The sequence below is a fragment of the Lactuca saligna genome, chromosome 3 (genome assembly GCF_052625555.1).
Source record: "Lactuca saligna cultivar CGN05327 chromosome 3, ASM5262555v1, whole genome shotgun sequence".
Taxonomy (NCBI): Eukaryota; Viridiplantae; Streptophyta; class Magnoliopsida; order Asterales; family Asteraceae; genus Lactuca; species Lactuca saligna.
In genome coordinates, this window is record NC_136419.1 from 208,245,276 (window position 1) to 208,389,454 (window position 144,179).

A 144,179-nucleotide genomic window follows, 5' to 3' on the forward strand; every position below is an offset into this window, starting at 1 on the left:
GGATGAGAAACCCTAGATCCCCTAGTTTGGGTCTTATTTAAAGGCACTTATGGCCTCATTTGCGGCTATACTTCCCTGAGAGAAACCCTAATCGCCCTTGAGCTTATAGAGAGAGTGTGTGAGCTAACATTGAGTATTTTGGTGTATCTTTGGAAGAGAAGATAAGAATCTCAAGCAAGGAGCAAGAGGAGGCTATTAGATTTGTTGTTATTCATCCAAGAGATCTTGTTAAAGGAATAAAGTTTGTACCTTTATCATTTATTTGGGTAGATCTCATATTTTTGGAGACTAGGGCTTCTTTTTTATCTAATATTGGGACTTTGATGGTATTGGGTTCATTTGGAGGTTTAGACTTCAGATCTGGACCTTGTGAGGTCCCTAGCATCCAAAGGTCCCTGCTTTATTCAACCGTAATGGAATTCTTGAGTAAAAAACCCTTTTAGAGCATGTTCTTGGCATTTCAAGCCCAAAGTGCCATGCATGGACGTAAAGTTTGTGAATTTAAGTAATAGATGAGCCTTGAGAGTGTAGATCTAGAGTTTGGGAAGGTTTTCTTCCTTAAATTATATAAATGGGAAAAAAGTCTGGATGGACTCGCTGAGTCGAGGAGCCGACTCGATGATTCGGTTAGTCTTTGTCGCGATGAGTTGCCTACGTTGTTACTCGGCGAGTTAGGGGTTAACTCGACGAGATAGACGCCCACAAAGAGCTCTGTGTAATGACTGGACTCGACGATTCACATGAGCGCACTCGGCGAGTTAGGTCAATCTGGGACTGTTGACTCGAGTTAGCTTTTGTTGACTTTAAGGTTTGGCCAACATAAGTATTGGAGACCATGGAGGGGTAAAATGGTCTTTTATCCATTCCAAGAGCTAGAGAGAGTAAGAGAAACTTTTTGTGTATTTGAGTAACAGTGGGGTATTGATTAGAGATGCTTATATAATATGTTAGGCCGAGGCTAGTTCGGGATTTCTGAGTACGTGACTGTTACTTGCTAGTTTACGAGATAAGTCTTGCCACTATACTTACCAAGAGTGGTATCCTTATGTGATTGAGCTGTCTTATGTTTTTATATGTGTATTGTAATATTCTGTATTTTGTCTTTATGATTTATGCTGAATATTGTTGTAATGAGTTACTGAGTTGGGACCGGAGGGTCTCACTGAGACATATCGACCGGAGGGTCTTACTAAGTTATTCCCTACAGTGGCTAATGAGTTGTGTGTAGTATTTTTGGGAACTCTCTAAGCTTTGTGCTTACCGTGTTATGTGTTATGTAATTCAGGTACTTCTCAGGATCACGGGAAGGTGCCGACGTGATTGTACACACTTGTTCATGATTATGTTGAGGATTCTGGGATTTGATTTTTGTTGGGAATTTATGTTGACATTGAGACACTTATGGTTTTATGAAATATAATATATAAGTTTTGTGTGTTTTAAAATGAAAAATTTGAGTTAAAAATTTATGGTGTTACAAGTAGGTATCAGTGCCTTGGTTTGAGGGATTCAGATGCACATCCTGGTGTGTTTGTACTCAAACTTAGGATTTGAGAAGAATTTTCAAAAGAAAAGAAAGTTTTCCAAAATGAGAAAGAGTTTTAAGAGAAAATAAGTGGAAGAGGTGTGTACAATCAGCCAGAGCCCAAACGGTGATTTCTTTAACACCTGGTATGTTTTCTTAAGTATATGTATTTTTCTCTCGGACTCGAGGAGTTGGAGGATCAACTCGTTGAGTAGGGATGTGGTTGCATACATTTTAAGTGACCGACTCGACGAGTCGGGAGACTGACTCGGCGAGTAGGTGCTGGTTAAGTGAAACCCTAAATTTGAGGGTTTGCACCATATATAAAAACCTTAACTCAGCCTCCCTTGTCCCTAACAATCTCTTGAAAGATTCATATCGAACCCTAGTTGTTTGTGTGAGATTTAAGGCCATTTTTGGTGTTCTTGTGTGGATTGTAAAGCTTAGAAGGAAGAAAGGAGCTTGGAAATCGAGTTGGGGCTTGTAGATCCGGAGATTTTACATCATTTTCAGCAGCTTCAAGGTATAATGTCACTGTCTTGACTTATCTATGTGTTTATTCATCTTTAACGTGGGATCTCCATAAATTTCTAAGTCATTTTTCAGATTTAAAAGTGTTGAGTGAGTTTTGACTTCAGATCTGGGCCTTAAGAGGGGTCTCATAGCATAAAGGTGCCAACTTTAGTGCCATGAGATCCCCATGCACATTGTAGGACAGTTTATATGGATTTTTGAGCTAAAAACCCCATGCATGTGCATCAAGTTTGGAACTTTATGTATAAAATGGACATTAGGAGGCCAGATCTATGGTTTTGGTGTGTTAGACCTCATTTAAATCAACTTTGTGGAATTGGTCAAGGTTGGACTCGACGAGTTGTTCTTGGCATTCGACGAGTCGGTGACCATTATGAACCAAACCCTTTCGGTGAATGTTTAAATGTTAGGAAGGAAGTCCCTTGTGGGTTTAGACGCGAAAAGGGACCTGGAAGCTATGAGACTTGGCGAGTGGTATGAGCAGACTCGGCAATCCATAGCAATCGCCCAATCTTTGAAGATGGACTCGATGAGTTGTTCATACAACTCGGCGAGTCATAGACTGGACAAGTTCTTAAGTTGGAGATGAACTTGATGAGTTCAAGAAGGAACTCGGCGAATCGGATGAAGATGATCCCGATGTTATGATTGAAGGAGAACCCATCTACTTTTTGCTTGATTCGACGAGTGGAGCCAGGGTTCTGTGTGGGGTTAGAGAAGCATGGACTCGACGAGTAGGTAGGCCAACTCGGCGAGTCAGGTCAACTAAATGTTGACTTTGACCAATGTGGACTTTGACGGACCCTATTTAAGGTTGTATGTGATGTGTTTTGACTTGAAGGTTGGCATGTAGGGATCGAGGAGTCGTAGGGAGTCGATTTGTGCGTCGAGGATAGTTCAGACACTGCACGACATTGAGGTGAGTTACCTTCTAGTAGGGGTGGGTCTAAGGCCACAATGCCAGCCCACCAAAAAAGGGTATTTAAAAGAATATGGCCTTGTGATAATTATCTTGGTCTGGTTATTTGTTGGTTATGAGGTTTATCTGGGTAGTATGTTATGTGTATGGTAGGGATTAGTTTCCCTAAAAGTGGTCCTTAGGACCTAAGGGTAGGTCAGTACCCGAATATGCCTGACTGTATGCTTATATCTGTTGATTGTATGCTAGTAGTAGGGGTGAAATAGTCCCCAGTTACTGGTTGAAAGATGCCGATGTTGATTTACTAGTTGAAAGATACCGATGATGGTTACCGGTTGAAAGATACCGATGAAGGTTACCGGTTGAAAGATATCGATCAGGGTTACCGGTTGAAAGATACCAACGATATCATATGGTATGTGGTATGATGGGGGAACTCACTAAGCTTTGTGCTTATAGTTTTGGTTTTGGTTCAGGTACCTCTTCGTTGAAAGGGAAAGAGCCGGCGGTGTAGCAGCGCATCACACACATACAAGTTTCCGCAAGAAGTTTTTGGGACTGTACTCTGATTTTCAATACTTATGATGTTATGGTTTGAAATACAACAATATGATTTTCTAATGGATGTTTATTGACAATGTTTTGGTAAAATGTTTGTTAAATGCGTTAATTAAAAAATGAAATTTTTTGCCTTGAAAATTGGGTCGTTACAAGTTGGTATCAGAGCCCTGGTTTAAGGGATTCGGACACACCCTCGGGGGTGTCTGAACTTAAATCGAGGGACTAAAAGATCTTTCAAGGAAAAATGGTTTTCTAAAGTCTAAACTTAGAAATTTTAAGAAAGACGAAGTGTGTGATGCGTGTGACCGATCGGGCTCAAGTAAGTTTTCCCCAAGATACCTATACTTGTTATGTTACGTTATATGGTTTTGATTCAGAGAACTGCATGCTAGAATAGGACTAAGGATCTAGGAGTATGCCTTGTGTGCCTGATATATGATTATGAGAATTTCATGCTAGTTAGGCTAAGGATCTAGGAAGGATGCCTTATGTACCTGTTGTATGAGTTGTATGTTAGGACTGTGTAGTCAGCTGTAGGATGACCTATGTAGGTTATGCCTGGTTTGGTTACTCAAGGCACGAATACTGCTTGCTTTGTGCTATGGGGGTTCTGACCAGCTTCAACTAACTAAGGAGCGGATATGTAAAAGTATCCGGAAGCTAGTTAGGGGGAGGTGGTGGGGACTCCTAGTGCAGTTGATGGCGGAGAGTAGGTCGGAGAGTGCCCTAGGAAAGCCTAGGATGAGATCAGTGGAAAGGGTATCGGTAAAAGGGACTTGGTGAAGTGGAAGCAATTCTTGAGGAAAGTATGGATAGATGTGGAAGATAGTATGGGCCAGTACTACTGAAAGCAGAGGATCCGTACTCGAACCAAGGAGGGCTAGATGGAACCAGGAAACTTGGAAAGTGTGTGTGACCTCAAGAAAGTATATGTGACCCTGACATTCGTATGTTTATTGTTCCAGAATGGTGGTCACACGACATGGAGTAGGAGGTTCAGGATCCGGGTTAGGATCGGGCTCAGGGGCAGGATCCGAGCATGTGGATGATGGGTTACGCGAGTTCATCGCGTCCGAGATCACTAGGGGTATCTTTGATGCGACGCCGATTATCTTTGGGTCGATCAAGGAGGGGATCATTGAGCTGATGCAAGATCGCCCCGGGGCATTCCGGAGTGCCATGGCGACCAGCCAGTCAGGACTACGCACATTGTCCTTTAAGGACTTCAGAGGGAGTGGTTCGCCAGATTTCCATGGGGAGAAGGACCCCATTGCTTCTAGACGATGGATTGTGGTCATTGAGTCTACACAACTGACTAGCTTCTGCCCCGAGGGGTCGAAGGTATGATTTGCAGCAGGGTGTTTGAGGAATCGGGCTAGGGACTGGTGGGAGTTGGTTGGTGACTCTATGGGAGCCTCGACTATTGAGGCTATGACATGGTCGGATTTTGTGACCCGGTTTAAAGCAGAGTTTGCACCAGTCGTAGAGCTTTAGCAGCTGGCAAGGGAATTCTTGGATATGAGACAGACTACGGAGAATGTGGTGGAGATCACCGCCATGTTTCGGCAGAGGGCTTTGTTGGTGCCATAGTATGCGGGTGATAAGGACATGAAGAGGACCCGCTACCATGACATGCTACGAGCTGACATCCGGGAGCATTTCAGTTTTTTAGCTTGCCCTACCCTGGATTCCATGATTGCCAGGGCTAGGGAGAGGGAGATTGATCTAGAGCACATCTGGAAGAGGAAGGCGGGTGAGGGGAAGACGACGGGGGCTTCGGGGAAGAAGCCCAAGGGATCTGATGGTAGGCCGAAAGGCCAGTCAAGGCGGGATCGCTGTGGAAAATGCGGTCGGTCACACGAGAAAGCTTGTCGCATTGGGCCGGGTTCAGGCTGCTATAAGTGCGGCAAGGTTGGGCATTTAGGCAGGGATTGTACTGACCCTACTCTGGAGATACAGATGCTAGAACTGATTTGCTTTCATTTCAATAAGAAGGGCCATAAAATGGTTAATTTCCCTAGATTGGCAGCAGCAGCGGCGCTTGTAGTGGCGCCGACTACAGCGACAGGAGGGGTTGTGGATGGCCGGAAAGTCAAGTTAGAAGCTCCAGTGGATTAGAGCCGAGCATTTCAGTTGACAGTCGAGCAGGCACGCGCTGCACCCGATGTGGTGACGAGTATGATTTCTTATCCTTATGCTTTTATATTATGTCATTGTGATTTTTATATATCATGTGCCTTGTTTAGGATCGTTCCATGTGAACGGAATCCCAGTTCAGGTGTTTTTTGATTCGGGTGTCACCTGACACTTTTGGTTTAGGAATGTTACCAAGACTCGGTCGAAGTGGAAAAAGTGGGTTTACAACGAAAATCCATGACTCAGGACTGATTGTGGCCGTGAACTGTTCTCGTTGGTGAACGGATTTCAACCCTTGAATGGTTTACAGTCCTTAAATGGTTTGCGGCCTTGAACTGATTTTGAGCTTTGAATATTTGAAGAGTTGAAGGTTCACGACTGTGAACTCAAGAATGAAGACTCCTTGATTTGATGAAATGATGAATTCTTGATGCTCCAAAACGAGTTCCAAGGTGGATTGGATGATTTTCAGGGGATAAATAAGAGAATTCTTGAGTTTTCGGTTAGTGGTTTTAGAGAGAGAAAGTAGTGTTTTCGGTCAGACTTGTAGAAATGAGGGTAAGAATATATATATAAGCAGGGTTCACGGTTGGAGGTGGGGTCCCCAGTCCGTGAACGGTTTACGGCCGTAAACATCGGGCTGAATCAAGACTTGGCTCACTTTCAAAGAAAAACTTGATTTTTCGCACGATTTTGGTCCCGATACTTATATAATTAAATTTATATAATCTAAGTTGTTTTCAACCCTTACTAGCTTGAAAAAATTGACAAAGTAAATAAAATTCGAAATTTTTATTTAACAGGTTTTGACTTTCGTTAACTTAAAAGGTTCGGGTTGTCACATCATCCCCCCGTTCACATTTTGATTTTAACTTTCTACCTACCATCCATATTTTTCTTAATAATTTATTTCGACATAATATCTAAATATCTGAATAATCCACATAATTCAATGTGTACAAGTTCCAATGGTTCCGATATTTATTTTTCAATGATGCAGGATGACCCTTCTTTAATTGCTTTCCATACTCACATGCAACACACAAATGATCATTTTTGAATTTGAGGAGCGGTAGTCCTCTTACCATTTCACTGGACACAAGATCATTCATGTATTGAAAGTTTAGATGAGCAATCCTTCAGTGCCACAACTAACTAACGTTAAGAACAACTTTGGAGAGAAGGCAAATTTGAGGTTTTCCAATGATCATGTTGATGTCGAGCGGGTACATGTTCGTATTGGGATTTAATTTGATCAAACATTTTTTTCTGTCTTCGTTCATCACGTAGCTATGTTTCTTGCAAAATTCAACATACCGATTTGAGTAAGTGAGTTGAGCTACACTTATAAATTTATGCTTCCGATCAGCTATGTAAGCTACATTCAAAATAGATAAATTTCCATTGGTGAGGATGCCATAACCATGAATATGAGAGTTGGAGTTGTTGCCATATGTCACGTAATCAGCATTAGGAGAAAGATTGAGATCTCGCAGAAAGTCTTTCTGCCCCGTCATGTGCATGGAGCAAGCACTATCAATATACCATATTGTATGTTGCTCCGAAGCAAAAAGCGCCTGCAAAATTAGTGAGTGACAGAGTTTTTAGGCTCTGAGTTCGGTTTTGAGACAGGACTATGGGCTTTGCACTTGGGTTGTGACTTCCGAACAACGACGTGTTTCTTAGAGTTATCACATGAATTCTTTGGAAACAGGCACAAGGTCATGGTTTCTCATCTATCCAATAGTCATATTCAATAACATGACGGTTCCGAATGACCTTCTGTGGACATGTGGCCTCCGGAGCAGTGGATGCATCTGGAGTCCAGGGATTTTTTTCTTTCCAAACAAGTTTTAGTTTTGAAGTTTTTTGTGAAATTGGTTTCTTTCAAAATCTTTCTTTGTTTGAAGGTACATTTGATTTTGATAAAGATTGAGATTTGAAACTTGTACCATCTACTTTGGCTATAAAAACTGATGAAACGGTTCTTGAAGAGTTATTTCGAACAGATTGAGTACTTGATACTGATAATTCAGGAGTGTGTTTGACAATTTTCTTAGGTTCTGACTGACTAGGAAGATTTTATTGTCTTCTGAGAATCTTAACAGGACCAAATGTGATTTGATTCTGAGAAGAAGATTTTCTATTACTCATAGACACAATCCTTTTGGAATTTTCAATAAATCTAGAGTTTTGTCTAGAATGAACTTCCTTTTTAAGGGCATTTTTGGCTTCTTGCTTCGGACTGGTGACATCTTTTCGATGATTGACCAATTGAAGGATTTCCAAACTTGGGCTTGATAGGCACCATGGTTGTTTTAGAGGTTACCAAGGAATTTGATTCACAGGAATCAGAGGAGACATTGCATGAGGTTTCAATTTTATCATCCAAGGATGCCCATGCAAACTCAGAAGTAACAATTTCAGTTCTCCAAGGAAAAATTTCCTCAACAACACATTTGTTAGGAGGATTGTGTTTCTGAACATAATCGATGCTATTTGAACCACTATGGTGGAATTATGTGGTCCGATTCAGGTCCATGTTTGTTAGAGGCATAAGTGGTGTGGAATCAGAACACTTGACAACAATTGGTTGGAATTCAGGAATTAAAGTAGAAAATTTCTTAGAGGTCTCATGAAGGGGTGACAAGGGAGAAACAGGAATATCTGCATGTTAATGGTTCGGAACATCTCACATAAAAGTCAAGTTTTGTAACTCCTACAAGGGACTAGCTATCGGTTTTTGAAACTTGCTTGCTAGATCGGGAGCTTTTGACCAAGGATGACGAAAGTTACGAGTCATCCGTTGATTCGCTTCTAGCAAGTCAATAGAATTATGCAGAACATCTATTTTGGTATTGAGACGTTTGTTATCAGAAATCAAAACATTTCTTTTAGAATAAGTGATTTCATATTTATCTTTAAGAATGATACATTCATCTTGTAGCATTATAAGATCTCATTCTAAAGATTCTATTTTTAATTTCTTATCCTCGAAACGTAACCTAAGACGACTCAATTCATTGTCCTTCTTCTCATTGGCTTCTATAGCTGACTTATAGGCTCTAAAGACGGTGTTCTGTTTGGATTTGGGTCAAATAAGATTCACAAAGAGTCCTATCAAAATTATTGTTAGTAATCATAGATTTTACCTACTGAATGATGCTTTGACCTAGTGGATCATTGGTGGCGATGTAGTAGTAGTTTGGTTTAGCAACATCATCTTCATCTTCTGACCCTGAAGACCAGTAGCCTTCATCAGAATCAATGGTTTGTCTCGCCATTAGACACATGTTTCTTCTAGTAACCATATCATCATCATCTCCGGACGAGCAAAATCATTCCAAATTTTTAGACACAGTTATAACAAATGCTTTTTCACTTTCAGTCATCTCCTAGGCTCTTCAGGCATAGTAAGCAGAATCCTTAATTTTCTACTTTTGTGGAATATTAGCTAGACACTCTTTTGAAAAAAGGTTTGCATGACTACACTTATGACACACGATTTTAGGTTCGTCAGATTTCGGAAGCGGTTGAGGTTCCGGGGTGGAATTGGGTTTAGTGATGTTTGGTTTGTAGGCTGGTGGGTTTTCCGGAGTGGATTGATGTTGCAGAGCAGAGTATGGTTGATGATTGTTTTGATGAGGAGCATGAAAACGATTGTGATATGGTTTATGAGAGGGATTAAATGGATGTTTGTATTTCATGGAGAGTTGTGCGAACTCATGGTCGAAACGGAGTTCAGATTCCATAGCTTTGAAATCAAGATTACCATCAGTAGGATAGTTCTGAGTAGATAGGATAGGTAAGGAGGGTTAAATAGGTGGAACAATTTCTTTGAGAGGGTACGAAATGGATGGGTTTGGAATAGAAGGTTCAAATGAACTAACAAGAGCAAGAGGACCTCCGGAGAATTCTCTTAAGGTCTGAGCAATGTTTGATTCATGACCTTGAAGTTCATCAAATAGTTGGCAAAGCTTCAGCTTTTTCAGAGATCCATTACTTTGAAGACAAGATTTCACGTTTCCCCATCGTTTACCAAGGTTCTTTATGAAATCAAGATTGTACTCCAAGGGAGTTCAGACAATCCAACGAGCAGTCATGTTGTTGACTACAATTTAGTATCGGTTGGAGGCTGAGGCAACTGATTCACTAGGATTTATTGTGAAGGTGTCAAACTCGTTTTCAACAGATGTCAGATGCTTGTCTTTCATATTTTCCAGGACTTCGATCAGATCCATAAGAGTGTTCCAAATCTCTTTGGAAGATTTACATAGCTTAATGTGTTCAAAGAGAGGTGGTGGAACACCAAACACCATTTTGGAAAATGCCCTTAGATCAACATGTAGCTTCTCAATATCATCAGCAGTGAGAGGAGTTGGACGTTGTTCATCTTGACCCATGAGCTGATCAGTAGCATCTCTAACTATTCTTCTAACTGGAACATGAGGGCCTTCTTTAACAGATCTCCACATAGCTTCACCTCTCTCTTTAGCCAGTAAAAACCTTTCCATTCTTACTTTCCAATGATCATATTATTCAAAAACTAGTAGTGAGGGACGAGCAAGGCAACCCACACTATTTTCTATTTGCATTGAATATATTTTTTGAGGATTAGAAGCAACCATTGAAGTTAAGATATCTCCAAGAAAAAGTGGTATATATAAGAACTTTTTGTTGGATAAGGTGTCTAAGTCCGTAACAACATTTGGTATGAACTTGACACGACCCAGCATTGTTCATTTGGGTTGCACTTCACTTAACAATTTGTATGGATATATTTTTGAGAAATAAGATGTTTATGATCCATTAATATAATATAAGTTATTATATATTAATATTATTTAATTAGGATTGATCAAGAATTAATTTTGGAATTAATTTAGTGATTAAAAGAGGCTAATTAAATATGGACTCTTACATATATATATATATATATATATATATATATATATATATATATATATATATATATATATATATATATATATATATATATGGATTTGTCTAAGATTTATTTAGGATGGACTAAGAGTATATGGAAGTCCACGGAGATTTTAACCCATGGATCATAGGTAAATGAAGATTCATGGGTATTAGGCTGTAACCCTAATCCTCCGTACTATATAAAGAGGTCCTTGGTTCTAGAATTGGCACTAGTGTGTGTGAGAAACAAGGGTGGGCCGATTCCATCAAGCATTAGATTCTCTCAAGTATTTCCAAGTTGTTTTGGGTGATTTGTGACACCACTTGAGGCATCCACAGTATTGGTGTTAGGCTCTAAAACTCCAAGAATTCAATCACAAAAGAAAGGTATGTCATTCTACTTAAAGTATTGTATCACAAGTACCCCATAACATGCTAGTTAGGTTCTAAACCTTAAAAAATCAAATTTGCATGTATTTTAGAGAAAACGTATATCCAAGGTTTGTAGGGTTTCATGTACACCATAGAAGTGTTAGTATGCTCAAAACCCAACAGTGGTATCAGAGACTAGGCTTGTTTTCTTGATACTTGATGCAAATAGTTGAAAAACTCATGTTTTATGCATTCTGCTGAGTGGAATCGTCGAGTCCATAGGGGGACTCGACGAGTCCATGCCTATATTCAACCAACTCGACGAGTTAATTTATGCAGTCTGTGAGTTGGCTTGTTAGAGTGCAGTTTTTGAGTTTTGTTGCTGGAAATGGACTAGAAACATTACCCTAAACTGTTTTGGTGTTTTAAAACTTGTTTTAGATGGTGTAATGTTTATACTAATCCATTTACAATGGCTAATATCAAAATTCCATGCTTTATATGTGTTAATATGATTCTTGAAATTTTGATATTGATGTTCATGTTTTTATAAGTTATTGTTAGATCATAGGAATTATTTGCTGTATAGCTTGATGATTAATTCTTAATCAATTATGTGTTTTAATGGAATCCATAATTTGTCCTTAAGTTATGGATTACCAAAAGTCACTATTTTAAAGTCCATATTAAAACACATAGGTTACATAAAATGAAAGGCCACTCATTTTAATAAACCATTAACTCATTAGTTATCAAGTTGAAAAGTCTTAAATAGTTTCAAAACTTGCCCTCAGAATTTGTAAAGTCTCACACATTAAATAATTTAATTCTAAATTGAACCTTAGAATTTTTAAAGTTTAAAATTCAACCCTTATACTTCTATAATATTAAAAGTTTAATTATTATATATATGTATATGAACAAGTCAGTCTTACTGTTAGTAGGCCTTATTCACGAAGCCTGTCTATAAGGGGGGGGGGGGGAGGTTACTGCCTATAAAATGACGGTTTAATGGGTGTCCACTCTCACCCACCGCTTCTTTGATTGGTGGTAGGTCGTTAGTCGAACGGGTAGGATAGGACCTTAATCCTCACTAGAAGTATAATGAAATTACAAAGTAACTAAAGCTTTATTAATTCCCAATCTTAGTTACTATAGAAAAATGTAAAATAGGTGCCAACCGATGAAATTACACTTTGTACCTTACCAAGTCGTTAGTGGAGCGTGTGTGGTTAAACGGCCCACTAACAAGGACTAGTAAGAGTGGAAAAGGGTGACTTAAGTTTTATCATAGATCAGTGGAGCGCGTGTGGTTAACCGACACATCGATTAGGTGATAAAATTAAGGGTACAAGTCAATTTTCATGGTTATTCACACCTTGTTTGTGATCCTCGACATCCCAGTCACAAACTTGAGAGGGCACAATTGAGATTTAAACATGCCATTGAGAGTTCAATGCATCTCAAAAGATCTAGGAGTTTCAAATCCAATTAAAACTTAAGAATTTATTTTGTTTATAATGGTGGAAATTGGTAAATCAACATTTATCTACCTTCAAATATTTTATAGATTGAATTACAACATCCCTCTTCCAAGTTATGAAATAGTTTGTAGGATCCTAGCCTTAATATTTCATTTGAGCGACTTATTAAGTTCTTCTTATCTAATGAAAACTTGTCCTTCTTTCTTTCAGATGTCTTCCAACCCTACTACTGGCTCAAACCCCACAGGCTCCTTTTCCCTCATGAACTTGTGTGGGAAAGTCACTTTTGATGGTTCTAATTTCAATGAATGGATTTGGAACATTAGAATGATTACTTGCTATGTGGACAAGGAATATGTCATTGACAAGGAGCTTAAGGTTATCAATGAGACCTCTATTACTCCTGAGGAGATTGTGGAGTATGTTGCACATGAGAGGGATGCTACTAAAGTGTCCTGCATCATATTGGCTACTACGACTCCCGAACTCCAGAAATCCTATGAAGATTTCTACCCCTATGAGATGCACTTAGATATGATGAGAAGGTACCATCAGAGCACGTGTCAAGAGAGGTATGAAATCATCTCCTCCATGATAACAACCATGATGAAGGATGGTGAACCCATCACTGGTCACTTATAGAAATGCAAAGGTTCGTGGATCGGTTGCTAAATCTTAATGTGGACTTCCCTGAGGACATGGCGATCGATATCATTCTTCATTTGTTACCTCCAAGTTATGATCAGTTTTGTATGACTTATCATATGAACAAGGAGGAATTTACACTTAGAAAGATTCAAGGACTTTTAAGGACTGCTGAAAGTGTCCTTAAAGGTAAATCGGTTGTTACTTCTACTCCTACTCCTACAATGACCCCTGTTTTGGCAATTGGGCAGGGAAAGGGGAAGAAGAGGAAGACCCCTTCGAAAGGTACCAAGGGAAAGTCTCTTGACGGCTCCACTTCAAGTGGGACCAAGAAAGGTCCCATTCCTCCCTCTTCAAAGCCAAAGGAAGCACAATGCTTCTACTGCCATGAAAAGGGGCACTGGAAGCGAAGTTGTCCTAAGTACTTCCAGGATGTAAAGGATGGGAAAGTTAAACCCACCCATGCAGGTATTTATACCATAATGTCTAAAAAATCATTGCATACTAACTCTTGGGGTGCTTTATACAAGTTGTTGTATTCACATTTGTACCTATTTGTAGTGCCTAAGAAGTAGTGAAGAAGTGGGGCACGGGAAGATAAACTTAATCATGGGCTATAGGAAAGCATCACCTGTGACCAAGATTGGAGTTTATTTTTTATTGTTTAATAATGGGTTAACTTTAGATTTGAGTTATTGTTGTTACTCGTCAAAAATGGAAAAAAATATTATTTCCTTTCATATTTTGTACAAGCAAGGACTCACCTTTTCATTCGATAATAAAATTGGTGCTATTGATGCTTTTTATAATGATGTGTTTTATTTTAAAACATTACATTGTGGTGCTGTATATGAAACTGTGATGATTGTAGAAAACTTAGGGAATAATGTATTTCATATTGATTCTTCTATTGCCTTGGATAAAGCATCCTTGTGGCATTGTCATCTTGGACATGTCTACAAGAAGTGCATAGGCCAACTCCAAAAAGCTGGAGTTTTGGAATGATTTGACCTAAAATTAGATGATAGTTGAGACTCTTGTGTATTTGGAAAAATAGCAAAGTCACCCTTCACTAGTTCTTGTGAGAGGGGTGAAGGTTTGTCAGACCTTATACACACATATGTGTGTGGACCCTTCAAGACCACCACAAGGGATGCTAATCGCTATTATGTGACTTTTACTAATGATTACAATAGATATGGATATATCTACTTAATCAAGCATAAGTCAAAAACCTTTGAAAAATTTAAAGAAGTCAAGAAGGAAGTGGAGAATCAACTGCATAGGAACATCAAGATGCTCCGATCTGATCGTGGATGAGAGTATCTTAGTATTGAGTTCCTTGACTCTCTTAAGGAATGTGTGGTTGTCTCACAATTGACACCTCCTAAGACACCATAGCTGAATGGTGTGGCTGAGATGTGTAATCGAACATTGTTGGATACGGTTCATTCCATGATGAGTCGAGCTACGTTACCAATATCATTCTGTCGGTATGCCTTAGAGAATGCCGTCCATATCCTTAATCTAGTCCCTACAAAGAAGGTTGCCAAAACACCTAATGAGATGTGGACCGGAAAAGTTCCAAATCTAGACCACATCAAGATTTGGGGTTTCAGGCTTTTGTGAGGCACAAGTCTCACGACCAGCTCGAACCTCGAAGGAATAGGTGTATTTTCATCGGCAACCCACATAAATCTTTGGGTTACCTCTTCTACAGACCCAATGAGAACGTGGCCTTTGTGGCAACGAGAAGAGTCTTTTGTGAAAGTGAATTTATAGGCCAAGGAGACAATAGGAGGCAAATTAACCTTGATGAGCTTCAAGAGTCAAGTGGTGAAGGAACCTCAAACACTACCGACCAACCTGAGGAGGCAACTCCTGTTGAGCCGATAGATGAGTCCGTACCTCCAAGACATTCCATTAGAGTTAGGAGAACACCTAACTTTTATTATGGTTATCACATCACTACTGAAGGTGATACATTTATCAGTGACAATACACTGATAGATTTGGATTAACCTAATAATTACAAGGAAGCCATGGTAGGCCCCGACTCTGCTAAATGCAAGGAGGCTATGGACAGCGAGATTCAATCCATGTATGACAATCAAGTTTGGAACTTGGTTGACAATGTCCCAGGTCGTAATACAGTTGGATGCAAATGGATCTTCAAGAAGAAGACTAGCATGGATGGCAAGGTGCACACTTACAAAGCACAACTGGTTGCGAAGAGCTTTACTCAAACTCCAAGAGTTGACTATGATGAGACCTTCTCACCAATAGTGAAGGTTAAATCTATTAGGGTTCTGATAGCCATAGTTGCACTTCATGGTTATGAAATATGGCAAATGGATGTCAAAACCGCTTTCCTTAATGGAAAGTTGGCTGAGGATGTTTATATGGCTCAGCCAGAGGGTTTTATCGATGCAAAGTACCCTAATAGCGTGTGTAAGCTTGAGAAATCCATTTATGGATTGAAACAACCATATCCCAGATGGAATCTTTGCTTCGATGAGAAAGTCAAAGAGTTTGGCTTTTGGAGGTGCGAGGATGAGTCATGTTTATATGTTAGGGCTAGTGGGAGTATAGTTAGTTATTTGGTATTTTATGTGGATGGAATACTACTCATAGGAAATGACATCCCACCTTTGTAGGAGGTTAAGTCCTGGCTTGGGAAGTGTTTCACTATGAAGGACATTGGAGAAGCTACCTATATCCTAGGGATAAGGATACTGAGAGACAGGAGTAAGAGACTAATTGAACTTAGTCAGAGTACCTACTTGGACAAGGTGTTAAAGAGGTTCAACATGGAGAATTCCATGAAAGGAGACTTACTGATCCAGCACAATACCAAACTGAGTAAGACTCAGAGTCCAAGTACAAAGGTTGAGATAGCTGAGATGAGTCACTTACCATATGCTTGAATTGTTGGCTTGATCATGTAGTTATACTTGTAGTTATAGTTATCAGACTTATCCAGGTTGGAGACCGTTGGATAAGGTGTCTATGTTCGTAACTATATTTGGTATGAACTTGACCCGACCCGTCATGGTCCATTTGGGTTGCACTTCACCTAACAATTTGTATGGATATATTTTTGAGAAATAAGATGTTTATGATCCCTTAATATATTATAAGTTATAAGACATTAATATTATTTAATGTGTGTTGATCAAGAATTAATTTTGGCATTAATTTAGTTACCAAAAGATGCTATTTAAATATGGACTCTTACATGGAAGTCCATGGAGCTTTTAAACCATGGATCGTTGGTAAATGAAGAGTCATGGGTATTAGGGTGTAACCTTAATCCTGCATAGTATATAAAGAGGTCCTTGGTTCTAGAATTGGAACTAGTGTATGTGAGAAACAAGGGTAGGCTGATTCTAGCAAGTATTAGATTCTCCTAAGTATTTCCAAGTTGTTTTGGGTGATTTGTGACACCACTTGAGGCATCAACACTATTGGTGCTAGGCTCTATAACTCTAATCATTCAACGACAAAAGAAAGTTATGTTATTCTACTTTAATTTTTGTATTACAAGTATCCCATAACATGCTAGTTAGGTTGTTACCATGGAAATAAAATTTGCATGTATTTTAGAGAAAACATAGATCCAAGGTTTCTAGGATTGCATGTACACCATAAGAGTGTTTCTTGGATATAATGTCTAATTCCATAACTATATTTGGTATATACTTGACCTGACCCGACATGCTCCATTTGGGTTGCACTTCACCCGAACAATTTATGGATAATCTTTTGAGAATAGTATAACTTATGATTTATTAATATACTATAAGTTTTAATATATTAATATAAAATCATATTATTTAATTAGTGTTCATCTAGAATTGATTTAGAGTTACTTTAGAGATCAAAGTATGACTACTTAAATATGGGCTCTTGTATTTATATAATTTTGAGCTTATGCTTATTTCGAATGGGCTAGGCTTGCATGGAACGTCCATGGATACTCCATGGAGCTTTAACCCATGGATCTCATGGAAATGAAAAGACATGGGTATTAGGGTTTACATGGATGTAACCCTAATCCACCACACTATATAAAGGAGGCTTTAGTTCTTGAAATCAAACTAGTTGTAGTGAGTATACTAAGAGGGCCGATTTCAAGAAGGTTGTTACTATTCTCATGAAGTTCCAAAGTTTGTGGTGATTTGTGATTTCCATTTGAGGCATCCACACTATTGGTGCTAGGCTCTAAAACTTCAAGCTATTAACTACAACTACAAGGTAAGTAATTCTACAAGCTTTATTTGATTCAAGTTCCCCATGCCATGGTAGATAGGATAAGAACCTTGGAAAAATAATTATTTGCATATATCTTAGTCAAACATAGATCCAAGGTTTCTAGGGTTGCTTGTACACCATAAGAGTGTTAGAATGCTCAAAACCCATCAGTGGTATCAGATCCTAGGCTTGTTTAATTGATACTTGATGCAAATTGCTTGAAAATCGAGTTTTTTGTTCACTGCACATATGAACTCGCCGAGTCCATGGGGGGACTCGATGAGTCCATGAAGAAATGCATGCTACTCGTCGAATCTGTTCATGCACTCGACGAGTAGAGACTGCAGTGTCCAGATTTTCGAGTTTTGCTGCTAGAAATGGACAAAAATCATTACCCTAAATTGTTTTGGTGTTATAAAACTTGTTTTACATGGTGTAATGTTTATGCTAATTCATTTTCAATGGCTATTATCAAAATTACAAGTTTTATGATTAATTTATGATTCTTGAAATGTTCATATTCATGTTCTTGAAATTATGAAGATTAGATGATCATAGGAATTGTTTGTAACCTACTTGGTAGTTTAATTATTGATCATTATGTGTTTTAATGGAGTCCATAACTTGTCCTCAAGTTATGGAAATCTAAAGGTCACACTTTAATAACAACCATTAAAAGAACACAAGGTTTATAAAAAATGAAGAGTATTCAATTTAATACTCAATTATATTCATAAGTTATAAGAAATGAAAAGTTTTGAAAGTTTTACAAAACTTGCCCTCAAGTTTTGCAACAAGTAAAGTCATGATTAAAACTTTAGTTCCAACCCTTAGAATTTTAAAAGCTAAAATTCAACCCTTATACTTTATAATATTATAAGTTAATAATATATATATATATATATATATATATATATATATATATATATATATATATATATATATATATATATATATATATATATATATATATATATATATATATATATATATATAAGATCAAGTCGTCTTACCGCTAGTACGCCTCATTCCCGAAGCCAGTCTATAAGGGGGATATAAGGTTGTTGCCTATAAAATGGCAACTTAATGGGTGTCCACTCTTACCCACCGCTTCCTTGATCGGTTGAGGGTCGTTAGCCGAACGGATAGGACAAGGACTTATAAATTCTCATTAAAAGTATAATGATAATTATAAAGTAACTAAATGATTTTATTAAATTCTCAATCTTAGTTACTTTAGGAAAATGTGAATATGGTGCTAATCCATGAAATTACACTTTACACTTTGTTTAATTCGTTAGTGGAGCGTGTGTGGTTAACCGGCAACTAACTTAAACTTAACAAGGTAGGTAAAGGGTGACTTAATGTTTATCATAGTATCGATAGAGCGTGTGTGGTTAATCGACACATCGATTGAGTGGTAATACATTAAGGGTACCAAGTAATTTGCATGGTTACTTCACTCCATGTTTTGTGATGTTCGGCATCACAGTCACAAAACTTGAAGGGCACACTCGAGATTGAAACATGTCATTGAAGAAAAGTTCAATGTTTCTCAAAGAATCTAGGAGTTTGTAAACCAATTAAAACCTAATTAAATATTTCATTTTTCATGGTGGAAATTGGTGAATCGTCATTCACCTACCTTCAAATATCTTATAGCTTAGATTACGTCATACCTCTTCTAAGTTATAAAATATTGTGTTGGGTCCTAGCCTTAATATTACATTTGGGTGTTTTATTAAGGACTATCTCTATGTCTAATCTAATCTATTCCCTCTTCTTTTCAGATGTCTTCTAATAACAATGCTTTTGGCTCAAACCCTACTAGCTCACTCTCTCTCATGAATCTTTATGGGAGAGTCATCTTTGATGGGTTCAACTTTACAGATTGGATCAGAAACATCAGGATGGTCACTCGGTATAAGAACAAAGAATACGTTCTCGACAAGGAGATGAAGGTACCCGAGCAAACTGCTAAACCTGAAGAGCTCGTTGAATATGAGGTATATGAAAGAGATGCTATGAAAGTGGCATGCATCATGATGGACACCTTGACAACCGAGCTCCAAAAGTCATATGAGGACTATTATCCTTTTGAGATGCACCAGGACTTGATGGACTGCTACAATCAATGTGCTCGTCAAGAGCGATATGAAATAATCTCTTCCATGATAACAACCCGAATGAAGGATGGTCAACCCATCATGGGCTACATGCAGAAAATGCAAAGGTGTGTGGATCGTTTACTGAAGCAGAATGTGAACTTCCCCAAGGAGTTAGCAATAGACATCATTTTTCACTCCTTACCATTGTGTTATGATCAATTCCGCATGACATATCACATGAACAAGTAATAAGTCACCCTCAGCAAACTTTAATGACTCTTAAAGACTGCCAAAATTAGTCTAAACGGTAAGTCGATTGTAACCACTCCTACTCCTACTCCAAATGTGGCCAATGTCTTGGAAATCGGGCATGGCAAAGGGAAGAAGAGAAAGAACCCTTCTAAGGGTACCAAGGGTAAGACCCTTGAAGGCTCCTCTTCAAGCAAAACCAAGAAAGGTTTTTTCACTCCTTCTGCTAACCCTAATGAGGCTGAATGCTTTTATTTCCATGAAAAGTCGCACCGGAAGCGAAACTGCCCAAAGTACCAGCATGATTTGAAGGATGGGAAAGTGAAACCCAAGCATGTAGGTATATACTCTATATTTTCTAATAACTCACCTCATTCTAAGTCTTGGGTCATTGATATAGGTTGTGGTATTCACATATGTTGTGATTTGCAGGGACTAAGAAGAAGTGAGAATGTGGAGTAGGGATCATGGGAAACCGGAAATCTTCACCTGTCACCAAGATAGGAGTTTATTGCTTAGTGCTAAATAGTGGGTTTACATTAGATTTGAATAAATGTTATTATTCACAAAAAATGGCAAGAAATGTTATTTCCTTTCATGCATTGTATAAAAAAGGTTTTACCTTTTATTTTGATAATAGTAATGGTAGTATTGATGCTTTCTTTAGTAATGTTCTTTATTTTAAATCATTACCTTTTGATGGTGTGTATGAAACTATATCTGTTGTAGATAATCTAGGAAATAATGTATTGTGTATTGACTCTTCCACTAGCTTAGATAAAGCATCTTTATGGCATTGTTGTCTTGAACATGTAAGCAAGAAATGCATAGGCCAACTCCAAAAGGATGGAGTCTTGGATCATTTGATCTAAAGTTAGATGATAGTTCTGAATCTTGTTTGCTTGGTAAAATGACAAAGTCACCTTTTACTAGCACTTGTGCTAGGGGTGAAGGTTTTTTGGACCTCATACACATGGATGTGTGTGGACCCTTCAGAACATCCACAAGAGATGCTAACGGTTCTATGTGACTTTTACTAATGATTTTAGTAGATATGGATATGTCTACTTAATCAAGCATAAGTCAGAAACCTTTGAGAAATTCAAAGAGTTTAAGAAAGAAGTGGAGAATCAGTTGGGCGGGAACAATAAGATGCTTCGATCCGATCATGGTGGTGAGTATCTTAGTACTGAGTTCCTTGACTATCTCAAGGAATGTGGGATTGTCTCACAGTTGACACCTCATAGGACACTATAGTTGAATGGTGTAGCTGAGAGGCGCAATCGGACCTTGTTGGACATGGTTCGTTGCATGTTGAGTTGAGCTTCGCTACCAATCTCATTTTGGGGGTATGCCTTAGAGAATGCTGCCCATATCCTTAATCTAGTCCCTACAAAGAAGGTTGCCAAAACACCTCACGAGGTTTGGACTGGAAACGTTCTCAATCTAGACCACATCAAGATTTGGGGTTGTGAGGCGTTCGTGAGACGCAAGACTCATGATAAGGTCGAACCCCAAAGCGAAAGGTGTATTTTCATTAGCTACCCACAGAAATCCTTTGGTTACATCTTCTACAGACCTAGTGATAATGTGGTCTTTGTAGCAAGAAGAGGATTCTTTCGAGAGAGAGAATTCATAAGCCAAGGAGACAGTGGGAGAAAAATTGACCTTGAGGAAATTCAAGAGTCAAGTGGCGAAGGAACCTCAAACCCTAGCCCTGAACCTGAGGAGGAAACTCCTCTAGAGCCGACTGAAGAATCTATACCTCTAAGGCGTTCCATCAGAGTTAGGAATGCACCTGAGCATTATTCTGGTTTCCATATTACTGCAGAAGGTGAAACACTTATCAGTACTAACACACTGGTAAATCTGGATGAACCTAACAACTACATGGAATCCATGGCATGCCCTTAGGCTGCTAAATGGAAAGAAGCTATGGACAGCGAGATAGAGTCCATGTATGACAATCAAGTTTGGAACTTGGTTAACAATGTACCTGATCGTAAGATAGTTGGGTGTAAAAGGATCTTCAAGAAGAAGAACGACATGGATGGTAATGGACACACTTATAAGGCACGACTGGTTGGAAAGGGTTATTCTCAAACTCCGGGAGTTGATTATGATGAGACCTTTTCACCAGTGGCCATGATTAAGTCTATTAGGCTTTTGTTAGCCATTGTTGCATTTCATGATTATGAAATATGGCAAATGGATGTCAAAATCGCTTTCCTTAATGGAAAGTTGGTTGAAGATCTTTACATGGTTCAGCCAGAGGGTTTTGTTAGTATAGAGTACCCCAATAGAGTATGTAAGCTCGAGAAATCCACTTATGGATTGATACAGGAAACTTGCAGATGGAATCTTTGCTTCGATGAGAAAGTGAAAGAATTTGGCTTTTCAAGGGGTGAATTGTGTCTATATCAAGGCTAGTGGGAGTATATTCAGTTTTTTGGTACTATATGTGGATGACATACTACTCATAGAAAATGACATCCCAACCCTGTAGGAAGTAAAGTCCTGGCTTGGGAAGTGTTTCGCTATGAAGGACCTTGGAGAAGCTCCCTATTGTTGGGTTTTGAGCATTCTAACACTTCCTAAGTGTACATGCAACCCTAATAACCTTGGATCTATGTTTGTCTAATTATCATGCAAAGTTGAATTCCAAGGCTATATTCCTATCTAGCATACATGGGGAACAATTTTAACTTGAATGATAGATAGAATAACTTACCTTGTTGTTGATTATGTTCCTTGAAACCTTATGAGCCTTGCACCCCAAGTGTGATGCCTCAAATGCTTCACACAACACCAAATGCTCTTGGAAAGACTTTTGAGAGAATACACACTTCTTGAAATCGGCCTAGCCCTCTTGTTTCCTTAGTGTCGCCATTTTGGTGGAGAATATGATTCTTATATAGTGTTGACACATCTAGGGTTACACCATGTAAACCCTAATGTGTCATGACTCTTCATTTCCATGACCCATGGGTTTGTATGTAACAGCCCGGAATCTCAAGTATTGTTGAAATTATATTTATGGGGTGTTTTAAGGGGGGACTCGGCGAGTTGGAGCCAGACTCGCCGAGTAGGATCGCAGACCTGGTCGCGGGTTCGCGACTGGACTCGACGAGTCAGATAGGGACTAGGTGAGTCTGCGCTGTTTAGCGAAAACCCTAGCCGTTTAGGGTTGGGACGTATATAATGAACTTATAGGCCGTCATTGTCCGTCTTTAGCCTACTGAGAAGAACCCTAATCGGTTGTGTGCATCTGGAGCAAGGATTGAAGGCCATTGGTGATCTTGAAGATGTTATTGTGCAAGGAAGAGAAGGGTTTGGCTAAAGGAACAGCAAGGGAATCACATTCTGAGGATTGGAGACACAGAGAGCACATTATCCAGGTAAGGATTCGTGTATACTCTGCTATGGTGATGTATTTAGAGAATTAGGGTTTATGGAACCCTTTTATGGATAGATTGAATGTTACCCTTGTTCCCCAAACGATTGTAACCCTGTATTAGGACCCTTGGAGGTCCAGAATATCCCATGTCTGTGCATTTCGGGAATTGGTGAAGGTTTTGGATTGAAATCCTTATGCCTTAGGTCAACATGTAAATTATAAGTCTTGGGGTGTATCATGAGCACCTAAATGAAGACCTTATGTAATGGACCAGTCGAGGAAGGCCAGACCTATGAATGGTCGGAGCAGTTATGACCTTAGGAAGCAGTTTGCGCGACTGCATGGCATGGACTTGCCGAGTCAGATGAGCAGACTCGGCGAGTAGCTTGAAGAATAACTGGGACTCGTCGAGTTGTTCATCAGACTCGGCGAGTGGAGTCGGGGTGGCCCCGCGATTCTTCCAGGAGTAACTCGTCGGGTCAAGGAGGATACTCGATGAGTAGAAGGGAAACCTAAGAGGATTAGAGGACTACTAGACTCGCCGAGTCGCCAGAGTACTCGCCGAGTCCGGTCGAGTTGACCGTGGACCGTTGACCAGAGTTGACCTATGTGTGATTTCTTAGGGTCAGTTGTCTTGAAAGATAAAAGTGTTAATAAGGGATGTACGACATTATCCAGGGAGTCTGTAGCTCGGCGGATCAAATACGAGGGATTTCAGGAGTTGCTAACTTTCAGTATCCGCGAGGTGAGTCTTCTCACTATACTGTACCCGGAAGGGTTTGACTGTGTGACCGGAAGGTCGGATATGATATGTGTTATAAGTGCTATAAATAGAAAGGTAATTGCTATGTGTGCTATGTATGTTTATATGGGCCGGAAGGCAATATGTTATGTGACCGAAAGGTCGGATATGATATACGATATATGTGCTATATGTGTTAGGATAAATGTATTATGTGCTGTGTATGTTTATGGGCCGGAAGGCAATATGTTATGGGCCAGAAGGCAATATGTTATGGGCCGGAAGGCGAATATGTTACGGGCCGGAAGGCGATTATGTTAAGGGCCGGAAGGCGGGTTGTGTTGTGGACTAGAAGGTCAGGGCCTGGAAAGGCGTATATGCGTAAGTTGTATATTGGAGAACTCACTAAGCTTCATGCTTACAGTGTTTTGTGTTATGTTGTTTTCAGGTCCATTCAGTAACACGGGATGGCACCGGCTCGATTGTACACACCAGAGAAAGAGTTATGTTTTGGAGGATCCTGGTTTTCTATTCAAGTGAAAATGAACTATGTTTTGTAATTCAATTATGAATGAGGTTTTAAATAAGTGTTCTAATAAAATGATTATTTTAAATGAAAAATTTTGCCTTGAAATTTACGGTGTTACATTGTAACTCCCATGGAGCATCCATGGAGCATCCTATGGGTGGAACCCAACTTGATAATCCATGGAGCCTCTTAGCCCACTATACAAGATATGGATGATTTACATAATCAACCCATATATTTAATTAGTTCTCTTTTGATCACTTAATTAATTCTAAATTAATTCTTGATCAAACTAATCAAATAATATTATTAATATATTAGAACTTATAATATCTTAATAATCACCAAGTGTTATTTCTCTCATTTAGTCTATCCAATTGCATGGTGCCATGCAACCCAAATGGACCATGCTGGGTCGGGTCCAGTACGTACCAGAAGTAGTTATGGACTTAGACAGCTTATCCAACAGTCTCCCACTTGGATAAGTCTAATAACTATTACTGCAAGTATGACTTCAGGAACCAATCGGCAATCGTAGCTCTTTTCAAGGATTCTCGGAACTGAGAAGATGATGGTATGCCATTTAAGATAAGTGATCATATAATCCTCTGTTCTAGATATCAGTCGGACAAATACATGGAACTATGTCTTACTTATTGTCCAACACCTTGTTTCCCGATTTCCGATTTATTTGACAAAGAACTTAATTGAACACATCAACTTAGTTCTGACCGGGCCTGGTACATAGGTCAAAACAAAATCATCGAGGGGCCCAAATATCAGCTTCTAATCCAAGAAGGAACATATAAACTTCGACTCATATGTTTGTTCTACCACTCATTGAATTACACACAAGAGCACGATTTATAACATCGATTTACCAATGCGTTTTCGTACAATCAATGCATAACCAACTTGTAAGTAACAAATCATATCTCTAGGTTTGAAGACTTATATGATATTACCGTCTCACGATCACTCGAGATAGAATTCCATGAAGTGATTCCAGTGAGCGTGGGTTAAGTCCAATGCTCAGAACTTATGAGCACTCATGATTGTTGTAGCCTTGTCTAACACCTTAGACCTCTGCAACCAATCATGACAATCTTGATTCATACCTACTTCCGACATATGACCGACTGTGGAGGTTTGAATAATATGTTATACCAAACAAAATTATTCTGGAAGTCAAAACATGCAAAAGAAATATAGTAAACGATTGACAAGAGATAGCAACACTTTACTCATAAATAAAACACCTTTTATTCATCATCTAATGTCAATTACACTTTACAAATTTCAAGGTTATCTAAATACTAAATCTAATATCATCCTTCAGCCCTATGCTCCGAGCATGCTGGAGATGCTTAACCTGAGTCAATCCCTTCGTGAGGGGATCTACTGGGTTTTTATCCGATGATACCCTCTTTGCCACGAGGAGTCCTTCTTCTATTCGATGTCTAATAAAATGGTATTTTCTGTCGATGTGTCTAGATCTCCCGTGATCCCTTGGTTCCTTGTCTAAGGCAACAGCGCTTTCACTATCACAGAAAATTTCCATTGGCTCTTTAATAGCTGGTACAACTCCAAGGTCGCTGATGAAGTTATTTAGCCATATAGCCTCCTTTGCCGCCTCGCTCGCTGCAATATACTCTGATTCGCAAGTTGAATCAGCCACTGTCTCTTGCTTGGAACTCTTCCAAGAAATTGCTCCTCCGTTTAGGGTAAAGACCCAGCCCGACTGACAGCGGAAATTATCCCTATCAGTCTGGAAGCTAGCATCACTATACCCTACAACTCTCAAGTCATCACTCCCACCGAGGGTAAGGACCCAGTCCTTAGTCCTTCGTAGGTACTTGAGAATATTCTTTACCGCAGTCCAGTGTGCCTTGCCAGGGTTCCCCTAAAACCATCTAACCATGCTCAGGGCAAAGGCTACATCAGGTCGAGTACACGTCATAGCATACATAATCGATCCTACAGCCGAAGCATAAGGTATTCGACTCATTTCTGCTATCTCAGCCTCAGTGCTAGGGCTTTGTGTCTTACTCAATTTGGCGTTACTCTGGATGGGTGACTCTCCTTTCTTGGAGTCCTGCATGCCGAATCTCTTCAGCACCTTATCCAAGTAGGTACTCTGACTAAGTCCAATTAGTCTTTTACTCCGATCTCTCAAGATCCATATCCCTAAAATATAGGCAGCTTCACCAAGGTCCTTCATAGCGAAACACTTCCCAAGCCAAGAATTTGCTTCCTGCAGGGTTGGAATGTCGTTTCCTATGAGTAGTATGTCATCCACATACAATACCAAAAAGCTAACTATACTCCCACTAGCCTTGACATACACACAAGATTCATCTTCACTCCTAGAAAACCAAATTCCTTGACGTTTTCATCAAAGAAAAGATTCCATCTGCGAGGTGCTTGCTTTAATCCATAGATGGATTTCTCAAGCTTACACACTCTATTAGGGTACTCGCTACTGACAAAACCTTCTGGCTGACTCATGTAAACATCTTCAGCCAACTTTCCATTAAGGAAAGCAGTTTTGACATCCATTTGCCAAATTTCATAGTCATGAAATGTGGCTATAGCTAACATAACCCTAATAGACTTAATCTTGGCTACTGCAGAAAAGGTCTCATCATAATCCACTCCAGGAATTTGAGAGAAGCCCTTTGCGGCCAGTCGAGCCTTATAAGTGTGTACATTACCATCCATGTCGGTCTTCTTCTTGAAGATCCATTTGCACCCTACTGTCTTACGACCTGGTACATTCTCAACCAAGTTCCAAACTTGATTGTCATACTTGGATTGTATCTCGCTATCCATAGCCACTTTCCATTTAGCAGACCAGGGGCCTGCCATGGCTTCCTCATAGCTGTTAGGGTCATCTTGACTTACTAGTGTCCCGTCAGTAATGAGGGTCTCACCTTCTGCACTAATATGCAATCCATAGTAATGCTCAGGTGCACTCCTAACTCTCGTGGAACGCCTCAGAGGTACAGATTTGTCAATTGGCTCAACAGGAGTTTCCTCCTCAAGTTGAGGGATAGAGTTTGATGTTCCTTCACCACTTGACTCTTGAATTTCTTGCTACAAAGACCACATTATGACTAGGTTTGTAGAAGAGATAACCAAAGGATTGCTGTGGGTAGCCAATGAAAATACACCTCTCGCTTCGAGGTTCGAGCTTATCATGAGTCTCGCGTCTCACGAAAGCCTCGCAACCCCAAATCTTGATGTGGTCTAGTTTGGGTACTTTACCAGTCCACATCTCGTGAGGAGTTTTGGGAACTTTCGTTGTAGGGACTAGATTAAGGATATGGGAGGCAGTCTCTAAGGCATACCCCCAGAATGAGATTGGTAGAGAAGCTCGACTCATCATGGAACAAACCATGTCTAACAAGGTTTGATTACGCCTTTCAGCCACACCATTCAACTGCAGTGTCCTGGGAGGTGTCAATTGTGAGACAATCCCACATTCCCTTAGATAGTCGAGGAAATCTAAACTAAGATACTCACCACCTCGATTGGATCGAAGCATCTTAATGTTCCTGCCCAATTGATTCTCGACTTCCTATTTAAATTCCTTAAACCTTTCGAAAGTCTCTAACTTATGCTTGATTAAGTAGACATATCCATATCTATTGTAATCATCAGTAAAAGTCAAATAATAATGATTAGCATCCCTTGTGGCATGTTTGAATTGTCCACACACATCCGTGTGTACAAGATCCAACAAACCTTCACCCCTCTCACACGAGCCTGTGAAGGGTGACTTTGTCATTTTTCCAAGTAAGCATGAGTCGCAACTATCAGTTGACTTTAGGTCAAATGACTCCAAGACTCCATCCTTTTGGAGTTGGCCTATGCGTTTCATGCTTATATGTCCAAGAAGACAATGCCATAATGATGCTTTATCCAAGTTATTATTATGAAGAGAATCAATACACAAAACATTATTTCCTAAGTTATCTACAACAGATACAACTTCATATACACCATCACAAGGTAATGCTTTAAAATAAAGAACATTATTAAAGAAAGCATCAATCGAACCAACTTCATTATTTGTACAATGTATGAAAGGAAATAATATTTCTTGCCATTTCTGGCGAATAACAACATTTATTCAAATATAAATTTAACCTACTACTTAGCGATAAAGTATAAACTCCAATCTTGGTGATAGGTGTAACTTTCCTATTCCCCATGATTAAGTTTATTCTTCCTTGCTCCACATTCTCACTTCTTCTTAGTCCCTACAAGTCAGAACAAATGTGAATACCACAACCGGTATCAAGGACCCAAGATTTAGAATGGGGTGAGTTGTTATAAATGATAGTGTAAATACCTGCATGGTTGGGTTTAACTTTCCCATCCTTCACATCTTGCTGGTATTTTGGGCAGTTCCGCTTCCAATGTGATTTTTCATGGCAATAGAAGCATTCAACCTCTTTTGGGTCAGAAGAAGGAGTGACGAAACCTTTCTTGGTTCCACTTGAAGAAGAGCCATCAAAGGTCCTAACCTTGGTACCCTTCGAAGAACTCTTTCTCTTCTTCCCTCGACTTTTCCCGATTGCCAAAATCGGAGTGGAGTTTGGAGTAGGAGTGTTAACAACCGACTTCCCCTTAATATCTGATTCTGCGGTCTTGAGAAGTCCCTGAAGTTTGCTGAGTGTGACCTCTTCCTTATTCATGTGATATGTCATGCGGAATTGATCATAGCATGATGGTAAGGAGCGCAAAATTATATCTATTGTAAGCTCCTCAGGAAAGTTCACATTAAGCTTCAGCAATCGATCCACATACCTTTGCATTTTCTGCATGTGGCTCGTGACAGAATCCCCGTCCTTCATCATGGTTGCTATCATGGAGCAGATGATTTCGTACCTCTCTTGTCGTCCAATTTGATGGTATATTTCCATCAAATCTTGGTGCATTTCATAAGGGTAGAAATCCTCATAGTACTTTTGGAGTTCCGCTGTCATCGTGGCCATCATGATGCATGCTACTTTCGTAGCATCCGTTTCATGTGCCTGAAAGTCAGCGATCTCTTGAGGAGTTGCAGTGGTCTCATCAATCTCCTTAAGCTACTTGTCAAGGACATATTCTTTTTCCTCGTAGCGGGTAATCATCCTGATGTTTCTGATCCACTCATTAAAGTTGGATCCATCAAAAGTGACTTTCCCACACAAGTTCATAAGGGTAAAGGAGCCATTAGGATTAGATCCAGAAGCAGCATTGTTTGAAGACATCTGAAGGAAGAGGACAAGATTAGTTTAGATATTAAGAGAGTCCTTAATAAAACACCCAAATGTAATATTAAGGCTAGGATCCAATCATAATATATTATAATTTAGAAGAGGTATGCCGTAATCCAAGCTATAACATATTTGAAAGGTAGGTGAATGACGATTCACCAATTTCCACCACGAAAACCGAAATATTAGATATTAGGTTTTATGATTGGTTCTTAGAAATTCCTAGACTCTTTGAGATTCAATGAACTTTTTAAAGGCATGTTTAAATCTCGAGTATGCCCTCCAAGTTTTGTGACTGGGATACCGAGGATCACAAAACGAGGTGTGAAGTAACCATGCAAATCACTTGGTACCCTTAAAGTTTATCACTCAATCGATGTGCCGGTAAACCACACACGCTCCACTGATACTATAATAAACCTAAAGTCACCCTTTACCTACCTTGTTAAGTCCAAGTTAGTGTCCCGGTTAACCACACACGCTCCACCAACGACTTAAACAAAGTGTAAAGTGTAATTTCATGGATTAGCACCTTATTCACATTTTCCTAAAGTAACTAAGATTGGGAATTTAATAAAACATTTAGCTACTTTACAATATTCATCATACTTTTAATGAGAATTTATAAGTTCTTGTCCTACCCGTTCGGCTAACGACCCTCCACCAGTCAAGCGAGCGGTGGGTGAGAATGGACACCCATTAAGTTGCCATTTTATAGGCAACAACCTTATACCCACCATAGACCGGCTTCGTGAATGAGGCGTACTAGCGGTAAGACGACTTTGTTCTTATACATATATATATATATATATATATATATATATATATATATATATATATATATATATATATAATTATTAAATTATAATAATATAAGTATAAGGGTTGAATTTGAACTTTTAAAATTATAAGGGTTGGAACTAATGTTTTAATAAGACTTTACTTGTTCCAAAACTTGAGGGCAAGTTTTGTAACTTTCAAAACTTTTCATTTCTTGTAACTTATGAGTTTAATAGAGTAATAAAATGAAGGCTATTCATTTTTCTAACTCTTGTGTTCTTTTAATGGTTTTAATTCAAGTGTGACTCTTGGTTTTCCATAACTTGAGGACAAGTTATGACTCCATTAAAACACATTATGATCAAGAATTAATCTACCACATAGTTTACAAATAATTCCTATGGTCATCTAAAACATCGTAAGAACAAGAACATGAATATGAACACATTCATAAATCAAAATTACACTTAAAACTTTGTAATTTTGATAACTAGTTGTTGTAAATGAATTAGCAAAGAAATTACACCATCGAAAACAAGTTTTCAGGTACCAAAACCGTTTAGGGTAATGCTTCTAATCCATTTCCAGCAACTAAAGTCGAAAATCTGCACTCTGTCGACCCTACTAGCCGAGTGCATTAACCTACTCGACGAGTAGATTGAAGATACAAGTGAACTCGACGAGTCCCCCCATGGACTCGACGAGTCCAACAGTCAGACAACAAGTTTTTCGACTTTCTTCAACTTTTTAGCAAAAATAACAAACAAACAAGCCTAGGCTCTGATACCACTGTTGGGTTTTGAGCATTCTAACACTTCCTAAGTGTACATGCAACCCTGATAACCTTGGATCTATGTTTGTCTAATTATCATGCAAAGTTGAATTCCAAGGCTATACTCCTATCTAGCATACAGGGGGAACATTTTTAACTTGAATGATAGATATAATAACTTACCTTGTTGTTGCTTATGTTCCTTGAAACCTTATGAGCCTAGCACCCCAAGTGTGATGACTCAAATTCTTCACACAACACCAAATGCTCTTTGAAAGACTTTTGAGAGAATACACACTTCTTGAAATCGGCCTAGCCCTCTTGTTTCCTTAGTGTCACCATTTTGGTGGAGAATATGATTCTTATATAGTGTTGACACATCTAGGGTTACACCATGTAAACCCTAATGTGTCATGACTCTTCATTTCCATGACCCATTGGTTTGTAACTCCCATGGAGCATCCTATGGGTGGAACCCAACTTGATAATCCATGGAGCCTCTTAGCCCATTATACAAGATATGGATGATTTACATAATCAACCCATATATTTAATTAGTTCTCTTTTGATCACTTAATTAATTCTAAATTAATTCTTGATCAAACTAATCAAATAATATTATTAATATATTAGAACTTATAATATATTAATAATCTCCAAGTGTTATTTCTCTCATTTAGTCTATCCAATTGCATGGTGCCATGCAACCCAAATGGACCATGCCGGGTCAGGTCAAGTACATACCATAAATAGTTATGGACTTAGACACCTTATCCAACACCTATATCCTAGGGATATGGATTTTGAGAAACAGGAGTAAAAGACTAATAGGAATTAGTCAAAGCACCTATGTGGACAATGTATTGAAAAGGTTCAACATGCATAACTCCAAGAAAGGTGAGTTACATATCCAGTGTAATGCTAGACTGAGTAAAACTCAAACTCTGAGTACAGAGGATAAGATAGATGAGATGAGTCGAGTACCATACGCTTCTGTTGTAGGCTCGATAATATATGCTATGACTTGTACTCGCCCTGATGTTGACTTTACTTTGAGCATGGTCAGCATGTATCAATGAAATCCTGATAAGGCTCACTGGACAACGGTGAAGAATATTCTCAAGTACCTGCGAAGGACTAAGGACTGGGTCCTTACCCTTAGTGGGAGTGATGACTTGAGAGTTGTAGGGTATAGTGATGATAGCTTCCAGACTGACAGGGATAATTTCTACTCTCAGTCGGGCTGGATCTTTACCCTAAATAGAGGGGAGATTACTTGGAAAAGTTCCAAGCAGGAGACAGTGACTGGTTCCACTTGCGAATCAAAGTTTGTAGCAGCAAGCAAGGCAGAAAAGGAGGCTATATGGCTAAAGAACTTCATCGGAAACCATGGATTTGTACCATCTATAAAGGATCCAATGGAGATTTTCTGTGAAAACAATAGTGCGGTTACTTTAGCCAAGGTATCATCGGATGAGAACCCAACAGATCCCCTCACGAAGGGATTGACTCGGGTTACGCATCTCCAGCATGCTCGGAGCATAAGACTGAAGGATGATATTAGTTTTAGTAGTTAGATAATCTTGAAATTCGTAAAATGTGATTGACATTTAATGATAAATAAAAGCTGTTATTTATGAGTAAAGTGTTGCTATCTCTTGTCAATCGTTTACTATTATTTCTTTCTGCATGTTTTGACTTCCAAAATAATTATGTTATGGTTTATATCATATATTCAAACTCTCCATAGTTGGTCATATGTTGGAAGTAGATATGATTCAAGACTATCATGGGTTGGCTTGTAGAGGTCTAAGATGTCAGACAAAGCAGGGCTACAACACTCATGAGTGCTCATAAGTTATGAGTATTGGATTCAACACACGCTCACTTGTATCACTTCATGGAATTTATCTCGAGTGATTCTGAGACGGTAATATCATATAAGTCTTCAAACCTAGAGATATGATTTGTTGCCTATGAATTGGTTTTGCATTCATTGCACAAAAATGCATTGGTAACTCGATGTTATAAACCGTGCTTTTGTCTGTAATTCAACAAGTAGTAGAGCAAAAATATGAGTCGAAGTTTATCTGTTCCTTCTAGGATTAGAAGTGATATCTGGGCCCCTCGATGATTTTGTTTTGACCTATGTACCTGGCCCGGTCAGAACTAAATTGATGTGTTCAGTTAAGTTCTATGTCAAAAAAATCGGAAATCGGGAAACAAATTCTGGACGACAAGCAAGACCATGTTCCATGCATTTTTCTGAATGATTTCTAGAATGGAGGATTATATGATCACTTATCTAAAATGGCGCTTCATAGTTCAACAGAGTTTAAAGAGCCACGATTGCTGATCGGTTCCTGAAGTCATACTTGCAACTATGGTTATTAGAGTTATCCAAGTGGGAGACTGTTGGATATACTGTCTAAGTCCATAACTATATTTGGTATGTACTTCACCCGACCCGGCATGGTCCATTTGGGTTGCACTTCGCCTGAACAATTTATGGATCATCTTTTGAGAATAGTATAAGTTATGATTTATTAATATATTATAAGTTATAATTTATTAATATAAAATCATATTATTTAATTAGTCTTGATCTATAATTAATTTAGAATTAATTTAGTGATCAAAGTATGACTAATTAAATATGGGCTATTGTATTTATATAGTATGGGGTTGTGCTTATTTCGAATGGGCTAGGCTTGCATGGAAAGTCCATGGATACTCCATGGAGGTTTAACCCATGGATCTCATGGAAATGAAAAGACATGGGTATTATGGTTTACATGGATGTAACCCTAATCCACCACACTATATAAAGGAAGCTTTAGTTCTTGAAATCTCACTAGTTGTAGTGACTATACTAAGAGGGCCGATTTCAAGAAGGTTGTTACTATTCTCACAAAGTTCCAAAGTTTGTGGTGATTTGTGATTTCCATTTGAGGCATCCACACTATTGGTACTAGGCTCTAAAACTCCAAGCAATCAACTACAACTACAAGGGATGTGATTCTACGAGTTTTATTTGATTCAAGTTCCCCATGACATGCTAGATAGGATAAGAACCTTGTAAAACTAATTATTTGCATGTATCTTAGTCAAACATAGATCCAACATTTATAGGGTTGCTTGTACACCATAAGAGTGTTAGAATGCTCAAATCCCATCAGTGTTAGTATGTGTAACAGCTCAAATTTTCAAATGAATTTTTCATTTAAAATAAAACATCATTATTCAACAAAAGAATTTATTCCAAGTTTATTGCAAAAATACAAATAACGAATCCCCAAGATCTTCAACAATGGCAGTGTGTACGTGTCACGCTGGCGCCTTCCCACGGTCATCACTAGTACCTGAAAAACATAAACACAACTGGTAAGCATAAATGCTTAGTGAGTTCCCCAATATACAACTTACACACATACGCCTTTCCAGGCCCTGACCTTCCGGTCCACATAACATTGCCTTCCGGCCCATAACATATCGCCGTCCGGCCCGTATTATATTGCCTTCCGGCCCATAGTATATTGCCTTCTGGCCCATAACATTTACAAAGCATAACACATATAACATAACACACATAGCACATATATCATACATCATACCTGTTCCTGCTATCACATAACATAATGCCTTCCGGCCCGGATAAACATACATAACATGTATAGCATCTACCTTTCCAGTTATAACATAAATCACATATATCACATACGACCTTCCGGTCACACAGTCAAACCCTTCCGGGTGAAGTATAGTGAGAAGACTCACCTCGTAGTATGCAAGCTATAAACCCTTGGAGCTACTCGCACTCGATCCGCTAATCTGCAGACTCCCTATAATACCACATACCTTTATTAATGATCTTATCAAACAAGACAACTGTCCCTAATAATTACATACATGTCAACGGTCAACTTGACCAGACTCGTCGAGTGCAAAGGCGACTCGGCGAGTCTAGACACCCCGACTCCACTCGCTGAGTCTAAAGAACGACTCGACGAGTCCCAGTAAGTCTTCAAGCAACTCGCCGAGTCTGAAGAACAACTCGGCGAGTCCTAGTGAATCTTCAAGCTACTCGCCGAGTCTGATCTTTGGACTCAGCGAGTCCTCGCCATGCAGTCAATCAACTGCCTCCTGTAATTCGCATGATTCCGTAATATATAGATATGGGACTTCCTGGACCTTTACACATACTATTACTGGGATTTAAACACTTGTAACAACACTATAATCTATCAAATCCTTAAATGGGTTTCCTAAACCCTAGATTCGTGTACAACACCAAAACTACAGAAATGATCCGAGGATTACCTGGAAAACGTGTTCCCTGTGTCCCCAACCTTCAGAGCTCAACCCCTTGATCCTCCTTTGATCACCACCTTGCCTCTCCTTGCCTAACAACCTCTTCAAGCTTCCACTAGCCTTCTCCCTTGCTCCAGATGCCCACAGTCGTTTAGGTTATCTTCAATCGGCCAAAAGACGAGACATGACGGCCCTAAAGACATTATATACGATCCAGAATCAAAACGGCTAGGGTTTCAGCTGAACAGCGTCGACTCGCCGAGTCCCTAATGGACTCGTCGAGTCTAGTCGCGAATCTGTGACCAAGACCGTGGTCCTACTTGGCGAGTCAGGCATCAACTCGCCGAGTCCCCCCCTAAATATTCCCCAAAATAGTTTAAAGTAATACCTGAAATTCTGATATGTTACAACTCTCCCCCACTAGAACTAGACTTCGCCCTCAAAGTCTCACTCTGCGAATAACTCCGGATGTTGCTCCCGCATTTCACTCTCCGGCTCCCAAGTCATCTCCGATCCCTTCCGATGTTGCCACTGAACCAACACCAGAGGTATCTCCTTGTTCCGCAGAACCTTGATCTTCCGATCCCTGATAGCTACTGGTCTCTCGGCGTAATTCAGGCTCGCATCCACCTGAATATCTTCTAACGGAACCACTGCCGATTCATCGGCTATACACTTCCTCAACTGTGATACGTGAAAGGTATTGTGAATCTGACTCAGCTCTGCTGGCAACTCCAACCGATAAGCTACCCGACCTACCCTTGCAATTACACGAAATGGACCTATGAACCGGGGCCCCAATTTGCCCCTCTTTCTGAACCGAATCACTCCTTTCCAAGGAGAAACCTTTAGGAGAACGAAGTCGCCAACCTGGAATTCGAGCTCGGACCGGCGTCTGTCCGCGTAACTCTTCTGTCGGCTCTGGGCGGTCAATAACCTCTGCCTCACCTGTTGAATCTGTTCGGTCGTCTGAAGTACGATCTTTGTACTGCCCATCACTCTCTGTCCCACTTCTCCCCAGCAAATGGGAGTCCGACACCTCCTACCATACAACAACTCAAAAGGTGGCATACCAATGCTCGAATGATGGCTGTTGTTGTAGGAAAACTCAACCAACGGCAAATGTGCATCCCAACTACCCCCGAAGTCTAACACACACGCTCTAAGCATGTCTTCCAATGTCTGAATCGTCCGCTCGCTCTGACCGTCGGTCTGGGGGTGGTATGCGGTACTAAAATGCAGTTTAGTACCCAACTCCTCATGGAATTTCTTCCAGAACCGGGATGTGAAACGTACATCGCGGTCCGAAACAATCGAGATCGGCACTCCATGCCGAGATACTATCTCTCTCACGTATAACTCTGCCAACTTCTCTGCTGATGAACTTTCGCTAATGGTAAGGAAGTGTGCACTCTTTGTCAACCTATCCACAATCACCCAAATCGCATCGACTCCTCTGGCAGTTCTCGGCAATTTGGTGATGAAATCCATCGTGATCTGTTCCCACTTCCACTCAGGAATCTCCAAGGGCTGCAACTTACCATGCGGTCTCTGGTGCTCGGCCTTAACCCTACGGTAGGTCAAACACCTCTCAACGAACCAAGCGACGTCTCTCTTCATGCAAGGCCACCAATACTCCTTTCTCAAATCCAAATACATCTTCGTAGCACCGGGATGGATCGAGAATTTCGATCTGTGAGCCTCCTCCATCAAAGTAGCACGCGTACCGCCCACGAATGGTACCCAAATCCGACCCTGAAACGTCAGAAGTCCCCGTCCATCCATAACGAACTCTGAAATTAACCCAACGACCCGCTCCTTCTTCTGCATCCCGGATTTCACAACCTCGGCCTGTGCCCCACGAATAGCATTTAATACCGGAGTCATCACCGTCAATCTCAAACATACGCCCCGCAATGTAGTGCTCTCCGCCCTACGACTCAATGCATCGGCTACCACATTAGCCTTGCCTGGGTGGTATAGGATCTCACAGTCATAATCCTTAACCACGTCTAACCATCTCCTCTGACGCATATTTAGGTTGGGTTGATCCATCAAATACTTCAAACTCTTATGGTCCGTGTATATAGTACAACGAACCCCGTACAGGTAGTGATGCCAAATTTTGAGGGCGAACACTACTGCCCCCAACTCTAAGTCATGCGTGGGATACCTCGCCTCGTGAGGCTTCAGCTGCCTCGATGCATAGGCTATCACATGGCCCCTCTGCATCAACACTGCACCCAGTCCCGAAATCGATGCGTCGCAATATACGACAAAGTCCTCCATCCCTTCCGGGAGAGCTAATACTGGGGCTTCGCACAGTCTTTGACGAAGTGTCTCGAAGGAAGTCTGCTGCTCGGGTCCCTATGAAAATGTAACACCCTTCCGGGTCAATCTGGTGAGCGGCACCGCGATCTTGGAGAAGTCCCTAATAAAGCTCCGATAGTACCCCGCCAACCCAAGGAAACTCCTGATCTCAGAAGGTGACTTCGGTGCCTCCCAACTCATCACTGCTTCCACCTTGGCCGGATCAACCAATATCACTGTCTGATAACGTGTCCCAGAAATTGGACCTCCCGTAACCAGAAGTCACATTTGGAGAATTTTGCATATAGCTTCTCCGACCTCAGCACCTCAAGGACCTCCCTCAAATGCCCCTGATGCTGCTCTCTAGACCGCGAATACACCAGAATGTCGTCGATAAATACAATCACAGACCGATCCAGCATCGACCTGCATACCCTGTTCATGAGGTCCATGAACACTGCTGGGGCATTGGTGAGCCCAAAAGGCATCACCACGAACTCGTAATGCCCATACCACGTTCTAAATGCTGTCTTCTGGACGTCCTCATCCCGCACTCTTACCTGATGGTACCCTGATCTCAAATCAATCTTGGAAAACCAAGATGCCCCTTGCAACTGATCGAATAGATCATCGATCCTCGGTAACGGATAGCGGTTCTTGACCGTCACCTTGTTCAGCTCCCGGTAATCGATACACATCCGGTGTGAACCATCCTTCTTCTTGACGAACAGGATCGGTGCTCCCCACGGCGAGCTACTCGGCCGAATAAATCCCTTTCCCAACAATTCCTGGAGTTGCGAGGACAACTCTTGCATCTCTGGAGGTGCAAGATGATAGGGCACCTTCGCGATAGGCGCAGCCCCTGGAACTAGATCGATACCAAACTCTACTTGCCTCGCAAGAGGTACTCCCGGCAAATCCTCGGGAAAAACATCTGGAAACTCGCGCACCACTGGGACCTCCTCCACTGTCTTCGGTCTCTCTGAAGTCTCCCGCGTATCCATCACATACGCCACAAAACCGTTACATCCCCGCTGTAGGCATTGCCTCGCCCTAGCGGCCGAACAAAAAGCTGATCCCAAACGGGTACCCTCGCCGTATACCGTAAGAACTCCCCCACTAGGGTCTCGTATAGTCACCAGCTGACGCTCGCAGTCAATGACGGCGCTGAATCGGCTCAACCAGTCCATGCCTATGATGACACAGACATCCCCCATCGCAATAGGAATTAGGTCAATCGGAAACGCGACCCCGAAGATCTCTAGCACACATCCCCGAAGAACTTCCGTAGCACAAACCACCCTCTCGGCTGCAATAGAAACGCTCAAAGGCCGACTTAACGGCTCACGACTAATGCCGATATGCTGACTAAAAGCTAACGATACAAACGATCTACTCGCACCCGAATCAAATAACACTAAAGCAGGCATAGAGTTCACACGAAAAGTACCTACACATACATTAACATAAGCATGACATTTCAACCTTTAAGTAAATACGTGAATGATAACATACCTACCACAACATCGGGCGCAGCGCGGACCTCCTCCGCAGTCAGCTGAAAGGCTCTCCCGCGAGCCCTCGGGGCCTCGACCTTCGCCGGTCGGGTCTCAGTAGTCCTGGTAGTAGGTGTAGCTCCCTGACGAAGCTGCGGACACTCGGCCTTCCGATGGCCTGTCTGGTTGCAGTGAAAGCAAACCATAATCCCCTTAGGGCAATTCCTGGCAATGTGTCCCTCCTTGCCACACTTGTAGCAACCACCAGCTCGACACACACCCTCGTGACTCTTGCCGCACTTCGCGCAAGTGCGGCCCTTCGGACCTCCCATCCTCGAATCAGCGGACTTAGTCCCCTTGGCTGCCGGCTGAGGCTGAGCCGGCCGCCGATCCACCTGCCGAGACTCGGCCTCCTCCCTCGCCTGAGTCTCCAACTCGATCTCGCGCTTCCTGGCGTTCGCCTGAAGCTCAGTGAAAGTACCATAGGTGGAGTTTGACACAAACTCCCGGATTTCCCTCTTCAAAATGCCCAAATACCGGCTCATCCGCGACTGCTCCGTAGATACCAGTTCAGGGCAGAACATTGCCCTCTCATGAAACTTCCGCGTGATCACTGCCACGGAATCAGTACCCTGCTTAAGGGTCAAGAACTCCTGAATCAATCGCTCCCTCTCCACCGGGGGAACGTACTCGTCCCTGAACATCTCCGTGAACCTCTCCCACGTCACCGCTGTATTCTCCGCCCCAGTGAAGTTAGCCGTCACGAACTTCCACCAATCCTTCGCTCCCAGTCGGAGCTGGTTCAAAGCGAACCGTACCCTCACGTGCTCCGGGCATGAGCAAGTATAAAAGCACCCCTCAATGTCGGCGATCCACCTCATCGCTGCAATCGGATCCTGTGTCCCATCGAACTCAGGGGGTTTCGTGTTGCTGAATTCTCGGAAGAGCAACGAATCGCCCCCTTGCGGCCTGGCAGCGGCCACCGCTGCGGTAGCGGCAGCGACTGCAGCTTCGGTCAGTGCGGCGTACCGCTCCTCAAACTCCTCCATCAGGGTGGTCTTAATGGACCCAAACATCTCCGGGATCTCAGCCCGAACCGCCGCAGCTACCTCTTCCTGAATCATCTGATGAATCTCCTCGTCATTCATACCGCTCGAACTCGCTCCGTGGCGTGTCGTAACCATGATGTCTCTGAAATACAACACAAAACTATCAGAGACTCCATCAAGTACATTTGTACTCGATAACGCAACCCTACTCAGTCTCCGGTATCCAGGGATTCTTACTTGGGTCTTCCACCGATCCGGTGTCTTCGGTAGTACGGGCCCAATACTACTGACCACACCGTATCAGTATTCGTCCCAAATCTTCCTCCCCAAACCCCAAATAATGAGTACTCTACCTCTAGTATGCACTATCTACTCGCACGCTACCAAATATCTCATATAAGCAATCTCCCTAGACTAAGGCATCACAAAACAGGCCTTTCTAGTCCTATCATGTATACCTAGTCTTCTAGCATGCATAACAATTCATAATTCAGTGCATAACATAACATTGTAAGGTATTTTGGGGATCTTTACCGTTCGGGCGCTGGCTGATCGTACACACTGCTCCGTTCTTGTTTTACCGCTTTACCATTTATGAAATGTTATGTCCTTATTATTTTAAAAGATTTTTCCTCAAATCCTCGGTCTGAGTTCAGTTGCACCCGAAAGTACACCCGAATCCCTCAAACCAAGGCTCTGATACCAATTGTAACAGCTCAAAATTTCAAATAAATTTTTCATTTAAAATAAAACATCATTATTCAACAAAAGAATTTATTCCAAGTTTATTGCAAAAATACAAATAACGAATCCCCAAGATCTTCAACAATGGCAGTGTGTACGTGTCACGCCGGCGCCTTCCCACGGTCATCACTAGTACCTGAAAAACATAAATACAACTGGTAAGCATAAATGCCTAGTGAGTTCCCCAATATACAACTTACACACATACGCCTTTCCAGGCCCTGACCTTCCGGTCCACATAACATTGCCTTCCGGCCCATAACATATCGCCTTCCGGCCCGTATTATATTGCCTTCCGGCCCATAGTATATTGCCTTCCGGCCCATAACATTTACAAAGCATAACACATATAACATAACACACATAGCACATATATCATACATCATACCTGTTCCTGCTATCACATAACATAATGCCTTCCGGCCCGGATAAACATACATAACATGTATGGCATCTACCTTTCCAGTTATAGCATAAATCACATATATCACATACGACCTTCCGGTCACACAGTCAAACCCTTCCGGGTGAAGTATAGTGAGAAGACTCACCTCGTAGTATGCAAGCTATAAACCCTTGGCGTTTCTCGCACTCGATCCGCTAATCTGCAGACTCCCTATAATACCACATACCTTTATTAATGATCTTATCAAACAAGACAACTGTCCCTACTAATTACATACAGGTCAACGGTCAACTTGACCGGACTCGTCGAGTGCAAAGGCGACTCGGCGAGTCTAGACACCCCGACTCCACTCGCCGAGTCTAAAGAACGACTCGACGAGTCCCAGTAAGTCTTCAAGCAACTCGCCGAGTCTGAAGAACAACTCGGCGAGTCCTAGTGAATCTTCAAGCTACTCGCCGAGTCTGATCTTTGGACTCGGCGAGTCCTCGCCATGCAGTCAATCAACTGCCTCCTGTAATTCGCATGATTCCGTAATATATAGATATGGGACTTCCTGGACCTTTACACATACTATTACTGGGATTTAAACACTTGTAACAACACTATAATCTATCAAATCCTTAAATGGGTTTCCTAAACCCTAGATTCGTGTACAACACCAACACTACAGAAATGATCCGAGGATTACTTGGAAAACGTGTTCCCTGTGTCCCCAACCTTCAGATCTCAACCCCTTGATCCTCCTTTGATCACCACCTTGCCTCTCCTTGCCTAACAACCTCTTCAAGCTTCCACTAGCCTTCTCCCTTGCTCCAGATGCCCACAGTCGTTTAGGTTATCTTCAATCGGCCAAAAGACGAGACATGACGGCCCTAAAGACATTATATACGATCCAAAATCAAAACGGCTAGGGTTTCAGCTGAACAGCGTCGACTCGCCGAGTCCCTAATGGACTCGTCGAGTCCAGTCGCGAATCTGTGACCAAGACCGTGGTCCTACTCGGCGAGTCAGGCATCAACTCGCCGAGTCCCCCCCTAAATATTCCCCAAAATAGTTTAAAGTAATACCTGAAATTCTGGGCTGTTACAGTATGCTCAAAACCCAACACTTTTATCCTGAACACAGAAATGGTTGAAATACCAAGGTAATATCAAACCAACTATAATCTGATCTTATTGATTCAAAAGACAACCACTCAAGCTCTGATACCAATTATGAGTACAAGTGATCTGATGTGCAGGGACAAGGTTTCAAAACTCAAACCTTGAGTTAATGCTTAAGATCAATGTTTGCTTACAAAGGAATGTTCCATTCAAGTCTGGCAAGACCAGTCAAGTCTGAGTTAATGCATTCAACAAAGTATTCAAGTTATAAATGAAGAGTGAAGTTAATGATCAAGGTAAAGACAATAAATGAAGAAGAAGAAGAATGTTTGAGTGAATGAATTGAAAGAGAATGGAAGGTGAAGTGAACTAGAATATTGTTATTTTTGTTTGAACAATCCATAATCTATTTAGTCATTAAATTCTCCTATAAATAGCAAGACTGATTACATCGCTTGTACCATAATACATGCAAAGAACCGGATAATAGAGTTGCTCCTGACACTCTGACTATCTTAGTTTTGAGAAAATGGACCAAGTCCAATGACATGTTACATCAAACAAAATGACAAATATTATTAATACAAATGAAAGAGTATTTCCGGATATTCTACAATCATCACTGCGGACACCATACAACTCCGAACTTTGAGTTGACTTCGGAATAAGGATTTACTTCCGAACATCGTTGACTTTGAAACATACAAAGTGTAGCACCTGATTCTTGGTACGTATTCCTTGTAATCAATATTTCTTAAGTAATGCAATTTTCCTTGGACTCGGCGAGTTGAAGGACCAACTCGGCGAGTAGAAGCGGGATGAGACGTAGGGTCTGAGCCTCGGACGCGGCAAGTCGGTTCCTGGATGCAGCGAGTAGGCACTGTTTGGGCAAAAACCCTAACCCGAGTGTTTTCACCCTATTTAAGCACTCTAACTCAGCCTCCCTTGTCCTTAACACTTCCAGAAGAGCTGTAGAGTGAAACTCCAGCCCCTTTTCATCCTTGTGAGTGATTTTAGCCTTGTGAAGGATGTTTGAAGCTTAAGAGAAGAAGAAGGAGGTGCAAGAGTGCAAGGACGAGAAGTAGATCTGACATCTACCCTGCAAGAGGCTTCCATTCAGGTAGAAAATTCCCTACCTTGATCACTAGTTCATTAGATTCCCTTTTTTTCCCTAATTGGTGGTTTTCAAGCCCTAAAACACCAAACTCCATGTGTTTGTGCTTTATGATCCGAAAGGACTTCAGATCTAGACCTGATGGACGTATTAGAAGTATAAAGTTTATGTGGTTGAAGTGATTGAGGTCCCCATTGAGTGTATGACCTCATAAAGAGCTTGGATTTGCCTTTTGGAGGTTATAGGGCCATGCATGCACGTAAAGTTTGCAACTTTAAATGATAAGCATGCCCTAGGAAGATAGATCTATGGTTTCGAAGCGTTGCATGTCTCAGATTTTGTCTGTATGGGAAGTGGGTTGAAGGGACTCGATGAGTCCCAAAGTGGAACTCGAAGAGTTCTATAAAGATGGTCTTAGACTCGGCGAGTTGGATGAACAACTTGGGGAGTCCTATGAAGATTGCCTGGAACTCGACAAGTTGTTCTTCAAACTCGGCGAGTCATATGAACTGTTACTGAGTAAGAGGGGTTTAGTTTTTGAAGGTCCAACCCTTCGTATCTTCATGCGGAATTAGCAATTTAACGTGTAGCAATAGTCCCAGAAACTCAAATCCTCATAAAGGATGCTCTAGTGAGGATTTGGAAGCGAGTAAGAGGTCTGCTCGTGTGGACTCGGCGAGTTGTTCTTGGACTCGACGAGTCGGATCGCGAGTCGGTTCTATCGTCCCAAGTAGTGAGTTAAGGGTGACTCAGTGAGTGGGAATAGGGACTTTTTGAGTAGGACTAGGTTGGTAGGAGAAGGTATCGGCGAGTCGGTGCCATGACTCGGCAAGTCCAGTCAATTGGAAGTTGAGTTTGACCAAGGAGTTGACCTTGGACCAGGGGTAGGGTCAGTCATCTGACCTAAAGGTATTTATGAGTGGCTAATTTATATTTATGATTTATAGCCGGATGATTACCGATTCAGCAGTCAGGCGCTTAGCAAGCAGACTTTCAGTAGCTACTTTTCGAGGTGGGTTACCTTCCAGTGGTAGTGGGTCTAAGGCCATAATGTCGGCCCACTAGTAGGAGTTGTATGATTAGATGATTGTCTCTGTGATATTCATCTAGGGTTGCTACTACATGTGTTATGTTTATGTGCTAGTATGATATGATGCTATGTGCTAGTGATAGTAGGGGAGATAGTCCCCAGATTAGCGGTCGATAGGACCGAAGAGGCAGTCATGCCCAACCATGCTAGATAGATTATGTGTTACGTGTTATGTGGTAGTGGTAGTGGTGAAATAGTCCCCAACATCCGGTCAAGAGGACCAAAAGGGAGACCAGTACCCAGGTATGCTAGTCAGCATCCGTTCGAGAGGACCGAATGGGAGACCAGCACCCAGATATGCTAGTCAACATCTAGTCAAGAGGACCGAAGGGGTAGGTCGGGCACCCAGATATGCATAACAATATATGTATGCTATGTGGTTAGTTCCTGTATCTGAATGTTGCTTGCTTTGTATTTTGTAGGACTCCAAGTGATGGGAGTTAGCTATTAGGTGAATACGTCACATCACATGGGATCAGGGTTGGATAATCTAAAAGTGTTGGATTTGGCCGGGCTGCGTAGATCTCATTTGAGTCCAACCGTTGTAGGGACTAGTATTTTACTCGAAGGATTATCCGAGCCTCATCACATGTGATGGTATTCAGGTGATGGCTAATTGGCATTACAAGGAGGCCTTCAACAGCTAAGGATTGGTTTAAGTGGAGTTAGGGATTTTCCTAGGGAAAGCCTAGGATAAAGATAGAAGTGATCAACAGCGGTAAAAAGGGACCTGGTGGAGTCAAGGAAGTCCTTGAAGAAGGTACGGATAGATGTGGAAGGTAGTATGGGCCCGTACTACTGAAAGCAGAGGATCTGTACCCGAACCGAGGAAGGATGATATAAGACCAGGGAGCCTGTAGCGGATGTGGTTCCTTGAGAGGTATCAGTATTGCTAATAGTTGTTGTTTATATATTGCAGAATGGTGGTACTACGATAGAGGCCAGTAGTTGGTAGTTCAGGTGAGGGATCAGGTTCGGGATCAGGTTCCGAGCTAGGGGATGAGAGGCTACACGAGTTCATCGCATCACAGATCTCCAGGGATCTAGTGGAGTCGACTCCCATTATCTTCGGGTCGATCAAGGAAGGGATAGTTGAGTTGATGGAGAATTGCCTCAGGGTATTCAGGAGCGACATGGCATCTAGCCAATCGGGATCTCACACATTGTCCTTTTAGGACTTCAGGGGCAGTGGTGCGCCGGATTTTCACAGGGAAAAGGACTCCATAGCTACCAGGCGGTGGATTGCAGACATCGAGTCGGCACAGTTGACTAGCTTCTTCCCCGAGGGGTCGAAGTTGAGGTTTGCAGCAGGGTGTTTACTAGACTGAGCTAGAGATTGGTGGGAGTCCGTCGGTGACGCATTGGGAGCCTCGGTTTTCGAGTGTAACAACGTAAAAATTAAACCGATTTTTCACATTTTCAAAACACATTTTTTAAACACATTCAATAATAAAATCTCATTGTATCGTACCATTGTTCACAAAACATTTCCCAAGATCAAATCATAATAAACTCCACGGGTGTGTGTACAGATCATGTCGGCGCCTTCTCGTGATCATCACTGGTACCTGAAACACATAACACATAACACTGTAAGCATAAAGCTTAGTGAGTTCCCCAAAATACCACACATAACACATACTAGCCACTCGATACTATAACTTTGTGGGCCCTTGGGCCCTAACTCTATGGACCCTCTGGTCCTAGCTCTGTGAACCTTCCAGTTGTAACTTTGATAGACTCTGATATACACATGGCATAAATCACATAGAAATAATGCAATCCAACACATCACATAAATAACATACAATAACTCTGTCACATAACTCTAATTACCACTCAAGGTAAAGTATAGTGAGAAGACTCACCTCAGATGTCTCGGTAAATCTCTGACTCGGTAGCAGTATAGTCTAGCCTCCGCCTAATCACATAAAGTAAAATACGCTCATAAATATAACTCTCAAGACAAGACCCATCCCTATCTTAACACCTTCAGATGGGTAAAAGACCATTTTACCCCTTTCTTGACTCAAAGACCCCATTGTTGACCAATCCCTAAAAGTCAATAAAGTCAACGATCAAACTTTGATCTAACTCGTCACGTGCACTTGGGCGACTTGGCGAGTCTACACGTGTCCATTATCTTTGTAGCTTCTCATGACACGTTAAGCCTTCCCCCTGCTCGACGGGTTATACCTGGCATGAATCACGGGGCCGCCCAGACTCAACTTATCGAGTTCAATTATGAACTCGGCTAGTTCCACCTGTAATCCTCTACCCCTTTCTGACTCACCAAGTCATTCCCCCAACTCGACAAGTTACTCACTAAGTGACTTACGGGAAACCCTAGCCCTACTCGCCGAGTTTGTTCTTGGGACACGGTGAGTTCATACCATGCTTGATCTCAAATGAGCTCCTAGGTTCAGTTCTGTTCCTCTAAATCATAGATCTGGCCTCCTATAGAAATAAAAACACGTAAAGTTTGGATCTTGATGCCCATGCAAAGACCCAATGGCTCTATTTGAAGAAATGGCCTCACTATGCCATCCAAAACTCATATATCTCCAAGACACTCAATAAAGATCAAGGATTTAAGGTCTCTGGAACTCTTTGGATCCAGATTCGAAGCCTCAACACAAGAAGGGACCATTGGCTTCACAAATCATACTCTAAAAGTGGGCTAGAAACCCTAACTCTCAAAATTTACACCAAAACTTGAATGATGATCGAATATTTACCTCAAGATGAATTCCTTAAGCTCTGAAATCCACAGGCTAGCTCCCTCTTCAGTTTCGTCTTGCCTTGGTCATCTTCTTCTTGCAAAATCGTCCACACAAGGATAAAAAATCGCTTCCTTTCTCTCTCAAATCGCTCACACACTCTGGGGTCTCTCTTTACCAACTGTTAGCCGCAAATGAAGGCCATAAGGGCCTTTATATAGGTCTCAATCCCCGGAAATTAGAGTTTCATTAAACAGCACGGACTCGCCGAGTCTACTAGTTGGCTTGCCGAGTCCAATCATTAACCCGGATGAAAATTTGCCACTCTACTCGGCGAGCCTAAGCATCAACTCGCCGAGTCTCTCTCAAAATCTCCAAAATAATAAATAAATAATGTACCTGTGAATCTGGATGTTAAAATTCTCCCCCACTAGAATCAGACTTCATCCTCGAAGTCTTACTCTGCAAATAGCTCTAGATACTGCTCACGTATCTCTCGCTCTGGCTCCCAAGTCAGCTCGAACCCTTTCCAATGCTGCCACTGGACCTGCACCAGAGGCACTTCCTTGTTTCTCAGAACCTTGATCTTCCGATCCCTAATCGCAATCGGTCTCTCAACATAGTTCAGGCTCGAATTCACCTGAATATCCTCTAATGGTACCACTGCTGACTCGTCGGCAATACATTTCCTCAGCTGCAATACACTTCCTCTGCAGGTAGCTCAAGCAATACGCTACCCTGCCTACCCTGGCGGTCACCCTGAAAGGGCCAATATACTGAGGCCCCAATTTGACTCTCTTCCTAAATCAGATCACTCCTTTCCAAGGAGATACCTTCAGGAGTACAAAGTCACCGACCTGGAACTCAAGCTCTGACTGTAATCTATCCGCATAACTCTTCTGACGGCTCTGGGCTGTCAGTAACCTCTGTCTGACCTACTGAATTTGCTCGGTCGTTTGAAGCACAATCTCGGTACTACCCATCGCACGTTTCCCTACCTCTCCCCAGCAAATGGGGGTACGACACCTCCTCCCATACAATAGCTTAAAGGGTGGCATACCGATGCTCGAATAATGGTTGTTGTTATAGGAAAACTCAGCCAAAGGCAAAAATGTGTCCCAACTTCCTCCAAAATCCAGTACACATGCCGGAAGCATGTCCTCGAGCGTCTGAATCATCCGCTCGCTCTGTCCGTTAGTCTGTGGGTGGTATGCGGTGCTAAAATGCAGCCTCGTACCCAATTCCTCATGAAATTTCTTCCAGAACCTGGAAGTGAAACGTACATCTCGATCAGAGACAATCGAGATCGGCACCCCATGTCGTGATTCCACCTCCTTCACGTACAACTCTGCCAACCACTCAGCATAAGAGCTCTCACTGATAGCAAGGAAATGAGCGCTCTTTGTCAACCTGTCCACAATCACCCAAATTGCATTGACACCCCTCGCAGTCCTCGACAATTTGGTGACAAAATCCATGATAATTTCTTCCCATTTCCACTAGGGAATCTCTAACGGCTGCAGCTTACCATGTGGATGCTGGTGCTCGGCCTTAACCCTACGACAGGTCAAGCACCTCTCAACGAACCATGCAACATCTCTCTTAATACAGGGCCACCAATACTCTTTCTTTAGGTCCAAATACATCTTAGTGGCCCTAGGATGGATCAAAAACTTCGATCTATATACCTCCTCCATCAAGATGGTGTGCGTTTCCCCACAAACGGCACACAAATCTATCCCTGAAAGGTCATAAGCCCTCAACTATTGGTGGCGAACTTCGATACCTACCCGATAACCCACTCCCTCTTACGGTTCTATGGACTCATAGCCTCATCCTGGGCCCCTCGAATGGCGTCAAATACTGGGATCATCACTGTCAGCCTCATATAAACATCCTGTATCGGGGCGCCCTCCGCCCTACGACTTAGGGAATCGACTACAATGTTAGCCATGCCCGGGTGGTACAAGATCTCACAATCGTAATCCTTCACCACATCCAACCATCTCCTTTGTCGCATGTTCAGATTGGGCTGATCCATTAAATACTTCAGGCTCTTGTGATCTGTTTATATGGTACACCGAACCCCATACAGATAGTGACGCCAGATCTTGAGGGAGAACCCCACTGCCCCCAACTCCAGATCGTGGGTAGGAAACCTAATCTCATGACGCTTTAGCTGCCTTGATGTGTATGCTATCACATGCCCCCTCTGCATAAGCACCGCTCCTAACCTTGATATTGACACATCACAATACACCACGAAGTCCTCGATCCCCTTCGGAAGGGCTAACACCGGGGCTTCACATAGACTCTGGTGAAGTGTCTCGAAGGAGGCTTGCTACTCTGGGCCCCATGAAAAAGCAACACCCTTCCGGGTCAACTTGGTGAATGGCACGGTGATCTTGGAGAAATCCCAGATAAATCTCCAATAGTAACCAGCCAACCCTAGGAAACTCCTGATCTCGGTAGGTGACCTCGACACCTCCCAACTCATCACTGCCTCAATCTTGGCCGGATCGACCTATATCCCTTTCTGGTTAACGAGGTGCCCTAGGAACTGGACCTCTCGTAACCAAAAATCACACTTGGAGAATTTAGCATAAAGCCTCTCCGATCTCAAAATTTCGAGGATCTCTCTTAAATGTTCCTGATGTTGCTATCTGGATCTCGAATACACCAATATGTCGTCGATGAACACGATCACTGAGCGATCCAACATCGGTCTGCACACTCTGTTCATGAGATCCATGTACACAGCCAGTGCATTAGTGAGACCGAAAGGCATCACCATGAACTCGTAATGCCCGTAACGTGTCCTGTATGTTGTCTTCTAGATGTCCTCATCTCGCACCCTCACCTGATGATATCCAGACCTCAAATCGATCTTAGAGAACCAAGATGCTCCCTGTAACTGATCGAACAAATCGTCGATCCTTGGCAACGGGTAATGGTTGTTGACCGTCATCTTATTCAATTCCCTGTAATCAATGCACATCCGATGTAAGCCATCATTTCTCTTAACAAAAAGGATAGGTGCTCCCCATGGCGAACTGCTCGGCTGAATAAACCCCTTCCCCAACAGCCCCTGAAGCTGTGAGGATAACTCCTGCATCTCTGGAGGTTGAAGGCGATAGGGCGCCTTGGCGATAGGCGTAGCCCCCGGAACCAAATCGATACTAAACTCAACCTACCTCTCAGGAGGCACACGCGGTAACTCCTTCGGAAATACAGCTGGGAACTCACCTACTATCGGAAACTCACCTACTATCGAAAAATCATCAACTGACCTTGTTCTCTCTAAATCAAACCTCGTATCCATCACATACGCTACAAATCCCTTACAGCCCTGCTGTATACTCTGTTTCGCTCTAGCGGCTCAACAAAATGCCGACCTAGAATGTGTACCCTCACCATACACTGTATGAACTCCCCCACTAGGGTCTCGTATGGTCACCAGCTATCTCTCGCAGTCAATAACCGCTCCAAATTTGCTCAACTAGTCCATGCCCACGATTACATAGACATCTCCCATCGCAATAGGAACTAAATCAATCGGAAACTCAACGCCGAAAATCTCAAGTACACACCCTCGGATCACCTTGGTGGCATACACCGCTCTCTCGTCAGCTATGGAAACTCTCACGGGTCAACTCAACGCCTCTCGACTAATACTAATGTGCTGAGTAAAAGCCAAAGATACAAAAGACCGACTCACACCCGAGTCAAATAAACCAAGGCAGGTACAGAACTCACAAGAAAAGTACCTACGCATACCATAATATAAGCACAGTATCTCAACATAAAAGTAAATACATGAAAGAGTACATAACAGCCACGATATCGGGCGCTGCGCAGACCTCTTCCGCAGTCAACTGGAAGACTCTCCCTCGTGCCTTTGGTGCCTCGGCCTTTACGGGCCGACTGTCTGTAGCTCTCACTGCAGCAGGGGCAGATCCCTGAGATACTTCCTGAGTTGTCCCTCGTAACTGTGGACACTCTGCCTACCGGTGTCTGGTCTGGTTGCAGTGAAAACATAATGCAAACCCCTTAGGGTAATCTTTGGCCATATGCCCCTCCTTTCCATATTTGTAGCAAGACCCCGCTCTGCACATCCCATCGTGGCTCTTGCCGCACTTGCCACAATGCAGCCCTTCTAACTCCCTAATCTTGAATCAGTGGGGTTAGCCCGCTGTGCTGCCGATTGAGACTGCGTCGATCGCCGATCCCTCCCCTGAGACTCAGGCTCCTCCCTAGCCTGGGTCTCCATCTCTACCTCCCTCTTCCAGGTATTTGCTTGAAGCACAACAAATGTCCATTACGTCGAGTTCGCCATGAACTCCGGTATATTTCTCCTCAAAATGCTCAGATAGGGGCTCATATGTGCCTGCTCAAAGGACACGTGCTCTGGGCAAAACATCACCCGCTCATGGAACATCCTCGTAATCACGGTGACAGACTCAGTACCCTGATTTAGGGTCAGAAACTCCTGGGCCAAATGCTCCCTCTCCACCTGGGGAACATACTCATCTCGGAATATAGCAGTAAACCTCTCCCAAGTCACTGCAGCAAGCTCAGCAGGCGACTAATGCGCTGTCACAAACTTCCACAAGTCCTTCGCTCCCAAGCGAAGCTGGTTCAATGTGAACCGGACTCTCAAATGCTCTAGTTATGAGCAGGTGAAGAAACACCCCTCGATGTCTAAAATCCACCTCATCGCTGCAATCGGGTCCTGGTTCCCATCAAACTCCGGTGGTTTTGTGTTGCTGAACTCCCGGAACAGCAACGCATCACCGCCCTGCGGTCTAACCGCAGCTACAACTGCAGTGGCCGCAGCAACAATAGCATCAGAAAGAGCAATGTATCTCTCGTCAAATGTCTTTATCAGGGTGGTCTTGATAGACCCTAACATCTCTGGAATCTCATCGCGGATGGCAGCAGCCACCTCATCATCAATCATATGGCGGAGCTCCTCGTCGCTCACACCCCCTCCACTAGTCCCTGGTCTGTGGCGCGTCCCCACCATGATGCCTCTTTGAAATACAACACAAGATATCAGAAACTCACTCATGTGTACACACACTCGATATCCCAATCCTACTTGATCTCTGGTACCCTAAGGATTCTTACTTGGGCTGCGCACTGACCCGGTGACTTTGGTAGTACGGGCCCAACAACATTCATCCCAAGTCCTCCTCCTAATGTCCCAAATTCCAAGAACTCTAATCTCTTAAATCATATGCTACTCACTAGCTGATCTTTCATAAGCTCCTCGCTGCTATCTAAACACTCACAAGCATCCCTAGCAGCAAAACTCCTAGACTAACGCATCATATATCAGGCCACTCTAGTCCTAATAAGGATACCTAGTCTACTCTAGCATGCATAATATAGCTCACCATATAACATAACATAATATATCTCATAGCACTTATTACAAGGGTATTTTGGGAAATCACCATTCGGGTGCTGGTTGATCGTACACGTGACAACCCGAAGTTATTCCATCGCTGCAACCCGTTTCGTCCGTAAAACTCGTTTTAATCGAATTATTCCGATTTCGTTTTTGGATTAAGTCAATTAAGTTAATACTTTTATTTGACCTTGTAAGTATCCAAACATGTTGGAATCATGTGAAAACATCCCAAACTAGTAATTAGAAAAATTGTAGTTTCGACCATATCGGGTGACGACAACTTAATCGGGTGCGACCAAAAGCCTCAGTTAACATCAGTATTGGGTAGAATTCCAACGTGTCCCAAATTCAAACCATATTTAAAGTGAATCAAGACTCATTTGGAGCCTTTTCACTCTCTCTCTAACCTCTCTCCTCAACTCAAGAATTTGATCCAAAAATCATCCATTTCAAGCTTCAAAACACCAAGGTAACCATCCTAGCTTCTTGTACAACATCCTTAGCCTTGAATTTCGAGTTCAATTCATGATTTAGGACCTCAAACATGTGTTTATAGCCCTATAATACTCTTGGGCCGTGAACACATATAAATGGTGTTTTTGAGCCTCAAAACCCTTCCAAATCAACATTGGAGCTTAGATATGGCTTAAGGACTTATTGGATTGGACTTAGAACACCTTAAACTCAACATTTGGGGAGTAAAAATGAGTTTACAGCCCAAGAGCATGCTTGGGCCATAAACACCATTTCATGGGGAGTAAACTCCTTTTTGGGTGTTAAAATGCAACTTACACACCTCATAAGCCCTGGAATAAAGTCTAGAAGCAACCACAAACAAGTTAGGGACCTTAAACTTGACTAAAACAACTCCATAAGGAGTTCACAGCTGTAAACCCCCCAAGAATGGATTCCTGGGCCGTAAACTCCTATAAATTGGTTGTTTGATGCCCTACACTCACCACTTGGCTTGTAAAATTGAGTAGAATCACTTGTGATTAATCTATGACCTTCAAAGCACTTAAGATTGGAGTGGGTGAGAGTTTACGGCCGTAAACACTTAGTTTATTACCATAAACTCATCAATTATTCCACATGGTTGATTTAATTCCTTTATAATGCCCTAGAACAAAACCTAGTATCACCCGTCTATTGATTTAAGGCCATTTAGCACATAAGAACACCCCACCATGAGTTTATCGTCGTAAACTCATGGGGATGTGGTGTCTAGGGCTGTGAATACTCCTTAGAGTTTACTCTTGAAGAGTAAACTCCATATCCAAGCCATTCATGTCCATAAACGTCACTCGGATCACTCCAAACACTTAATTTGAAGTGTTTTCGCGTCTTGGAGTATATAATCGTATCTGATTAGTGTTTTAAAGTCTAATTAGATACATTTGTGTATCGTTTAACATTATATAGGAACCTCGCACGTTTTCACGCCTTGATCCGACGTTTAGCATCCCTGTCGACACATTTCTCGTCCGGTGAGTTCATACCCCTAGCCTTTTTCAATGTTTTTCACTGTTTTCAGGGGGGGAATACAAGCAAAGTACAAGTAATACTTGTACTCAAAACTTATTTTATATGTTGTGTTTCATACTACATATGTTTTTTTAACACTGTTAATCATATCAGTTAACCGTTTGAACTTGCGATTTCATTATCATAGTATTTGTGAAAAATGTTATAAATTGTTATACTTTATATTTTCACAAATGGTTTCCATATTATAAATAGTTAAAAACATAATCTTTGAACTTTGAACAAGAAAATTAGTATATCGTTTTGTCCTCGGTTTCACTCCAGAGAGAGACGCGAGTGGAGGATCGTCTTTGTAGGTAGAACTTAAGCAGGACTTTCCGTATTATTACTTGTAGATTTGTTATTCCTATAAATTGGAGACACGTCCTCGGAGAACACTCCACAGAGATACGCGAGTGGAGGACCGCCTCTGTAACCAGAATCTCTTAGATAGGGAGCATCACTTGAGTGTATAGATCTACACGAGACTTACTATCCCGCACCTAGCTGCTAGCTACAGCCGAACCGAAAGGTTCAAGGGTGACAAAAGTCATAGAAGATATTAGCCTCGTCTCGAGTCACATCTAGTCATTAGTATGGTTATAGAACTCACCATTTGGATAACAGATATTTACTTTTTAGTAATAATGGGTATAGTAATTTAATAACCATAAGAATTAGTTTACTATGATAATCAGGTTTTCAGTATACATCTTTTACATCACGTTTTTGGGTTGGTAAGCAAACACACATTTCTCTAGGTTAATCAGGTTTTCAGTTTACATCTTTCACATTAGGAAAATATAGGATTTTCCTGGGGTAATCACAATTCGTAATCAGAACAGTGTAACATAACAAAATAACTAAACTTTACTTTTAAGAAAATATGGGATTTTCTTGGGTCGTAACATTTTCAGAAAACAAAAGGAATCTTGTACATTTTCATAAAAACAAACCGCTTATGAACTTACCATCATTATGCTGATTTTTAAAATGCTTGTATTCTTAGGTTCTACTTAGACAGGTACCGTGCGTTCTTTGGCAGAAGACGGAGCGAATGGAAGTCACGTCTTTCTTTTGTTTAAACTTATGTATCTATGAAACTTGTATCACTTTACTTTTAAACCGATGTAATGACATCTATCTAATGTAATGTTTTGTGTTTTAATTCACTTAATATGTACATTTGTTATGATATTCACATGAAGTCACCTCCACCCCGAGACGTTTCCGCCTTCGGTTTCACGGTGTGACAGAACACACGACTCTGCTCTGTTTTTCTCAAAACTCTTATTAAAATTGCTTTGTTATCAAATTTTTTTTTCCTAAATCCTCAGTTTGAGTTCAGATACGCCCGAAGATGCATCCGAATCCCTCAAACCAAGGCTCTGACACCAACTTGTAACAACGTAAAAATTAAAACAATTTTGCACATTTTCCAAACACATTCAGTAATAAAATCTCATTGTATCGTATCATTGTTCACAAAACATTTTCCAAGATCAAATCATAATAAACTTCGCGGGTGTGTGTACAGATCATGCCGGCGCCTTCCTGTGATCATCACTAGTACCTGAAACACATAACACATAACACTGTAAGCATAAAGCTTAGTGAATTCCCCAAAATACCACACATAACACATACTAGCCACTCGATACTATAACCTTGTGGGCCCTTGGGCCCTAACTCTATGGACCCTCTGGTCCTAGCTCTATGAACCTTCCAGTTGTAACTTTGATAGACTCTAATATACACATGGCATAAATCACAAAAAAATAATGCACTGCAACACATCACATAAATAGCATAAAATAACTCTGTCACACAACTCTAATTACCACTCAAGGTAAAGTATAGTGAGAAGACTCACCTCAGATGTCTCGGTAAATCCTGCCTCGGTAGCAGTATAGTCTAGCCTCCGCCTAATCACATAAAGTAAAATACGCTCATAAATATAATTCTCGAGACTAGACCCAACCCACTCTTAACACCCTCAGATTGGTAAAAGACCATTTTACCCCCTGCTCAATTGGTTACACCTAGCATGAATCGCGAGGCCACCCCAACTAAACTCGTCGAGTTCAATTATGAACTCGGCGAGTTTCACCTGTAATCCTCTACCCCCTTCTAACTCACCAAGTCATTCCCCCAACTCGACAAGTTACTCACTGAGTGACTTATAGTAAACTCTAGCCCTACTCGCCGAGTCTGTTCTTGGGACTCGGCGAGTTCATACCATGCTTGAGCTTAAATCAGCTCCTGAGGTTAGATCTGTTCCTCTAACACATAGATCTGGCCTCCTAAAGCAATAAAAACATGTAAAGTTTGGATCTTGATGCCCATGCAAAGACCTAATGGCTCTATTTGAAGTAATGGGCTCAATATGCCATCGAAAACTCATATCTCTCCAAGACACTCAATATTGATCAAGGATTTAAGGTCTCTGGACCTCTTTGGATCTAGATTCGAAGCCTCAACACAAGAAGGGACCATTGGCTTCACAAATCATATTCTAAAAAAGGACTAGAAACCCTAACTCTCAAAATTTACACCAAAACATGAAAGAGGATCGAATATTTAACTCAACATGAAGTCCTTAACCTCTGAAACCACAGGCGAGCTCCCTCTTCAGTTTCCTCTTGCCTTGGTTACTTTCTTCTTGCAAAATCACCCACAAAAGGATCAAAAATTGCTTCCTTTCTCTCTCAAATCGCTCACACACTCTGGGGTCTCTCTCTACCAACTGGTAGCTGCATTTGGAGGCTATAAGGGCCTTTAAATAGGTCTCAATCCCCAGAAATTAGGGTTTCATTAAACAACATGGACTCGCCGACTCCACTAGTCGACTCACCGAGTCCGATCATTAACCTGGATGAAAATTCGCGACTCTACTTGGCGAGTCTAAGCATCAACTCACTTGGTCTCTCTCAAAATCTCCAAAATAATAAATAAATAATGTACCTGAAAATCAAGATGTTACATCGAGGCTATGACCTAGTCGGAGTTTGTGACCAAAATTCAGGGCAGAGTTTGCGCCGGCTATCAAGCTTTAGTAGCTGGCCAGAGAGTTTTTAGATATGAGGCAGACGAAGGAGACTCTGGTGGAGATCACCGCCAAGTTCCGGGAGAGGGCATTGTTAGTGCCCCAGTATGCAGGTGATGAGGATATGAGGCGGACCCGTTACCATGACATGCTACGAGTTGACATTCGGGAGCATGTTCGTTTTTCAGCTTGCCCTACCCTGGATTCGATGATTGCCAGGGCTAGTGAGAGGGAGATTGATATGGAGCATATCTGAAAGAGGATGGCAGAGGAGGGACATGTTACAGGGGATTCGGGGAAGAAGCCCAAGGGATCAAATGATGGGCCAAAAGGCCAACAGGGGCGAGATCGTTGCAAGAAATGCGGCAAGATGCATGAAGGAGCGTGCAAGTTGGGATCGTTAGGCTACTATAAGTGCGGAAAGTTACGACATTTTAGCAGGGATTGTACCGCCCCTGCACCTGCCTTCTCGACGTCTGAGTTGTTGTGCTTCCACTACAACCAGAGGGGCCACAAGAAGGCCAATTGCCCCCAGTTGACAGCAGGGTCAGTGCCAGTGAAGGCGCCAGCTCTAGCGACCCTACGGATCACAGATGGCCAGCAGGGCAAGTCGGAGGCTCCAGTAGTGAGGAGTCGAGCCTTTCAGCTGAATACAGAGGAGGCACGCGCCACACCCGATGTGGTGATGGGTATGATTCCTTATTTATGCTTTTATGTATTGCTGATGTAATTTTGATATGTTATATGTATGTGCTCTGCTTAGGATCGTTCCATGTGAACGGTATCCTAGTTCAAGTGTTGCTCGATTTGGGGGCTACCCGATCATTTGTTTCTCTTGCACTTAGCAAGAAGTTTCCTGAGTCTTCGGGCAGGTTGGATTGCCCTTTAGAGGTGGAGATTGCGGATGACCGGTCGGTTCGAGCATCATAGGTTTTCCGGGATTGTGTATTGAGATTGTTTGAGGAGCAGTATCTGGTTGACCTCGTTCCCATTCCCTTGCGGAGAAACAAAGTCATTATTGGTATTGATTGGCTGAGCCCTAATGGGGCAGTGGTAGACTGTGCGCAACAGCTAGTGCGAGTCAGATCCCCAAATGGGGGAGAGTTGGTGACTCAGGGTGAGAGACCACAGCAAGGGCCAGCCTTATGCTCGACGGCAAGGGCAAGGCGTTACCTTCAGCAGGGTTGGGCAAGATATGTCGGTTATGTCATAGAATGCTGGGAGGCAGGTAAGGCAACAGTGGGCGACGTGCCCATGATTCGAGAGTTTGCAGATGTATTCCCCGAGGTGTTTCCTGGGATACCTCTGGAGAGGCAGGTGGAGTTCAGGATCGACATAGTCCTTGGTGCAGCTCCGATAGCCAAGGCACCGTATCGGTTGGCTCCTCCCGAGATGCAGGAGTTGTCTGCACAATTGTAGGAGCAATTAGACAAGGGATTCATTAGACCGAGCAGTTCACCCTGGGGAGCCCCGATTCTATTTGTGAAAAAGAAGGACGGGTCGCATCATATGTGTATAGACTATTGGGAGATGAACAAGTTAACAGTGAAGAACCGTTACCCACTCCCGAGGATTGATGATCTCTTTGACCAGTTACAGGGAGCATCTTGGTTCTCCAAGATCGATTTGCATTCAGGTTATCATCAGATGAGTTTTAGAGACGAGGATATGTAGAAGACCGCGTTTCGGACGCGCTATGGCCATTTTGAGTTCGTGGTGATGTCGTTTGGGCTCACCAATGCTCCTGCCGTGTTCATGGACATCATGAACCACGTGTCCAGACCGATGTTGGATCGGTCTGTGATAGTTTTCATTGATGACATCTTGGTTTATTCCAAGACGCAGGAGGAGCATGAGGGGAATCTCCGAGAGGTGTTGGAGACCCTGAGGAGAGAGAGCTTATATTGTAAGTTCTCCAAGTGTGAGTTCTGGTTGCGCTAGGTGCAGTTTCTTGGGCACCTTGTCAACCACGATGAGATTTCAGTAGACCCGGCCAAGGCTGAGGCCGTGATGAGATGGGAGGTTCCGAAGTCTCCATCCGAGATTCAGAGTTTCTTGGTTTTAGCGGGCTATTATCGTAGATTCATCCAGGATTTCTCCAAAATAGTCGTACCATTGACCAGGCTAACAAGGAAGGTTGTGGTGTTTCGTTGGGGGCCTGAGCAGCAGGAAATGTTCGAGACACTGAGACAGAGATTATGCAAGGCGCCAATCTTAGCCCTGCCATAGGGCATAGAGGATTTTGTTGTGTATTGTCATGTGTCCATCTTAGGTTTGGGCGCGGTATTGATGCAGAAAGGGCATGCCATTGCCTACATGTCGAGGCAGCTGAAGCCTCACGAGGCGAATTACCCGACGCATGACTTGGAGCTGGGGGCTGTTGTGTTCTCCTTCCAGATTTGGCATCATTACCTCTATGGGGTTCACTGTACCACTTACTCGGACCATAAGAGTTTGAGGTACCTCATGGATCAGTCGAATCTAAACATGAGGCAGGGTCGGTGGTTGGATGTGGTAAAGTAGTACGATTGCGAGATCCTTTATCACCCATGGAAGGCCAATGTGATGGCCGACGCGCTTAGCCGTAAGGCAGCGCCGATCCGAGATATCTACCTACGGATGACAGTAGTGAGTCCGTTGTTGGAGCGGATTCGGGAGGCTCAGTAGGAGGCTATGAAGGAGGAACATCTGAAGAGTGAGCGGATTGTGGGACAAGTTTCCTCCTTCGACTATGATAGCCAAGGGTTACTGACTCTTCACCGTAGGTTGTGGGTCCCTTATCATGGAGGCGTGCGTCAGGTTCTGATGGAGGAGGTACACAAATCCCAGTTCTCAATTTATCCCGAGGCGACGAAGATGTATAGGGATCTTCGTCTAGACTATTGGTGGCCCTGCATGAAGCGGGATGTGGCTTGGTATTTGAGTGGTGTTTGAACTGCAGGAAGGTAAAGGCCGAGTATCAGAGACTTCACAGCAAGATGCAGCCGTTGGACATCCTGTTGTCGAAATGGGAAGATATTATGAAGGATTTTATCACAAAGCATCCCAGGACCGCACGAGGAGTGGATTCGATATGGGTCACAATGGATCGATTGACCAAGAGTGCCCATTTTATTCCAATTTAAGAGAGCATATCGGCCAAAAAGTTGGCCGACATCTATATCAGGGAGATAGTGGCGCGGAATAGGTTGCTAGTATCTGTGATTTCAGATAGGGATGTGCATTTTACTTCCATGTTTTGGAAGAAATTTCTTGAAGAGTTGGGCACTCGTCAACATTTTAGTACCGCCTTTCCCCCGAAGACAGATGGTCAGAGTGAGTAAACCATCCAGACTCTTGAGGATATGTTGTGGGCATGCATGCTAGACTTTGATGGTAGCTGGGCTACCTGTCTTCCTCTAGCTGAGTTCTCATACAACAACAACTACCACACGAGTATTGATCGACCTCCCTTCAAAATCTTGTACGGAAGGAGGTGTCGGACCCCGATATGTTGGGGTGAAGTTGGCCAGAGGGTCATGGGGAGCACCGAAGTGGTGCTCAAGATGACCGAAAGATTCAGTAAGTTTGGAGCAGGCTTCAGACTGCATAGAGTCGGCAGATAAGTTATACCGACAAGCGTCATTCAGACTTGGAATTCCAAGTCGTGGATATGGTTCTTCTGAAGGTGTTGCCATGGAAAGGCGTCATCCGATTCAGAAAACGAGGAATGTTGGGCCCAAGGTACATCGGGCCATTCAGGGTTGTAGCCCAGTTGCCAAGGTGGCGTATAGCTTGGATCTGCCAGCAGAACTCAGCCATATCCACAAAACTTTCAACGTCTCTCAGTTGCGGAAGTGTTTGGTGGACGACTCGGCAGTGGTGCCTTTGGAGGATATTCAAGTCGATGACAGCCTGAATTACATCGAGCGACCTATGGTAATCCTCGATAGGAAGTCGAAGGACCTAAGGAACAAGAGGGTGGAACTCATGAAGGTGCAATGGAAGCACCAGAAGGGATCAGAGTGGACTTGGGAGCCAGTGGAAGAGATAATAGAGCACTACCCCGAGCTGTTCCAAGATCGAGCTGCATACTTCGAGGATGAAGTCTAAAATAAGTGGGGTAGATTTGTAGCACCTGGTTCCTGGTACGTATTCCTTGTTATTAATACTTCTCAAGTAATGCAATTTGCCTTGGACTCGACGATTTGAAGGACCAACTCGCCAAGTAGAAGCAGGATGAGACGCGGGGTCTGAGCCTCGGACTCGGCGAGTAGGCCATGCTTGGGCAAAAAAACCATAACACGGGTGTTTGCACCCTATTTAAGCACTCTAATTCGGACTCCCTTGTCCGTATCACTTCCAGAAGAGCTGTAGAGCGAAACCCTAACCCCTTTTTGTCCTTGTGAGTGATTTTGGCCTTGTGAAGGAAGTTTGAAGCTTAAGAGAAGAAGAAGGAGGTGGAAGAGTGTAACGAGGAGAAGTAGATCCGACATCTACCTTCCAAGAGGCTTCCATTCAGGTAGAAAAGTCCCTACCTTGATCACTAGTCCATTAGATTCCCTTTTTGTCCCTAATTGGTGGTTTTCAAGCCCTAAAATACCGAACTCCATGTGTTTGTGTTTTATGATCCAAAATGACTTCAAACCTAGACCTTATAGACGTATTAGAAGTATAAAGTTTATGTGGTTGAAGTGATTAACATCCCCATTGAGTGTATGACCTCATAAAGTGCTTGGATCTGCCTTTTGGAGCTTATAGGGCCATGCATGCACGTAAAGTTTCCAACCTTATGTGATAAGCCTGCCCTAGAAACATATATCTATGGTTTGGAAGTGTTGCATGTCTCAGATTTGGTCTGTATGGGAAGTAGGTTGAAGGGACTCGGCGAGTCCCAAAGTGGAACTCGGCGAGTTCTATGAAGATGTTCTTAGACCTGGCAAGTTGGATGAATAACTCGGCAAGTCCTATGAAAATTGCTTGGAACTCAACGAGTAGTTCTTTAAACTCGGCGAGTCATATGAACTGTTACTGAGTAAGAGGGGTTTAGGTGTTGAAGGTCCAACCCTTTGTATCTGCATGTGGAATTAGCAATTTAACGTGTCGCAATAGTTCCATAAACCCAAATCTTCATAAAGGTTGCTCTGGTGAGGGTTTGGAAGCGAGTAAGAGGTCTGCTCGTGTGGACTCGGCGAGTCATATCGCGAGTCGGTTCTATCGTCCCAAGTAGTGAGTTAAGGGTGACTCAGTGAGTGGGAAGAGGGACTTGTCAAGTAGGACCAGGTTGGTAGGAGAAGTACCTGGCGAATCAGTGCCATGACTCGGCGAGTCCAGTCAACTCGAAGTTGACTTTGACCAAGGTGTTGACCTTGGACCAGGGGTGTGGTCAGTCATCTGACCTAAGGGTATTTATGATTGGCTAATCTATGTTTATGATTTATAGCCGGAGGATTACCGATTCAGCAGTCAGGCGCATAGCATGCAGACTTTCAGCAGCTACTTTTCGAGGTGAGTTACCTTCTAGTAGCACTGGGTTTAAGGTTACAATGTTGGCCCATTAGTAGGAGTTGTATGATTAGTTGATTGTCTCTGTGATATTCATCAAGGGTATTTATGACCTAAGGTTACAAAGAGTGGGAAGAGGGACTTGTCAAGTAGGACCGGGTTGGTAGGAGAAGGACCTGGCGAATCAGTGCCATGACTCGGTGAGTCCAGTCAACTCGAAGTTGACTTTGACCAAGGAGTTGACCTTGGACCAGGGGTGGGGTCATTCATCTGACCTAAGGGTATTTATGATTGGCTAATATATGTTTATGATTTATAGCCGGAGGATTACCGATTCAGCAGTCAGGCGCATAGCATGCAGACTTTCAGCAACTACTTTTCGAGGTGAGTTACCTTCCAGTAGCACTGGGTTTAAGGTTACAATGTCGGCCCATTAGTAGGAGTTGTATGATTAGTTGATTGTCTCTGTGATATTCATCAAGGTTTGCTACTACCTGTGATATGTTTATGTGTTAGTATGATATGATGCTATATGCTAGTGACAGTAGGGGAGATAGTCCCCAGATTACCGGTCGATAGGACCGAAGGGGCAGTCATGCCCAGCCATGCTAGATAGATTCTGTGATACGTGTTCTGTGGTAGTGGTAGGGGTTAAATAGTCCCCAGCATCCGGTCGAGAGGACCGAAGGGGAGACCAACACCCAGGTATGCTAGTCAGCATCCGGTCGAGAGGACCGAAGGGGAGACCAGCACCCAGATATGCTAGTCAGTATCCGGTCGAGAGGACCGAAGGGGTAGGTCGGGCACCCAGATATGCCTGACAATATGTGTATGTTATGTAGTTATTTGGTATTTAGTATGTGGTACGGTGGGGGAACTCACTAAGCTTCGTGCTTACGGTTTATAGTTTTGTTTTTAGGTACCTCTTCAGCGAAGGGGAAGGAGCTGGCGCGGTAGCGGCACATCATACACACACATTGTTTTCTGCACCATGAGTCATTCTGGGACTTTGTACTCTGATATTTGATTGTTTTCATATTTCGGTTTTTAAACACGATGTATTTTATGAAATGGTTTGATAAGAGAATGTTTTAGTTACAAATGTTTTCTAAAGTATTGATTTAAAAACACAATTTTTGGACGTGAAATTTGGGTCGTTGCACAAAGGATAGTGATTGCTAGAGGTTCAATTTTAGGTTCCAATAAGAGCTCGAAAGGCAGAGCACTAATGTTGGAGTGATAATTGTTATTGTTAGAAAACTCTGCAAGAGGCAGGTAGGAGTGCGAGCTCCAGTGATATCGATAACACAGGCCTGCAACATATCCTCAAAGGTCTATATTGTCAGCTCACTCTGGTCAATTGTCTGCAAATGATAAGCAGTGCTGAAGTGTAACCTCATGCCTAGTTCCTCATAGAACCTCTACCAAAAACGGGAGGTGAATCAAACATCACAGTTTGAAACAATGGAGACCAAAACGCCATGGCGAGCAACACTCTTGCGAACATACACATCAACCTACTTCTAGACTGAAGAACTCTCCCGAATCGCTAGAAAGTGGACACTCTTTGTTTATCGATCCACAATGAACTAGATAGAATCAAAATCCTTTGTCGTCTTCAACAACTTGGTGATAATATCCATCGAAAACTTTTCCCATTTCCACATGGGAACCTCCAGAGGCTGGTGCTTTCCATGTGACCTCTGATGTTCAACATTGAACATCCTGCAGGTCATGCATCTCTCAACAAACCAGTCAATCTCTCTCTTCATACATGGCCACCAATAGCTCAATCATAAATCCCGATACATCTTGGAGGCCCTCAGATCAATAGAGAAACGAGCCTTATGAGTCTCCTCTAACACAATCTCTTTGACGCCACTAGACATCGGAACCCAGAACCGACCACATCTAAAAATTCTAACACTACCAATTACGAAAATTAATTTTTCCAAAGAAATATTATTCTAAATAGAATGTTACTTGTATCTCATTCTAAAAACAATGTTACATGTATAACTTGCTTATTTTATAGAAAATTTTCTCTCCCTGTCAAATTGTATATATAATCGTCTTATTATACATTATCAATTTCTGGGAATTAGATGCAAGTCATATTCTTTTATAATGTAGTATTTGAATGCTTATTTCTTTAAGTATTACATTTATTGTTTTAAATGTGATATATGTACATAACATGAAAAAATATTCTTGGGTAATGTGAAGTTTAGCGTTTTTTAGATTATTAGGATATGTTATTCTCTTTAGAAATTAGTTATTTTTTTTTAAGAAAAAACTTGGCCAATGTTGCGGTATAAAAATAATTCATAACAGAAATTGAAGATTTATATATATTTTTTTTTTTCATAATTTTAGATATCTTATGACATCCAAGATTGTAGCTTCAAGGTTATGAAGATAAGCATCAAGTCAAACATGATTACTAATATATATATATATATATATATATATATATATATATATATATATATATATATATATATATATATATATATATATATATATTGTCACACCCCAAAACCGGAACGGCGGAAACGTTCAGGGGAGGAGGGCGTCATGTATAGTATCATAACAATGCAATGTAGTAAACAAGCAACAACATCATCTATTGCATTAATAGAAGAAATGACATTTGCTACCCACAGACTTGCATGTCCCACTATAGCGAATAACAAGGTGTAGGATAGTCAATCCAGTATAGATCTATTTGGCACCCTTAGACTTGCAAGTCCCACTGTATCGAACAACAAGGTGTAGTATAGTCAATCCAGTGTAGATCTATACACAAATTCACGTTGTCCCTCCAGGAGACTTTGGATACAAAACAAGTCATGGCAGTGATGCCATGCCCCGAAACCGTTGCTCAAATTTACGTTATAGTATTCTTGTATATGTATTGTATGTACTAGCGTAATGTATGTTCTCTCTATCTAGTATGTAGTATGTTATCTTTGTTTCTCATCATAGTATGATCTCTTTGTTAGTGTATAGTATGTATTGTTTCTTGTTATGGTATTCTCTATTTGTCTCTCTTATAGTAAGTATTGTTTCTCATTATAGTATTCTCTATATGTTTCTCTTTATAGTAAGTATTGTTTCTCGTTATAGTATTCTGTATCTGTTTCTCTCTATAGTAAGTATTGTTTCTCGTTATAGTGTTTGTATATGATAGTATTCTCCTAAACTATACCTATTATAGTTTACTAGTAATTTCTGTAGTTCGAATGAATGAAGGTATACCTTTGCTACCTAAAGGTACTGAACTGATTGATAGTACTTTTATATCTACATATGTATAAATAATATATAACTAATATTCAAACGACATTTGGACAAATAACTTATACCCTAAGACCACATCCAAACAAGGAAAAGGAAATAAAGAGACTTATCAGTCCTAAGTCCTTTAAACATTATTTATATAACTATACATATATAGACATGCATTTGACAATATATAAGTTTAAAATAATTTGTGTAAAACATTTGAAGAGTTTTATAATAAATAATTATGACTTGATGTTAGTTTATAAAAAGATTTAAAAGTAGTTCGGCTTATAAGAACAAGTTTGATAAAGAGTTTACTGTGAAAAAGAGTTTGATAAACATTTGAAGTAGTTTCTTTGATAAACAGTAAAAAGTATAGTAAATCCATTTGTTTGATAGTTATTAATCACATATGATTGATATAATAACTATAATCTTCCAACTTGTATCCCCCTATAAAAGAATTTAGAATCATTTAAATGGTAGATTAAGGGGTATGCACCCACCTGTAGTTAGTGGTTTGGATGAACGAGTGGTATAGGATGCTTAGTGCCAAGTGAAGAATTGAGCACACACACGGATCCTATTTATCATATAATGATACATATAAGCATATAATTAGTGTTTATACAACTAATCATGAAAGGAAACACCCTAGGACATATGATACACTTAGATTTAAGTGCTACAATCACATATGATTGCATACCAAGGGTATATGGCATGCCTAAGGAATTTACGGTCCAAGAGGCATGACCATAAGAGTTTATGGTCAAAGTGGTTCACGGTTCAATGGGTTTACGGTCCATTGAGTTTGCGGTCTAATAACCTTACGTTCATAGGGTTTACGGTTTAAGGAGATACACTAGACCGTAAACACTTTTCGTTCGTGGAAAAGTGATGATTTCAAAACCAAACACCAGAATCCTAACTAGATATAAGTATAAGAGGATGATACTTACAATTTGAAGGCAAAGGAAGGTGTTTTCGGTCCAAAACACTAAGGTGTTCTTGAGAATTCTTGAAGATCTAGATTAAAAGATGAAATCCATGGATGAATCAAGAGTGCATCATGGATATAGGAGGGATTAACGCCCAAAGGAAGGTATAACTTACTTGTTTGAAGATTTGGAAGCAAAAATCTTTTGATACTTGAGAGAAAAATCACAATTCTAGGCTTGAAATGGAAAAAATTATCAAAAATGATCATGAACGATATATATAGGAGGGAGTTTATGGTCACCATGACCGTAAGCTCTAATGTCCTGACCGTAAACTCCTTTTGAGGAGGTTTACAGTTTGCTAGATGGTTTGGAACTTTAATTGACAAATGCAAACACTGATTCCTTTGATGCGCTAGCCCTAGAATACTCAAAATAGAGCCTAATCAGTGCTAAAAGATAGCAATACGAGTCTAACATTAATAGATTTGAATGTTTATACATGCTAGAAATTTTGGGTTGTCACATCATCCCACCGTTAGAGAGAATTTCGTCATGAAATAAGAGTTTAAGCAATTAAGTTAATACAAATAACTAAGCGAAAAGATGAGGATATTTCAATTTCATTTCATCTTCACTCTCCCAAGTGAATTGAAGTCCTCACTTGGCATTCTAGCGAACCTTCACTATCGGGATACGACTTTGCTTCGTTCGCTTGACCTCTCGGCCCTTGATTTCTACAGGTTCTTCCACGAATTTGACGCTCTCGTTGATGTCGATTTCATTGAGTGGGATTACAAGATTCTGGTCGGATAGGCACTTTTTAATGTTCGAGATGTGGAAAGTAGAATGTAAGTTATTAAGTTTGCAAGGTAGGTTGAGTTTTTAAGATACAGTGTTGATTCTAGCGAGAATCTCAAAAGGCCCTACATATCTTAAATTGAGCATCCCATGCTTTCCAAAGCATATCAAGACCTTCTAGGGTGAGACTTTCAAAAGGACGTTTTCTCCCACCTGGAATTCCAAACGTTTCCTTCTCTTGTTTCTGTTCGTAGTCAAAGGTCACTCCTTTCTGGGTCAGAATAGTGAGCGGTTTAGTGATGCTAGAAAAGTTCCATATGAACCTGCGATTGTAGCCAGTGAGACCTAGAAATTGATGAGTTTATGTAGGTGTCTTCGGAGTTGACTAGTTCTCAATGGCCTTGATTTCGGAGGGTCCACGTGAATTCTCTTCTCACAAACAATGTGGCCCAAGAATTTGACTCTTCGAATCCAAAACTCTCCCTTAGAGAACTTCGCATAGAGCTTCTTCAATCATAATGTTTCTAAGACTCTCCGTAGGTGATGACTATGCTCCCTCTTACTAAGAGAGTGGATAAGTATGTCATCGATGAAAGCAATGACAAACTGATCCAAGTAAGGATGGCACACCCTATTCATTAGATACATGGATACAACTAGTGTGTTGGTTAATCCGAACGGCATCACTACCAACTAGTAGTGTCCATAACGAGTTTGGAAGGCTGTCTTGAGGACATCCTCCTCTAGCAATCGTAACTGGCGATTTGGCTACTGGGGTAGCCCCTCGAACTAAGTCGATTCGGAACTTGACTTGATGTTGTGGTGGTAATCCCGGTAGTTCTTCTGGAAAGATGTTGGGAATGTCGTGTACTTCTGGAATATTCTGAATGTCTTTCACTTCTTGGCTCTCATCGACAATGTGTGCATGGAATGCACGATATTCCTTTCGCAAGCGCTTCTGAGCTTGAATACACGAAATGATGTGAAGGTTCGTACTTGACTTGTCGTTGTGGATAACTAGAGTTTCATTGTTAGGGAGGTTAAGACGAATTGCTTTCTCAAAGCACATGATGTCAGCTCGATGTAGACTCAAACAATTCATACCGATTATGACATCAAAACCTTGTGGTGGATTAGATGTCGTGAAGATCTAAAATAAAGTATGATTACTCATGAATTAAGGAAAATGATAGGTACTTTTGTTCCATCTTCATCTCTAGTCCCGATCGGTGGAATGATCATTTGTTTGGCTTCTAAGTTTATTCGCATGGCAGCACGATCACTCGTAGTCTTGAGTAGTGTTGTAAAACTCGCCGAGTTGGCCGATTACTCCTCCGAGTACTCGCTACTCGGTCCCTTGCCGATGCGAGTTATAGAATCCCGAGTACTCCACGATCGACCCCTTACTGAACTGAGCAGTGTTGTAAAACTCGGTCAACTAGGTGATTAATATGTATAATATACTTAATGATTTATTATTTAACATACACACATGTGATTATTACTACATATACATCTTAAATTTTCAGTAATTATTCACAAAGTGAGACCATTATGTGTTTTTTTAGTTTTTGTGTATTCACATGTATCTAATTTTGTTATATATTTCAATCAACTTATGATTTTAACATATGATTTTGACATATATAATTTCCCTAAAAATATTTCTACATGAATTACCAAATCCGAGTACTCCCCGAGTACTCCCGAGTACTCACTACTCGGTAGTCGGACGAGCAGGTACCGAGTAACGAGTTCTACAACTTTGGTCTTGAGTAGTCTCCATCCTGAAATTCATATTAGAATTCACACTTGGTTCATCAATCATAGCCTCGTGTATACAAGTCGTATATACTTAAGATTGAAAAGGCAGTCGAATAAAAGATTCTTCTCTGAGCTCACATCCAAACAAGGAAAAGAATTTAAAGCGGAATCATCAATTCTAAGCCTGTAGAACCTTGATTATGTTCCACCCCTGTGTATACATTCCTCAATGATATATTAACCATATGGGTCTTTGGATTGAACTTGACGTACCTTACGAGTGGTATTCAGGGGAGGTTTGTTAAGGTTACTTTGGGAATGATACGAAACATAAGGCACTCTATACATGAGTACCTCGAAGTTCTGAAACGACGGCCTTGTTAGAAAGTCGATTACGAGGAAAAGAATTTTCACACGAAACTGGCACTGTGAGGATCGAATTGACTCAGGTCGAATGACAATGTCGGACTACTCGGAATAACTAGTGTTAGACTAGTTCAGAAAGTTGTTACAATAACACTACAGTGCAACCTATAAAATAGTTTCGGTACTTTAGTTTCAACTATAATAATGCTGTTGCGAACAAGGTATACTACAAAAATCAAGTACAAGCAGCACGAGAGTCCCTAGAACTGATGGGATCTCGCAGAATGATATCATTCGAGTTTCACTAGTAGCTTAAAAGTTTTTTTATAAGCCTAACTTTATCGCTACGGAATGTACCAGTATTTCAACGTGGGTCCAGAGTAGTCTCTCTTGCGGCGGTGATCCTTAGTATCTTCCCATCCACGCTAGAGTTCTTTGTTATTGGACAATCCTTCTTGAGATGTCCTTTCTCACCGCCTATATGACATATCTGGCTTGTACCAGCATCGGTGGTGGAAGTGATGTGCAGGGTCAGAGTTATGTGGACACGATCGCTTTCGTTGTTCTTCCTTTTTGGACAATTCCTTTTATAGTGACCGGTTTCACCGCAACCATAGCAAGTCGAACTGACTCTGATGCTAGTGATTTAGAAGATGGTTCGTGCTGCCGTTCTACAGACACAAGCAGTGTGCCCCATTCTGTTGCAATTATTGCACTGCAATTTACGGAAAACTCCGTTATGATGAAAGTTACACTTGTTACACTTTGGGAGTGTTCCCTCATATCGTTTGGTCGATGTTGTAGTGGCAGGGGTCGCCATTTGTTGCGGTTGATGGGTTTTTAGCATTCTAACACTTCCTAAGTGTACATTCAACCCTAATAAACTTTGGATCTAATTTTTTCTAAATACATGCAAAATTTGATTTCCAAGATTCATAATCCTATCTAGCATACATGGGGAACTTTTATCCTAAAAGGATGGCTAGAATTACATACGTTGTAGTTGATTTTGATTCCTTGAAACCTTGTGAGCCTAGCACCCCAAGTGTGATGCCTCTAATGCTTCACACAACACCAAATGCTTTTGGAATGACTTTAGAGAGAATGCACATACTCTAAAAATTGGCCTAGCCCTCACTTATTCTTGTGTAACCGGTTTTGGTGGATAGTATGTTCCGTATATAGTATGACACATCTAGTGTTACACCATGTAAACCTTAATGTGTCATGACTCTTCATTTCCATGACCCATGGGTTTTAACTCCTATGGAGTATCCATGGAGCATCCTGTGGGTTTAACCCAACTTGATAATCCATGGAGCCTCTTAGCACACTATACAAATTATGAATGATTTACATAATCAACCCATATATTTAATTATTTATATTTATGATCACTTAATTAATTCCAAATTAATTCTTGATCAATACTAATTATATAATACTATTAATATATTAGAACTTATAATATATTAATAAACCACAAGTGTTATTTCTCTCATTTAGTCTATCCAAATGCATGATGCCATGCAACCCAAATGAACCATGCCGGGTCGGGTCAAGTATATACCAGAAATAGTTATGGACTTAGACACCTTATCCAATAGCGGTTTCATAGCAAGTCTTTGAGATCGCTTGCACTCATTTTGGCTTGGTGCTTTCGTTTCCTATTGTCAGATTTGTTACCTTGGGGGTTTGTGACTATTATATTTAGTTGATTTCTCGGGTTATTACAACAATTTGAACTGAAAACACCATTTCCATCTTTTTTTGCGTTACCAGCGTTGAATTGTGCTAGGACAGCTGTCACGGTAGCTGTTATCGCGACTTGAAAAGTAGGGGCGTCTATATGCAGGATCAGGGTTTCGTCATTTGGCTGACTATTTCTGGATGACGACATGATTTTGTTATATGATAAGAAAATGAATTCATGATCGATCATGGTTAAACCTAGATGTATTCTAATCATTCAATTAAAATGTATATTTTTCGTTTTGTTAAAATGTTCTCGATGGAATGGTCACAAGACGATTGTCATCCGAACTAGGCTATCATTGGTTGGTGGATAACATGATCCAACTTTCAAAAAAGAATTTGAAGTTATCCATGAGCTAAATTACCATAGTTCAATAATTTTACGAGAGTGAGATTTAGATAGAATTCTAGCGATAGTAGAATGAAAGTTTTTGAACAAGGATTGTCATAGGGATTAGCCGACTGTCAATTTCATTTATATTCAAGATGTAATAAGTTCGAGAAAAATGATCTTGGAGTAGGTCTTACATCATATCCAAAGTAGAAACGTTTTGAAAGAACGAAGGCCCACGAAAAAGTAAATACAATACAAGGGTAGTTACATAGGAAAGTGCTACTTAGAGCATAGATAGGAAGGCTATTCCTTAACCAAAAATGAAGGAAGGTAGAGCATCTCCTACTGGTGATGGATATCCCTCGGATGAACCCTTAGTTCAGCCAGCTGACACTCCACATCAAGTAGGTGTCTTTCGTACACCCTCTGGCGTACTCAGAACACTATGATTTTGGCTCGAGTCGCAGCAAGATCTTAATGCAGGGCCTTGTGGTCTCTCCTAGACCTCTCACGAGCATCTTCAACATGAATGGTGCGTATGGTATGCATTCTCGCATTGGCATTAACTTCCGTGATTCGATGAAGAGCTGTCATGCCCTGTATTTCATTTCGGGCAACTCTGCGAACTAGGATTGGCAAGACCCTGTATGCCGAGCCTCCTTTGCTCAGCTCATAAAAGCTTTGGTCACCATTGAATGGCATGGGTTGATTCTGCTCTTGGCTCCATGTTTCCAAGCTTTCCACCCACAGAGGCGTCGGGCCTTGAAAAGCTGGATGAGGGTTAGGATTAGGGATCATAACCACTGGGGGTATATTCTCAACTTCTAGCTCCGGATCAAGATCCTCTGGAAAATCTTCTGCCAGATCATCATCTAGGGGAAGTTTAGGGTCTTCTTCATGTTCTGCATTTAGCCCTCCTCCATTCTCTTGGTCGGGAAAGTAAGGGTCGTCGGGGAGGTGGAATCCAACCATTTATCTATACGAGAAATAAAGGCAACGAATTTATATAACGATTCTAAAATAAAGCGATGAACAAATATAAAGTTTCTATAATAAAAACTTATTGCTAATCCTAATAAGTTTTCTTTTTGAATGGATAGTGCCTAAAACACTCCAATAGTATTTTACTTTATGTTTTGTTGTCATGTTCTTCCTTATATGAAGACGTATATGTATAATTAGGTAAGTTTTAGGTTTGTTGCAACATCCCAATCGTTCCCCGACACAAGTTCTCCGTATCTCAAATAAATATAGCTGATCAGGCTATATTTATCCCAGATACGATCACATAACTGCTAAGGTTGACTGTTGTGTCTAACAATTAAATACTTTTGTTATGTTCTAGTATGACATTGTTCTATAGTAAGTATGTAGGTATGTAATTATGTATACTTTTAGTTAAGTATTTTAGTACTTAAAAGTATAAACTCTTTGTCAGAGTATTTTAATCCATATATGTTTATAGTTTGAATATCTTTTATGGGTTGATATACTCGATTCACTATAAACAATGCTCTGATACCAATCTGTCACACCCCAAAACCGGAACGGCAGAAATGTTCGGGGGCGGAGGACGTCATGTACAATATCATAACAAAGCAAAGTAGTAAATAGGCAATAACATCATCCTATTCATTAATAGTATAATTTGATACTATTAAGTAATCAAAATAAAAGACGATTCTTGAACATGCTCCGTCTTCTCACAACCTGGTTGGCTGTACCTGTCTACTTATGACCTGAGAATAGAAGTTATTTTGAAAGAGTTGATCAACTTTAAAGCTGCTGAGTTCATACATATTTAGTGTCAATGTTTGTATAAGTTTACTGAAAGTGTTTGTATAAGTTTACTGAAAATGTTTGTAATTGTTCAATGTAAATGTTTGTAAGTGTTTGATGTATAAGTTTGTAAATGTTTGTATCTCCTATAAAATCCTATATTTTCTAATAAACGTAGCCTTCTACCAAGGCATGAAATGTTTTGTAAGTTTGTTTATTCTAAAAGTATGTATTTTCCCAAGGGTGACTATCATTAACAAAAAAAATATAGTTTTTACATTACCGTTTATGTGAGAAGATCACAATGTGAATGCAATGGGAAAATAATAAAGTGTTGTAGTGTTGTATTATGGTAACTACTGTTGTACAAACTACCTTAAACCGGTTGTTAATTAAGGTATAATGTATATGATTGCACCATACTATCGACTAAAAACATGACGATGAAAGACGTCGGAAGAAATGACATTTGGCACCGTAGACTTGCATGTCCCACTGTAGCGAACAACAAGGTGAAGGATAGTTAATCCAGTATATATCTATTTAGCACCCTTAGACTTGTAAATTGTAGCGAAGAGCAAGGTGTAGGATAGTCAATCCAGTATAGATCTATACACAAAATCATGTTCTCCCTCCAAGAAACTTTGGATACAAAACGAGTCATGGTAGTGATGTCATGCCCCAAAATCATGGCTCACATTTATGTTATAGTATTCTTGTATATGTATTGTATATACTAGAATAATGTGTGTTCTCTCTGTCTAGTATGTAGTATGTTCTCTTTGTTTCTCATCATAGTATGTTCTCTTTGTTAGTGTATAATATCTATTGTTTCTTGTTATAGTATTCTCTATCTGTCTCTCTTATAGTAAGTATTTAATATCATTATAGTATTCTCTATCTGTTTCTATTTATAGTAAGTATTGTTTCTCGTTATAGTATTCTCTATTTGTTTCTCTCCATAGTAAGTGTTGTTTCACATTATAGTGTTTGTATATGATAGTGTTCTCCTAAACTATACATATTATAGTCTACTAGTAATTTTTGTAGTTTGAATGAATGAAGGTATGCCTTTGCTACTCAATGGTACTGAACTGATTGATAGTACTTTTATATCTACATATGTATACATAATATATAACTAATATTTAGACGACATTCGGACAAATAATCGATACCCTAAGGCCACATCCAAACAAGGAAAAGGAAATAAAGAGAGTTATCAGTCCTAAGTCCTTTAAACATTACTTATATAACTGTTCATATATAGACATACATTTGGCAATATATAAGTTTAAAAGAAAATTTTGTAAAATATTTGGAGAGTTTAATAATAAATAATGATGACTTGATGTTTGTTTAAAAAACGATTTAAAAGTAGTTTGGCATATAAGAACAACTTTGATAAAGAGTTTAGCATGAAAAAGAGTTTGAAAAACATCTGAAGTAGTTTCTTTGATAAACAGTTAAAAGTATAGTAAATTCATTTGTTTGATAGTTATTAATCATATGTGATTGATATAATAAGTATAACGTTTCAACTTGTATCCCCCCCCCCCCCCCCCCCCCCCCCGGCATAAAAGCACTTCAAATCATTTAATAGGTAGATTAAGGGGTATAAAGTCACCTATAGTGAGTGGTTTGGATGAACGAGTGGTATAGGATTAAATTTTAAAATTATTGCACTTCAATTTACGAAGAATTAAATTTTCTAAATAAATCTTATTGTTAATAGAACGCAACTCGCATCTAATTCTAAAAAAAATGTTACATCTATAAATTGCTTTTTTATATATATATATATATATATATATATATATATATATATATATATATATATATATATATATATATGGATTGAATCACTTATAAAGCAACAAATACTGTATTAACTTGTAACTCATTACTAACCAATCCATTTAAAAATATTGTTAAATGTATTATAATAAACTAATTAAATAATTAAGCTAATTATATATAAATCATATAATTAATTTAGGTAATTGAAATCATTATATATATATATATATATATATATATATATATATATATATATATATATATATATACGATCAAATGAGCAGATCAAAAAGGTTGAGAAAGCGAGAACAAAATACATTCATTTGCAATTCCATGTATTCATTTGTGGAGAAATGATAAATTTTTACGCCTTTAATTTCAATTGAAGAGAAAAAGCATATTCATGTTGATTGTGCATAAAAATTCATCATTTCTCCACAAATGAATACATGAAATCACAAATGAATATACTTGTTCTTGCGTTCTCAACCTTTTAAGTATTCTCATTTGATCCTTTATTTATATATATATATATATATATATATATATATATATATATATATATATATATATATATATATATATATATATATATATAATTGAAAGTACTATAATTGTGAAAGTAATCTATTGACTTGGTTCACCTTCTCCAATCTCCATCACGACCATATATTTTTCTACCTACCGACCATATTTTTCTTAATAAATTATTTCGACATATTATCTAAATATCTGAATAATTCACACTCGAAATTACGAAGAATGTTACTTCTTTATCATTCTAAAAAAAATGTTACATGTATGAATTGCTTATTTTTACAGAAACTTTTTTCACCTTGTCAAATAATATATATTATCGTCGATTTATACAGTAATAATTTTTGGGAATTAGTTGCAAGTAACATTTTTTACAAAGTATTATCAGAATACTAAATTCTTTAAGTGATATATTTTTTTGTTATAAGTTTTGTATATGTAAATATCATGAGAAAATTATCCAGGGCAATGTGAAGTTTAGCAATTTTCAGATTACTAGGATATGTTATTCTCTTTGGAAGTTAATTTTTATTTAAAAACAAACATGGCCAATGTTGTGTTATAGAAATAACTCATAAAAGAAATTGATGATTTATATGGCTTTTCATAATTTCAAAAATCTTATGACGTCTAAGATTGTAGCTTCATCGTTATGAAGATAAGCATAATGTCATATATATATATATATATATATATATATATATATATATATATATATATATATATATATATATATATATATATATATATATATATATATATAGGTTCAGGTTCATTTGAGACCATTCTAATTTTGTGAAACCGTGAAACCAAATCTAAAAATAATTCTAAAATGCAAAATAAATGAAAAAATCCAAAAATTCTTTTTTTAAATATTATTTTCGGAACTTGATTAACTAAAAAAAATATAAAAAAATTCCGTTTTTTTTGAAAAATAAGTGAAATATTAATAAAATATTATACTGATATATTCTAAAAAATAATTTTAAAATGCAGAATAAATGGAAAAATCTAAAAATTCTTTTTTTTTAAATATTATTTTCGGAACTTGAATTAAATAAAAATAAATAAAAATAAATTCCAATTTTTTTGAAAAATACGTGAAATATTCTAATAGAATATTACACTGACATAGTTTAAAAAATAATTTTAAAATGCAAAATAAATGGAAAAATCCAAAAATTCTTTTTTTAAATATTATTTTCGGAATTTAAATTAACTAAAAAAAATTAAAAAAATAAAATAAAATAAAATAAAATTAAAAATGCATCTCATGGTCTCACAAAATTAGACCGTCTCACATGAACCTAACTCTATATATATATATATATATATATATATATATATATATATATATATATATATATGTATATATATATATATATATATATATATATATATATATATATATATATGCTTTCTTCTAATTAGAAAATAACCACTACTAACGTTTTGAATTGGTTTCTATACATTTAAAAAAAAATTCCATTCTTAATTAACTATACAGATAGAAACTTCCTACTCATTGATTATCTAGATCCAATATCCATATTATGATATACACTTGCACATTACATCTTATACTACATTATAAAATATATTAGTCATAGTTTGAAGTTTAAGAGGTATAAGTTAAAAAATGTCACACCCCAAAACCGGAATGGCGGAATCGTTCGGGGGTAGAGGACGTCATGTACATTATCACAACATTGCAAAGTAGTAAACAAGCAACAAAATCATCCATTGCGTTAATAATATAATTTCATACAAGTGTGTTCCTTCAAGTTATATAGACACCAAAAATGTACATCAAAATAAAAGAGGAGTATTGAACAAGCTCCAAATTCTCAAAAACCTGGCACCGGTACCTGTCTACTGGTGACCTAAGAATACAAGTTATTTTGAAAGCCAGTATCAGCTTTAAAGCTAGTGAGATCATAAGTATAGTAGTGTCTGTATTTGTATGAAAGCATTTGTAAGATGTGAAGTATAAGTTTTGTAATGTTTTACTTGTTTGAACACTCCTAGAAAACCCTATGTTTCCTACTAAAAGTAGCCTTCTACCAAGGCATCTAGTATATGTATGTGTGTCTCTTGTAAGAGTGTGTATTTTCCCAAATCCGACTATCATTGACCAAAAATATAGCTTTTACATTACCGTGCATCGTGTGAATATTCAAGAAGTGAATGTAATGGGAAAATATTACAGTACTGTAGTGTTGTATTACGTAACTATTGTTGTACTAACTACCTTAAACCAATTATTATTTAAAGTACCATATGATCGTCCTGTACCCTGCTACCGACTCATTAGTAAAACGACGATGTAAGACGCCGTAAGAAATGACATTTGGTACCCGTAGACTTGCAAGTCCCACGGTAGCGAGCAACAAGGTGTAGGATAGTCAATCCAATATAGATCTATACACAAACTCGTATGCTCCCTAATTAAGGAGATTTTGGATACAAAAACGGTCATGACAGATAGTCCCATGCCCCATTTAATGGCTCATATAATTATATTAATGTATGTGCTAGTTGTATAGTGTGTTCTTTCTCTGTCTAGTCTGTATGTTTTGCTTCTCATCATAGTATCTATTGGTAGTTTCTCGTCATAGTATCTATTGTATGTTTCTCGTCATAGTATTAGCTATTGACTCATGTATGAACTGACTCTTTGTATGTTTCATTGTTCTAGTAATAGTATTAGTATCTCTCTGAACTATACCTATTGTAGTTTACTAGTAATGGTATTTGTGTATATGAGCTTGTTTGTATACCATTGCTACCCAAAGGTATTGTAGTGAATGGTGTAACCTTTTATATCTATATACATATACATAATATATAACTAGGATTCAAACGACTCTCGGACAAATAACCCTGATACCCTATGTCCACAACCAAACAAGGAACAGGAAGTAAGGTGAGCTATCAGTCCTAAGTCCTTTCAATCCTACGTATATAACTATATCTATATAGATACACTTTTAACAGAATATAAGTATAAAAGATTTTAAGAAATAGTATTTGACATGTAAAAGAATTTGTAAAACAGATTGACGTAAAACAATTTGATAACACAGTTTGAAAAGTAAGCAAACCACTTGTTTGGTACTTACTAATCACATGTGATTGATATACAAGCTATAATTGTTCAACTTGTATTCTTTCCAAAAAAGCATTTAAAAACATTTAAAATGTTAATTAAAGGGGTATGAATTCACCTGTAGTGAGTGGCTTGGATGAACGGATTGTATAGAATACTAAGTGTCAAGTGAAGACTTGAGCACACACGCGGATCCTATTTAACATATAATGATACATATATGAATATAATTAGTGCTTATAACAATTAATTATTGAAATGAAAACACTTTAGGGGCTAGTAAACACTTATTTTGAAGTGTTACCCCCATATATGATTGTATATAATGGGTATATAGCTATACAAGGGAGTGTATGGTCAAAATACACACTATTTGTGTGCGTGCGGCCGGGGGGTGTATGCGGCCGCACACTCCCTATGGAATGTGTGAAAACATAATTTATGGCTTTAGGAATTATCTAGGAAGGTTTCTTACATCACGATTTAGCCTTATATGAAGTTTATTACCACTTTTGGAACTAAAAAGGGTGTGTGCGGCCAGCATGATGTGTGCGGCCGCACACCCATTACGAACATGATAAAATCATGTTTTCTAGCATATCAACAAGTGTTCTTAGCATATAACAAGTTATGATAAGGGTATACATGTTATAGAGGCTTGAAAAGGGTGATTAAGGTCCAAAACTAGTGTGTGTTCTTCGTGTTCTTGGTGTTCTTGACTAAAAAGGATGTTTTCATGGATCAAGGCAAGGGGAAAGGCTAGTTAAGGTCACACATTAACTAAACAAAGGATGAATCACTCACTTGATTGAAGTTTTGCGTGAAACTTTGGATGGTACTTGAGAGAAAACATGATCTAGCTTTGAAGAAGTGAAAAACTGATAAAAAATGACAAGTGTAGTGTATATATGGGAGAGTGTGCGGCTGGGGATGGGTGTGCAGCCACACACACCTTGTTTGGTGTGTTTGGCCCGATTTTGTGATGCTACACACTTACTAACCCATTCTACGACTCGTATCTTGATTATACTAAGTCTCAAGAACTCCTATAGGCCCAAAACTTCATTATAAAATAGAAAAACGAGGCTAAATTTGATAAAACTGAAGAATTGATAGGTTAGAAATTTCGGGTTGTCACATCATCACCCTGTTAAAAGGAATTTCGTCCCGAAATTAGAGTTTAAGCAAATAAGTAGTTACAAATAACTAAGTAAAAATACGAGGATATTTCATTTTCATTTGATCCTCTCCATCCCAAGTGAATTCAGGTCCTCGCTTGGCGTTCCAGCGAACCTTCACTATCGGGATACGGTTTTGTTTCGTTTGCCTAACCTCTCGGTCCATGATCTCTATCGGTTCTTCCACGAAGTTTACGCTCTCGTTGATCTCGATCTCGTCGAATGGGATTACAAGAGTCTCGTCGGACAGACACTTATTCAAGTAGAATGTACCTTACTGAGTTCGCGTGGTAAGTTAAGTTTGTAAGCTACATGGTCGATTCTTGCGAGAATCTCGAAAGGCCCTATGTACCTTGGATTTAGCTTTCCACGCTTTCTGATGCGTATCAAGCCTTTCCATGGTGAGACCTTCAATACAACATGGTTGCCCACCTGGAATTCCAACGGTTTCCTTCGCTTCTCAGCGTAGCTTTTCTGTCTGTCTCTAGAGGATTTCAATCGTTCACGAATCTGAACGACATTCTTTGTCATTTCCCGTATAATCTCCGAAACGGTGAGAGTGCTGTCAGGAACTCATCCTTTCGCTAACTGGGTATCACCTCCCTCAGCCCAGCATAGAGGGGATCTGCACTTTCGGCCATAAAGGGCCTCGAATGGAGCTTCCTTTATGCTTGTGTGATAACTGTTGGTGAAGGAAAATTCTACAAGGGGTAAATGAGTATCCCATGCTTTCCAAAAGTCGATCACACAGGCTCGCAACATATCTTCCAAGGTTTGGATAGTCCTCTCACTCTGTCCGTCGGTCTGTGGATGGTAGGTTGTACTCATGTCCAGCCTAGTTTCTAAGGAACTTTGTAGCGACTGCCAGAACCTCGAAGTGAACCTACTATCTCTGTCCAAGATAATGGATGTAGGAACACCGTGCAGTCGTAAAATCTCCCATATGTAAGTTCTTGTAAGCTTCTCCATCTTGTCTGTTTCCTTGATCGGCAGGAAGTGTGCAGACTTGGTCAATCTGTCGACGATGACCCATATGGTATCAAGTCCACCCATTGTCTTGGGCAACTTGGTTATGAAATCCATAGTGATCCGCTCCCACTTCCATTCCGGTATCTCCGGCTGTTGTAGAAGACCGGAGGGTTTCTTGTATTCGACCTTGACCTTGGCACAAGTAAGGCATTTACTCACGAAGGTAGCAATCTCTGCTTTCATGTTAGGCCACCAATATAACTTTTTAAGATCCAGATACATCTTATCTGAACTCGGGTGCACGAAATAACGAGTGTTGTGTGCCTCGTTCATGACCAAGTCTCTGAAATAATAAGCTCTGTCACTCTTAACCTCCAAGTTCTTATCCATCCCTCTCAGGGATTCACCCACCACATTTTCAGGTTTCAAAGCGTGTCGAGCTGATTCGCCTTAATTTGTGTGGATAAGTCTGAATGGATAGTCATAGTCAATGATTTAACTTGATGACCTGAATATTCTTTCCGACTTAGGGCGTCAGCTAATACATTGTCTTTACCCGGATGATAACGAATTTCGCATTCTTAATCACTGAGTAGCTCGACCCACCGTCATTGTCTTATGTTGAGCTCCTTTTGATCGAATATGTGTTGCAGGCTTTTGTGGTCTTTAAAGATCATGCTTTTTGTACCATACAAGTAGTGCCTCCAGATCTTCAGAGCAAACATAAATACTCCTAGCTCAAGATCGTGGGTGGTGTAGTTGACTTCGTGTATCTTCGGTTGTCTCAAAGCATATGCAATAACCTTACCTCACTGCATTAGAACACATCTGAGCCCTTGATTCGACGCATCACAATAGACTACGACGTCTTCTATCCCTTCGGGTAGGGATAGTATTGGTGCGGTACACAAGGCTCGCTTGAGCATTTGGAACGCTCTCTCCTGTTTCTCTTCCTAGTCAAAGGCAACGCCCTTCTAGGTCAGTGTTGTAAGATGTTTCACTATACGGGAGAAGTTCTAAATGAACCTGCGATATTAGCTAGCGAGGCCTAGAAATTGACGAATTTCTGTAGGCATCTTTGGTGATGACCAGTTCTCAATGGCTTTGATTTTTGGAAGGGTCCATGTGTATTCCCTCTTCGCTAACCACGAGCCCTAAGAATTTGACTCGTCGGATCCAAAATTCGTATTTCGAGAACTTCACGTAGAGCTTCTCCGAACATAATGTTTCTAAGACCTGTCGCAGATTTTGACTATGCTCTTCCTTACTACGAGAGTAGATTACTATATCATCAATGAAGACGATGACGAACTGATCCAATTAAGGATGACACACCCCATTCATTATGTCCATGAATACATCGAGCGCGTTTGTTAATCCGAACGACATCACTACGAATTCTTAGTGCCCATAACAAGTTTCGAAGGCTATCTTCGGAACATCCTCCCGTAGCACTCGTAGTTGGTGATATCCGGATCTTAAGTCGATTTTTGAAAAGAAGTTCTCCCCTTGAAGTTGGTCAAATAAATCGTCGATACGAGGTAACGGATAACGATTTTTGATGGTAAGCTTGTTGAGTTCCCTGTAGTCGATGCACATACAAAACAATCCAACTTTCTTCTTGACGAACAAGACTGGAGCTCCCCAGGGTGAGAAGCTTGGTCTTATAAAGTCCTTGCTGAGCAGTTCGTTAAGTTGACAGGACAACTCTTTCATCTCTGCATGTGTTAGACGATAGGGCGATTTGGCTACGGGGGTAGCCCCAAAAACTAAGTCGACTAGGAACTCGATTTGATGTTGTGGAGGTAATCCTGTGAGTTCTTCTGGAAAGATGTCTGGAAAGTCACATACTACAAGAATGTTCTGAATGTCCTTCGTTTCTTGGCTCACATCAACCACATAAGCAAGGAGTGCGCAACATTCCTTTTGCAAGCATTTCTGAGCTTCAATGCTTGAGATGATACGAAGTTTCGTGCGGGGTTTGTCGCAATGACCTATTAGGGTTTTGCTAGACACCATATTAAGGCGAACAGCCTTTTCGTAACACATGATGTCAGCACGATGAAAACTCAACCAATCCATACTGATGATGACGTTGAAACTTTTAATTGAGACCGTCATGAGATCGATCAAAAATGAATGGCTATCTAAAGTTAGGGTACACCCTATGAATATACTGCTAGTGCTCTCTGTCTTGCCATTATCCATTTCTTTTGTGAGCGGTTCTTTAAGTGCTCGTTATTTTTGCTAAAGTAATTGAGCAAATTTTTGGTTCACGAAACTCCTCTCCGCTCCACTATCAAATAGAATGCATGCATAAGAGTTATCGAGTAGAAACGTACTAGTGACCACTGTGGGGTTAGCAACCGCTTCCTCGTGGCCTATGGCCAGAACTCTTGCCACTCCACCATAAAACCCTGCCTTCTGGCAGTTCTTTTTTGAAGTGGCCTACCTCGCCACATCTGTAGCAAGTTTGGACCACTCCAGCACCGGGGACTAGGGTGATTGGCCTCGCTGGAGCTTTGCAGAAACGAGCACTATGCCCCTTCGTGTTGCAGTTCAAACACTGCATTTCCTGGAAGACACCAACGTGGTGGAAGTTGCATTTCTTGCACTTGGTCAAACTTCCAGCATACTGCTTTACTGGAGCAGTAGCGTCAGGTGCTATCGCCTCATGAATTGCCTTGACCTGCTGCTTTTTGGTTGCCTTCATCTTCTTTTTGTCCTCCTAGAACTTCAGCTTGGGGTCAGCGGTTTTGGTAGGCTCCGAGATGGCCAGGGTTTTTGTTGCATCCAGGGTACGAACCCCATGGTCTATGAGCTGTTGTGCCAATCGTTTGGCACTATCAAATGTAGTGGGGTGTGATGCCAAAACATTTCCCTAGTATGGTCGCATCAGCCCCCATATATATCTCTGAATTTTCTTTCCTTCCGTATGAACCATGTTGGGACAGAGGGCCACCAGTTCGCAGAACCTGGCGGTATAGGTGGTTACATTGGAGCCCTTCATGGTTAGGCTCCACAGTTCTTCCTCTAGCTTCTGGATCTCCCCCCCCCCTCGGGCAGTACTCCTCAATCATGAGGTCTTTCAAAGTATCCCAGCCCATAACATTAGATGCTATGAGAGATAGCAACTTAACATGGCTATTCCACCATGATAGGGCTTTGGTTTCAAAGGTGCAAGCAGCGAACTTTACCTTGTTCTCCTCTGGACAGGAGCGAATTTCGAAAACCGATTCGATTTTCTCAAACCATTGCGAGAGGGCAATGACTCCGCCAGTCCCTTTGAAGGACAATGGCTTGTAATTTGTGATGTCCTTGTATGAACACTCTTTCAAGCGCACAGGGATTTCACAATGAGTAGATAGGATAGGGGTTCCTCCTCTAGTGCAATCGGATGAATGATATTGAGCCATGGCTGTAACCACAACTGCAGGTACAACAACATTTAGGGTTACCGTGTCGAACTGAGGAGTAAGTTGTGTTAGTGCGGGAGGATTGCGTCTTGGTGATTTACGTGGAGGCATATTTGATCTATAAGTTTACGAAGATGAAAACATTGATAAGAATTTAATAGAAGAATTGACGAGAATGACTCATGGACTAACTCTCCATAGTCCAACAGTATAATGAATAACACGACTAATTGTAAATGAAAGCATTTGGATATAATTTCCAAGAGACTAGATATCTGTTGTCACACCCCCAAACCAAGGATGACGGAAAACTCCGGGGGTGGAGGACTCCATGTATAGTATCATAACCACAAATGTAATAGTAATTTAAGCAAACACAACCAACATATATATAATTGAAAGAGTTACATCATTGTATGAATTACATGTTTCCAAGGCAATTACAATATGTTGACAAAAAATGAAATGTTGACACCTTAACGTCCCATCCTCAAAATACACTTTGATACCAGTTTAGTGATTTCCTGAGAATACAAGTTGTTTGAAAAAGTGTCAACACAAAGGTTGGTGAGTTCATAATCTTTTGTTTTAAAACATAATAAAAGTCTTTCTCTTGTAAATGTCATGTTTGTTTCAGAAAAATCCCATATTTTCCTTAAAATGTATAATGTAGTCTTATATCTAAAGACTGAAGTGTATACATAACCTTTTTTAATTATAGAAAATAAAGTAAGTTTAAATCACATAAACTCTTTTAAATGAAATTCCCGTAAATTCCTATGTTTGTTAATACTTTCCGTGAGTTATTATAACCATGCTATGACCTAGTTAGCTTGAAATGACGTTCTTCAGGCGTCAGAAATGTTATGACATTTCTCACCTCATACCTACTGGTCTAGCTGTTGCATGCAGCTCAGGTGTGGGTTTGTCAATCCCAATATAGATATATATACAACTATCACACTCTCCCTCCAGGAGACTCTGGTTACAATACCGGACTTATTGGTAAATGTGAAGCGAATGTCTCACAACGTCATTAACGAATTTAAGTGTAATGTAGTGAAAATCCCCTTTTGTATAAATGTACCCTTTTTGTATGAGAGTGTTATGTAATGTATCATAAACTATACCTATTATAGTTTATCAAAACAAGGGTAGTAGTGGTAATGTACGTAAACTATCTTTAACATAGTTTATTCAAATATTCGTATGAAATTGATGTACTTTGATTATAACAATTTGTTATATTATATATATGTTTCACAATCCATTTATAAACTGATGCATGTCTATATACCAAGAGAAAATTCCATTTACTTACGATAACATATATTCACATAAAGATGTACACCTTGCTCGACATGTTACAAGGTGAAATAAAATTGTTAGTATTTTTCTGTTATCAACAGATTCTATTACTGTTCTGAAAATTTTTATTGAGAATTCATAAAATATCCAAATCAAAATCCGTAAATTCTGGGAGTTTAGAAAACGAGTCTAGTTTATTTATAAATTTTCCCATGATTTTTAGTTACCTCCAACTTGGGTGAAAACGTCCGTAAACACAGACTGGTCCAGATTGGTTCTTGAGATGATAGGAGATTTGCAAGTAGTCATTTTAAAGCTCAGAACTAGAACTACTTACACCTTGTACAATTTTGAAAACTAAGATGTCTTAGTTGACCAAAACAGTCCGTCAATGGAGTCCAACTTTTCTGATGTAAGTTGTTAGAAACATTTAGTTGTGTTCTTGGTGATTTAACTTGTATCCCCCCCCCCCTTAAAACTTAAGAAAATATCAAAATATAGGGGTATGAACTCACCTTGAGTGATTTCAGAAGATGGATGATGGAGATATGTAGTATTCCACTCAAGAACACTAAGAAGATGTCTTGAAGGTTCGATGATCTAACACTAATGTGATGGAATTTGTGTAAACAATTGATGATTGGAGTAGAATGAAGTGTAATAATCACAAGGAAGATGAATTATACTTACCAAGAGTATAATAAAGCTTGATGATCAACCTTGGAGTCTTGAAATAGAGAGAAAGAGTTTGAGAGAAAAGTTGTGTTTGATTTTTGGTGAAATGAGAGCAAGTGAATGAAAATGAGGAGAGAGGTTGATTTGTTCCAGCTTTTAGAACATGGTAGGGTCTGATGATTGATGGAAAAGCACAAGGAAGTGACTAGGGATGGTGGTGAGTAGTGTGGGTTAGTCATGGAGTGGGAATGGTGGTTGGTTATGTTATAATACAAAGAAAAGTCAACACTCAACCTTTGTACTTCACCAACCATTAAATCTTATTCTTTAAATAAAGATTCCATAAAAATATGATTAAATTATGAATATTTAGGGTCTTATATTTAAAAATATGATTTTTGGAGAAAATCCCATGTTAAAATGATGAAAAACGGGCTTAAAATGCTAAAAATATTGAAAATCGGGCAAAAACTGTTAAAATCCGAAATTCAGGGCCGGAGGTTTGGTCCTAGTCATTAGAACCGAGAGGTGGGAATGAGACCGAGAGGAGGGGATGAGGAACCGAGAGCGTGAGGAGAAGAACATAAGTGAGGCTCGGTTGTGCTTGAGGACCGAAAGTGCGACGGCGGAAGAAAGAGCGAGGTTCGGTCTCGGTCCTTGGCAGGTTTGGCTTCCGGCTTCCGGGGTCTCGGTTTCAGTATCAGGAGGTTTCAGCTCTTCCCAGTTTGGTCCAAGAGGCTTTGCCTCTTCCTAGTTTTGGTTTTTTTGGTCTCGGTTTCGGCTGCTGAGAGGTTTCGGCCTCTAAGAGGAGTTTCGGCTCCTTAAGGCTGTTTTACTCGTTTTAACCCCGCTTCAAGCAATTGTTGACCCGGTTAAGGGTCGGAATGACTCGAATGACTTCAAAAAGTTACGGGAACTTTAGAGAGAGATTTGGGAGAGATTTCAAATAGACAGAGGTATGGTGAAAACGATTGAGAAAGGTTTTGTTTGTGACCTTTTTGAGTGTCCGGCTTCGCAATGCAAGTTCCACAGACCCCATTAAGCCATGTTATAGTGTCCTACACACTCCCGATGAGTGTGTAATAATGTTTTATCGCTTTGTTTCAATGTTTAGCATTTTCATGGCTATGGGAATTCAAACATACGAATTTTCCAATGATGTTTTCTCATTAAAATAATGAGTTGTTTACTAAATACACAATATAAACCATAATATACAAGGGCTAATTGGGTCGTCTGGTTTAACTTGTTGACTTGTACTTGACCCGAAATTAACTATTGTCACATCATCCCCCTGTTAGAGGGAATTTCATCCCGAAATTTACGTTTTAGCTGGGACTTCAAGAGTTTGGGAAAAGATGCGGGTATTTTTGTTTCATTTGGTCTTTGCGTTCCCAGGTGAACTCAGGTCCTCGTTTGGCGTTCCATCGGACCTTTACGATGGGAATACGAAATTTTTTTGTTCTTTTGATCTCCCGATCCGTGATCTCGACTAGTTCCTCCATGAAGTGGAGATTTTCGTTAACTTCGATTTCGTCGAGTGGTATTACGAGTGTCTCGTCAGACAGACACTTCTTTAAGTTGGATACGTGAAATGTGGGGTGTACGTTACTAATTTCTTGTGGTAATTGGAGTTTGTACGCCACAGGACCACTCCTGGAAAGGATTTCAAACGGTCCGATGTACCTCGGGTTTAGTTTCCCACGCTTACTGAAACGTATCTTTCCTTTCCAAGGGGAAACTTTCAGTAGTACTGAAGAGAACTGTAATCGAGATTTTAAGAACACAAAGTATGATTTGAGTAATCTAAGAGCTAGAACACAAAGATTAAATATTAATCAAATCTCATATTGATAAACACTGATTACAGAAATAAGCAGAAAGGATATTTGAGTTCACAAAGTTATCCTCTACTTCTAACCTCAGTTCCTATTTATAGGGAACATGAGTGTACAAAAAATAAACTAAGTGTAAACATTACACTTCGAAGAAATATGACTTAGAAAAATAACATAAAATGCGAAACAATACAAAACACTATATTGGACTTTTACGATTTTGCATCTACAATCTCCCCCTTTGTAAACAGTCGAAGCTATTCAATTTATAAGCTTTTGAAAAGCTGAGTGAATTGTCTTTCACACTTCTCCATACCAGGAGATCACCTTCTTAAGATCCTTCTTGTCTCCTTCATCATTCTTCTTGGAATTGTTAATACGAACAAGAAAGTGCGTATATTGCGAAGAATTATATCTTTCTATCTCTGAGACTTTAAACAAAAATTTCTTAGGATTCTCTTTTGTATCTCTCCCTGAAAACATCATACCAAAGGGTTTCAGACATATTTCACCAACAACATATTTTGATAATGCTGACTGGGGTAAAGTATCTTCCCAAGGAACTTTCACTTCTCTTCCCAAAACATTCGCCAATTCATCGTCTGTAAGAGCCAAACAATCGAAGTAGTTGTCGATGAATGTCTTAACATGTGCGAAGCCTATCTTCAACACTTCAGTCTCAAAGCCATTTAGCTTATTCTCTTCCATATGCTTCAAAATCAGAGCCACTTCAATCAAATCGTTGAAGTTCATTAGAGGAAAATCTGCTACAGTGAAGTCATACTGCTTGTTGTCTGCTCTGATAACAAAATAACGAAAATTTTGAAGCATGTCTTCAAACAATACGTCTTTGTTGATTGTTAGCACCTTTTTCATGTTCAATAACAACCAAACTTCATCTGGATACTTCCCCGAAACAGCATGAAATCTGATTTTCATTTGTGTAAACTCATCAGTATTATCAAACTTCTCACTAATCTTGTAATGAGCATTTATGAAGAGCATTTCATTGATAGGAAAATCTAGCTGTCAATTGTCTGAATTCACAATATCATAACTTTTATTTGGCTTCTTCTCGAATTCATACATTTCCCTCCCCACAACTTTTGACTCCATAGTTTCGTAAGAGTAAAGCTTCGCTAGATCTCCTTTGTTCATTGTGGGCGGATCACTTTCCCTTTGTCTCATGATGCGTTGAATCTGCCTCATTCTTTCCATCTTTGCTTCAGCCTCAGCTTTCTTCTCCTCCTTTGATTTTTCCTATAATATTCCCTTTCCTTTTCCCTCCATATCTATTTGAGATTTTGAACTCGAACCTCCAGCTTTTTCTGCAATAACAATTCCTTTGGCAATAGGTCTTGTGGTTATTGTAGTTGAGGAAATTGGCTTCGTAAGCATGGGAAGAGTAGTTTTCAGCTGGGTAGATATAACTTTCCCACTGTCTTTGCATCCTCCTCTTTACTTGAACTTTTCTCTCCCCCTTGCACCCCTGTGAAAGCAGGTGGGGCACCCCTTCGAAGTAAAGAGGTAAAATTGGCAAGTGGAGCAAGATCTTTCTGCATTGCTTGTTCTAAAGTATTAATCTTTAGAGACAAGAACTCATGTTTGAGAATTTGTGTAGATGAAGATTGCGAAATCGCTGTTTTAAGATCTGTCACCAACTGGATCAGCTGATCAAACCTCTCCGTTGTGTGTTTGTCTATTTTAAGCTCCTCAATCTGCTTTTGAACGCCAATATTTTGAGAATGAATATCCTGAAGCACCTTTGCAAGTTCAGTTTTCAACTCTTGAAGCTTATAGTTGACATCCTCCCTAACTTTCTTCACATCTTGTACAAAAAGAACATGATGTTCTTTTGTTACTGTTTTCAAATCCCGGACCACTAAAGAGAAGCTATTCCCTTGAGATTGAATGCGAAGCTCATTGTTCTTATCAGATTGATCAACCTTCTCCATTATACGTTTCTCAGCACCCTTGATCATTACATCCATGGCTGAGATAGAAGACATCCTGCCAGAATCAGCTTGCGACTGAATAATAGCATTCAATTTATGATTCAGGATTTTAAATTGTTTTCCTGTCATAAGCATATGATCAGGAATATCCTCCTCCTCTTAATCAAAATGAATATCTTTAAAGACCCCTCCAAAGGCTCCTCCTTCAGCTTCATTATCAGATAAAGGTTGCGAAGGTTGAGGATTTTCTAGTGATTGTGATAGAAAAAGTGTTGTAAATGGATTTTGAAGAGGATGATCAAAAATTGATGAGGTAGTGGATAGAATTGTGGATGGAATTGAAACAATTGGTAAGGAAATAGGTAAGGTGACTGGAATTGTGGTTTCAACACTCGAGATAGGTGCCCCCGTATCGGATACGTTGACAACCATATCAGAAATAGGTACCTCCTCAGAAACAGATTTGGTAGTGAATATTTCGAGTGATTCGGTGAGTGGTATTGTGGTAGAAATTTGTTAAGTTGGGATAATAGGTAATGAAACATTTACCGTAGACGGCACTGGTGGACTTTCTGGAACTATTTCTTCATCAGATCACTCATTTCGAATCACCAGTTTCCGTCTTTTTGGTGAGAGTATGTTGCATGTTTTTCGCAACATGTTCAACTCTTTGCCTTTTCTTTCCTGGAGAAACCGGAGCTGGAATACTGCGAATAGTAACCCCTTTACTGCTCACCTCAGCCTTGCGAATTTTCTTCAATACCCCAGACTTGGAAGGTATTATTTCTTGCTTTGATTTAGATGAGCTTTCTTCAATCTGAACATCTTCATTTTGAGCTTGTTGTGAAGATGAACCTGTCGCAACCTTCTTTGTGGACTTCTTCTTCTTTGATGGAGTAGCAGTTTCTAATAATACTCCAGTCTGCACAGATTGGTCTATTGTTCGCAAATATCTCACCAAGACCTTGTGAGTTTGAGATACTTTGCGAAGCATCGCATCTGGAATGCGAGCCACGTGAGTAAAAATAGCCTCATCATCTTCTACGACCTTTGGAAATTGATATAAAGAAAATTCAGCAACTTCAACATCCTCCGGTACTTGAATCCCTTCTTTTTCATAGACTTTCTCCAGAATTAAGCTCCAATATCTTGCAAACGAAATCCCTTTTTCCGAATTTGTGTTTTTGAGACTCTGAACAAATTCCTTCCATAATTGGATTGCATAATCAACATTTATGTCATAGTATAGGCCCATAACCATGGCATATACTTCCATTCGTCCTCTATCCAGTCCAATTGTTCTTCTTGTTAGGCATCTGAGAAAAATTCCAAATAAGAAATTCCATATACACGGCAACCCCGACTTTCGAAAGTCACTGATCTTCTCAAGCTGTGGTTGATGACCCATCTCATTGAACATGTGAATGACTTGAGAGTTAACAGGTTTGAAAAATGGAGGATTGTTTGGAATCTGCAAGAATTCAACAAACATCTTCTTGGAAAGTTTTACCCATTTGTTCTTGATCAAGTTGAATGTTATCACATCAGTTGTATTATTGTATGATGCCGTTGTAACTGCCAATGATAACCATGTCATCGGAACAGAGAAGGAACTAAACATGGCAGTGGACAGAGGTGATCATTTCAGGGCAACGATAAGCATCTTCAAGTCTTCATGATAAGAAGATACTTTTGGATCAACTTGATAATTTGTGCTTTGGATTTTCATCAGAGATCGAGAAAGAACTTCATCAGTGTTGGATTTAGTGGCTACCATTGTTAGGGTTTGAAAGAGATAAGATTTGATCAAGTTTGAGACTTTGGAGGTTTGTGAGAGTTCTGTTTGCGTAACCGTATATAGTGTTCTTGATCCCCCTTTTATAGGTTACCCAAATTAATTTGAAATTAAAGCGGGATGCATTTAATGTTATCCGACGTGGCACCTTGAAAATCGGATCATGAAGACGAAAGATAACCATGCTTCAAAAAGTAACTGTCACGTCTCCTTGAAAACCGGATAGAATATCAACCATCTTGAGTACACAGCCTGTCAAGTTTCCCGTTATTGAATTTGAACCGTTAAAACCCTTCGAATGGAGTCAAGGCTCTTTCACTTTTGGGATATAAAGTGAAGTCATATGCCAAATTTGCAAAATCATCAGTCTGAGTTGGTCTTACTCAGAACCTCAAGGATTTCGTGTGTGCATTGTGTCAACAGAATAAGATGAGAAACAATAAATAAAAAATTGGACTTCTGTGATGTCAAAAATTGAATTTGACATAAATGCAGTTAAACCCCAGGCAAAGGTTGCTTCGTTAATCATCAAGAGAGATAATCAACAGCTTGTGTAGTTTCCCGTGGATTACAATCGAATACTTATAGAGAAGTATCGAAGGGCTTCTTTTAAAAGACATTTGGGATTGGATTTAAATTTCATTACATATCAGCCTTAACATAAGGTGAGAAATTGTAAATGAAATTACTTTTTTGACCAGTGTAGTCAATGACAAGTTGACTTTTGAAAATATTTATCATGACTAGGATTTGCGAATAAAACTCACACTGAAATCATCTTCCAAAGAAAATTTTGTTCTGGATCTTGTTCGGTAACAAACATTGTTGGTTGCGAATATTTGATCAAGACCACGCATGCAAATTGAATATGATTTGGAGTTTCGAAATTTTTGATACTTGAAACAAAGGTTTCGTAAAAATCAGGAACAAAGTTCCCCGTCAATTCCTTAAAGTTTATGATGTATGGGTTTCACTTCCATCACGGACTCATGATGTTAGATCATAAACACAGACTTGTGATTTGTCTAGGTTTTGATTGGTTTTATCAAAGACCTCAAGGACAAATCTCTTCAGAAATTTGGATTGAAAGAATTGTTTGGTTTAAAAAGATTGGATAAGAATAGAAGTGTTCCTCTGTTATAATGGACAAAACAGAAAACTCTTCACTCATTTGATAAGAGTAAGGTAGCTCTTTTAACTTATGCGAATATAAGCCTTTTTGGGAAGAAATTTTAATGTGATAATTTCATTAAGGCTTTCTTCGCGCACATAGAGCCTTGTTGAGGCTTTTGGTCTACATACAACAGCATGCTTCTAGGGACATCCTAACTAGGTTTAATAAAAAAAATTAATACCTTCCCGTAGAAACACCTAAGTATGACTTCTTCGCATTAAGCCCTGTACAAAATTCTCAGCACACATTATTTAAAGAACAAAGAAAACAAAAATATTTTTGTGATTTTTAAATTTTTCAAAATAAAAACATAACCAAACAAAATCTTTTTGGATTTTTAATTTTCCAAAAACAAAAATGAATAAACATAAAATCTTTTTGGATTTTTTGATTTTTCAAAAGTTAAAAACTACAAAATGAATCAAAAACCTAACCTTAGTTGTTATGATCGCAAATGCGAAAAGATGTGGATGTGAAGCCATGCAAAGCCTATGGATGAACAGTAACATCTGAACAAGTTTGACTCATAACTGCGGAACCAGAATTTCATTCTTGAGTTTTTGAAATTGAATTCGCATCAATCATCCCCAAACCTGCTAAAATTCTAACAAATGATTTTTCATCAAGAGGTTTTGTAAAAATATCAGCAAGTTGTTATGTTGTTTTAACAAAATGAATTTCAATATTCCTATCTTCCACATGATCTTTGATAAAATGATATCGAAGAGCAATGTGTTTTGTCTTTGAATGTTGTACTGGATTATGACAAATGCGAATTGCACTTTGCGAATCACAATACAAGGAAATCTTTTTCATGTTTATTGCATAGTCACGAAGTTGACTCTGAATCCAAATAATTTGCGAAGTGCAAGCAGAAGCAGCAATGTATTCTGCCTCAGCAGTTGATATAGCCATACAAGTTTTTTTCTTTGATTGCCAACCCACCAACTTCCCATCCAATAGTTGACATCCACCACTCGTACTTTTTTTTATCCAAAGTACATCCTCCTAGATCATAATCTGAAAAAGCTTGAATGAAAAACCGCGTTTTTGAAGGATACCAAAGTCCTAACGAAACTGTTCCCTTAAGATAGCGAAAAATATTTTTCACTGCAGTAAAATGAGGTTCTCTGGGATTAGCTTGATATCTAGCACAATTACAAACCGAAAACATAATATCAGGTCTACTTGCAGTTAAGTACAATAAAGACCCTATCATGCTTCGATAAAGTGTTAAATCAACAGCTGGAGCATCTAACGAAGGAGTTAGTCTTGTTCCTACTGCCATTGGTACTCTTAGTTTCGTGCTATTAATCATTCCAAACTTTTCAAGCAAGTTCTTAGTATACTTTTCTTGATTGATTAAGATTCCATCCCTGTTCTGTCTTATATGTAAACCAAGAAAACTATTAAATTTTCCCATCATGCTCATTTCAAACTGACTTTTCATTAGATTTTCAAATTCAATTGATAATGCTGGATCAGTTGAGCCAAAGATAATATCATCAACATAAATTTGAACAAGCATTAGATGACTTCCAACTTTGTTGCGAAATAATGTGGGGTCAATTGATCCTTGTTGAAATTTAGATTGTTTCAAGAAATTTGTAAGTGTTGCGTACCAGGCTCTTGGTGCATGTTTTAATCCATACACAGCCTTATCTAGGATGTAAACATGATCAGGATGTTCATTGTTTATAAATCCTGGTGGTTGTTCAAAATACAATGTTTCTTCAAGTTCTCCATTTAAAAATGCACTCTTAACATCCATTTGATAAACATCAAAGTCTTTGTGAGCTACATAAGCTAAAAATATGCGAACTGCTTCAAGTCTTGCAATAGGTGCAAATGTCTATTCCTTCTTGTTGCGAATAACCTTTAACCACTAGTCTAGCTTTATTTCGAATAATATTGACATCTTTGTCGGTTTTATTTTGAAAAATCCATTTTAATCCAACAATTGAAACATCAGAAAGTTTAGAAATTAATCTCCAAACCTTGTTTCGTTAAAATTCAGCCAGATCAGATTGCATAGCAACAACCCAATCTGAGTGTTCCATAGCATCCTTTACTGTCTTTGGCTCTATTTTCGAAATAAAGACATTACACATACATAGTTCTTGGTTCGCATATAGTACCTCATTTTTCGCACGAATTTGAGCTCTTGTCAACACACCATCTTGTGTATTACCAACTACCTGTTCTTTTGGATGATTTCTTGTCCATTTCACAAGTGGTGGAAAATTAGGATCAAATTCTAATGGTGCATCTTCATATATACCTTCATTTTCAGATCCTGCAACAGAAAAATTATCATTTAGTTCATGAAACTCATCATTTTCATCAAGATTAATTGTCTCTGTTTCATCATGCTCCCCTTCAACATGATCTTCATCTTGATGCTCCCCCTTAAAATGATGTTCCTGTTGATTCTGCGAATGCTCCCCCTCAACTTGATGATTCATATTTTCATTCTTCCCCTCGAAAGTTGGCTGACAATCATCATGAATACTCGTATGCTCCTCCTCCATACAAGCATCAGCCATACTTTCTCAAGTGATTGACCTTGTTGGTATTGGTGAATCATCAGTATGTTTTAAGTATTCTGATGTTTGATTATCAGGAGCATTATTTTCCGCTTCAATTTCCCTGTCAGGAAGTCCGAAAACTAAGTCATAATCAAAATCATTTATTTCAGAATTATCAATTTGAGTATTTGAATCCACAAGTATTGATTTATTTTCAAATTTAGTATCCAATGGTTTAAGATAGTAATCATCAAACGTTAAATTGAAAGTTTCTTCAATTTTCCAGTTCTTTTATTAAGCACTCTGTATGCAACTGAATTCTGTGAATATCCTAAGAATATGCCTTCATCAGCTTTAGCTTGGAACTTGGACAAATTATCTTTGAGATTCATGATAAAACACCTGCAACCAAAAACATGAAAGAATTTTACATTAGGTTTCCTATTATTGATTATTTCATATGGAGTAAAATTGAATCTTTGATGAATAAATGATCTATTCTGAGTCAAACTTGCAGTGGAAACCGCTTCTGCCCAAAGATATTGAGGTAGATTCGCATATGTTAACCTGGTTCTGGCGGCTTCGCATAGAGATCGATTTCTTCTTTCAACAACACCATTTTGTTGCAGAGTATATGGTAATGAAAAATTATGCGAAATGCCTTTGTTTGTGAGAAAAGAATCAAGAATTTGATTTTTAAACTCAGAACCATTATCACTTTTAATTTTGCGAACATTCTTTTTCAGACTAAGCTCAATCTTTTTGATAAAATCAATCATCGTCTGAGTAACATTAGATTTTAACCTGAGAAAAAACACCCATGTGAATCGAGAAAAATCAACTACAATAACTAAAATGTACCGCTTTTTATTGATTGTAGCAACAGTTGGCGGTCCACATAAGTCAATGTGAAGAAGTTCCAATGGTTCTACGATTTTTGAATCTATGACAATCGGATGACCTTTTTTATGTTGTTTTCCTTGTTCGCAAGCTGCACACAGAGAATCATTATCAAATTTTAGTACAGGTAACCCTCGAACTAAATCTTCAGTGACAAGTTTGTTAATATTTCGAAAGTTCGAGTGTGGTAATCTTCTATTCCAAAGCCAGATGACATCATTGGATGCTTTTGATAGTAAACACACAGCAGGTTTCCCCACAATTGGTTTGATGTACAGTGTAAACATATCACCATATCTTTTGGATTTGAGAAGTATTTCATTTGACTTCGCATTTTAAATGATACTTCCTTCTTCATTAAATACAACTTGATTTCCTGTACCAACAACAAGTTGTGACACACTTATCAAATTATGTTGAAGTCCTTCAACATAAGCAACTCTGTTGACAGTGAATTGTCCATTTGTGACTTTCCCATAGCCTTTCACTTGACACTTGTGATTCTTTCCAAATTTAACTACTCCTGCATTTTCCAAGCTTCTATAATCTCGCAAGTTTTCCTTTCTTCCAGTCATATGACGAGAGCAACCACTATTAATATACCATTTCGTATCATATTACTCGTCACACATCACCTTCATTTATTGGAAAATTTTAGGAACCCAAGACTTGTTGGGTCCATCATTAGTAGAATAAAACCAATTCTTTGAATTTAAAAACCATGTTTTCACTTTGTTTGTGACAGAATCCATTATATCAACATCATCAGATCTAGATATTAAAATATGGTCATTCAATAGTTTTGGATTTCCATTGATTGTAATCTTATCCTTCACAACATTCGCATTTTTGATAACTGGTTTCCATTTTTGAACTGGAACTTGTGAATGATGAGATGATGAACTATCAGTGGAAGAATTATTTGAAAACTTGTCAACTGCATTCTTCATTTGTTGTTCTGTAAATTTCCCACTTTGATATCTTCTTCCTTTCCCTTCAAACCAACGATTGATTGTACTTACATCAGATTTTCCTTTGTATATGAAACTTTGGTTTGTTTTGAAACTGAAGGATTTGGAAAATTAGGTTTTTTTGGTGAAAATTTTACATTTTCTTGAGTTGAATCTGTCAAACTTGATGAAGTATTCGTGAATTTGCCAACATTTTGAAACTTTTGATTATTCGCAAATTTTTGCGAATTCTCAAATTTTCGATTGTTGTCATATTTGCGAACATATGGAATTTTATCAACAAAATTTAATTGTTTATTAAAACTTGAATCTGTTTGTTTATTTTTGCTTTGAAATTCTGATGATTTTGTTTTTGAAATGTGTTCTTTTTCATCTCTTGGTTTGTCATTTGACACAACTTGCCAGAAAATTGTTTTTCTTTTTGAAACATTATTTTCTGTTGAATAATTTCCAACCATCAATTTGAATTCATGAGAATTTAATTTCACTCCAGCCTTTGATTTTTCATATTTTTCAAAAATTTTGTTTGGTTTTTCACCTTTAACCACCCATTTTTGTAATGATTTTTGTTTTTGAAACACATAAGAATTTTGAGTTAAATTGTTTTCTTCTGTGTTTTAATTTGCAAAAAAACCTTCTGTGGTTGATTTTAGATTATCTTTTTCAATCATTTTGTTGAATTCAGGATGAACTTTCTCAGCATTTCCAGTAGTGACAAAAACTTGATTTGGAAAAATGGTTTGATCAGTACATACAAAATTTGGATATACCACAATGTTGGTTTCCAAATAATGTGCGCCTTTGTAATTTAAAATTTTGTCAGACTCTTTTGTATTTTCAAACACTTGATCAACCACAACTCATTGAGGTATTTCAAGTGAATCTTTCATTTCTCCTATGTTTTCTTCATTCTCATCAGATTTCTAGCTTTCAGTCAAGAGGACCGAAGGGGTAGGTCGGGCACCCAGATATGCCTAACAATATATGTATGCTATGTGCTTATTTGGTATGTGGTACGGTGGGGGAACTCACTAAACTTCGTGCTTACGGTTTATAGTTTTGTTTTCAGGTACATCTTCAGTGAAGGGGAAAGAGTTGGCGTGGTAGCAGCACATCATACACGCGCATTGTTTTCCGCACCATGAGTCATCCTGGGACTTTGTACTCTGCTATTTGATTGTTTTCATATTTTGGTTTTCAGACACGATGTATGTTATGAAATGGTTTGATAAGACAATGTTTTATTTACAAATGTTTTCTAAAGTATTGATTTAAAAACAAAAATTTTCGACGTGAAATTTGGGTCGTTACAAGTTGGTATCAGAGCCATGGTTTGAGGGATTCGGACACATCTTAGGGAGTGTTTGAACTCAAACCGAGGTATTAAAGGATTTCAAAAAAGAAAAAGTTTTCTAAAAGATTAAGTAAAGAGTTTTAAGAAAAAACGAAGTGTGTGAGGTGCGCGACCGACCGAGCTCAAGTAAGTATTCCCCAAAGTACCCATACAATGTTATGTTATGTTTATCAGTTTCAGTAGAACAACATGCTAGAATAGGACTAAGGATCTAGTAGTAGAATAGCCTATTTAGGTTATGCCTAATAGTATGAGTTCAGCATTGTATGCTAGTGCAGTTTCTCGTTATGAGAATAGATTTTCTTCAGTAGTTCCTGTATCTGAATGCTGCTTGCTTTGTGTTTTGTAGGACTTCATGTGATGGGAGTTAGCTATTAGGTGAATACGTCACATCACATGGGATCAGGGTTGGATAATCTCAGAGTGTTGAATTTGGCCGGGCTGTGCAGATCTCGTTTGAGTCCAACCGTTGTAGGGACAAGTATTTTACTCGAAGGATTATCCGAGCCTCATCACATGTGATGGTATTCAGGTGATGGCTAATTGGCATTACAAGGAGGCCTTCAGCAGCTGAGGATTGGTTTAAGTGGAGTCAGTGATTTTCCTAGGGAAAGCCTAGGATAAAGATATAAGTGATCAACAGTGGTAAAAAGGGGTATGGTGGAGTCAAGGAAGTCCTTGAAGAAGGTACGGATAGATGTGGAAGGTAGTATGGGCCCGTACTACTGAAAGCAGAGGATTTGTACCCGAACTGAGGAAGGACGAGATAAGACCAGGGAGCCTTTAGCGGATGTGGTTCCTTGAGAGGTATCAGTATTGCTAACAGTTGTTGTTTATATATTGCAGAATGGTGGTACTACGATAGAGGCCAGTAGTTGGTAGTTCAGGTGAGGGATCAGGTTCGGGATCAAGTTCCGAGCTAGGGGATGAGAGGCTACGCGAGTTCATCGCATCACAGATCACCAGGGATCTAGTGGAGTTGACTCCCATTATCTTCGGGTCGATCAAGGAAGGGATAGTTGAGTTGATGGAGAATTGCCTCAGGGTATTCAGGAGCGACATGGCATCTACCCAATCGGGATCTCACCCATTGTCCTTTAAGGACTTCAGGGGCAGTGGTGCGCTGGATTTTCACAGGGCAAAGGACTCCATAGCTGCTAGGCGGTGGATTGCAAACATCGAGTCGGCACAGTTGACTAGCTTCTTCCCCGAGGGGTCGAAGTTGAGGTTTGCAGCAGGGTGTCTACGAGACTGAGCTAGAGATTGGTGGGAGTCCGTCGGTGACGCGTTGGGAGCCTCGGTTGTCGAGTGTAACAACGTAAAAATTAAAACGATTTTTTACATTTTCAAAACACATTTTCCAAACACATTCAATAATAAAATCTCATTGTATTGTACCATTGTTCACAAAACATTTCCCAAGATCAAATCATAATAAACCCCACGGGTGTGTGTACAGATGTGACATCCCCAAAATCTCGGCCCGAAAAGACCGATTTTCATTTATGCTTTTTAAAATAATTTTCAGAGTAAATCCTTTTAATTTTAAAAGAGATGCGGAATTTGTTCCCAAAAACAAAACATGATAAAATAGATATTTATCAAAACATTTCATAAAGAAATATGATTTCATTTCATAATCAATAGTCGGGATGTCATGTTCCGATACAGATCATAAAGCATAAATGATAGCATTACAAGTCTTTTAACAAATATATACATATACAGACTTGTAAACAAAACAACTTGATGTTCGCCCATCTTAAGCTCTTGCGCCACTTCCTGTAAAATAAATCAACTGAGTGGGTCAGGCTTAGGAGCCTAGTGAGCATATAGGGTTTTCAACCCACAATAAATAATTAAATTAATTATTATCAACCAACAATAACCCAGTTACCCATTCCCGTTATTCTCACTTTATGTCCCTAAAATAACTAACACGAGGGACCTAGTCTAAGAATATTTCATCGGGGCGACTACACATGCTTCGGGGGTTCCTCAGCAATATAAGTCAAATAAGGCAACCATGGGGGGGATGGAATACAGCGAATGAACACCCAAGTTCATTAACACCTACAGGTTATGAGCCTGCTAGCGTTCCACTGGACTATCTAGAAAAGTCCGTGGTCGTCATCTAAATTCCGCTAGATGACTGGATCAAAACAACATCGAGGCCTCTCATCTGTTTATTACACACCAACTATCTACCCATATTCTACCCAACATATTAGTAGATAAAATATACATTTTTATACGTAGTTTCAAAACCTATATAGCATGCTCAATCAAAACATTTTTTCACATAACAGATGAGGCATACACACATAACACGTATTTCATAGAGAATACTTCAGATCTCTAAGATAGAAGAGAGTGAATATACACTCACACGTATAACAACCAAATATATACACATAACACGTATTTTATAGGAAATACTTCATAATATTGTGTTGGAATGAAAGTAACTACACACTCACATGATCAGAAGATGATCGGGCAGCACTACGGCTTGCAGAAGAGGTGTTTCTCCGTAGATCTGGAAGATCTTCACGAAACCGGGCTCCTCGCGGGCAGCGTTTCGGCTCGGGAATAACGCTCTTCGGGATTCTCGGGGCTTCGGATCTTGCTTCGGGGCTCGAGAATATTACCGGGGCTTCGGGGTATAAACGGCACGCAAAACGAGGCAAAACTTAGAGAGAAAGAAGAGTTTGAACAAGAGAAAATGGCTGAATTCGAGTTCTATTTATAGGCTGCTGGGTCTGGGATTACGCGGGGCATACTCAAATTACGCGGGGCGTACTCGGGTTACGCGGGGCGTACTTTGATGTCACTGCGTGCGTCGACTGGTGGCACTCGAGTATTGGTCAGACAAGTTGCAACCGACTGAGTACGCGGGCTCAAATTACGCGGGGCGTAATTAACTTGTCAAACTTCTAAATTGCGTAACTTTCGCATACGAGCTCCGTTTTCGACGTTCTTTATATCCACACGAAGGTCAGACCGTACTCTACAACTTTCATTTAGACTCCGTCGGCTAATTTTGACTTTTATTTTTATTATTTATTTTTAGAAGGCCGGGACAGAAAAACTTCGTTATAAATTCATAACTTCTTCGTCTGACGTCCGTTCTCGCCTAACTTTTCATTGCTTCGCTACTAACAACAAGATCTTCGATTCTCATTTAGATTGTTTCAGCTAAAAACCACTCGATCTCAAATCGAGTATTCAGGCTGCATACTGCCACGTCGAAACTTAAGAAAATCATAACTTCCTCATACGAAGTCAGATTTGGGCGTTCCTTTTATGCACGCTCTCGGTTTAACGAAATCTACGACTTTCGTTTAGATCGCTAAGGCTAAATATCGCTCTATCTTAAATTCATATTTTACGTCACTCGGCGTCGTGCCGGTTCTGTCTCGAAACTTCGACAGGTCATAACTTCTTCGTTATAACTCGGATTTTGGCATTCCTTATATCTCCGAAATCCTTGTTTCGACCACTACAACTTTATGCAAAGATATCGGGTGTATCTCACACTTTAATTTTGACGCTTATTTCATTCTTAATTCATTAAATTATAAAAATTAAGAAAATACACACATAAATCACATAATTCAAATAATTCACAAATAATACATTCTTATTATTTCAAGTTGAGTTACAAGGGTTAACCTAGACTATTACATTGCTAAAAATGGCAAGCCCAGAAACACGGGCGTTACAATTCTCTCCACCTTAGAATGATTATGTCCCCGGAATCACACACCAGCAAACAAATGCGGATAGCGACTCATCATGTCACTCTCCGTCTCCCAGGTGAGATTTGGCCCATTCGTGTGTTTCCATCGGACAAGCACTAACTCCACCATCTTACGTCGCAATTTCTTAGTCTTTCGGTCAACAATTGCCTCCGGTTCCTCAATCAACCTTTTGTTCTCATCGATCCTCAACTCTGAAAGTGGAATCATGTCGGGAACTTCCCCCGTGAACTTTCGTAAATAACACACATGAAAAGTGTTATGAATTCCACTCAGTTCTTCTGGTAGTTCGAGCTTGTAAGCTTGGTTCCCAATCCTCTGAAGAACTTTAAACGGTCCAATAAACCTTGGACTTAACTTTCCCCTTTTTCCAAATCTTATAAGTCCCTTCCACGGCGAGACTTTAAGCAAAACCGAATCTCCAACTTCAAAAGTCATCGGTCTTCGCTTTTTGTCACCATAACTCTTTTGACGATCCTGAGCTGCTAACATTCTCTCCCTAATTATTTTCAACTTTTCAGCAGTTTGATGGACTATCTCCGGCCCCATAAACTGCTTTTCCCTAGCCTCAAGCCAACAAGACGGCGTACGACACTTCTGTCCATACAAGGCTTGATAAGGTGCCATCTTTATGCTTGAGTGAAAACTATTATTATAGGAAAATTCTACCAACGGTAAATGTTCATCCCAATTACCTAGGAATTCCAAGGTACATGCTCTCAGCATATCTTCAAGTGTTTGTATCGTTCGTTCGCTCTGACCATCGGTCTGCGGATGGTAAGCTGTACTTAAACACAACTTGGTACCCAATTCTTCTTGTAGACTTTTCCAAAATCGCGAGGTGAAACGACTATCACGATCCGACACAATTGTTAACGGAACACCGTGAAGCCTCACAATTTCCTTTACGTAAGAATTCGCAAGCTTTTCCATAGACCATTTCTCCTTGGCTGCTATGAAATGCGCACTCTTAGTGAATCGATCAACGACCACCCAAATCATGTCGTGACCATTCTTTGTTCTAGGCAGTTTAGTGACAAAATCCATGGCAATGTCTTCCCACTTACCCATAGGCACAGGTAAAGGTTCTAAACTCCCATACGGTTTCTGATGTTGTGTCTTGACTCTCGCACAAGTCACACACTCGGCCACATACTTTGCAACATCAAGCTTCATCGTCGGCCACCAGTAGTAGGGTTTCAGGTCCCTATACATTTTAGTGCTACCGGGATGAATCGAATACATGGTCTTGTGAGCTTCTTCCATCAGAAGATCTCTAATTCCTCCTGACTTAGGTACCCAAATACGATCTTGGAATACCTTCAGTCCATGACCGTTTGTACCAAACACCAACGTTTTACCCAAACGTTCCTCCTTTCGGTCATTTTTCTCAGAAGCTTCCTCTTGAGCTTTCTTTATACTTTCCACAATGGTCGAGACAACTTCAATTCTCAACGCTCTTGGCCTTTTCCTTACAAGATTGACTTTTCGACTGAGAGCATCAGCAACAACATTAGCCTTACCAGGGTGGTAAAGTATCTCGCAGTCGTAGTCCTTGAGTAATTCCAGCCAGCGTCGTTGCCTCATATTCAATTCCTTTTGATTAAATAGATATTGGAGACTCTTATGATCAGTGAAAAGTTTGCACTTAGTGCCATAGAGGTAATGCCTCCATATCTTCAGAGAGAAAACTACCACTGCCAACTCCAAATCATGAGTCGGGTAGTTCTTTTCATGCTCTTTCTGTTGTCGAGACGCATATGGTATCACCTTTTCTCTTTGGGTTAAAACACAACCCAATCCAACCCCAGACGCATCGCTATAAACAGCGAATTCTTCAACTCCATCGGGTAGAGAAAGTATCGGTGCCTCGCATAGTTTCTTCTTTAGCTTCTCGAATGCTTCTTTATGCTTCTCACTCCAAGCATAAGTAGCTCCTTTGTGGGTCAAAGCTGTCAATGGAGTAGCAATCGAAGAAAAGCCTTGGATAAACCTTCGGTAATATCCGGCTAATCCTAAAAAGCTTCGGATCTCCATGGGACTTTTTGGTTGTTCCCACTTCATTACAGCTTCAATCTTTGCTGGATCAACCATTATACCTTCTTGGTTGACCACGTGACCCAAGAATTGGACTTCTCGAATCCAAAAATCACATTTGGAGAACTTCGCATACAGCTTCTCCTTCTTCAAGACTTCCAAAACTTCTCGCAAGTGTCTGCCATGCTCCTCTTGGCTTTTTGAATAAATCAGAATGTCATCTATGAACACTATCACAGATTTATCAAGGAACGGGTTACAAACTCTGTTCATTAAATCCATGAATGTTGCGGGAGCATTGGTTAGTCCAAACGACATAACCAAAAACTCATAGTGTCCATATCGGGTTCTGAATGCAGTCTTCTCTATATCCTGCTCTCTTACTTTTAGCTGATGATATCCTGACCTCAAGTCGATCTTTGAGAAATAACTTGAACCTTGCAATTGATCAAATAGGTCATCAATCCTTGGCAACGGATATCTATTCTTTATTGTTGCCTTGTTCAGCTCTCTGTAATCAATGCACATTCTCATACTTCCATCTTTCTTCTTCACGAATAACACCGGAGCTCCCCAGGGCGATGAACTAGGTCTAATGAAACCTTTGTCCAACAACTCTTGAAGTTGCATCATCAGCTCCTTCATCTCCGTTGGTGCTAATCGATAAGGTGCTTTTTCTATTGGCGTGGTTCCTGGTAACAAGTCAATACGGAATTCCACTTGTCGATCAGGTGGTAATCCAGGAAGATCTTCGGGAAATACTTCCGGATAATCACACACCACAGGAATACTCTACATCACCTTCTTTTCCTTCTTAGCATCAATCACGAATGCTAAATATGATGTACATCCCTTGGTCAAACACTTTCTGGCTTTCATTAGGGAAATGATTCCAGAATTCACTCGGCGCTTGTCCCCATACACCATAAACGATTCCTTTCCAGGCGGGTTTACTTTAACTATCTTTTTTTTGCATAAAATATCGGCATCATTGGCGCTGAGCCAATCCATTCCCAACACGATGTCGAAACCATTAAGTTCGATAGGCAATAATTCCTCGTGGAACTTATTCCCATTCAAGTCGATTAAGATGTTTTTCATACGATGGCTAACAGGTACAAACTTGCCACTAGCAACTTCGACTAATAAAGCATTATCTAGTCTATCAACAGGCAAAGCTAGTTTTCTACCAAATTCATGCGATATAAAGGAGTAGTTGGCTCCAGAATCAAATAAAATTTGGGCAGGCAAATTGTTAACGAGAAAGGTACCTGAAGCGACATCAGCTTCATCCTTAGCAGCTTCCAGTGTCATCTGGAATGCTCTCGCCTTCAGCTTTGGTGGAATGTTGGGCTTAGCTGCCTCCTTCTTCTTCAGACAGTCTTTCAAAATATGCCCCTCTTCATTACAACCAAAACACATCCTTTTGTTGTTCGGACATTCATTGGCAAAATGTCCAACCTTTCACACTTGTAGCAAGTTACATCCTTGCTACATTTCCCGAAGTGCTTTTTCTTACACTTTTCACACCACTTCGCTTCCCCTCCTTTACCCCCACCAAACCTTTTCGAATCAGATTTCGAAAATTTGCTTTTCTTACCGGAACCAGATGTTACCTCAAACTTCCTCTTCTCACCAACCTCAACCTTGTTGGTGGTTCTCCCCTTTATCATGTTCTCAACAGACTTGGCAGCCCAGATAGCTGCCTCTAAAGTATGTGCCTGACGTACTGGCACCTCATACTCCCATGGCAGTCCCTTCGCATACCGGTCCACCTTCGTCAGCTCGTCTGGAACGATACGCAAGGAAAACTCCATCTTATCGGTGAAGTTATTGGTGTATTCATCAACTGACATACTGCCCTTAGTCAATGTCAGGAATTTGTTCTCCAACTCCAACAGATTTTGAGCCGAGCAGAACTTGCGCTTAAACTGAACCAAGAACTCCGCCCATGACAACTGCAGTGGCTCATTAGGGCTCAAAGTCTTCCCTAGAGTGTTCCACCAACGAACGGCTCCACCTCGGAATTGACGCACGGCATAGATGGTTTGCAACTTACCTCTGCAGCCACACGTCATGAAGGCTAGCTCCATTTCAGAGATCCAATCCATAACCCCAATCGGATCCTCCTTTCCATTGAAGGTCGATGGTTTGCAAGTCAAAAAGTCTTTGTACTTGCATCCCATTCCATCATTCCTTCCATCGCGGTTATCTTGCCTAACTATCGGTGGGTTGGCTTGACCAACTGATCCACTGAAGTTTCCACCTTCCGAGTGCCCTTCATTTAATTCAGGCTCTTCCACACGAATCGACAGTTCTTCACGATTTTGTTGAAGCAACCGTCTAGTTTCCTCCATCTGACGATCCAACATCGTCTGAATCATCAATTGCACACCAGCCATGGTTATTGGCTCAGGTGCTGCTGCTACAACAGGTCTTTGTTCAATCACTGGTGGTTGATTCCTATTTTCATCAGCATTTCGAACTCCACTTCTTGTTCTCACCATTTTTGATCTACACACCGAATAAGGTGAAATTAGATCCTTATTCACGATAGATATTCAAATCATCCTTATCGCTCCGAAACGTTTACATGCTAGTTCTAATATCGTAGACGTACGCTTAAAATCCTACACACATAAGGTTTCTAGATCCGGTCGGCAACAGACCATAGATCCGAACAAATAATATCATATATGGCAACATATAACACTTAGCACATAAAGCATTTTAGGCAACTTTCCTAAAATAAACTAGTGCTTGTGTCTTAAAACATAACAGACACATCTCAAAATTCCACTTAGCATTCTAAGTTTAAGTCTAGAAATCCTACAAATTCCTAGTTCGCTTAAACTAATGCTCTGATACCAACTGTGACATCCCCAAAATCTCGGCCCGAAAAGACCGATTTCATTTATGCTTTTTAAAATAATTTTCAGAGTAAATCCTTTTAATTTTAAAAGAGATGCGGAATTTGTTCCCAAAAACAAAACATGATAAAATAGATATTTATCAAAACATTTCATAAAGAAATATGATTTCATTTCATAATCAAAAGTCGGGATGTCATGTTCCGATACAGATCATAAAGCATAAACGATAGCATTACAAGTCTTTCAACAAATATATACATATACAGACTTGTAAACAAAACAACTTGATGTTCGCCCATCTTAAGCTCTTGCGCCACTTCCTGTAAAATAAATCAACTGAGTGGGTCAGGCTTGGGAGCCTGGTGAGCATATAGGGTTTTCAACCCACAATAAATAATTAAATTAATTATTATCAACCAACAATAACCCAGTTACCCATTCCCGTTAATCTCACTTTATGTCCCTAAAATAACTAACACAAGGGACCTAGTCTAAGAATATATCATCGGGGCGACTACACATGCTTCGGGGGTTCCTCAGCAATATAAGTCAAATAAGGCAACCATGGGGGGGGGGGGGGGGGATGGAATACAGCGAATGCACACCCAAGTTCATTAACACCTACAGGTTATGAGCCTGCTAGCGTTCCACTGGACTATCTAGAAAAGTCCGTGGTCGTCATCTAAATTCCGCTAGATGACTGGATCAAAACAACATCGAGGCCTCTCATCTGTTTATTACACACCAACTATCTACCCATATTCTACCCAACATATTAGTAGATAAAATATACATTTTTATACGTAGTTTCAAAACCTATATAGCATGCTCAATCAAAACATTTTTTCACATAACAGATGAGGCATACACACATAACACGTATTTCATAGAGAATACTTCAGATCTCTAAGATAGAAGAGAGTGAATATACACTCACACGTATAACAACCAAATATATACACATAACACGTATTTTATAGGAAATACTTCATAATATTGTGTTGGAATGAAAGTAACTACACACTCACATGATCAGAAGATGATCGGGCAGCACTACGGCTTGTAGAAGAGGTGTTTCTCCGTAGATCTGGAAGATCTTCACGAAACCGGGCTCCTCGCGGGCAGCGTTTCGGCTCGGGAATAACGCTCTTCGGGATTCTCGGGGCTTCGGATCTTGCTTCGGGGCTCGAGAATATTACCGGGGCTTCGGGGTATAAACGGCACGCAAAACGAGGCAAAACTTAGAGAGAAAGAAGAGTTTGAACAAGAGAAAATGGCTGAATTCGAGTTCTATTTATAGGCTGCTGGGTCTGGGATTACGCGGGGCGTACTCAAATTACGCGGGGCGTACGCAGTACGCGGGGCGTACTCGGGTTACGCGGGGCGTACTTTGACGTCACTGCGTGCGTCGACTGGTGGCACTCGAGTATTGGTCAGACAAGTTGCAACCGACTGAGTACGCGGGGCGTACTCAAATTACGCGGGGCGTAATTGACTTGTCAAACTTCTAAATTGCGTAACTTTCGCATACGAGCTCCGTTTTCGACGTTCTTTATATCCACGCGAAGGTCAGACCGTACTCTACAACTTTCATTTAGACTCCGTCGGCTAATTTTGACTTTTATTTTTATTATTTATTTTTAGAAGGCCGGGACAGAAAAACTTCGTTATAAATTCATAACTTCTTCGTCTGACGTCCGTTCTCGCCTAACTTTTAATTGCTTCGCTACTAACAACAAGATCTTCGATTCTCATTTAGATTGTTTCAGCTAAAAACCGCTCGATCTCAAATCGAGTATTCGGGCTGCATACTGCCACGTCGAAACTTCAGAAAATCATAACTTCCTCATACGAAGTCAGATTTGGGTGTTCCTTTTATGCACGCTCTCGGTTTAACGAAATCTACGACTTTCTTTTAGATCGCTAAGGCTAAATATCGCTCTATCTTAAATTCATATTTTACGTCACTCGGCGTCGTGCCGGTTCTGTCTCGAAACTTCGACAGGTCATAACTTCTTCGTTATAACTCGGATTTTGGCATTCCTTATATCTCCGAAATCCTTGTTTCGACCACTACAACTTTATGCAAAGATATCGGGTGTATCTCACACTTTAATTTTGACGCTTATTTCATTCTTAATTCATTAAATTATAAAAATTAAGAAAATACACACATAAATCACATAATTCAAATAATTCACAAATAATACATTCTTATTATTTCAAGTTGAGTTACAAGGGTTAACCTAGACTATTACATTACTAAAAATGGCAAGCCCAGAAACACGGGCGTTACAACAGATCATGTCGGCGCCTTCTCGCGATCATCACTGGTACCTGAAACACATAACACCTAACACTGTAAGCATAAAGCTTAGTGAGTTCCCCAAAATACCACACATAACACATACTAGCCACTCGATACTATAACTTTGTGGGCCCTTGGGCCCTAACTCTATGGACCCTCTAGTCCTAGCTCTATGAACCTTCCAGTTGTAACTTTGATAGACTCTGATATACACATGGCATAAATCACATAGAAATAATGCAATACAACACATCACATAAATAGCATACAATAACTCTGTCACACAACTCTAATTACCACTCAAGGTAAAGTATAGTGACAAGACTCACCTCAGATGTCTCGGTAAATCTCTAACTCGGTAGCAGTATAGTCTAGCCTCCGCCTAATCACATAAAGTAAAATATGCTCATAAATATAACTCTCACGACTAGACCCAACCCTCTCTTAACACCCTCAGATGGGTAAAAGACCATTTTACCCCTTTCTTGACTCAAAGATCCCATTGTTGACCAATCCCTAAAAGTCAACAAAGTCAACGATCAAATTTGACCTGACTCGTCGCGTGCACTTGGGCGACTTGGCGAGTCTACACGTGTCCATTATCTATGTAGCTTCTCATGACACGCCAAGCCTTCCCCCTGCTCGACGGGTTATACCTGGCGTGAATCACGGGGCCGCCCAGACTCAACTTATCGAGTTCAATTATGAACTCGGCTAGTTCCACCTATAATCCTCTACCCCCTTCTGACTCACCAAGTCATTCGCCCAACTCGACAAGTTACTCACTAAGTGACTTACGGGAAACCCTAGCCCTACTCGCCGAGTTTGTTCTTGGGACACGGCGAGTTCATACCATGCTTGAGCTCAAATGAGGTCCTAAGTTCAGTTCTGTTCCTCTAAATCATAGATCTGGCCTCCTATAGCAATAAAAACACGTAAAGTTTGGATCTTGATGCCCATGCAAAGACCCAATGGCTCTATTTGAAGTAATGGCCTCACTATGCCATCCAAAACTCATATCACTCCAAGACACTCAATAAAGATCAAGGATTTAAGGTCTCTGGAACTCTTTGGATCCAGATTCGAAGCCTTGACACAAGAAGGGACCATTGGCTTCACAAATCATATTCTAAAAAGGGGCTAGAAACCCTAACTTTCAAAATTTACACCAAAACTTGAAAGAGGATCGAATATTTAACTCAAGATGAAGTCCTTAAGCTCTGAAATCCACAGGCTAGCTCCCTCTTTAGTTTCCTCTTGCCTTGGTTACTTTCTTCTTGCAAAATCACCCACAAAAGGATCAAAAATTACTTCCTTTCTCTCTCAAATCGCTCACACACTCTGGGGTCTCTCTCTACCAACTGGTAGCTGCAAATGAAGGCTATAAGGGCCTTTAAATAGGTCTCAATCCCCAGCAATTAGGGTTTCATTAAACAGCATGGACTCGCCGACTCCACTAGTCGACTCACCGAGTCCGGTCATTAACTTGGATGAAAATTCGCGACTCTACTTGGCGAGTCTAAGCATCAACTTGCCTGGTCTCTCTCAAAATCTCCAAAATAATAAATAAATAATATACCTGAAAATCAAGATGTTACATCGAGGCTATAACCTAGTCAGAGTTTGTGACCAGATTCAGGGCAGAGTTTGCGCCGGCTATCGAGCTTTAGTAGCAGGCCAAAGAGTTTTTAGATATGAGGCAGACGACGGGGACTCTGGTGGAGATCACCGCCAAGTTCCGGGAGAGGGCGTTGTTAGTGCCCCAGTATGCAGGTGATGAGGATATGAGGCGCTACCATGACATGCTACAAGTTGACATTCGGGAGCATGTTCGTTTTTCAGCTTGCCCTACCCTGGATTCCATGATTGCCAGGGCTAGTGAGAGGGAGATTGATATGGAGCATATCTGAAAGAGGAAGGAAGAGGAGGGACATGTTACAGGGGCTTCGGGGAAGAAGCCCAAGGGATCAAATGATGGGCCAAAAGGCCAACAGGGGCGAGGCCGATGCAAGAAATGCGGCCAGATGCATGAGGGAGCGTGCAAGTTGGGATCGTTACGCTGCTATAAGTGCTGAAAGCTACAACATTTTATCAGGGATTGTACCGCCCCTGCACCTACCTTCTCAACGTCTGAGTTGTTGTGCTTCCACTACAACCAGAGGGGCCAAAAGAAGACCAATTGCCCCCAGTTGACAGCAGCATCAGTGCCAGTGAAGGCGCCAGCTCCAGCGACCCTACGGATCACAGATGGCCGACAGGGCAAGTCGGAGGCTCCAGTAGTGAGGAGTCGGGCCTTTCAACTGACTACAGAGGAGGCACGCGCCACACCCGATGTGGTGATGGGTATGATTCCTTATTTATGCTTTTATGTATTGTTGATGTAATTTTGATATGTTATATGTATGTGCTTTGCTTAGGATCGTTCCATGTGAACGGTATCCTAGTTCAAGTGTTGCTCGATTTGGGGGCTACTCGATCATTTGTTTCTCTTGCACTTAGCAAGAAGTTTCCTGAGTCTTCGGGCAGGTTGGATTGCCCTTTAGAGGTGGAGATTTCGGACGACCAGTCAGTTCGAGCATCAGAGGTTTTCCGGGATTGTGTATTGAGATTCTTTGAGGAGCAGTATTTGGTTAACCTGGTTCCCATTCCGTTGCGGAGAAACAATGTCATTATTGGTATGGATTGGCTGAGCCCCAATGGGGCAGTGGTAGACTGTGCGCAACAGCTAGTGCGAGTCAGATCCCCAAATGGGGGAGAGTAGGTGATTCAGGGTGAGAGACCACAGCGAGGGCCAGCCTTATGCTCGGCGGCGAGGGCAAGGCGTTACCTTCAGCAGGGTTGGGCAGGATATGTCGCTTATGTCATAGAATGCTAGGAGGCAGGTAAGGCAATAGTGGGCGACGTGCCCATGGTTCGAGAGTTTGCAGATGTATTCCCCGAAGTGTTTCCTGGGATACCTCTGGAGAGGCAGGTGGAGTTCAGGATCAACATAGTCCTTGGTGTAGCTCCGATAGCCAAGGCACCGTATCGGTTGGCTCCTCCCGAGATGCAGGAGTTGTCTGCACAACTATAGAATCAATTAGACAAGGGATTCATTAGACCGAGCAGTTCACCCTGGGGAGCCCCGATTCTGTTTGTGAAAAAGAAGGACGGGTCGCATCAGATGTGTATAGACTATCGGGAGATGAACAAGTTAACAGTGAAGAACCGTTACCCACTCCCGAGGATTGATGATCTCTTTGACCAGTTACAGGGAGCATCTTGGTTCTCCAAGATCGATTTGCGTTCAGGTTATCATCAGATGAGTGTTACAGAGGAGGATGTGTAGAAGACCACATTTCAGATGCGCTATGGCCATTATGAGTTCGTGGTGATGCCGTTTGGGCTCACCAATGCTCCTGCCGCGTTCATGGACGTCATGAACCGCGTGTCCAGACCGATGTTGGATCGGTCTGTGATATTTTTCATTGATGACATCTTGGTTTATTCCAAGATGCAGGAGGAGCATGAAGGGCGTCTCCAAGAGGTGTTGGATACCCTGAGGAGAGAGAGCTTATATGCTAAGTTCTCCAAGTGTGAGTTCTAGTTGCGCTAGGTGCAGTTTCTTGGGCACCTTGTTAACCACGATGAGATTTCAGTAGACCTGGCCAAGGTGGAGGCCGTGATGAGATGGGAGGTTCCGAAGTCTCCATCCGAGATTTAGAGTTTCTTGGTTTTAGCAGGCTATTATCGTAGATTCATCCAGTATTTCTCCAAGATAGTCGTACCATTGACCAGGCTAACAAGGAAGGTTGTGGTGTTTCGTTGGGGGCCTGAGCAGCAGGCAGTGTTCGAGATACTGAGACAGAGATTATGCGAGGCGCCAATCTTAGCCCTGCCATAAGGCATAGAGGATTTTGTTGTGTACTGTAATGTGTCCATATTAGGTTTGGGCGCGGTATTGATGCAGAGAAGGCATGCCATCTCCTACATGTCGAGGCAGCTGAAGCCTTACGAGGCAAATTACCCGACGCATGACTTGGAGCTGGGGGCTGTTTTGTTCTCCTTCCAGATTTGGCGTCATTACCTCTATAGGGTTCGCTGTACCACTTACTCGGACCATAAGAGTTTGAGGTACCTCATGGATCAGTCGAATCTAAACATGAGGCAGGGTCGGTGGTTGGATGTGGTAAAGTAGTACGATTGCGAGATCCTTTATCACCCAGGGAAGGCCAATGTGATGGCCGACGCGCTTAGCAGTAAGGCAGCGCCGATCCGAGATATCTACCTACGGATAACAGTAGTGAGTCCGTTGTTGGAGCGGATTCAGGAGGCTCAGTAGGAAGCTATGAAGGAGGAACATCTGAAGAGTGAGCGGATTGTGGGACAGGTTTCCTCCTTCAACTATGATAGCCAAGGGTTACTGACTCTTCACCGTAGGGTGTGGGTCCCTTATCATGGAGGCGTGCGTCAGGTTCTGATGGAGGAGGTACACAAATCTCGGTTCTCAATTTATCCCGAGGCGACGAAGATGTATAGGGATCTTCGTCTAGACTATTGGTGGCCCTGCATGAAGCGGGATGTGGCTTGGTATGTTGAGTGGTGTTTGAACTGCAGGAAGGTAAAGGCCGAGTATCAGAGACTTCACGGAAAGATGCAGCCGTTGGACATCCTGTTGTCGAAATGGGAAGATATTATGAAGGATTTTATCACAAAGCTTCCCAGGACCGCACGAGCAGTGGATTCGATATGGGTCACCATGGATCGATTGACCAAGAGTGCCCATTTTATTCCAATTTAGGAGAGCATATCGGCCAAAAAGTTGGCCGACATCTATATCAGGGAGATAGTGGCGCGGAATAGGGTGCTAGTATTTGTGATTTCAGATAGGGATGTGCGTTTTACTTCCATGTTTTGGAAGAAATTTCATGAAGAGTTGGTCACTCGTCAACATTTTAGCACCGCCTTTCACCCGCAGACAGATGGTCAGAGTGAGCGAACCATCCAGACTCTTGAGGATATGTTGTGGGCATGCGTTCTAGACTTTGATGGTAGCTGGGCTACCTGTCTTCCTCTAGCCGAGTTCTCATACAACAACAGCTACCACGTGAGTATTGATCGACCTCCCTTCGAAATCTTGTACGGAAGGAGGCGTTGGACCCCAATATGTTGGGGTGAAGTTGGCCAGAGGGTCATGGGAAGCACCAAAGTGGTGCTCAAGACGACCGAAAGATTCAGTAAGTTCGGAGCAGACTTCAGACTGCATAGAGTCGGCATATAAGTTATGCCGACAAGCGTCGTTCAGACTTGGAATTCCAAGTCGGGGATATGGTTCTTCTGAAGGTGTCGCCATGGAAAGGCGTCATCAAATTCAGAAAACGAGGAAAGTTTGGCCCAAGGTACATCGGGCCATTCAGGGTTGTAGCCCAGGTGGGCAAGGTGGCGTATAGCTTGGATCTGCCAGCAGAACTCAGCCAGATCCACAAAACATTCAACGTCTCTTAGTTGCGGAAGTGTTTGGTGGACGACTGAATTACATCGAGCGACCTATGGCAATCCTCGATAGGAAGTCGAAGGACCTAAGGAACAAGAGGCTGGAACTCATGAAGGTGCAATGGAAGCACCAGAAGGGATCAGAGTGGACTTGGGAGCCGGTGGAAGAGATAATGGAGCACTACCCCGAGCTGTTCCAGGATCGAGCAGCATACTTCGAGGATGAAGTCTAAAATAAGTGGGGGAGATTTGTAGCACCTGGTTCCTGGTACGTATTCCTTGTTATTTATACTTCTCAAGTAATGCAATTTGCCTTGGAGTCGACGATTTGAAGGACCAACTCGCCAAGTAGAAGCAAGATGAGACGTGGGGTCTGAGCCTCGGACTCGGCGAGTAGGCCATGCTTGGGCAAAAACCCTAACACGGGTGTTTGCACCCTATTTAAGCACTCTAACTTGGACTCCCTTGTCCTTAACACTTCCAGAAGAGCTGTAGAGCAAAACCCTAACCCCTTTTTGTCCTTGTGAGTGATTTTGGCCTTGTGAAGGAAGTTTGAAGCTTAAGAGAAGAAGAAGGAGGTGGAAGAGTGTAACGAGGAGAAGTAGATCCGACATCTACCTTCCAAGAGGCTTCCATTCAGGTAGAAAAGTCCCTACCTTGATCACTAGTCCATTAGATTCCCTTTTTGTCCCTAATTGGTGGTTTTCAAGCCCTAAAATACCGAACTCCATGTGTTTGTGTTTTATGATCTAAAATGACTTCAAACCTAGACCTTATAGACGTATTAGAAGTATAAAGTTTATGTGGTTGAAGTGATTAACATCCCCATTGAGTGTATGACCTCATAAAGTGCTTGGATCTGCCTTTTGGAGCTTATAGGGCCATGCATGCACGTAAAGTTTCCAACCTTACGTGATAAGCCTGCCCTAGAAACATATATCTATGGTTTGGAAGCGTTGCATGTCTCAGATTTGGTCTGTATGGGAAGTAGGTTGAAGGGACTCGGCGAGTCCCAAAGTGGAACTCGGCAAGTTCTATGAAGATGTTCTTAGACCTGGCAAGTTGGATGAATAACTCGGCGAGTCCTATGAAAATTGCTTGGAACTCGACGAGTTGTTCTTTAAACTCGGCGAGTCATATGAACTGTTACTGAGTAAGAGGGGTTTAGGTGTTGAAGGTCCAACCCTTTGTATCTGCATGCGGAATTAGCAATTTAACGTGTCGCAATAGTTCCATAAACCCAAATCTTCATAAAGGTTGCTCTGGTGAGGGTTTGGAAGCGAGTAAGAGGTCTGCTCGTGTGGACTCGGCGAGTTGTTCTTGGACTCGGCGAGTCAGATCGCGAGTCGGTTTTATCGTCCCAAGTAGTGAGTTAAGGGTGACTCAGTGAGTGGGAAGAGGGACTTGTCAAGTAGGACCAGGTTGGTAGGAGAAGTACTTGGCGAATCAGTGCCATGACTCGGCGAGTCCAGTCAACTCGAAGTTGACTTTGACCAAGGAGTTGACCTTGGACCAGGGGTGGGGTCAGTCATCTGACCTAAGGGTATTTATGATTGGCTAATCTATGTTTATGATTTATAGCTGGAGGATTACCGATTCAGCAGTCAGGCGCATAGCATGCAGACTTTCAGCAGCTACTTTTCGAGGTGAGTTACCTTCCTGTAGCACTGGGTCTAAGGTCTCAATGTCGGCCCACTAGTAGGAGTTGTATGATTAGATGATTGTCTCTGTGATATTCATCAAGGTTTGCTACTACCTATGTTATGTTTATGTGTTAGTATGATATGATGCTATATGCTAGTGACAGTAGGGGAGATAGTCCCCAGATTACCGGTCGATAGGACCGAAGGGGCAGTCATGCCCAGCCATGCTAGATAGATTCTGTGATACGTGTTCCGTGGTAGTGGTAGGGGTTAAATAGTCCCCAGCATCCGGTCGAGAGGACCAAAGGGGAGACCAGCACCCAGGTATGCTAGTCAGCATCCGGTCGAGAGGACCGAAGGGGAGACCAGCACCCAAATATGCTAGTCAGTATCCGGTCGAGAGGACCGAAGGGGTAGGTCGGGCACCCAGATATGCCTGACAATATGTATATGTTATGTAGTTATTTTGTATTTGGTATGTGGTACGGTGGGGGAACTCACTAAGCTTCGTGCTTACAGTTTATAGTTTTGTTTTCAGGTACCTCTTCAGCGAAGGGGAAGCAGCTGGCGCGGTAGCGGCACATCATACACACACATTGTTTTCCGCACCATGAGTCATTCTGGGACTTTGTACTATGATATTTGATTGTTTTCATATTTCGGTTTTTAAACACGATGTATGTTATGAAATGGTTTGATAAGAGAATGTTTTAGTTACAAATGTTTTCTAAAGTATTGATTTAAAAACACAATTTTTGGACGTGAAATTTGGGTCGTTGCACAAAGGATAGTGATTGCTAGAGGTTCAATTTTAGGTTCCAATAAGAGCTCGAAAGGCAGAGCACTAATGTTGGAGTGATAATTGTTATTGTCGGAAAACTCTGCAAGAGGCAGGTAGGAGTGCCAGCTCCAGTGATATCGATAACACAGGCCTGCAACATATCCTCAAAGGTCTATATTGTCAGCTCACTCTGGTTAATTGTCTGCAAATGATAAGCAGTGCGGAAGTGTAACCTCATGCCTAGTTCCTCATAGAACCTCTACCAAAAACGGGAGGTGAATCAAACATCACAGTTTGAAACAATGGAGACCAGAACGCCATGGCGAGCAACACTCTTGCGAACATACACATCAGCCCACTTCTCGACTGAAGAACTCTCCCGGATCGCTAGAAAGTGGACACTCTTTGTTTATCGATCAACGATGAACCAGATAGAATCAAAATCCTCTGTCGTCTTCAACAACTTGGTGATAATATCCATCAAAAACTTTTCCCATTTCCACATGGGAACCTCCAGAGGCTGGTGCTTTCCATGTGACCTCTGATGCTCAACATTGAACATCCTGCAGGTCATGCATCTCTCAACAAACCAGTCTATCTCTCTCTTTATACATGGCCACCAATAGCTCAATCTCAAATCCTGATACATTTTGGTGGCCCTCAGATCAATAGAGAAACGAGACTTATGAGTCTCCTCTAACACAATCTCTCTGACCCCACCAGATATCGGAACCCAGAACCGACCACATCTAAAAATTCTAACACTACCAATTAGGAAAATTAATTTTTCCAAAGAAATATTATTCTAAATAGAATGTTACTTGTATCTCATTCTAAAAACAATGTTACATGTATAAATTGCTTATTTTATAGAAAATTTTCTCTCCCAGTCAAATTGTATATATAATCGTCTTCTTATACATTATCAATTTCTGGGAATTAGATGCAAGTCATATGCTTTTATAATGTAGTATTTGAATGCTTATTTCTTTAAGTATTACATTTATTGTTTTAAATTTGATATATGTACATAACATGAAAAAATATTCTTGGGTAATATGAAGTTTAGCGTTTTTCAGATTATTAGGATTTGTTATTCTCTTTAGAAATTAGTTCTTTTTTTAAGAAAAAACATGGCCAATGTTGCGGTGTAAAAATAATTCATAACAGAAATTGAAGATTTATATTTTTTTTTCATAATTCCAGATATCTTATGACATCCAAGATTGTAGCTTCAAGGTTATGAAGATAAGCATCAAGGCAAACATGATTACTATATATATATATATATATATATATATATATATATATATATATATATATATATATATATATATATATATATATATATATATATTGTCACACCCCAAAACCGGAACGGCGGAAACGTTCAGGGGAGGAGGGCGTCATGTATAGTATCATAACAATGCAATGTAGTAAAGAAGCAACAACATCATCCATTGCATTAATAGAAGAAATGACATTTGCTACCCACAAACTTGCATGTCCCACTATATCGAACAACAAGGTGTAGGGTAGTCAATCCAGTATAGATCTATTTGGCACCCTTAGACTTGAAAGTCCCACTGTATCGAGCAACAAGGTGTAGGATAGTCAATCCAGTGTAGATCTATACACAAATTCACGCTCTCCCTCCAGGAGACTTTGGATACAAAACAAGTCATGGCAGTGATGCGATGCCCCAAAACCGTTGCTCAAATTTATGTTATAGTATTCTTGTATATGTATTGTATGTACTAGCATAATGTATGTTCTCTCTGTCTAGTATGTAGTATGTTCTCTTTGTTTCTCATCATAGTATGATCTCTTTGTTAGTGTATAGTATGTATTGTTTCTCGTTATAGTATTCTCTATTTGTCTCTCTTATAGTAAGTATTGTTTCTCATTTTAGTATTCTCTATCTGTTTCTCTTTATAGTAAGTATTGTTTCTCGTTATAGTATTCTGTATATGTTTCTCTCTATAGTAAGTATTGTTTCTCGTTATAGTGTTTTTATATGAAAGGATTCTCCTAAACTATACCTATTATAGTTTACTAATAATTTCTATAGTTCGAATGAATGAAGGTATACCTTTCCTACCTAAAGCGACTGAACTGATTGATAGTACTTTTATATCTACATATGTATACATAATATATAACTAATATTCAAACGACATTCGGACAAATAACTGATACCCTAAGACCACATCCAAACAAGGAAAAGGAAATAAAGAGAGTTATCAGTCCTAAGTCCTTTAAACATTATTTATATAACTATACATATATAGACATGCATTTGACAATATATAAGTTTAAAATAATTTGTGTAAAACATTTGAAGAGTTTAATAATAAATAATTATGACTTGATGTTAGTTTATAAAAAGATTTAAAAGTGGTTCGGCTTATAAGAACAAGTTTGATAAAGAGTTTACTGTGAAAAAGAGTTTGATAAACATTTGAAGTAGTTTCTTTGATAAACAGTAAAAAGTATAGTAAATCCATTTGTTTGATAGTTATTAATCACATATGATTGATATAATAACTATAATCTTCCAACTTGTATCCCCCCATAAAAGAATTTAGAATCATTTAAATAGTAGATTAAGGGGTATGAACTCACCTGTAGTGAGTGGTTTGGATGAACGAGTGGTGTAGGATGCTAAGTGCCAAGTGAAAACTTGAGCACACACACGAATCCTATTTATCATATAATGATACATATAAGCATATAATTAGTGTTTATACAACTAATCATGAAAGGAAACACCCTAGGATATATGATACACTTAGATTTAAGTGCTACAATCACATGTGATTGCATACCAAGGGTATATGGCCATCCTAAGGAGTTTACGGTCCAAGAGGCATGACCATAAGAGTTTACGGTCAAAGTGGTTCATGGTTCAATGGGTTTACGGTCCATTGAGTTTGCGGTCTAATAACCTTACGGTCATAGGGTTTACGGTTTAAGGAGATACACTAGACCGTAAACACTTTTCGTTCGTGGAAACGTGATGATTTCAAAACCAAACACCAGAATCCTGACTAGATATAAGTATAAGAGGATGATACTTACGATTTGAAGGCAAATAAAAGTGTTTTCGGTCCAAAACACTAAGGTGTTCTTGAGAATTCTTGAAGATCAAGATTAAAAGATGAAATCCATGGATGAATCAAGAGTGAATCATGGATATAGGAAGGATTAACGCCCAAAGGAAGGTATAACTTACTTGTTTAAAGATTTGGAAGCAAAAATCTTTTGATACTTGAGAGAAACATCAGAATTCTAGGCTTGAAATGGAAAAAATTATCAAAAATGATCATGAACGATATATATAGGAGGGAGTTTATGGTCACCATGACCGTAAGCTCTAATGTCCTGACCGTAAACTCCTTTTGAGGAGGTTTATAGTTTGCTAGATGGTTTGGAACTTTAATTGACAAATCCAAACACTGATTCCTTTGATGTGCTAGCCCTAGAATACTCAAAATAGAGCCTAATCAGTGCTAAAAGATAGCAATACGAGTCTAACATTGATAGATTTGAATGTTTATACAAGCTAGAAATTTTGGGTTGTCACATCATTCCACCGTTAGAGAGAATTTCGTCGTGAAATTAGAGTTTAAGCAATTAAGTTAATACAAATAACTAAGCGAAAAGATGAGGATATTTCAATTTCATTTGATCTTCACTCTCCCAAGTGAATTCAGGTCCTCGCTTGGCATTCTAGCGAACCTTCCCTATCGGGATACGACTTTGCTTCATTCGCTTGACCTCTCGGCCCTTGATTTCTACAGGTTCTTCCACGAATTTGACGCTCTCGTTGATCTCGATTTCGATGAGTGGGATTACAAGATTCTCGTCGGATAGGCACTTTTTAATGTTCGAGACGTGGAAAGTAGAATGTAAGTTATTAAGTTTGCAAGGTAGGTTGAGTTTTTAAGATACAGTGCCGATTCTAGCGAGAATCTCAAAAGGCCCTACATATCTTAAATTGAGCTTCCCATGCTTTCCGAAGCATATCAAGGCCTTCTAGGGTGAGAGTTTCAAAAGGACGTTGTCTCCCACCTGGAATTCCAAAGGTTTCCTTCTCTTGTTTCTGTTCGTAGTCAAAGGTCACTCCTTTTTGGGTCAGAATAGTGGGCGGTTTAGTGATGCTAGAGAAGTTCCATATGAACCTGCGATTGTAGCCAACGAGACCTAGAAATTGATGAGTTTATGTAGGTGTCTTCGGAGTTGATTAGTTCTCAACGGCCTTGATTTCGGAGGGTCCACGTGAATTCTCTTCTCATAAACAATGTGGCCCAAGAATTCGACTCTTCGAATCCAAAACTCTCCCTTAGAGAACTTCGCATAGAGCTTCTTCAATCATAATGTTTCTAAGACTCTCCGTAGGTGATGACTATGCTCCCCCTTACTAAGAGAGTGGATAAGTATGTCATCGATGAAAGCAATGACAAACTGATCCAAGTAAGGATGGCACACCCTATTCATTAGATACATGGATACAACTAGTGTGTTGGTTAATCCGAACGGCATCACTACCAACTAGTAGTGTCCATAAAGAGTTTGGAAGGCTGTCTTGAGGACATCCTCCTCTAGCAATCGTAGCTGGCGATTTGGCTACTAGGGTAGCCCCTCGAACTATGTCGATTCGGAACTCGACTTTATGCTGTGGTGGTAATCCCGGTAGTTCTTCTAGAAAGATGTTGGGAATCTCGTGTACTTCTGGAATATTCTGAATGTCTTTCACTTCTTGGCTCTCATCGATGATGTGTGCATGGAATGCGCGATATTCCTTTCGCAAGCGCTTCTGAGCTTGAATACACGAAATGATGTGAAGGTTCGTACTTGACTTGTCGCTGTAGATAACTAGAGTTTCATTGTTAGGGAGGTTAAGACGAATTGCTTTCTCAAAGCACATGATGTCAGCTCGATGTAGACTCAACCAATTCATACCGATTATGACATCAAAACCTTGTGGTGGATTAGATGTCGTGAAGATCTAAAAGAAAGTCTGATTACTCATGAATTAAGGAAAAGGATAGGTACTTCTGTTCCATCTGCATCTCCAGTCCCAATCGGTGGAAAGATCATTTGTTTGGCTTCTAAGTTTATTCGCATGGCAGCACGATCACTCGTAGTCTTGAGTAGTCTCCGTCCTGAAATTCATATTAGAACTCACACTTGGTTCATCAATCATAGCCTCGTGTATACGAGTCGTATATACTTAAGATTGAAAAGGCAGTCGAATAAATGATTCTTCTCTGAGCTCGCATCCAAACAAGGAAAAGAATTTAAAGCAGAATCATCAATTCTAAGCCTGTAGAACCTTGATTATGTACCACCCCTATGTATACATTCCTCAACGATATATTAACCATATGGGTCTTTGGATTGAACTTGACGTACCTTACGAGTGGTATTCAGGGGAGGTTTGTTGAGGTTACTTCGGGAATGATACGAAACATAAGGCACTCTATACATCAGTAGCTCGGAGTTCTGAAACGACGGCCTTGTTAGAAAGTCCATTACGGGGAAAAGAATTTTCACACGAAACTGGCACTGTGAGGATCGAATTGACTCAGGTCGAATGACAATGTCAGACTACTCGGAATAACTGGTGTTAGACTAGTTCAGAAAGTTGTTACAATAACACTACGGTGCAACCTATAAAATAGTTTCGGTACTTTAGTTTCAACTATAATAATGTTGTTGCGAACAAGGTATACTACAAAAAGCAAGTACAAGCAGCACGAGAGTCCCTAGAACTGATGGGATCTCGCAGAATGATATGATTCGAGTTTCACTAGTAGTTTAAAAGTTTTTTTATAAGCCTAACTTTCTCGCTTTGGAATGTACCAGTATTTCAACGTGGGTCCGGAGTAGTCTCTCTTGCGGCGGTGATCCTTAGTATCTTCCCATCCGCACTAGAGTTCTTTGTTATTGGACAATCCTTCTTGAGATGTCCTTTCTCACCGCCTATATGACATATCTGGCTTGTACCAACATCATTGGTGGAAGTCATGTGCAGGGTCAGAGTTATGTGGACACGATCGCTTTCGTTGTTCTTCCTTTTTGGACAATTCCTTTTATAGTCACCGGTTTCACCGCAACCATAGCAAGTCGAACTGACTCTGATGCTAGTGATTTGGAAGATGGTTCGTGCTGCCGTTCTACAGACACAAGTAGTGTGCCCCATTCTGTTGCAATTGTTGCACTGTAATTTACGGCAAACTCCGTTATGATGAAAGTTACACTTTTTACACTTTGGGAGTGTTCCCTCATATCGTTTGGTCGATGTTGTAGTGGCAGGGGTCGCCATTTGTTGCGGTTGATGGGTTTTTAGCATTCTAACACTTCCTAAGTGTACATTCAACCCTAATAAACTTTGGATCTAATTTTGTCTAAATACATGCAAAATTTGATTTCCAAGATTCATAATCCTATCTAGCATACATGGGGAACTTTTATCCTAAAAGGATGGCTAGAATTACATACCATGTAGTTGATTTTGATTCCTTGAAACCTTGTGAGCCTAGCACCCCAAGTGTGATGCCTCTAATGCTTCACACAACACCAAATGCTTTTGGATTGACTTTAGAGAGAATGCACATACTCTAAAAATTGGCCTTGCCCTCACTTATTCTTGTGTAACCGGTTTTGGTGGATAGTATGTTTCGTATATAGTGTGACACATCTAGTGTTACACCATGTAAACCTTAATGTGTCATGACTCTTCATTTCCATGACCCATGGGTTTTAACTCCTTTGGAGTATCCATGGAGCATCCTATGGGTTTAACCCAACTTGATAATCCATGGAGCCTCTTAGCACACTATACAAATTATGAATGATTTACTTAATCAACCCATATATTTAATTAGTTATCTTTATGATCACTTAATTAATCCCAAATTAATTCTTGATCAATACTAATTAAATAATACTATTAATATATTAGAACTTATAATATATTAATAAACCACAAGTGTTATTTCTCTCATTTAGTCTATCCAAGTGCATGATGCCATGCAACCCAAATGAACCATGCCGGGTCGGGTCAAGTATATACCAGAAATAGTTATGGACTTAGACACCTTATCCAACAGCGGTTTCATAGCAAGTCTTTGAGATCGCTTGCACTCATTTTGGCTTGGCGCTTTCGTTTCCTATTCTCAGATTTGTTACCTTGGGGGTTTGTGACTACTATATTTAGTTGATTTCCCGGGTTATTACAACAATTTGAACTGAAAACACCATTTCCATCTTTTTTTTGCATTACCAGCGTTGAATTGTGCTAGGACAACTGTCACGGTAGCTGTTATCGCGACTTGAAAAGTAGGGGCATCTATATGCAGGATCAGGGTTTCATCGTTTGGCTGACTATTTCTGGATGACGACATGATTTTGTTATATGATAAGAAAATGAATTTATGATCGGTCATGGTTGAACCTAGATGTATTCTAATCATTCAATTAAAATGTATATTTTTCGTTTTGTTAAAATGTTCTCGAAGGTTTCACCTACATCCCTATGATGTAGTACTGGTAAAGAGTATATGTAAAGCTCATAGAATGGTCACAAGACGATTGTCATCCGAACTAGGCTATCATTAGTTAGTGGATAACATGATCCAACTTTCAAAAAAGAATTTGAAGTGATCCATGAGCTAAATTACCATAGTTCAATAATTTTACGAGAGTGAGATTTAGATAGAATTCTAGTGATAGTAGAATGTAAGTTTTTGAACAAGGATTGTCACAGGGATTAGCCGACTGTCAATATTATTTATATTCAAGATGTAATAAGTTCGAGAAAAATGATCTTGGAGTAGGTCTTACATCATATCCAAAGTAGAAAAGTTATGAAAGAACGAAGGCCCACGAAAAAGTAAATACAATACAAGGGTAGTTACATAGGAAAGTTCTATTTAGAGCATAGATAGGAAGGCTATTCCTTAACCCAAAATGAAGGAAGGTAGATCATCTCCTACTGGTGATGGATATCCCTCGGATGAACCCTTAGTTCAGCCAGCTGACACTCCACATCCAGTAGGTGTCTTTCGTACACCCTCTGGCGTACTCAGAACACTATGATTTTGGCTCGAGTCGCAGCAAGATCTTAATGCAGGGCCTTGTGGTCTCTCCTAGACCTCTCACGAGCATCTTCAACATGAATGGTGCGTATGGTATGCATTCTCGCATTGGCATTAACTTCCGTGATTCGATGGAGAGCTGTCATGCCCTGTATTTCATTTCGGGCAACTCTGCGAACCAGGATTGGCAAGACCATGTATGTCGAGCCTCCTTTGCTCAACTCATAAAAGATTTGGTCACCATTGAATGGCATGGGTTGATTCTACTCTTGGCTTCATGTTTCCAAGCTTTCCACCCACAGAGGTGTCGGGCCTTGAAAAGCTGGATGAGGGTTAGGATTAGGGATCATAACCACTGGGGGTAGATTCTCAACTTCTGGCTTCGAATCAAGATCCTCTGGAAAATCTTCTGCCAGATCATCATCTAAGGGAAGTTTATGGTCTTCTTCATGTTCTGCATTTAGCCCTCCTCCATTCTCTTGGTCGGGAAAGTAAGGGTCGTCCGGGAGGTGGAATCCAGCCATTTATCTAGACGAGAAATAAAGGCAAGGAATTTATTTAACGATTCTAAAATAAAGCGATAAACAAATATAAAGTTTCTATAAGAAAAACTTATTGCTAATCCTAATAAGTTTTCTTTTTGAATGGATAGTGCCTAAAACACTCCAATAGTATTTTACTTTATGTTTTGTTGTCATGTTCTTCTGTATATGAAGACGTATATGTATAATTAGGTAAGTTTTAGGTTTGTTGCAACACCCCAATCGTTCCCCAACACAAGTTCACCGTATCTAAAATAAATATAGTTGATCAGGCTATATTTATCCCAGATACGATCACATAACTGCTAAGGTTGACTGTTGTATCTAACAATTAAATACTTTTGTTATGTTCTAGTATGACATTGTTCTATAGTAAGTATGTAGGTATATAATTATGTATACTTTTTGTTAAGTATTTTAGTACTTAAAAGTATAAACTCTTTGTCAGAGTATTTTAATCCATATATGTTTATAGTTTGAATATCTTTTATGGGTTGATATACTCGATTCACTATAAACAATGCTCTGATACCAATCTGTCACACCCTAAAACCGGAACGGCAGAAATGTTCGGGGGCGGAGGACGTCATGTACAATATCATAACAATGAAAAGTAGTAAATAGGCAATAACATCATCATATTCATTAATAGTATAATTTGATACAAGTGTGTTCATTCGTAGTAATAATATATCAAAATAAGTAATCAAAATAAAAGACGATTCTTGAAAATGCTCCGTCTTCTCAAAACCTGGTTGGTTGTACCTGTCTACTTATGACCTGAGAATAGAAGTTATTTTGAAAGAGTTGATCAGCTTTAAAGCTGTTGAGTTCATATGTATTTAGTGTCAATGTTTGTATAAGTTTACTGAAAGTGTTTGTATAAGTTTACTGAAAGTGTTTGTATAAGTTTACTGAAAATGTTTGTAATTGTTCAATGTAAATGTTTGCAAGTGTTTGATGTATAAGTTTGTAAATGTTTGTAGTAAATGTTTGTATCTCCTATAAAATCCTATATTTCAAATAAACGTAGCCTTTTACCAAGGCATGAAATGTTTTGTAAGTTTGTTTATTCTAAAAGTATGTATTTTCCCAAGGGTGACTATCATTAACCAAAAATATAGTTTTTACATTACCGTTTATGTGAGAAGATCACAATGTGAATGCAATGGGAAAATAATAAAGTATTGTAGTGTTGTATTATGGTAACTACTGTTGTACAAACTACCTTAAACCGGTTGTTAATTAAGGTATAATGTGATATGATTAGACCATACTATCGACTAAAAACATGACGATGAAAGACGTCGGAAGAAATGACATTTGGCACCGTAGACTTGCATGTCCCACTGTAGCGAACAACAAGGTGTAGGATAGTTAATCCAGTATATATCTATTTGGCACCCTTAGACTTGTAAATTGTAGCGAAGAGCAAGGTGTAGGATAGTTAATCTAGTGTAGATCTATACACAAATTCATGCTCTCCCTCCAAGAAACTTTGGATACAAAACGAGTCATGGTAGTGATGCCATGCCCCAAAATCGTGGCTCACATTTATGTTATAATATTCTTGTATATGTATTGTATGTACTAGCATAATGTATGTTCTCTCTATCTAGTATGTAGTATGTTCTCTTTGTTTCTCATCATAGTATGTTCTCTTTGTTAGTGTATAGTATCTATTGTTTCTTGTTATAGTATTCTCTATCTGTCTCTCTTATAGTAAGTATTATATATCATTATAGTATTTTCTATTTGTTTCTCTTTATAGTAAGTATTGTTTCTCGTTATAGTATTCTCTATTTGTTTCTCTCCATAGTAAGTGTTGTTTCTCATTATAGTGTTTGTATATGATAGTGTTCTCCTAAACTATACATATTATAGTCTACTAGTAATTTCTGTAGTTTGAATGAATGAAGGTATGTCTTTGCTACTCAATGGTACTGAACTGATTGATAGTACTTTTATATCTACATATGTATACATAATATATAACTAATATTTAGACGACATTCGGACAAATAATCGATATAACTATACATATATAGACATGCATTTGGCAATATATAAGTTTAAAAGAAAGTTTTGTAAAATATTTGGAGAGTTTAATAATAAATAATGATGACTTGATGTTTGTTTAAAAAACGATTGAAAAGTAGTTTGGCATATAAGAACAAGTTTGATAAAGAGTTTAGCATGAAAAAGAGTTTGAAAACATCTGAAGTAGTTTCTTTGATAAACTGTTAAAAGTATAGTAAATTCATTTGTTTGATAGTTATTAATCACATGTGATTGATATAATAACTATAACGTTTCAACTTGTATCCCCCCCCCCCCCCCGCGCGCATAAAAGCACTTCAAATCATTTAATAGGTAGATTAAGGGGTATAAAGTCACCTATAGTGAGTGGTTTGGATGAACGAGTGGTATAGGATGCTAAGTGCCATGTGAAGACTTAAGCACACACACGGATCATATTTATCATATAATGATACATATAAGCATATCATTAGTGTTTATACAACTAATCAAGAAAGGAAACACCCTAAGACATAGGATACACTTAGATTTAAGTGCTACAATCACATGTGATTGCATACCAAGGGTGTATGGCCACCCTAAGGAGTTTACGGTCCAAGAGGCATGACCATAAGAGTTTACGGTCAAAGTGTTCACGGTCCTATGTGTTTACGGTTCAATGGGTTTATGATCCATTGAGTTTTCGGTTTAATGACGTTACGGTCATAGGGTTTACATTCTAAGGAGATACACTAGACCGTAAACACCTTTTGTTCATGGAAAAGTGATGATTTCAAGCCCAAACACAAGAATCCTAGCTAGATATAAGTATAAGAGGATGATCCTTACAATATAAAGGCAAAAAAAGTGTTTTTGGTCCAAAACACTAAGGTGTTCTTTAGAATTCTTAAAGATATAGATTAAAAGATGAAATCCATGGATGAATCAAGAGTGAATCATGGATATCGGAAGGATTAACACCCAAAGGAAGGAATCACTTACTTGTTTGAAGATTTTGAAGCAAAATGTTTTTGATACTTGAGAGAAAAAATCGGAATTCTAGGCTTGAAATGGAAGAAATGATAAAAAATGATCATGAACTGTATGTATAGGAGGGAGTTTACGGTCACCATGACCGTAAGCTCTAATGTCCTGATCATTAACTCCTTTTGAGGAGGTTTATGGTTTGCCAGATGGTTTGGAACTTTAATTGACAAATCCGAACATTGATTCCTTTGATGCACTAGCCTCAGAATACTCAAAATAAACCCTAAACAGTACTAAAAGATAGAAACAGGAGTCTAACTTTAATAAATGTGAACGTTTATACAAGCTAGAAATTTCTGGTTGTCACACACAGAGTAAATAGTGTGACAACATAAAAATACTATGTTTATGTTATTATTCTATAATGAATGTTGTATATATTTATTGTTAAGTAATCCTAATATGATTATTAACATTTGATTATTCATATATGTTTTTACATTCTCACACTATTTAATGTTTTTATTTGAAAAATACTACTACCATTTTGAACGCGTTTTTATACACTTTTTAATTATATTCCTAAATACTATATTGACAAAATAAATACTAGTCAATGGTTATCTAAATCCAGTAGTCCATATTATGTTATACAACCTTACAATACATGTTATACTATGCTATAAATCAAATTAGTTATATGTTGAATTTTAAGAAGTATAAGTTATAAAAAAAAAAAAATTTAGCCTTGGTTTAAGGAAGGTCATTAAGAAATTTTACTTAGATCAAAATGATAATAAAGTCACCGATGTTAATAAAGTCAACTCTTTGACTTCAACTTCAAATTTCCATTTAAACCAACTAAACGCAAATATTACTAAGCCTTAGTACTTGTTTTTATTTATAAAGTTTATTCGTAAAGTTTATTCTTAAACTAGACACCGATGTTAATTCATTTACAACAAATGTATTATATATATATATATATATATATATATATATATATATATACTAGCTGTTAACCCGCGCGAAGCGACGGGTGATTAAAAATTTCTTTCAAAAATTAAATAGTGATTAGTTTCAATTCAACGATTTGTTTTTCTTTTACGAACAATGTATTCTTTTTATTGTATTCATCGCTTTTTGTGTATGGGATATGTGTTTTCATATGTTGGATCCTGTCACACCCCCAAACCAGAATGGCGGAAACATTCGGGGGTGGATGACTTCACGTAGTATCACAACGATTGAATATTGTAAAGAAAGTTACACAACCATCATATATATAAAAAAATGAAAACGTATATTGTTGTGTTATACATGTTATCAAAAGAATATTACAATATCATGATAAATGTTTAATGATAAAAACATCCTTTGTGTTCCTTCTTCCAAAAGCTGGTAGTTTACCTGTATCACTGATTCCCTGAGAAATACAAGTGGTTTTGAAAAGTGTCAACAATTAAGTTGGTGAGTTCATGAGTGTTCCGAGTTGAAAAGTATATCCCTTTTGGTAGTAAATTGGTAAACGAGGTTTTTAGAAAATCCAATATTTTCTTGTAAAATGAAAAAGGTTCCAAAGTGGGAATGTGTTAGTAACTTTTATAAACAAATGATAACAATAATTTAGTATGAAAATATAATGTAGGAGTACTGCGATGCACATATGAATCTCGTAAATCAATCTTGTTTTATAGTTTTTATGTGAGTTTTATAACCATAGTATTGACACTGACGGCCTGTAACAACATTCTTCAAGTGTTGCAGTGTTATGACATTTGTCACCCCAGACCTGCCGGTCTAACTATAGCTAGTAGTTTAGGTGCGGGATTGTCAATCCCGTATAGATCTATACACAAGTATCACGCTCTCCCTCCAAGAGATTATGGTATATAATACAGGACTTGAAATGCATACAAAAATGTACGTTGAAGTTTAAATATCTCACATTACCTAGTATAAGTAGATTTACAATGAAATGACCTTACTTCTTTTGAAAGTGTTTCGTTTTCCAAATTGTATAAAATGTAGGATTGACTTGCTAACTATACCCATTATAGTTTTTCAGATAGTATGTTCCATTTCGTAGAAATAACTTAGTGATATAATCGCCCTTGTACACATAAGATGTTTGTATCAATATTCGAAGTTAGAAATTTGCATTTATGTTTATAAAACGATACTTTTAACGTGTAATGTACTTGTATTTCCCCCCTAAAACATGAAAAAGACTTGAAAAGTAGGGGTATGAACTCACTCGTTAAGTTTGAAGAGAGGGACTAGAGTTGAGCAGAGTTTCGATCGCGGATAGTTGCGTCGTCGGGCTCTTCGGGGATCTCTTCAACGTAAATCTTTCGTCGGGGGCTCGAGTACGGAAACCAAGGCAATGAAATGGTCTCTGGAACAGGGAGAAATGCTGAGAAATTGTGAAGGTCTGCCAAAACTCGAGTTTTATGCCCTCTATTTATAGGGCTGAAAACCCTCGTACGCGGCGCGTACTTCCGGAGTACGCGGGGCGTAGTCAGTTACGCGGGGCGTACTTCGGTTACGCGGGGCGTAATAATGCGTCATGGCTTACGACTCCTGGCTAACTAGGCGTAGCTTGGGCGGGCCGATGGGACTCGACTCTGGGTCTAGTACGCGGGGCGTACTCCTAGAGTACGCGGGGCGTAATCCCTGCTTCCAACTTCTAAATTCCGTAACTTTCGCGTACGAGCTCCGTTTTTCGCGTTCTTTATATCCACGCGTAGGTGAGATTATGCTCTACAACTTTCATTTAGACTCCGTCAGCTAGTTTTGACTTTATTTTTAATGATATAATTTTAATAGGCCAGGCCTCCTAAAGTTCGTTAAAATTTCATAGGTTCTTTATTCGACGTCGGTTTTCGTTTGTCTTTTGATTGTTTTATTACCACCGAGGAGATCTTCAACTTCCGTTTAGGTGGCGATAGTTAAATAACACTCGATCTTTAATGCGAGTTTTTAGCCCTCTACTACTGTTACGAAACTTTGAAAATTCGTAACTTCTTCATACGAGGTCCAATTTGGGCGATCTTTCACGCACGCTCATCTTTCAACGTGATCTTCGACTTTTGTTTAGATACTTTAAGGCTAAAATGCATTTTATTGAGATTCCACTTTTTACGTCAAATAATGTTTTAACGTCGTGTCGTAAATATACGAGTGGTTATAATTTCTTCAATATAACTCGGTTTTGAGCGTTCTTTATGTTTTTGGAAACCTGGGCATGATATCTAATATTTGATGCATCCCAACTTAGATACTTGAACACTTTATTTTTGAGGTTAATTTCGTTGTTTTTAGCTTTCGAGTGTTTACAATGCTTTTGGGAAAAATAGGGTTGTCACATCATCCCCCTGTTAAGGGAATTTCGTCCCGAAATTTAATCTAAGATAGATATTACAAATTAAGAAAAAGATGCGGGTACTTTTGTTTCATTTGATCCTCTCGTTCCCAGGTGTATTCAGGTCCTCGCTTGGCGTTCCAGCGGACCTTTACGATAGGTATGCGGCTTTGTTTAGTCCTTTTGACTTCCCGATCCATGATCTCTACTGGTTCCTCTACAAATTGGAGGTTTTCGTTTATTGCAATTTCGTCTAGAGGGACGACAAGGGTCTCGTCGGATAAGCATTTCTTTAGGTTTCATACTTGAAAGGTAGGGTGTACGTTGTGGAGTTCCTGAGGTAGTCTAAGTTTGAAAGCCACTGGACCGATCCTGGCAAGGATCTCGAATGGTCCGGTGTATCTGGGGTTCAGTTTCCCACGTTTTCCGAAGCGTATCAATCCTTTCCAAGGCGAGACTTGTAGTAGGACACGGTCTCCAACTTGGAATTCCAAGGGTTTTCGTCTCTTATCTGCATAACTCTTTTGTCTGTCCCTTGATGCCTTTAGACGTTCTCAGATTTGAACAATCTTCTCCGTAGTTTCTCGTATGATTTCTGGCCCAGTAAGTGTGTTGTCAGTTGCTTGTCCTTTTGCTAGTTGTGTGTCCCCCACTTCGGCCCAGCATAAAGGTGACCTGCACTTGCGGCCATAGAGGGCTTCGAATGGGGCAGCTTTGATACTGGTGTGGTAGCTATTGTTGTACGAGAACTCGACCAAGGGTAGATGTGTGTCCCATGCTTTGCCAAAATCGATTACGCAGGCTCTCAGCATGTCTTCTAAGGTTTGTATGGTTCTCTCGCTCTGGCCGTCGGTTTGAGGGTGATAGGCGGTACTCATGTCTAGTCTTGTCCCCAAAGCTTTTTGTAGCGACTGCCAAAATCTTGAGGTGAATCTACTATCTCAGTCCGAGATAATGGATACGGGCACACCGTGCAGTCACACAATTTCCCTGAGGTATGTCCTTGTTAACTTCTCCAATTTATCAGTCTCTTTGATCGGTAGGAAATGCGCTGATTTAGTTAATCTATCGACAATTACCCAAATGGTGTCGAGTCCGTTTAGCGCACGTCAGACATTTACTCACGTAGGTAGCAATTTCGGCTTTCATGTTCGGCCACCAGTACAACTTCTTGAGGTCGAGATACATCTTGTCGGAGCCGGGATGTATGGAGTATCGTGTTTTATGGGCTTCGTCCATGACGATTTTTCTGAATCCACCAAACTTTGGTGTCCATATTCGATCCATGAAATAACGAACTCCGTCGTTCTTGGTTTCAAGATTCTTATCCATTCCCCTTAGGGTTTCTCCTGCCACATTTTCAGATTTCAAGGCTTCTATTTGGGCTTCCTTGATTTGCATGGACAGGTGGGAATGGATCGTCATAGTTAGGGACTTCACTCGGCGACCTGAGTATTCCTTCTGACTGAGTGCATCAGCCACTACATTAGCCTTTCCGGGGTGATATCGAATTTCGCATTCGTAATCACTTAGTAGTTCTACCCACCGTCTTTGTCTCATGTTGAGTTCTTTCTGGTTGAGGATGTGTTGAAGGCTTTTATGGTCAGTGAAGATCGTGCATTTCGTGCCGTAGAGGTAGTGTCTCCATATCTTTAGAGCGAAGACGACTGCTCCTAGCTCAAGATCGTGCGTTGTGTAGTTCACTTCATGCGTCTTTAGTTGTCTTGAGGCATAGACGATGACCTTCCCTCGTTGCATCAGGACACACCCGAGTCCTTGGTTTGATGCATCACAATAGACCACGAAGTCCTCCGTTCCTTCTGGCAGGGTTAGGATGGGCGCACTACATAATGCTCGTTTTAGCGTTTGAAATGCGGCATCTTGTTTTTCTCCCCAGTCGAAGGTCACATTTTTCTGAGTTAGTGTGGTGAGTGGCTTGGCAATCTTGGAAAAATTCTGTATGAACCTTCGGTAATACCCGGCGAGTCCTAAAAATTGTCGGATCTCTGTAAGGGTTCTTGGAATCGTCCAATTCTCTATTGCCTTGATCTTCGAGGGATCCACGTGTATTCCTTCCTTGCTTACTACGTGTCCTAGGAAATCCACCTCTCGAATCCAAAATTCGCACTTGGAAAATTTTGCGTAAAGTTTCTCTGCCCTTAATGTTTCCAGAACCTGGCGGAGATGTTGGCTGTGTTCTTCCTGGTTTCTAGAATAGATGAGTATATCATCTATGAACACGATCACGAATTTGTCCGGGAAGGGGCGACATACTCGGTTCATCAAATCCATGAACACTGCTGGAGCGTTTGTCAACCCGAAGGGCATTACTACAAACTCGTAGTGACCATATCGTGTTCGGAAGGCCATTTTGGGAATGTCTCCTTCCAGTACTCGTAGTTGGTGATAACCGGATCTTAGGTCAATTTTTGAGAAGTAGCTTGCTCCTTGTAGTTGGTCGAAAAGATCGTCTATACGTGGAAGGGGATATCGGTTCTTGATTGTCAGTTTGTTCAGTTCTCGATAATCGATGCACATGCGAAAAGATCCGTCCTTCTTTTTCACGAATAGGTGTTGGGCTTAGAAGATTGCGTCTTTTGGGCTCGTTTGTTTATAATTCTTTGTATTACGGTTTGGGCCTGTCCAACCGTGTGTCTTTTATGCTTTGTATATAAGCTTATGCTTGCATGCATATTAGGTTAAGGTTTTAGAGATTTGAGAATACAATTTTTCCAGACGACTAAAGGTTTCTTTAATCATACTTGTAACCTTCTAATCCTCTACAGTTGATGTTCTTAATCGAGCTCTTCTGAGGATTTTGTTTTAATCATTCAACACGTTTGATTCATTCTTATTCCATAATTTTACTGTGTTTATATCGTCATTGTTTTCATAACTTGTTCAAGATCTTATCGATCTTCTAAGATTAAAAGATTATTTAATCTCATCAATTGGTATCAGAGCAGGAGGCTGTGTAATTGATACACATCTTTTCTGTGAAAAAGATTTTCATTAGGGTTTTTCCGCAATCATCAATATTTATTGAGCCGTCATCTCTTTATTGACGTATCTTGATATTTATTATTTTGCCCTGATCTGCTTTATTACAAGTCTGATCTTTGAACAGGTTTTTACGATCATAATGGACGCGACACAATCAAACGTTATTAATATTTCAAACAGCATTGGTTCGACGACAAGGATTCCGATCTTATACACCAACGATTATGAAGTATGGGCACATCATTTCGAAGACTACGTTATTGGGTCGGAGGAAAATGGGTATTTGATTTGGGAAGCCATCACAAACGGACCGTTTTCTCATTCTGCAACGTCCAGAATCATTAAAACTCAAAAAGAATACAATGATCTGCTTAAGGACGTGAAAGACATTGCACAAGATGAAAAGGACAAGTTCCAATGCAATATCAAAGCACTAAGATTGATCCGGTTCGCCCTTCAGTCCGATACATTCAGATTGGTTAGCTCTTGCACGACGGCGAAGGATGTTTGGGACAGACTTCGTGAATTGTATTCTACAGATGAAGATCTCGAACATTCTATTCAAACTCTGCTTCTATCTGAGTTTGGTAAATTCAGACAAGGGGCTGAAGAATCTGTGACCCAGACATTCGATCGCTTCAATCATCTTCTCAGCAAGATGATCAAACATGATATCGAAAGGAAGCTCATCGAACAGAAAGTTACATTCCTGAATGGTCTAAGGTCTGAGTGGAGAGCAGTAGTTTCCACAGTTAAAGCCCATGAGCAATTTAAATTATACTCTTTGGCGAAACTGGTGGGAATTCTCAAGTCTCAAGAGAAAAACGTGGTGCAAGAAAAGAATGTCGTTTCCGGTCTCGGTTCGTTGGCTCTCTTGTCAAAAAGTAAAGCCGTTATGGAGGATGAAGACCTCAGCCTGGAAGAATATGATCTCACATCAGAAGATTATGCCTTGATGGTATCCAATCCCAAAAGGTTCATAAAGAAGAAATTTCCCAGCAACAAAAACCGAAACTGGCAGGGAAGTTACAGCTCAGAAAAGGTGGTTAATGAACCGAAAGTTGAGGAGCACAAGAAGGAACCGAAGGTTGACGGCGACTCTGGAGTGAGCTGCTTCTACTGTGGTGGGAAAAATCATTATGCTAAGGACTGTGTACTCAAGAAAATGGCTGAGAAAGATGATGGAAACAATGAGGAAACTGTGTTGCAGAAGAGGCTAGATGAGTTAAGAAAGAAGAAGTCTGCTGCTAACCCGCCTAGTAATGCTCTTATTGTGCAGGATTCTGTTCCAGGTGGTGAGTTCGGTAGCACGGAAGTTTGGTCTACCGACTCAGAAGAAGAGGAAGTGAGACAGCCTACTCATGGAAAAGCGCTCGTGTCTAAGGCGGAAGGCAGTGGTGGTAAATGCCTTATGGTTTCAGGTGTATCTCAATTGAGGGGATACAACACCGATGGAGGTCATGATGGACAGAATGCAAAGGAGGGCATGTGCTTCACAGCCAAACCACTCAGCCAACAATTCAATGAGCTGGATGAACTGATAAAGAAGGTACAATCTGTTTTTATTTCATGCAAAGTACCATCATCCTCTTATGAGAAAGAACTAAAAAATGTCAATTCAAGAATATCTCATCTAGATAGTAGCTTAACTCAAACTCGGGTCACAAATTCTAACCTAACTGATCAATTGAGCAGGGAGCGTCGAAGAGTGAGGAGCGGAGAATGTGGATAGAGTTAAAGGAATCGGAATTAGTCAGAGTTAAAGATGAAAATATTTATTTGCAAAGAGACAATTTGAAATTGTTAAAACAACGAAATGTTTTTTGTTTAATTGCTAAACGTCTGTATTCTAATATTACTCAGCTCCACTTGGATTGTGAAATAGGCCAAAGAATTCACCGCATGATTTTGCCCTTCCTAGAATTTAAGGAAGATGAAATCGATGCCGAAGCCTATAACTGTGAAAGTGTGATATCATCTGATGACATAAATCCCACCTACATGTATGGACTGGACAAAATTGAGTCCTTCATTAAATCTAAAGACCACAAGCTCATGCTTAAAAATCTTTTGGATGAAAATGACAGACTTAAACTGAGGACCGAAACCATACAAAAATTTGACTCTTTAAACGCCAAAGTAAGCTCAGAAAACAAAATTGATGTTGAAAATGCATCTGAGCTTAACGAGGATGACAATATGAGTGAAATTTCTGTAGAGGACATGGTTGACTGCTCAGAATTTATTAAAACCGAGCCAGAAAATCACAAGAATCTTATTTCTGAAAATTCAGTAGAGTTCGCTCGGTTGTCCCATCAAAAGTCCCCGAAACTAGTTGAGAAAGCTGTTGTGTATCAAAAGGTCAGGACTACTCCAAATCAAGTATACAAGGTAACAGGAGTAACTGAACATCAAACAGCTGAACTTGCAGCCATTGTAAACAAAGACAATGCTGATGGCTGTGATGAATACTTCTGGGAAGCTCCTATTGATAATGCAGACGAAACCATTGGTTTATCTGAACGAACTTCCTGGAAGAGCAAAGGAAGATACATACCCGAACCATTGAATAAGCCAAATAACTTCAGTGAGCCGAGCACTAGTGGTACAAAAGATACTCCTCAGAAGGATGTTCACTCACCAAAAGAAACCATTCCTTCGGCTTCTTCAGCTCAAAGTAATTCTACCGCAGTTCAAATAGAACCGATCAAGGAGTCAGCAAAAACGAAAGCAAATGTTCATCATCAACCATCTCAGATGCGGAACAGGAAGATAGAAAGGAACAATAGATACCGGAAGAACCTTTCGGAAAGGAAACAATTTTGGCGTTCCCAGAATGCATACTTCACTCATCAAGAGAAGAATCTAAAGTATGAAAACATTCCTGAAGAAAAGCTTGAAAGTCCCAAAAACCGAAAGCCGAGGTTCGGTTCACAAAAGGATAACAACCGAAAGCAGAAGTTCGGTTCTGAAAAGGATATCAACCAGAACCAAAGGTTCTGTTCCAAAGGTGGCTCGAACCGAACACAAAGGTTCGGTTCTGAAGACAAAAGAGTACAAAACTCTAAGGTCGGTCCCTCCAATGATCAAAAACAAAAGGGTCATCTAGAGTCTCCTTCTAAGTCTAATTCTTCTCATTCTTCTAATTCTTCTTCACCCTCTGTTTCATATCGATCTCGTTCTAAATCTCATTCATCAACTGAGCAAAAGTGGAAGCAGAAGGTCAATAAATCCACACCAAAGACCGAATCTAACACTACTAATCTTAACAAAATAAAAGTGTACACCATTAAAAGGAAAGATAAAACAACTCTCGTAAAAAGAACTTATCTTGTTGATATCTCTCTCATTGCTCCTGTTTCCATGCAAAGCTCACGTGGACCCAAGAAACTTTGGGTTCCTAAATCTCTCTAAATTTTGCAGGTTATAAGTGACGAGCAGTTTGACGAAGAATGGTACATTGATAGTGGCTGCTCACGTCACATGACAGGGAGGAAAGAAGAGCTTAGGGAGTACAGATCGCTTGCAAATGGTGGCAATGTCAAGTTCGGAAACAATTCTTTCGGCACCATAAAGGGATACGGGATGATAACCAATGGGGACTTCTCTATAAGGAAGGTGGCTTATGTGGAAGGACTCCAACACAACCTCATTAGTGTATCTCAACTGGTTGGAGGTACAGGTCTTAAAGTCTCATTCGATGATGAAGGTTCAGAAATTATAGAGAAAAAGTCAAATAAAATAATTCTCAAGTCAGAGCGAAACGGTGAAATGTTTCCCTTAAACATGAAACCCATCAAAGGAAACCCAGCTGTATGCTTATTGTCAAAAGCGCAATCCGATGAAAGCTGGTTGTGGCACCGAAGATTATCTCATCTTAACTTCAAAGATATCAATCGTCTTGTTACAGGAGGTCATGTAAGGGGCCTTCCATTACTCAAGTTCGACAGGGATCATCTATGTGCTGCATGTGAAATGGGAAAGCAGAGTCGTCAAAGTCATCCATCTATTATCAACACAAAAGTTGTTGAACCACTCGAATTAATTCATATTGATTTGTGTGGTCCTTCATCTATCGAAAGCATCGGTGGTAGCAAGTACATTCTTGTTATCGTTGATGACTTTTCTCGATTTACATGGGTGTTCTTTCTAAAGCTCAAATCTGAACCGACTCAAAAGCTGAAAACGTTTATTACGCAAATTGAAGTACAGCTCAAAAAGGTTGTCCGCAACATCCGAAGCGACAATGGTCTCGAATTCAAGAACAGGGAGTTTGAAGAGTTTCTTGCAGAGAAGGGAATTAGTCATAATTTCTCAGCTCCTTACACACCACAACAGAACGGAATAGTCGAAAGACGAAACCGATCCTTGTGTGAAGCTGCCCGAACTATGCTAAGTTTTGCTTCTTTACCTATTTATTTTTGGGCTGATGCTATTTGTGCTGCTTGTTTTACACAGAACAGGTCATATCTCAACAAAAGGTTCGCACTCACCCCATATGAGATATTGAACAACAGGAAGCCAAATGTGAAATTTTTCCATGTGTTCGGCTCAAGGTGTTTCATCTTCAACTCCAAAGAACACCGCAACAAGTTTGATGTCAAAGCCGACGAAGGAATTTTCCTGGGTTACTCTCTCACATCCAAGGCATACAGGGTCCTAAACAAGCGTTCAAGAAAAATTGAAGAGACGTATTATGTGACCTTTGACGACAACTATGTCAAGAAGCTACAGGCTAAAGAAAATATCACTGGGGAAATCTTTCCTCCAAATGGCATGGTTACAGTCTCGGTTGCTAATCTATTTGAGACATTTCTGGAGCTCTTTGACGAACCAGAGAATGCTTCACTTTCTGAAGCTGGTGCAGCAGATAACAAAGTTGATCATATGGAGCAGATTGTTGAAGATGCTGCAAGGAGAATGTATGAAGAAGAATCAATCTGTAACGACTCTCCTTCCAACGAAGCTCAAATCGAGGGGGAGCCAAGTACTCAAGTCGAGGGGGAGCCAGACGCTCAAGTCTAGGGGGAGCCAAATTCCACAACTTCAACCGAAGAGGTCTCAACACCAGCAAGCTCAGGTCCACTAGAATCACACGAACCTCATATCTTCCAAAGTACACCAACTGAGGTAGAACATGACGATGTGACACTCGGTTATGATAGCCAATCTGAACTAGAAGAAATAATCAATGCCGAGTTAGACCCAACCGTTGATCCAAATTACCCTCCTCTTATCAAATGGACCAGAGATCATCCTGTCTCTCAAGTAGTTGGGAATGTATCTGAAAAAGTTCTGACCCGATCCCAACTGAAGGAAAAACAAACTTCCTTATTTTCAAAGGTAGAGTTTTGCATGTTCAATTCTTTCGTATCAAAAGTTGAACCAAAGACAGTTAACACTGCTCTCGACCACTCTGATTGGGTTCAAGCAATGCAAGACGAGTTGAACGAATTTGAAAGAAACAAAGTCTGGCGCCTAATTCCAACTCCTCCAGATGCTTCGGTTGTTGGTCTCAAATGGGTTTTTAGGAACAAAATGGACAAGGAAGGTAATGTTATACGGAACAAGGCTCGTCTGGTGGTCAAGGGATATTGTCAAGAGGAAGGGATAGACTACGAAGAGACTTTCGCTCCAGTAGCTCGGCTAGAATCTGTTAGAATATTCCTAGCTTATGCTGCTCACAAGAACTTTGAAGTTTTCCAAATGGACGTCAAGTGTGCATTTCTCAATGGAGAACTTGAAGAGACGGTGTACGTAGAGCAACCTCCTGGATTCGTGAACGAAAAGCATCCAAATCATTGCTATATTCTGGATAAAGCTGTGTACGGCCTTAAACAAGCTCCGAGAGCCTGGTATGAAACGCTTACAAAATTTTTAAAGATGTCTAAATTCAAACAAGGTTCGGTTGACCCAACCTTCTTTCGCAAAAAGGAAGGTAACCACCTTATGATAGTTCAAATTTATGTCGATGACATCATCTTTGGCTCCACAAATCCAAGCTTAACGGCTGAATTCAGAAAGCTGATGGAGACTAAGTTTGAAATGAGCTCAATGGGTCCTATTAACTTTTTCCTTGGTTTAAACATAAGACAGGGACCCGAAGGCATCTTTATTAATCAGGAAGCTTACACGAAGACTCTCCTAGCAAAGTTCGGTATGATGGGAGACTCAAAAGTCAAAGTCCCAATGGCATTCGGCACTAAGCTTACCCCATCTCTAGACAAACCAGCTGTTGATATCACGCTCTATCGTCAAATGATTGGATCGTTAATGTATCTTACTGCTAGCAGACCTGATATCATGTTTTCTGTGTGTTATTGTGCTCGATTTCAGGCAAACCCCCGTGAACCTCACATGCTTGCAGTGAAGAACATCCTCCGATATCTCAAGCGAACCACCTCCTTAGGTCTTTGGTATCCATCCAACTCAGGCTTCTTCGTTCAAGCCTATTCTGATGCTGACCTTGGAGGATGTGGACTCGACCGAAAAAGCACGACTGGTGGATGTCAATTTCTTGACGGGAAGTTAGTTAGCTGGCAATCCAAGAAACAGACATGCGTGTCGCTATCCACAGCCGAAGCAGAATACATTGCAGCCGCATCATGCACATCACAAGTGATTTGGATCCAAAGTCAACTTCGAGACTATGGACTCAATATGAAGAAGATCCCACTATATTGTGACTCTGAAAGTGCAATTAGGATCTGTCATAACCCAGTGCAACACTCCAAAACCAAACACATAGCACTAAGGTATCACTTCATCAAAGATCATGTGGAAGATGGAAATGTCGAAGTTCACTTCGTAAGAACCACTGATCAGCTGGCTGACATCTTTACAAAAGCTCTTCCTGAAGCATCATTCAATCGGATATTGCAAGGCTTAGGCATGATGGTTGCAGAATCGGTCCCAAATCCTCATGTCTCTATTTAAAAAAAAAAAAAAAAAATATGGTAAAATTCAAGAACCGAACCTAACAGACCGCTCGGTTACTCTCTGTTCTGGTAAAATTCAAGAACCGAACCTAACAGACCGCTCGGTTACTCTCTGTTCTGGTAAAATTCAAGAACCGAACCTAACAGACCGCTCGGTTACTCTCTGTTCTGGTAAAATTCAAGAACCGAACCTAACAGACCGCTCGGTTACTCTCTGCTCTGGCAAAATCAAAGAACCGAGCCTAACAGAACGCTCTGTTGCTCTCTGCTCTAGTAACATAACGGAACCAAATCAACCAGATCGCTCGGTCTCTCTCTGTCTCTACAATATAGGCGCTCATTCAATCAAACCGCTCGGTTCTTCCAAATCTCTACTACTTTTCTTTGTCTAAATTTTATCTTTCTGTTTTTTTTATTATTTCTTTTTCAGAAAATTCAAATTTAACAAAAATATTTTATCTTTCTGTTTTTATTTCTTTTTCAGAAAATTAAAAATTAACAAAAATATTTTGTCTTTCAGTATTTATTTATCTCTAAGTAATTTTCAAAATTTCAAAAATATTTTATATTTCTAGTAAATGTACTTCTTGCTCAAGTGAATACAAGTATGGCCTTATGGAACGTTCATCCAGGTATGTTTTTCTCTTATAAGACTAGTTAGACGTCCCTAGAAGCATGCTGTTGTATGTTGTCACAAGCCTCTATGACCTCGAACATGCCTTAATGATTCGATCAATACCTATCGTTTCTTCCCAATCAGGCTATTCTCTCATATTCGGTCTAGAGCTACCTTCTTTT